The sequence below is a fragment of the Bombus affinis genome, chromosome 13, assembly GCF_024516045.1.
Source record: "Bombus affinis isolate iyBomAffi1 chromosome 13, iyBomAffi1.2, whole genome shotgun sequence".
NCBI classification, from domain to species: domain Eukaryota; kingdom Metazoa; phylum Arthropoda; class Insecta; order Hymenoptera; family Apidae; genus Bombus; species Bombus affinis.
In genome coordinates this window covers 522,332-628,153 of record NC_066356.1, presented here as the reverse complement: position 1 = coordinate 628,153, position 105,822 = coordinate 522,332, and the positions used below count along the sequence as shown (strand labels likewise).

The window sequence follows — 105,822 nt, the reverse complement described above, 5'->3', positions numbered from 1 at the left end:
ATATAAATAATATTCTCGAATTCTACTCGATATCGTCTCGAATATTTTCCAACCTAGTAGGCAATATAATTAACACCGTGATGCAATCGCAAATTACGAACTATTAGATATTTCTATATTTTCATATCTTCGAAGTTTGCGGAACGTTAAGAAAAATATGTACTGCCCTAAAACAAGCAGTTATGTTATATTAACAGTTATGTTATATTAACAGTAGTACCCTCGGACATAGTCCAGGAAAATATGTTTCTCAATTTTTGTACTCGTTCAAAGTCGTTTCTATCAAAAAACGTACGAGATGTTCGAATCCATTGACGTGCACACGCGATGGTGTTTGTTGCTCGCGAAACGGAACAAATAGTGGAAGATAATTAATTTACGTGGACAAAGCCAGTAACACGTTCGGCGCATGCAATCTACGAGCGAGGAGAACGTTCCTCACGCGATATCCAGTGATATTCGTACGAAACGCAGCGTACATGTTGACTGGTCTTAATAACCCTCCTCCGGTTTCCTCGGTTGTCGTGTTTCGTCGTAGGTGTATCGACTCTGCCCACGCTTGATATTCCTTCTCTATATCTTTTGATTTATTGAAATTAATCAGCATACTGTTTCAGCTTTAAAATACTTTCATTTCACTCTTAACTTATCATACGAAACTTCTACTGAAAATCAAATAAAATAAGAATAATCACTGTTTCAAGTTGCTTTTAAGTATCTGATAGATCGATAACGTACGAAATGTCCATTTAGACACTACGAATTATTCATGTAGAAACGAGCATGGAAAAATATATTGTTTATGAGCAATCTGATTTATATAGAATCGAATTTCAATTCGTACCTTTTGGTTTTACGTATCTTTTGTTGGAAACCATTCAGTGCGAATACTCAAGAAATTCGAGTGATTTATATTTCTGAGTTTTTCTAATTCTTCAATCGAACCTGTATATAACGAAATTTTTGAAGCGTTGAAATTTTTCACTTTGAAATTTCATAGCTCCTCAGTTACAAAGTATATGTGATGTTCATACAGTTTCTGACAAAGGTGACGCTATGTAATCAACTATACATCGTTGTCATTTTTAATTTTATGCAATTGAAATTTGCATTGCTTTTTGAAAGTAGTATTAACACTAATCCAAAAAAGTGAACATTTCATACGTTACGACCTAGTGGAACAATTCACGAGTAACACCGTATGTTTCATTTTCAGATATTATCACCACAAGAAAAAGGCGTATTCGTCGAAAACACATGGAAAATTGATCGAACGAAATTACACAGATAATAATGAGGATGCAATTAAAACGCTGCACGCGGCGGCGCATGTGTCAAAGTTGGCGCGAAAAGTGGGACGTGTTTCTCGTGTTCCTGCGGAGAAACAGCTGTCTCTATTCCGCGGCGAATCCCTTGGCAGCAGGAAAATTAGGTACGGATTCCTCTAGTCTCGATCGGAGATGCCCGTCACGAATTAGCATTTATATCACCGTGGTACCGTGCAACGAGGTGGAAATGGAATATCCAGAACGCCGTGATAGAGACTCGCCCGGTCTTCCTGCCACGAATTAATACGTCCGTGTCTCCTCCAGCTGGAATCGATCGTCTTGTAACAGGTAATTATGCCGATGTTAATTAACGCTACTTTTAATCGCCCACGGATGTTTCGTTCACGTGTTATCTTCCACGAACAGGCTAAATATTCTTTTAGAGAATTTTTACTACAACCTTTACTATTCTCATTTTGATATCGCGTTCCTTCGGTTCACTGTCAGGTTATTTTATAAACGATGTCGTCTTTCGTCTTACGTTATATTTACGGTATATTTGAACAATAATTACCAAAATTTACAGTTAACAATTAGAATAATCGAAAATAGCGTTATCTGATACAGGAAAATCAGCGAACCTTTATACAGATATCAAAGAATGGGAAACAAATGTTGTATCGTTATGCAGGGAAAGCAACACTCAATAAGATAAAAAAGTATAATTGAGAATCGTTACTTCGTTCGTTATATTTTTCAGACTTGGAATTGATTTTCATTCATTTTGATTACTTATTGGAAAGCTATAGACAAAGGACTCGAAAAGGCAATAGGTGAATACCTATTTCTTGAGTCTGCTTAAAATCTCTCACAAACGTTGAATCACTCTAAAAGACATTCTATTCGTCTTTCTATTCGCGCGAGTGGTCGTCAAAGCACAAGTACGAAAACATGGTGGCGCGGTTAAGAGTGATCGATTTCGTGTCGCCAATAAACGCGTATCATCCTCGTGGGGGTTCGGGAATCGAATAACACGCCGTGTGTCGTAAGAGCTGCTTGCCTTTACCCGTGGTAGACAGCGCGCAAGAAAAATGAATCGCTAATTACGCGCACGTATCGCGCATCAGAATGCTTACGTAAAACCGTTAAAACACAACGTAGAACAGAATTTGCGTAACATGATTGATGAGGATTGTCTTTCTAATTAACGTCGAGGCAACGCTTTCCTAGTCGCTTTTCTCCCTACACGTTCGTCTCTGTTTTCTCCGAACCCTCACGATCGAACTCTCGATTCTTGTAGCACTCTCGCAATTCCTTTTCAGCGACAAACATCGTTCTTTCAACTACCATGATTATTACCGATAATAATTTAATAAGACTTTCTTTGAATACTATGATCTTCAGCTGGCTAAGGTGCACGGGTATCATTTCCATATTTTTTACGATTATTGCGACGCGAAACAATAGATACAAGGGGTTATAAATTGTTAATTTGGTACTTGGTACTTTCCAATTATCTTTCGAAATTGATTTATTAAAATTAATACTTAATCTTTGGCTATTGAACGATATCAGACGTAGAAAATTGATGAAGCACCAATTACAAATTATATCAATAAACACTGTTATCGAAGTATTATATCACGTATTAATTTAGAATTTCTCCGAATATCCTAATGTCCCGAAACAAAAATCAAGTTTACTGTGTTCGAACTCGCACGTTGTAAAATTCCCTATGAAAATCCTTGCGGTAGAATATTGTTAAGCTCGTTGTCCTCTTTGGCCATCGTTATTTGCTAATTCGCTATTAAGATGTTTACGTTGGATTGCGCGTAGATTTGAAGAAAGCACGTGGAACAATGAGTTTGCAAGCGCGGGTCACGAAACGTCCCCGTGGTGGCTCGTCAAAGAGGGACACGTCAGCAGTACACCGGGTGAGTCCCCTTTTTCGGTCCTATGGGATGAACACGGATGAAAGATAGATGGAAACGATAAGGAGAACGTTTTTGATCGGCCGCCACGTCGCGTTAAGAGATGGGCACGATGATCAGACACGTTAATTACGCGATTCCCTCGTTCGAACCGATCCTATATGACGACAGAAGCTTTGTTAGGGGTGATTTGTCACGACCCGATGCCGTTTCGTGGATGCTGTAAGTTGCTTGGCAACTGATCAAAATACGATTGTAAGAACGTGGGTGGAATCGTTCGACAGACTCTACAGGAGTTTAAACTTTCGATTGTATTTTTGTCGGAGATAATTGAATTATAATCGATAAAAATTTGTCATATAGATTTCTGATTCAAAAAATTTTTTTTATTTCCGATGTTTACGCTTTGTCGTATCTCTGCAAAGTATTTACTGCTTTTGGACTCGTCCCTCGAAATTTTAAACCAAATGTCTTAAAAAGTACAATTGAACTAAACACACGGTGCAGCTTCGAAGTTTACGAGCGTTTACAATACGATCAGTATTTCACACGTTTGCCTCAGAAATTGACTAGACCTTTCTACTATCTGACTTTTCTTCACACATAATCCTTTACCGAGTCTCACGCCAAATTATCTTACTTTCCACCATCGAATCACAATTACTCACCGCTAATATGCAAAAAATGAGGCATTATTTCATCGGCGATCTACGCGCACGGTAATCACGTTGAATTTCCAGCGCGAAAAGCGAGGCATCGCAATCGCAGATGAGCGCCTAGCCTGGTTCGAACGAATCCATGACTCACTGCTCATGGCTGTGGCAAACGGGAAGATCGTGCCGGTAATACTTCCAGCGTTGGCCGGCTCGCCTCTCGTTTCCTTTTTTCCTCGCCTCCGTGGTCCCCTTCCAATGCCGTGGACTTCCTCCTGTCCGGGCGTCCGCTTTTCATTATCACCCAGCACGGGATCGCGCGCGTTCTCTCCTCTTGAGTGAGACATAACCACCCGAGAACGGGCCGGGGCACCTAACAAGACGTACAAAATAAATTGAGAGACGCGAGATTAATGAAACGCCCGTAGGCGGCGGAGGGCTCGAAAGGAACGCGGCTAAAAAACCGCTTCGAAACGAGAGAGATCGAGTGCTACCTGGCTCACGGGAAACGAAAGAGAACGGAGAATCCCGTCGCGGAATTATTGCGTGGCTGAACACCGATCACGAACCGAGTCTACTCGACTGGTTAGTCTAATTTACTCGTTTTTAATTAGTCTCCGCTTATCGTGATCGCGATCGCCCTCTTTTTTCGCCGGCCTTGCACTTTTTTCCTCTCGCTGTCTCTTCTTTTTTTTTTTCTTTTTCTTTAAATTCTGGTTTAAGAGAAAAAGAGATTGCGACAAGTAGCAGGTAGCTGGTTCGACACCTTGGTAAGATGTTCGCGGAAATTTACTCACGGCAGAAAATTTAATAAGATTGATATTGATGTAATGAGGTATCGATCACGAAAGAGGTTATTATAGGATAAGTATCGAGGAGAGGTGTTGATTCAGTAAAAGGAGAAAACCTTGGCGGGCGTCGTGAGCAACTGATCAGGAATGTTTTTCATGAATAAGCAAGTGGACGTGGTTTGAGAAGAGTGATTTATGTGTGGAAATGTTCGGGAGGTTTGTAGTTCCTGGTGATACAAAGGCTTCGGTAGCTAATTGGTGTAAGGTATTCTATTTGATTAACTCTTGATTATCGTCGTTGATTATCTAGGTAGGCTATCTTGATTCTCATCGAGCCTGCTTTTTATCTGACTTGTAATTCCAGATCTCTGTCATTCTTCAACACTAACGTTCATTTTTTACCTTAACAGCATGGGAGTAATTGGATATTAATCATATTCCTTGAGCAATTAAATTACGAAACATTAATGATTTCCTTGATTCGAATCATTTTTAATATGTTTTCAATTCCTTTCTGAATATTGATTATTTCGCTCGAGCAATTCAATTATGGAACTCTATATTTTCCATTATTTTGCTATTCTTAATCATTCGATTGGCGAATTTCTCCAATCAGTGTCGATCTTCTGCGTGAAAATATCGAAAGAAGATGCTGCAATTTTCTGGAACCTAATAATTCTTAATGTATTTCCAAATTCTTCTTTCTTTCGTTATATTATTAAATTCTTTCTTTCGTTCTATTATTAAATTCTTTCTTTCGCTATCCAAATCAAACGCTTTCGCGAATTTCTTCCAATCTAATCGTTCCCGACATTCCCCCAATTTTCCTCGTTTTCCGGAACTTTTGCGCGGTCGGTGGGAACGCGAAAAAATCATTCATATTCATCGATGATTGTTTCGCGTGACGTTTTTTCCAAAAGCAATTCCGCTCTTCAATGAACGAACGCCCGGGTTGTCCTGCGATCAAATGGAAAAGCCAAAATACCGGTCCCGGAAACCCAATCTACGAGACCGTCACACCAGCCACGGTGGAGAGCTCGTTAAAAAATCATCACCGAATTAAATCGAGTTGCCTTTCCACCATGTAAACAACCACCCTTCGCATATAGATTTCGAAAGGGGGATACGGAGAGAGAAAGAGAAGGAGAGAGAGAGAGAGAGAGAGAGAGAGAGAGTGAGAGAGAGAGAAAAGGGAGACTCGACTTTCGGGACAGTGGCAGGCCGACCCTCGATAATAGATGGCACCCCTGGGTACCGCAAATGAACCACGAAATGCTGCCGGTGCGCAGGACCAACCTGTCATAGGTCCTGCCGAGACGCTGCACCATCTGTTCACTGCTGTGCGTGCGGATGCAACGATGCACTTGGAGAGATAACGCGAAATTCGAGGCTGCGGCTGACACGTACGCTTCACGGCCGTGTTTAATGTCGTTTCGTGCGATCGCTTATGATGGACGAGGCGATGAAGGGTGAATCGTCGGGGGTTGACCGATTAGGAACACACCAAATGCCAGACACTCGACAAATGTCGCCGTTTTGTCCACCAGATTTCGTTCGCTTTTTAATCGACCTCGTCGAATCGCGATGGGGGTTGATATAAGACATGGTTAGATAGCATCGTTCGAGTTACCTGCGCTTCGATATTTTTATATTTAATTTCAAATCTTGCGCGGAATAATCAAACTTGTACAATTTAACCACGAGACACCATTAAATTTAGTATTATTTATATAGTAACGATAGAACGTGAAATTATTGCGCACTTTAAGCCCAGTGAGAAAAAATATTAGCATTGAGTAAACGATTCCGCGAGACAATGGAGGCATTATTGGAATTAGGACGATTCGCCAGATTTTGTAGCCAATTACCTTTTATAGAACATAGAGATTATTATATTCGAAAGATACAACTTTTAAATTTTGCGATCTTTGATCATAAAGTCTTTTCATTGCACGCTGTATCGTAACGAACAATGTCGCGATCGCGATATAGGAGGGTGGCATTGTGTATAAGGGATTGGCGGTTGTAAAAGCGCCAAATGGCGGTGGTGTGTAAGCGGGGCCGCGGATAATCGAGCGTGAAATTTGAAAATTTTCATTATTGCTGAACGCGCACGCGGACCTTTCGGTTGGCTGAGCGCGGAATGGAATTTCGAACTTTGTGTAATGTGCCTCTGAAGAGTGGTTAATACGTGTGACACGTTTAAACACGCCGCCGCCGCGCCAGTTGCCACGTTTGATCGGTTTTAACGATGATACGTTGTTGGTTCCTGAAGCTGTTAACGTGCACGAAGAATAATTTCTAGTGTTAAATGAATCCGATGTGCAATTACTGGAAATATCTATCATAATGTAGGCGAAGATATTGGATAAATATCGAGAAAATTTCTATAGTTTCTGACACGTATCGATATTAATCTCTCAAGGGATAGCAGTACACGAGTGGACGTTTGATCGTTTTTTAACTTAATGACCATGTAGATGTACGTTATCTTTCTCAAGGACTTCGATATATTTTCCAAGCTACTATCTGTCTCAATCGCTGTTTTATAATTGAGAATTTATTTCCTCGGCAATGTCGTAATTTGCATTTTAACAAAGAACAGATAAATAATGAGGGCTCCGCAGAAGGGACGAAGATTTCGAAAACGGATCGTTTAATCGTTTTTACCACTCATTAGGCTTCTGCGGCACTTATGTTCCAAGTATTACAAACGCGATGTTTTAACAGAAAAATAATGCCATCCAATTACAACGGCGTCCCAATTAAGTCGCCCTATAATTTTCGCGCCGCGGTACTATTCGCGCTTGGCATACCTTTTTGTTTGAACAAACAATTCATCAAGAGCTGGTAGCGCGACGCGAAATTTGTCGCTTTTAAAAATAATTGCAAAAACGCGTGTCCAGGAGCGAGCGAAGTCGTTTTCGGGGCCATTATGTCACGTCCGCATAATTAACGTTCCTTCCTCGCAATTTTCTGCACGCCCGATTACACGGCCGGCCTGGCTAATTACAATTTTCGCCGGGTAATTTAAATTATTTCAACGTTAACGTCTAAACGCCGGCCAGAACCATTGAAAAAGCAGCCGTTGGACCGTGCTCGCCAAAAATCCGCATCGTAAATCCTCCGACGCGCTGCCAATCAACTTGATGGAGAATCGCTGTTTTTTGTTTATTCGTTGTCCCGAAACAGTACATTGTTAGCCTGAATGTGTGCTACCCCCGGTGCACGCTCCACGGATGTCGAGGGTTTCGCGGAGGGTGGAAGTGGTGGGTAGCACCTTCCCCCTTTTCCGTCGTTAGCTAGCGTTAAATTAGAACTGTCATGGCGGGCCGAAGTGGAACAGGGATGAGGCCACAGCAAGAGAAAGAGGCACGAAGGAAGAGAAAACCGTGCTTTCGAATATTTAAACCGACCACCCCCGAAAAACGTTCAAGTGGCTCGTTTCACCGGAAGTTTCCTCGTTAAAGGATTTTTCCTGGTGCTTTCGACGCGCTTCGGCTAAGGAAGACTTTCCAAGTCGATGAACTATGGATAGCGATGGCCAATCGCCGACCAACTTTCCAATGAAAAATTCATCCGCCCACGCAGACCCACAATTTTAGTAACTCTGCGAGTTTCCACAAACCGTTGCCCTCGGTAATTAAGCAGAGTTTTGTTTAGGGAGTGATCTTTGGCGAATCGTAAGGAAGGTTTCGTTTGGAGATTCATTAATGCGACTTTTCTTGTAACACATTCTAGTGATAAAGTTATTATTTTGTTATTTTCAGCATACTTATGATAATCATATCTTTGGCATACCATAGAATCGCGGTTTTTACATCATTTACAGGATTTTCCAAAATATTGTAACTCCATTTTTCCAATTTGCAGAAAGTATGAGAAGATCCAAAGTTATCTAAAACTTAGAATCTCAGCGAAACTTTAAATTTGAAAGATCTAGATTTCGTAGAAAATCTATAACTTACAACTCCTCAAACTTGGAAAACCAAAATCCTGCAATTCCCGAAAAACCTAGAAACTGTAATTTCTAAAGCGCCTAAGGTCAAGAAAACTAATCAAGACCCTGCGGCTCTACTTTACCTATCAAGAACTACTCTCAACCGCGAACCTACAAATTTCCATTTCCTTCGCTCGGTACAGAATGGTTCAGAAGGGGTTGGTCAGAGTTCCGCGGGTTTCACGGCGCATACGACAGCCGGGGTTTTCGAAAATTCCGATAAAATATCGGCGCGTCATCGATACCGTGGTCGAGGAACGCGGGTACACGGGGACGTGCAGATACAGACCGCTGATGCATTTTCGTCATAAATAACGGGCGCCGCGGCGAATAAATAAATGCCCGCTGCGTGATCACCGTAACTCACAATTATGGCGGGCCGGTTTTCACGGTGCCGATATGCAACCGTGCACAATACACGCCGCTCGCCCGTCACTTTTAATTTCGCGGCCGGCCCGTTTGACACGTTTTGATTTGCGATTTATGACCACGTTCGATATCCCCCGGGAGACCGCCCTCCAACCCCCTTGGCTCGCACCCTTTGCCCGTCCCGCCCCCGCCCAATGATTTGTGCCTCTTTCTCCGTGACTTTTTTTTTGAGTTATAGATACTTTTATCACTATCTGTGCTCACCTATGCTGTCTCCCGGAATATACGCCGGGTGAATAATAATTCGTGGATTTTTAAGGCCTGCAGATGCAAAATGCTGTTCGTTGTTCGTTTCTTGAAAAATGGATTCTGTCCGGCAATTTAATGCCACGCAATTAGGAGGAATATTTGTGACAGATTTCGTTTGCATTGAGAACAAAATTCCGATGTTTGAGATTATCGTTGTTATATGTGGAATAGTGTATACTGATTTTAACTAAATACGCTGGAACATTTCGCTTGTAATTTCAAATGTATCATCCATTAGCGTTCGTTGTTCATTTCTTCAAACACGGATTCTGTCGGGCTATTTAATGCAACGCAATTGGAACAGAAACTCGTGACAAATTTCGCTTCTGTTATTGTACTACTAAATAAAAATGATTTTTGTGCAAATTTTATCCATCCAAGATAATTCGATTACTATCGATATCATCGCAAATTTTAATTAAATAAATTAGGATACTCCTTTCCTAATTCTCGATGAATCCTCGATACGTGTTTATTCACGACCAACAGTTTGGTGGAAAGCATAGTTAAAACAGTGCAAAGCGGAGCAACTTCCTATGAACGCTTAACCAGATTAATCCCAGGATGACAGACACTGGTCTGAGAGGAGCGGTTCTTCCACGAAGTAGAACGTCGAAGTACGAAAGAGGATGGGGGTGGTGGTGGCACGAGGTCGACGATAGGGGTAAATGCCAGGGGGTAGAAAGTGTTGCAGGCGTACAGGTGCCACCAGGGTGCCGTTACTTTGCCGTGCAGAGCGGCGGAAAATTGTTTACTGGATTGTTTAAACGAAATTTACTAAAGCTTACTGATTTTATATCACGGCAACGGAGCCCCGGGGAGCCACCCCGGATTATACATTAACGAAGTTAGCTGCGGAATAGGGGCGTAGAGAAGGCAAGAGCAAGAGAGAAAGAGAAGAGAGAGGACGAGCTCTCAGCTAGTTGGAAATTAGCTTTTCACTATAATCGTCCTGTTATAAAGTCGCAGTTAGTGGCGACTGTAAAGAGTAAACGCGAAAAAACGACGGTGGTGAAATTGGTCGGAATACAAAACTGCAAAAGAGTGCGGTGCACCATCCGATGAAGTATTTTTAGTAACTCCTATCCATGGAATTTGCGAAATAGCGCGGTGTATTAGAGATACGTTTCTTTGGAATACTACTCCTCTTCGTTGCAGCTTGGTTGTTTCATCGTACTGAAACTCCGTGCACACGAAATGGAAATGTGGTTAAGCGGATGTTTTAAAATATGAAACGCATGAAGATTTAGAAGATAGCCGGTTCTTCCATTAAGAATAAAGGATTCAAAGTACCATAAAGAGCAATGTAAGACAAGAAAAAGAGATTCTGCGGTAAAGACACGGTACTTCTATCCTTGGAACACGACCTGAGCATTTTTCTTGAAACATTTGCAACACGTGTCCTGTTTTTAAGATCGGTTGGGATTTTTCTGCCCTTTGGAGATTATGCGTTTGGTGCCTGAAACGATTTTCAGCTTTTTCGCTTGGAATTCGGAGAATTTTTGAAATTTTGCGTCTCACAGAAGCTGTAACGACGTTGGCCACGCTAGTCACGAAAATAGAAAAAGAAAGAGAATTTCAGAGGGTCTAGTGTGCATGAGCAGGAAGTTTGAAGAATATTTATGGGGGTTCCATATGCCATGGCGCGAATCGCCACCGAAAACGGACCGATAGACCCATCTGGTCGAAGTGGCGATCGTAATGTCCCGTCGGTTATCACCTATAATTTGAGGTAATATATTATCTGGTAATTCACTGCTCATTGGTATAAGATGTAATTATGAGCGTAACAGGCGCATCCCTCGTGAGCACGTTTCACGTTCGCCACATGTTTTGTGGATGATCGGCGGCGACTCTCGATCGGCAATTTTTGATTTCGATCTCGCTATGCCTAAATCATTTAAGATGAGGCCACCTTACGATCGGTATAACTTAATCCGGCAGGTGAACCTCCACCACTCTTTTATTCTCTATATTCTCCTTTGGGCATCAGCTTTGTTATATTATTTTTTTCACAGGCTGTTCAATGTTGAAGTCATGGTAATGTTTGATAAGTCCGCAAAAATAGAAAAGCAGTGAGAATTAACGTTAATGTTTCATAGTTATCGAAACCTTCTTCCGAAGTTTCATCAAATTAAACATAAAATTGTAATAAAAGCTTCCCTCTAAATTCACACGTAAGTTCGGGAATCGTACTGATAAATTTCACATATTAAAAATAAAGAAACACAAAGAAAAATATAAAAAGTGTACGAGAAACAAATCTTCGTTTAAAACCTCTTTAGACATGCTGGGAAGAATATGAATCTCTATAAACAGCCACAGTCTAGTAATTTCGAGGCTTATAGAAATTGAAGTTGAGAAATATTTCTTTCTTGTTTCTTGAGAAATTCGAAAAGAGACAATTAGCTTCGGGGTTAAATACCTGCCTCCCTTTGGCCGGCACCGAGATAGATTAGACTCGTAATAAAGTGCTGGGGGTGTAGTCACGTTGGAAACGGTCCACGAGGGAGCCACTAAGGCACCGCTCGTTGGAAACTGGTCTGAAACAGATTTAAACTCGTTTCCTCGGGGCTGCCGCGAAAGTTTCTCGCGTTTTAATTAGCCGACCGAGCACCGCCGTAGAATCCGCACTCTGAGCGTTTGAGAAAATTTTAAATAATCTTCCATCCTCTTCGATTTACCATCGGTTCAAGGCCAACAAACGACGAAGTGGAAATAACGAAATTCATTTTCTTTTTTTTCATTTTAGAAATCGATCGAACTTTCTGGCAAGGGTCTTCTCCCTTTTTTTAAATTAAAAATAATCCTTATATATTTATGCGATACGAATGGGCGATTGGTCGTCCATGTTCTTGTTGAAGCAAAATACACAAAAATTTAAGTCGTTCTTGCGATATATAAGAATTTTTGTTACAGTCTTTTAGGAATTGTCTAAATCTTCTTGAAAAAAGGAAGGAGCTAACGTAGGACGATTCATCTGTATTTTAATATTCAATTTTTGTAAACGAGACCTTTTTATCAGATTTTTCATCGCATACCCATGAATTGCTTCCACGTATAATTATATCCATACCAAGTAAAATTATTCAGTCGCCCTGCGTCTGTAAACGATCGCGAATATCCAAAATCTTTTACCGAATTACACCTCATAAACATTCGAACGAAAGGCAATTCAGAAAATTACTATCCCCATAAGAAGAACCACGGTTGTGCACACTATGACACGCAAGAACATCAGCGATGTTCCGAATGAATAAGAACGGGCGAAGAAAGCATAAGAAGAAATTCGTTCAGTCAGCGGGATGGAGGTAATTCGTGAGGAGAAATTACTTAACTCTCGGATGATACATAAATTAAGTCAGAATCGTAAAGGGGTCCGTGGCACAGTCGCAGCCAGTTAGCGTGAGGGTGCCCCAGGGGGCAGTACACCCCTGCCACCGTTCTTCCTCCTTCCGCCTCTCTATCTGTCTGTCTGTCTCTCTCTCTCTCCAACTATGCGTCTCCCCTCCCTCTCTTTTTGTCTGTCCGTCTGTCTCTCGCTCTCAACCCTTTACGATGCTACGCCACTGCCTAATAGAATTACCCTCGGAGCTGAAGTTAGTCGGGCTGGATTGAAATTGCCATCGCATTTTTAAAATCTCGTTAATTAAGGCACACCGTGGCCGCGCGACGAGTTCCTTCGCCTCTCGTATGGATTAATACCAACGACGTTTCCTTTCTCCTTCCTGCCTATCTCCGTGGTTTCTGCCCGGATGTGCAGGATCGTTTCATTCTCGCGCGGTCTGATTAACATGATACCGGTAATTGTATTATCTCGTTCGTGGCGCGAATTTTTAGATCGCAGCACGATCATGGGGGAGATTACCTCGCAGGGAGAGGCAATAGGCTGGCGATTATTTTTTCTTTTCTTTTTCACTTCTTTCGATTTTTCCCAACGTCTTTCGAGTAAAAGAATTAACCGATTTCTTTAGAAACGGTTTTGCACGTTCTTGCATATCAAGTTATTCTAATTTTTTATTTAGGAATTCCAAGATTTTTATTTTTGTGGAACTTACAATCAGAGGAAAGATGGAACGAGTCTTACATTTGAGAGAATTGTGATTCAGAGATTAGTATGCTTTCGTATATTAAAATATTTCATTCGCGACGATTACAATATTAAAGTCCTAACAATTGATAAGAATATTTCCTAGGTAAACACATCCGTCAAAATAAGATTGTTTTGCTTACAGTACTTTGTCTTACGACTAAATAATTTGCATAATTTACACTTTAATTACAAGGTTAATTTCCTCCGTTCTGACAGTGAAATAAAACATCAACAACGAATATTCCCAAGAAAAGACTCTGTGAAATGGCCCCACGTCATGCAAAGCGCCCTCCCGTCAAAAAGCTACCCCACCGTTGGCCGTTTCGTCCCACGTCACCCCGCAATCTTGTTACCCAATTCAACCTGGACGACGTCAGTCCTATCAACCTTACACGCTCGCATCTCGTGGTCGCGAAATTACCACGATTTCACGCGTTTCACGTGTTCCTGTCCGTCTTTCTCTCCCTCCAAGTCGGAAACAAGCTAACAGACACGTAGGGGGTGACCAGAGCTCGGCAAAACACCGGGCCAGGAAGGAGAGGGCCAGCAGTCCATTAAACCTTAAGTCCCGTGTGAAGCGATGCGTCATTGAGATACATGAGGATCTTCGTAATAATAATTCGCCTGGATTCGCGTTCCACCCCTGATGGGGTTGCTCCGGCATCGTGTAAGTAGGGTAGCTGAATATTCGGTCCCATATCTATCGCGGATTACGAAATATGTTCCCTAATCCGCGAACGCACGCCCACCGTGGCGTGTAGCCGGCTTCTCTCATGGGAATTGGGATTATTGTCCGCGATAAGCTAATTTTTCCTCTTCTTGCGTGGCGTACCGCGCCAGAGTTCGCTGGGGCTTCGGGGAAAATTGGAAAACGACGCCGCGCCGTCGCTACACAGTAATAATCATGGTAATGAGACACAGGGAGACGATGGAAAGACGGCACGATCCCCGAACAACACCGAATTGTGTGCGCTAGCTCGTTGAATATCGTTGGTTAAGCTTGGTTCGTGGTTACTTTTTTCCAGCCGGATTATTGAATCGTGCACGGATAAGCTGGAGATGGTGAGATAATTCGTGTTAGGAAATGTGGATGTAGGAAGGTAAGGGGTTACTGGGAAAATTATAGAGAATGGTTTCTAAGGATAACGTTTGGGATTTAAATATGGAATTGAAAGATAGATTTAAGGGATAATTCATATTTCTTCCTTCAAAGAATAAAGCTGGAATTAATACGTTTTCTGAAAGTTTCAATAGTAACGCTTTTATAATACTTGAAAATAATTTCTTTTTATTACTATAGAGGACTTAGGTCGGTTAAATAGATTCAAGTAAAAATATCATCTATTTCAATAAAATATATAATGCTCCTATTAGGCGTATGAAGCAAGTACTGCGTAAAAATTAAATAAACAGAGTCTGAATATCAAGTTACGTGAAGCAGAAACAGGGAGATGGCATAATTGCCAGCGATTCCCAGCGACGAAACTTTTTCTCCATGAAAAAAAAAAAAAAAAAAAAAAGAAAGATCCCATGGAGCCGCGATTTCCATCCAACCAGGGAAAAATGGCGACGATCGGCCGTGGATGCTCTAACTCCTTATTTATTCCCGTCTAAAATCTCATTCCCGCTGAAATATTTGCTCTATACCCAGCGGTACGTGCATTCGCCGTATGATTTTTCATTAAAGTGTCTCTCGTTGCTGAGATATGGCCGGCACATTGAATGTAGCTACTCCCATGAGTGAGAGAGACCGGTGTATGAGAAGTTCACGGGATAAAGCGCGACCACGGGAGAGAAATATAGCAGAAGCAACGAGGCAAAGGCAGAGGATCAGAGAGAGAAACGTGTAGCCGCGTTTTGCACAATATTGCGCCGGTGATCTACGGCCAGCCTGGTGTTCCCACGAGTGCGATAAAGATGGTGCCATGCAAAGTTATGCAGCACAAAGAGAAATGGCCGAATTGCTCTCCGATTTTCTTGCAAAATTCGTTTCGCCATTACCGGCCTCCCCCTTTATTTTTCCACTTTCGAGTTTCGACGTTAAAGGAATAGTATATGTGTTCTTCGGTGCTTTTAGTTATTTCTATGATCTTTGTTTAGAATTAATCCGTAAATTATTAATTATATCTAGTAATATTAAAATTTAAATCATTTTCTCACGATCGAGGAACTATTAACGTTTTAGGACGAAAATAGTTTTCTATTGAAGATGAAACATTTGTTTCCCTGTCACTCGTAATAGATCTGCACGAACTTACAATACTTTAACCATAGAAACACGAAGTAATATGTCAGCAGTCGTTAATATATGAATTAGAATAATCCGAAAATTTTATTAAAATTTTATTAAAAATTTGTTAAAACTTAAACTTAGCTTAACTTCGATCACTTAAACATAATTCCTGAAAGTTCATCTAGCCACTTATGGCACTATGCCAGCCTCCATACTACAGTCAAAATACTTGCTCATCACGAGCAATCGTCATTCGGCGACAATGGTTCTTTTTGACACAGGAAATATCGAAAGATAGGCCCTATTCGGTTGACAATAGAGGGTGGAGAGAGCCACTCGACTTTCCCATTTCCTCGGCAAACGAGGAGCAGCGCGAGGTGCACATGGCGACAATAGACTCTCATCGACGTAGCCCCACTTTGGCACGCTCGACCGGAAGTCAAGACTAATGTGTTTGATCAGGACGACCTGACACGAGCGGAGGATCCTCCGGCCTCGTTAGCGAGAACTCGATATCCGCTTAGCCACGCTCGCCACGATTTCTCACGTTCGAGCGTTACGAGCAGAAATACCTAACGATACAACCAGCTGATCGATATGTTTCTCTCCACTCGAGGTTCCAGGTGATTATTTTACGAGATGAACGCGATTGGAACTAATATACTCGTGATTCGCTCTTTTGATATATTAAACGGAAAATGTACTTTCCTTATATGATAGGTTTAATAAAGTTGGGATTAATAAAAAAAGATATCAAATACCAGAATTTAAGAAAATGATAGAAGTAAAGTGTAAATATGAGAACTTTGAGAAATAAAATAAACAGCATGTTTATTGAGAGAATATTCATATCATACTTTAAAACGTTAAGTCTCATATGAACCTATCTGTAACATAGGAAAAATAAAAGACCAAATAGAAAACTTCCAATTCTTTGTGACACAGAAAAAAGAAAATATAGAAATTTTCATGGGAGACAAGCAAAATACTTTGCAATTCTTTTAACAAGAACCATCAACTTTCATAAGTTTGCTTATGAAGTTTGCTTATTATTCTGATTCATAAGAACACTTAATTTCGCATGAAGCTCCTTGAAAAATAAACTAACCTATAAAATGGTGGAATATCTTGGAGATCATCGAGTCGTGGCTTGCGTCTCCCCGAAGGCGGTCGGCAGATCGATCATCGAAATTCCCAGGCATTCTCACGCGTGCGAAAAGGGCAGGAAGAGAGCGGGGCCTGGAAATCCATTGATTCGCGTATCATCGTAATTTCACGGCGCGTTACCTACGCGAAATAACTCGGGGGACCGTGGCCTCGTCGACGTCCTATCTGGCTTCGGCTTTAAACAAGCCACGAAATTGGTTTACTTTTGAGCTGGATGCCACCCCATCGTCTGGCCGGGGCGAGTTTTCTCCGTAAGCGAAGAAGGGCGACAAAGGGAGGTCGGAGGAGGATCCCACGGGCTTCCGTCAGGGAATTAGCCTTTTAAATTGGCTCGCCTACGCCCACAAACTCGATGCTTTTCGTGGATCACGCGGCTACAAGCGTACACGGAACTTGCAACTTAATGGTCTTTTTTACTAAGTGCTTCGATTACGCTCGCCACATTGCTGGAAACAGATTTTATCGTGGTGAAGAAACTCGAAACACTGCTGATTGATTGTTGTTTAACATATGAGAAGGCAAGTATTTTTTAAGAGGATTTTTTGGAAAGAGAATTGGAACTACTTTTAGTTAATTAGATAATTCTGGTAGAGAAATGAGCATTGTTCTCGAAGTTAATTTCTTTAAGACACTAAATATCATATTTTTCGTAAGTATAACTTGTGCGATATATGTACCTATATTTAAGTGAAAAACTATTATTTTTACCGGGGATTCAAATTATTCAATTCGATTGAATTACCCTGTATCATTTAGAAACATATTTTCAAATCGTAATATTTTGTTGCAATAAATTTCCGAATCATCTTTCGAATATTATTTCCAAAGTAACTCGTCACAGTGTCTAATAAAAAAAGCGTCCGGCGCCGAAAATTTCCAGCAAATTCGAGAAACCCGTGTTCCTTGTTTCGCCCCGAAAAAAAGGCATCTCCAGAGCGCAGCGAGGTCAGCCCGGCCATTGGAAAATGGTTCAATCTACCGACTCGTAAAGTAGATTCCATGACGATCTCACCCCGCAGCTAGCACGTCGTGTTCAGGAATTGCGGCGGACAGAGAGAAGAACGAATCCCAAACATATTTTCGCCAGGTTGGCAAATTCTCTGGCTTTTGGTGTGCGGTATCGGTGGCTGACCGCGGGGCTGGTCACCTCCCCTGGCCAAGCCTCTCCCCGGGGGATGTTATCCTTGCGGTCTTGGCAGGACTTCGACCCACAAGTAAACGCATTCTGAGTGGACGAAAGAGAGGGGAAAAGCGAGGGAAAATCGAGGAAAGAGCTAGACGAAGACAGGATCAGGCTGGACTATGAACATCGGATGGATGGAAGAAGATGAACAGAGTAGCAAAAAGATCATTGGAGTGGTGAAGGGGTGCCATCGAGGTGGGACTAGATGGCAAAAGTCCACGTAGAGAATCAGCTTGAAAATCCCGTAATACGTGTATCTACATAGCCATAGAGAGGGTCGAATTCGTTGCGTAGCCCGCGGCCGAATTCCCATGGGTGCCATAACGGGGCGTCTCTACCCTCCTGACACCGGGACACTAGGACCACGAGAATAACGGGTCCCCTTTGCTGTTATCGCGTACGAGGCACCAGGACCATATGGACAAGTGCATACGCGTTAAAGACAAACCCTCCCCTCTCTGTCTCTATCCGGTCTCCGGTTGCTTTTTAAACGATTTTATACGGTTTGGATGCCGCGCGTTTTTGATCTCGTTAACGGCTGTGTCAAAGCTGTGCTCATTGCAGTGACGAAGAACGTGATACGTTGAATCGTGAGATTTTACGTGGTTTCGTGTTTTTCGTATTTGAGTGGAATATTTAATTATTTTATCTTTTTGTGTTTTATCTTAAACCGGACTTCGTAATTGAATTTGTTTTATTACTATCGATTACCGTTTTAGTCAACAAACTAAAAGCCAGTGACTGTTGTAAAGTAATAGTACAACAACGAAACAAAGTTGTGCTATAGTGAAAATGGCAAAGAAATAATTCTTGGGAGCGTTAAAATGTCCCCGAAAATAATATAAAGTGTCAGCAAGAAATAAGTTTCTGACGTGGTGTAGAAATTATCGAGAAATGGAAATATTTCTGGTAAGAAAATATCTATAGAAGAGGAATAGACCATCGAGAAAGAGGGAAGAAAGGGAGGAAGAAAGAGAGGAAGGAAGAAAGAAAGAAAGGAAGCGCGACGATTCTTTCTGATTTCGAGCAGCAGGGTGAGAAGACACGAAAGCGATATCGCGTATACGCATCCCTCGAGGGGTGCGATGGTTATTTTTATTTATGAGGAAACCACCATGAAAAGGGAGCCACCGACGGGCGACAAACCCCCGTAGCAATCTGTTGGGATTTCCACAAGTTGAATTCGCTTGGTCGGCATGCCCGGGGCGTGTCAAAACTTAACGATAATCGTATTTCCTTTTTCTTCGTTGGTCAGACCTATAGAAATGGAATCCTTTGGAAACGGCTGCTTTCGATTTGTAAATTCCATATAAATTCTATCATTTCATTAAACTTCTCGGTCGTCCCGTTGACCCGATCGTTTAATGGAACACGAAGTATGTGTGCCTGATAATTGAAAGTTCGCCACGCTGGAAAATATCCCAGTTAATTATTATAACGTTAATGAGACGCGTTTAGATATCTGATCGAGGGTAGATTTAAGCCTTTCGCTGTTCAAAGTAAAAAAAATATATATATAACATGGAACATTTTAAAACTATTTTTCATTATTTTAGTTAACAACGAAGAAGTTAATGACGATCTCTTGTCAAATCGCAATTATGACTTCTTCCTTGTTATAGACCATCGAGCACCATCGATCATCCTTGTTAGGACCGTTTCTTAACTATCGTTCAGGGATGCTTTTCATTTTTTGTTCGTATGAAAAAGTGATCAAGAAGGAGATCATATTTTTCTCTGGCTTATCTCTGTACCTCTCGCTTTAAAAAATGAGGCTGACAAATATTTCTTAGTCCGTAATCTCTGAAGAACACTCTGTCGTCCCTATAGACCGTCCTGTTATCAGATAACAAGCTAATTAATTTTGTTGCTAATTGCCGCGGAACACGCTCGTGTCAGCATTAATGGTGCGCCTCGTTATGTTTTAGAACGTCTTGAGGAATCTTAAAAGAATACTTCACACCCCGCCCCCTCCCCGCACAATTTTGATCAAACTGAATAAAATATCGACCTATTTAATTCTGTTCAAAGTTTTCTTCCTGCTATTTTTAACTTTAGAGAATCGTGGTGATAGTATTTTCTTATCGATTATATTATCGATCATATACATTCTTATCGATTATATACATAATATTTTTCTTTCATCATCGACTGATGTCGAAAATCGAAGCAGTAGCCACCGCTTCTTGAACCAATTTTCTTCGTCGGAGAATATCATCTATGAGTTAGATAAGACTCGCGTTTTCACTGATCCTATCGCATATGAAATATTCGCGGAAACTCTGACGAGAATTCTCGCGCGTCTCCTCAGGATCGCGTGCCCGTAATTGGCTCTTCGCCAGCTCCTCTCCTCGAGCTTGGAAACCGGTAACGAGGTGGAACCTTTTCGCGAAAGCGAACGATCGCTCTCTCGTGCGGAGATAGCCGAGAGATGCCTTACGTCGAATCGGCCGTGTCTCGCTCTATTTGCGTTTCAGCGCACGCCATTATGCGGTGTGTTTGCACGTAGAAGCGGATAATTTAATACCGGCCCCCGTATCATCGAGGGGTCGACGAATCACCTAGGAATATGGAAATCAGCTGCTGACGATCGTCAGGAGCATATGGAAAGTCGTTCCCTTCTCGCTACGGAAGTATCGTCAAATACACTTATTCAAAAAATAATTTTTCATTCACTGAACTGAATCACTTTTCTGAATCACTATTTTGTAAAAGGCTCGAGTATCCTTGAAAAAAAATATGGATAAATCATGTATCGATCTCTTAATAGGAATTTTACATTTAAATAATACTTATGAATTAAATACTGAGGATATCGATGAATGAATTTCTTGCGATGGACAGATTCAATTGATGAATATTTATGAGTTTCTTACAGATTGGTTCCATAAAATTTGCAACAATTTATTTCTACCATCGAATTAATTAAAAAATCTAATTTAGTTGACCGATTATGTTAACGATATTAATCATTTAATGTAAGAACGATGTCTGGATGTTTATTCTCTGCAACGACGATTTAATATCAGGAAAGTTGACAGTAAAACATAATCCGTTTACGATACGACATTACCTACCCCATTGCGTGACAAAAGCGTCGAATTCCGTTCTGATTCCTTTATCCTGGTATCATCTTGGGAACCATAAGGAGTCGAGTCGCTCGATACAATATAATGTCATAGTCTAGTATATCGAATGGAAGCTCAGAGCGGCCCTGATCCGCGTGTAATTCGTCGTATCATCGAGGGTGAGTAAGGTCGTGTGGTTGTTCCGGGGTTACTGGCGTCTGGCAGGGCTCGAACGTCGCCATCTATCCTCCTATTTGTTAGCGGGCTTAGCAAATCATCCGAACGAGCTTACCGTTGCTTGGAACGAGGGTGCTAAGCCGTGCCTTTTGCTCGTCTCGCGCCTCTCAAGCGTTTCCTTCGCAATATCGACGTTAATTTCGACTTAGGCTTGCGATCGTTGTGACGTTGTGACGTTGTGACGTTGTAACGGTGACTTCCATTAACGTAAATGTTGTTCCATTTTTTCCCATTACAGATAAATCTGATCGTTCGAACCGACTATTATTCAGTATCTTATATTTTTGGAATCGTTACGTGTTCCATACGGACCAGCATATTAAAAAGAAGGAATCAATGTAGAATTCGTTCGTCTCAGAAAAATATTTTGGCCATAGATTTATTAAGATGAAAGAAGGTAAGAAGAGTCTATTCGAGATTAAATACTTTTTTTTTCATAGAATTTAATATCGAGAAATCTAGACATATAAACAAGGATGAAATAAAAAAGAAAAGGGAAAGAATTATCTCCTCCATAGCGATATTCGTATTAATAATCCCCGAGGTCGTCAAGACGGCAGGCCATAAATCCACGAAAAATCGCGGCGTTCGAAAGTCACTCTGCCCGCCTCCTCGCCCGCCGTGATCCAGTAAATCAGGCCGTAAAAAAAACCACGAAATTTCACGGTGCGGAAACCTCTTGGATCGGGGCAGCGTGGTGGCGCGAGGCCGCCAATTTAAAGTTACAAATTCGGCCATAAAAGGAACGCTGTTCGGAGTGCTTGGGTCACGCGTACCGTTTAGAAAAAAAAGAAGGAAAAACAGAGAAGGGAAAAAATCATTGACGAGGGTGAGACAGAGAAAAAGAGACAGAACAAAGTTCATAAAGGAGACGCTTAAAAAACCAGCAACCACCAAAGAGAGGGGGAGTTATAGGTGGAGTACGTAAGAGAGAAAAGGACGAGGAGAATTTCCACCCTCGCTCGACAATCGAGCTCGTATTTTCCGATTAGAGGGTGGCATTCACTTATAAGCCATACCATAACACTTGTCCGCCGGCCGTTATGAGCCCTTACAGGCCGCGTACAAGGGGTGAGCAGCGCGCTCTGCTCCATCGTGTTGCCGACGCCGCGTCTCTACTCCAGGGGGACAGATTTACAGCCACCTTGGGTACTGATTTACTCGAGGTTACTTACGAGGTGACTCCTGTCCGAATGGGCCGCATTGCAACCCCCGAAATACGCGCGTTTGCTTATAGACGTTGCGCCACATGTTACTTCTACGTACGTTTTTGGAACTAGTAAAATATGTACAGTGTATGATTTATAGGAAGTTTTAGAAAGTGATTTAGGTTTTTTTAAAAAAATTTGGCATTCGGAAGGTTCGATTAACGCTCTGTTATTTGTAAATTCGGTTTACTTAGGAGGGAAAGGCGTTGTAACTCATTAGAGATCTGCAGCCTTGTAATTAGTACAGAATCAAGTAGAAGATATAATAGAAAATATAGAATTATTATATTATTGAACAGAGATAGGTTGTTTAACGTTCGAAGCACCCAACAAGATAATTATTCGGTTTTACCTAATTTTTCTGAAAGTGTCTCGATATTTATGGACGAAGGTGTATATAAACACGTTTGTTAACTTTCGCCATAAATAATTCTTTTGCTTCTATAATTACGGTCTTGTGAAAAAGGGCAAAATATGGAACACACGACGTAACGTTCGACATTGCGATTATCGTTTCTACGTTAGGGGGTTTTCGAGCTCGTTAAATTTAACCAAAGTGCCTGATTTAAAACGTTCCTTTGTGTCTCGTTCTTCTTTTTAATTTTTTATTAACGGAGCATTTCCGAGGAGCGTGTAGGATTTCGGGAAGGTAGAAAGAGACGAAACGACTTCATTTTTGCCATCGGCTCGCGAATAATCATCGATCGGATGATTTATGTTATTTCGAAGCCTGCTGTTTTATCATTACACGAACCATCGGTTGTTGCTTAAATATGTAATATGCCAGCTTGGTAAAAAGCAAATTACAGTGAAACGTTGGATGCGATTATAACTGCATCCTTCACTCCTTATGATTATGTCAATCCAATGGTTACATGTGCTTTGCATACGCTTAAGCATGGCCCCTTGCATTGCTGGTAACACAATTTACGTAGCGGTTTCTCGAATCATCCGAACGATGGTAGTAGCGAATTTATTTTTCAACAACCAACGTGTATAATATATGTCAATTTCAGTGTAGAAATTCTTATACTAAATTCGGAATTAAATTGAACAATTTTCTTTATTGCATTTTGCAGCACGCAGTACAATTTAACATCTTTATCTTCCACTTTTCATAATGTTTTGTTTAACGATTGACGTACAAAGTATATAATTTTCTGATTAACTAAACTACTGGTATATATATATATATATATATATATATATATATATATATATCCTAAAGTTAACTATTGGCAAGCAAAAAATACCTATTTGCTTATACACGGTAATACAAATTTTATAGCTCGAAACTGGACGAGATGGTAGAATACTTTTTCTTCGTACAATGCTTCGTCTTTTAGACAAATATGCTTCTGTAAATTGTAAGAAGTTTAAAATATACAATAAAGACTCTTTCATGGACAGTTACTTTTCCCCTACCAAAGAAAAAATATTTATGAAAGATACAACTTCTTTCAAATTTTTTAACGCTTTCTACCATTCCCGGATTACTTAATCATATCTGTTACCTCTACCACTAGAAAATTTCCTTCACAACTTCATCAGAGAATTTCAACTCAATAAGACCGTATTATCCCAAGTCAATAAGCCATCTTGTGGAAGACATTCTATTGGCTGGAAAGGGAGGGAATGAGGGGGTTGATCGGTGTAAATTCGGTCGAGCTCTTTCGAGCTTAAGGAAGATTCACCGTTTCACGAGAAACGACGAGTGGACAGCGGGGTGGGAGAGGGAGACCGAGAAGAAAAGAGGTGACCAAGGGTAGAATGAAAGGATGCTCGTAACAAATGGTCGTTTCCTCGAGGGGTGCCATGCTCCAACTCGTCTAACAAGGTGTCGGACGCCCCGGGACGCTCGGCTTTCATCTCGACCGACCGGGAATCGACTTTATCTTCATCTCGATGCCAAGACTCACGCCGTGAATCCCGAGTGAATCACGTACTCGAATTGATATTACCGCTGGATTCCGTCTTCTTTGTCGTCAGGTGTCTCTATCGTACCCTGCTAAATTATTCCCGGACATAATCGACTGTCCTTAGCCGGCCGGTCATTATTCCGGCTTGATTTATTTCATAGCCGGATTAACGCTAATGGTGTAACGCTGCTTTCCCTCGCGATGCAAATGGCCGATCGTCGTTTTCGTCTGTTCCTATCGAAACGCATTAGCGTCGTGAAGAATCGACGTCCTCTACTTTTCCTGCAACCTTCTATTTCCTTTTAATTTTGCGCCCGACTGATTACTGAATTTCTTTCGTACCGAAGTTGATAATGAGCGCTGTGGTTTCCGGAACATTTTAACTTAATGCTTTTTGAGGTGGGATTGGAAGTATTTATCGTCAGTAGCCTTTTACCTCGTGCTAATTTACATTCAACATCACTTGCAGGAATTGTTTCTAAAGTAGATCTATGCGTGATCTGGATATTTGTACGTTTCATCGGTTGCTAACGTGATTGCGGATATAATTAATTCCTGTTCCACCGCGGTTCACTTTGTTCCCAGTAGATTGTTCCAGGGAAAGCGATATGACAGGTATATTAAATACCTGCGATTGTTGCAACTTGATTTTATCTCGACAATTAGTTTAATTTAGAATTTCATAATGAATACAGCTTCATCAAATTATCGAACCAAATTTTATTTGTAGCAGCGCGTGCATAAGTTATTCCCAGGTCCCGTATAAATTACAGTCGAGAATTGATCCTTGTTTTCGTAACACAAGGAGTACGTATATTTGTTATTCAGTTATATCTATATCAAATATATGGGACACACGCGTACCTATAAAAAGTTATAGATTTTCTATAATTTTTTTTCATCAAACTTATCTTTATCGATATAACAAGTAGAAGATCGTTGACAAATTATAATGACAACTGCGCTCGTAAATCGAGGTATTGAACTAACACTGATTTATGTAGGTTTCATTTGGACACCAAAATGAATTCTTCCACTTTTGTGTCATTAATACAGCTTATTGGGGAAGATTAACGTTATAACATCAAATTTAGAAAAAAAATTTGACTTTTCCCATTTTTCCATTTTTGACTGTAATGCCGCAATTGTATATCAACCCTAAGCTCGCGCCATATTCTCGGTGCAGGCCGCAAAGTTGTTCGTCGACGAACCGCTCGCAGAATTGTCGGCTCTGCGAGTGGTCATCCGGGGCCGCGAAAGGGCTTAAATAGCACAATAAAATTCGCAGAGAAGGCCGACAGTAATAGCGAAGGAACGGGAACGAGAAGGAAAGAAAGAAAAGGGTAAAAGCACTCTTTCTTGCCGCCGTTTATTTTAATTTCGTGTATACGCGGTACCGACGGTCGTTCCTTTGTTCTGTCCGGCTATGCCGCTTTTATTTCTCCTCTTCCTTATAGTTTTTCTTTTCATCCTTTTTTCCTCGGTTCACCAACACCAGGGAGATACAGTTCTTCTTCTTCTTCTTCTGGCAGATGTTATTTTAAGACTCAAATCGACGATGCTATTATTCATCATCAATTTACTTCAATTCACGGGAATTCTAATTCCTCGGGATCTGGCTAAAGTGATTGTCACAGATCTCGATCCGATATGCATTTTCTTCACATACGCTATCACGAGTATTAGAACACGAGTGTTTGATCGATTTTTAATAGCTTCTATATGATCTAATTTATAGGAAGCAATAAGGAATGTCAAATACCTCTATCAAGTTCTTTGACGTCTTATAAAATGATGTCAGTGCTCATAGTTAGAGATATCACATATAATTACACAGAAGTTTCATCGTATGCCCGGGAAAGTAGTTCTTTCGTTGTCGAATTGGTATTCCTGAAAATATTTGCTACTGTGATTAATTTTCACGGTGTAGCAATTTCTTTTATACGTTCTACGCAAGCAAGGTAGATATCAGAAGCAAAATTAATGTGAATTAATTAAATTTTATACTTTCTAGAAAATATTGTCCTTAACAAGTATTTGTCTTAACAAGAATATATTTGAACACAGTTATCAAGCGTTTTGAACAAAAATTGCTTTAAACAGATAAACGATAATATAACTGAGAACTTCGAAGGTTAATACGCGTCTTCTTTAACATTTGTGCTTCAACCCTCGCCTACGCTTCTCCGAAGCCTATTATCAATCCCCTTGTTCGACGACATCCTACCTCCCCCTATTCATCATTTCTAGCGGTCTATCAATCATCATTGTCGACTCGAAAATTCCCCAGAACGAGCCTTGGAACACTCCACGTTGGTCCTTTTGAAGCACCCACCAGCATCATCGGTGGATCACGATGCGGTGGCCGCGTAATTGCCACAGTCCAAGGCCGACAAAACGGACGTAATTAAAGAGCACGGCCGCGAAATCTTTCCACGTCAAAGAAACGATATTTATACGGTGCTTCCAGCATCCGTGAAAAGCCGCTGGTGCATTGTTGGCCGGCTCGTAGGCCTCGGTGCCTCGCCATGAGAAATGCGACTCTGGAGCTGCGGCGTCGACTCGAAGGGGGCCGTGAGAGGGATGCTACGAAAGAGAGGGACGAGAGAACGTGGGGATGAACGGCGGAAACGGTGGAGCAAAGAGAGAGTGAAAGAGAGAGAAAGAGAGAGGTGAAACGGGGGTGGGGAGAACGAGCCGCGCGTTGCCGGGGCATAAAAGCTACCGTAGTGGTGCCCGGACGTATAACGTTTAACATTTAAGCCTTTAGAAGGTTGTAAGGTTGGCTCCCTGTAATTATCGGCCGAGGTGCGGCGCCTTGAGGTCTTCATTATGGCGAGCATCCTTGTTATTTCTCTCTGTACCGAGCATGTACGCGCGAGCGCGTCCAGTCTCTGTTCTGTTGTGTACACGGCATGTATCGCAGGTATGCGTGCACATACAGATAGAGAAAGGAAGAGAGAGAAAGAGAGAGAAAGAGAGAGAGAGAGAGAGAGCTGTAAAGAGCAGTAGGCTCGACAGAAAAAAGCGTTTTGGTTGGGCGTCGTAAAGCGGAGGACCGAGGAGAAAAAAGAAAAGGCACGTCGTGATTCTTCGCGTTCCTTTTGCTTGGTCGAGACGAAGTGTCTCTTGGAGGTTGAAAGGAGATGGTGAGGAGATTGCGGAGGGCTTGGAGCGAGAGATTCTATGGGAAGGAAGGGGAGATATATCGAGGCGCGTGTTGTTTACAGGTTTGTTAATTAAGGGACGTTCAATTTAATTGGTTCGTGGTGGGTCGCTTTTTGGATTTCGTTTTTAAAAATAGAATAGTGCTGATTTTAATATTTTTCGTACGTGTCGCGTTTTCTCAATTTACGGGGTAAAGTAATTTTCTATTTTTAACGACCTTCAAAGGGCGATTTTTTCCATAGAAGGTTGCGTTTCACAGGGTATGTGGGACTGTGGAACGATGCCGACGCGGTTTGCCTAGGAAAATCATGTTCCAGCAAGCGGCAGGAATTCGTACGGGCCGCCATATTTCAGTTAAAGCGCGCGGGGGTGGCGTTCAATGCCTCCGCTCCGCGTTGCCATGGCAATTAATTACCTTCATCCCTTCCCGGGGCATAGGTACGCCTATAACGGGTGTACTGATCGCGTTCGAAAGATATCCGCATCTGTCTCGGCGAGAGAGAACCGAGAACCCGGCAAATACGTTAATTACCGCGGACCAGTTTCCGTGCAAATTACTAATGAGATTTTCGCCTCCCGTAAGAAATCTCCTCGTAATTTCAAAAGCATCCTGCAGGGGTGGACGCGTCAAAGGCTGTCGTTGGTAATTTTGGGGAAACGATTCGGTTAACTGGCCTCGCTCGATTATGCTCCACTCTTTCCTCGAAGGGGTGACTGCTGGAAATATATTCGCCAGACGTTAGTTCGTGATTTGCCTTCCGGTTCTTTGGGAATTCGTTTGTGCCTCTGCGGCTGATTCGAAGTTGGTGAAATTTTCAAGTGATTTCTGACGTGCTTTCTTTTTCATATAATAAAGTTTGAGATTTTTAAGCTAACGGTGATGGAATTGGGGATGATGAATTTGTAATGATATGCAGAATTATTGTCTATAGAAATGAGTAGATAACGAGATAAAATATTTGGTGTAACATGTACAATCCTTTTCTCCATGGATAGGAAGGTGATTGTGTGAAACACCCGGTATAAAGTAAACGTAACAAACACAATCGGGGCTTTTCCCCATAGCAGCTACTGGAGATAATAGTGTAACTGATAGTAGTGGCTAACTAGAAACCCACCCTCTCGACTTTCCGCGTTCCTCTTACCATTTTCAGTTCTGTCCCTTCTCCTCGACTAATTTTCGGTTTCCCAGAGCTATCATTATTGGCCAAAGAAATCGTCCGCTCTATTCGTCTCCGTATCTTCTTCAATTTATCCTTGACGTTTCATTTAAAATTTAATGAAATGTCCACGTACTCGACGTTAAAGAAAATGGATACAATAAATTTAGCAAATTTTCTCTTTAACCAAAAAGCAAAGAAAATAACAACGAACGTCACAATTAAACAAATCCATCCGTCATCTGGTATCCGTGTGTATGTATGTTCCTCTTCCACAAATCTCTCAGCACACACTGCACATTTCCGTACAACCATTACATTGTAATTAGCCCATCCAGCTGTGTCTTCGTTAAATAGATTTAAGAGATACAAACAGGCAGGCGCAAACGCTTTATGAATAGCTTCATCAGAAGGTACTGCTCGAAATAAATAGAAGATCATCCATGTGGATGGCGTTATCGCTCAGCAGGGTATCCGTCAACCGTATAAATCAGATATTCATTAAAAAAATCTCAGCTTGTTAAACACGAGCGTCGCCGTTCCTCCGTTTTATACGCTCCTGTCGCAAAATATTTCTCGCGGTTTCTCTTCATACATCAAAACCGCGATCTCGCTCTCACTTTTGCGCATCGTTTTACAGAAACTCGAAGCGGATTTCTACGGCGAACAGGGGCCCGATCAACAAGCTGCTCGTTTCTTCGGCTTCTTCTCGACAAATGGATTGTACCTGTTTCCTCTGGACGCCTGTTTCATCAACCACGGCGTCAGCGTTCCGTCTCAATAATCATTGCGGTCTTTCACGTCATCGCGAGCAAGCGTAAAATCGTAATCCAATTTGTCTGCGGAGGCCGCAACGAGCGAACGAAGGCGACGCGGCCCGGTCGAATGAAGTCGTCGCGCATCCCTGGCCTGGGCCGCCCGTTTAATCATCATAAATTTCGCGAGGAAACCGCAAACCATCGTTCTCCCTTACGTCCACTTTGTCCCGGGGCCCGCGAGGCCGCTTCAAACGTGTCACGACGTTCCACGCGTGTTTCTCGCCGTGGTTTCACTTTGGACAGCCATCCACCGCTTCGTTTTTGTCGGGATGCAGGTGTTAGAAGGCTTGGTTGCACGCAGATCTTCGTTCCAAGCGGACGTTCTACAGGAAATTTATGACGTGAGTGTTTTTGGTTAATTCCTTTTCGTTTTTTATTGTTTCCTTTCTCCGCGGGCGCTTCTGTTGTTAATTTAATAATCGCTATATTTCTTTATCTGCAGTTTTCTTCTTTTCCTTGAAAAAAAATTAATTAAGATTCTTACGGATCGTGGATATCGCAAAAATAACAAAAGAGTACCTTACGTATCGTTTATAGAATTAGAAAATGCTTCAAATAGTTATATATTTCAATAGATCTGTTTATTATCGATGAATCTTGAAACTCGTTGCCCGAAGCCTGGATTGCTTTTTGCGTTATTAGCGAAAAGTAGGTAATTCTAATCGTCGTTCATTCTCGTGCGTAGTCGCTGGATTCCATTCACTAATGCTTCTATTAAATAAGTAATGCTCACCTGTCGCTGGAATCAAATAGCTGATTAATAGACTGGCTCGCAACGGGAGAAGAGAGAGAGAGAGAGAGAGAAGAGAGAGAGGGAGAGAGAGAGAAGAGAGAGAGAAGCTGGCAGCTGAGCGAGAAAAAAAAAGTGTCTTCGCCACTATAAAACACACTTGCGGGAATAAACCAACAATAATTAATGAGCGTAATTTATAGAAGTATAATTAGAAGAATGATTTATAGAAACTCTAATTTGCTGCGGGCAGTCGGCGGTAATTTGTACCGCGGGAAACGTGTATAGCCGGTTTGAATGTTTAAAAAACAACTGCTCGAGCCCGGCAAAAATAGATGTTCCACTTATTTCGCGTGTTTGCGAGCATGCCTTAAGCTCGATATTCACCGTACAACAGGCTACGACTCTATCATCCAGCACGTACTAATTATTCAGTCATTGCTGTCTATCCGCCAATCATCGTTTTTTTCTATACCGTTTAAGACACTTCTAAAACTACACAGAAGGCATAAAGCATCGAATTTCCAAGCGGAGAATCTTTTTGGTGGAGGTGCTTATTAACTTAATACATTGTACGGCGCACGTCAGCCAGCATCGTTTAATCGACGCGTCTTCGAAATTTGACTGGCATGAAAAACGCTTGAAACACTCTAAAATGATAGGTTTATGGTAAAGCAGTTAATACCATCGACATCGACGAATCGACGCGGCGCGACGGTTAGTCGTTTAGTGTGAATAATACACTACCGTTCATAAGTATCAGGACACTTTGGTTAATTCATGGTAACAATGTATGAATTTTTCTGAAATTTACAACTTAATGCACAAATTATCTGTAATTTTAAAATGAGGGTAAAATTGTATTCTGTCAAAGTCGTAGTACTACTAGTAGTAGTAGTATTAGTAGTAGTAATGTATTATAGGTTTGTGTTTCAGTAGTAGAAGTGCTAAATAACTTTGCAAATCAGGTTTTTCAATTTTTACTCTAAACAGAGTGGTGTATGAGCTACTTCATCGAGGTAAGTGTAAACGTTAAGGATATACGAATCGATGAATCAGGTACATAGAACTCACTTACACCCATAGAAAATATACAATTCGCGGACGGTTCAACAAGTTTGAGCATCGACGTAATTAATAAACCGGCGGCTTATCATTAGTTAACAGAACGTCGAACGGAATTGTTAAGGTGAACTTTGGAGGCTAGGGTTGGCCTTGGCACGAAATAATGCTCATACAATTTTTTCCACGGTCGATGTTAATAACACGTTCGTTATACCGCGGTTAATTGCGAGGATTCCGTGTAATTACACCTTCGGGTAACTCGACTGTCAGTCAATTTGTGCGCACGTAAGACTTTCTCGCTCTAGGAGGAAATTAATTGTTTTATTCGATCGTTCGTGTCGACTCTGCTAATCGTTCGTTAAGAATAGTACCTTATAAATAATCTCAGAGATTACTGTGGTCAGCTGTATCTATAATCCTGAAACGCTAAAGCTTAAATGAAAAAGAAACAGTTTACTGAAAATACGGTTAGAGAGGGGGAAAGGAGGGATAAGATAGAAAAGTAAGATACAAAATTCTCATACACATACAGTAGGTATTACAGATAATTACATTCGTAATTTTAAATTCACAGAGAATCTTACACTTTCGATGTCAAATATTTGTAGAAAGAATGAAGCATCTCTAAAGCATAAAAAGTTTAATAGTTTTGGACGTGCTAACCATTTCGCAGGTATTTAATGACTGTATTTAATTCTAATAAATTCAACAAGGTCTATCCTTATAAGAAACTTAACATAACCATATAGCAGATCTTAAATGGAAACAAAAGAGATCATTTCGTGAGAGCATGAAATTATCATGTGGTAATGGATGCAAGTAATAATTACTCATAGGCATTCGCGTTTTTAAATTCCTAAAACCACCTTACATCTCCGATCCTGATCTGGAAAAATTACTTCAAAGTTAACTACAATATCTAATTGGTACTTGAAGCCTGAAATTAAGAGAATCATGTACAAATATTACTTTTTCCTTTTTTTTCACACAGTCGAATAAAACAACCGTAAAATGGAAACTAATCTGCAAAGTAGAACCTAATGGAAGCGATGCAGGTACTAGGATGTAACGACGTTGTTCTGAAATAATGGCAAAACGTAATCATTTAAGTGGTTACACGCGAGCGTGACGGTTTTCTAACCAGACCAGAGGTTTTAAGACGTTAATACGCCATTGAGAATGTAAATCAACTGGGATGTTCGCGATTATATTTCAACGACACCGTCGAAAGAATATTATCCTGTTTACCAGCAGGATGGTGTACACTGTACAGCAATCGTTGTGTGGTAAATGTGACAAGGAACGAGCAGGTAGCAAGAACAAGCACTAAAAGTCTTACTTTATTCCACGTGCGCTGGCAGTAAAGATAATTTCTGAAGCTGATTGGATCATTACTTATCCGCAGTTAGAAGTTGCTCGCACGGAATCGAGTTCTAGCTAAAAAGAAGCCCACGCCTAAATAGACAGGACTCTATAATAATAACAACGAGGTGAAATATTCTAGTTTATAGTTGCAATTACATTGAGATATTTTTCTTGCAATTGCATTGAAATATCCTTTTTAGGTAATTATAATAGTCAATGTCTGGTTGAAGATGTTTTTAGAAATCGTATGAGAAAAAGTTACAAATTTTATCTGCTTTTGACTGCAATTTCGCGTGGTGATTTCTAAGCAAACTAGAGATCGTATAAATATTTGTAGTTTCGTAAGAAGTACTTACCTCTGTGGCGTAATTAAACGTAATACAGACTTCGAATTCGAGAACGTCCGTTCTCGGTTTCATAAAGATCCTGGAAACCTTACTATTTCCAAGCATGCGAACATTCTCCGCGAGCTTATTCGCGAATAATTACGGTCATAATTCAAACTTGCGCTCTGAATATCACTCAACGTTGATCTATGGCGCTTTCGAAGCATCATAGGGAATATGTAGAGCAGATCTTCCCACGAAATGTAAAAATCAACGTAAACGAGATATATATTTGTATAATGAAAATTATCTTTTAAATAAAAAAACTAAAACGAAAGAAAAATGAAATGAAGTAGTGGAGGATGGAAGAGAAAGGTTCGTTCCAAGGGGATTAAACCCATGAATCAAAAAATAGAAAGGCACAAGAATTTTGTATTTTAAATCATCTTCCCATCTTCTGCCTACTAAAATATTTCTGAACTACTTACACAGTAAAGAGAGAATTGATCACAAACGAAACATAAAAAATACATCTACTGACTAGGAATACATATTTGTTCAATTTCAAATCATATCCTATACGGACTTGAAACATTCCGAAACAATTTCAAACCTACTCATAAGAAGACAAAAAGACAGAAATGAAAGAAATTTCATTAATTTTGAAAGAATCGGACATTTTCTTGTCATCAAGCTGTTCCACCATCGCTGACGATAAAGCAGTGGCGTAAGGCCAGTGGCTTACCACCCCATCATCGTCCAGCTGTAAATTCCCGGACCATTGACGGGCAAACAAATGATTTCTCGAAAGTTTTCCGCGGCAAACGTGCCGACTATAGGCGGGCAACGAAGGAACGGCTCGCCGTATCAATCTAAATTACAAATTCCATCGAACAATAGACCGAGGATCCAGAGGGCCAGGAAGGCGTTAATACTCTTCGCTTGGAGGGAGATCGCACTGGTCGAGCGTTGGAACGCATTAACTTAATTTATTTGTCCTTTATTTGGCTGTCAGCCACGCCGCCAGACGTCCGCCAGTGGCGTAGACACCGGTGCAGTATGCATTCTTAGGAGTGGCCTTTGGCATTATACACCGACGTCCGCGAATATATTGCGATTCGAATGACCTCGGAGACTGAATTATGATTCGATGCCTCCTCGCGTTGACACCGGATTGAATTAATTACCGTGCTTACGATACATCATTTAGGCACGGTTTGGTTCATGGGCCAAGATCTATAGACATGGGATAGGTGTTTGGATTGCTTGGGAAAGGTACAAGTGGATTCGTAGAGTCATGGTTTATTGGAGAAAGTTTAATGGCAACTGTATAATTTTTTAGTTAAAGATTAATACTTTGCTGTCCACGTAAATGTACGTAAATTTTGGTAAAGAAATGTCAAATTCGTAAACTTTACGTAGAGGGTCGATAAGCGCGTAACATCAACGTGGAGGATCATCGAACACTAACGTTTGACTTGCATTTAACAACACGTTAGTGCCACCAGAAATTGCTAAGATTAATCAGGAATTTGCAAGGATTACAATTTCAAATACTCCTCAGCACAGACCCGATGGTAAATATTGTGGCGTGTCCTCCTCTCTCTTTCCTACATGTAGCGTAGACGGTTAAAACATTGTGTGTGGGTGTTCTTAAAATGATGATGCATTTAGTGTATAAGAAATCCCGTGTATTTTCACACCTAAATCTTCACACATTCTTCTTCATCAACTCGACAAGCAGCAATCAAATTTCCAATCTCGCTAATGTTCTCACCGATTCCAACTAAGCTTATTAGCTGAAAACTATTGTAATTAGAAACAACGAAAAATCGGTATCGTAAGGATGATAAGCGATTGCAGGGGTGGCCTAATTTCTTGGTTGCTGGATGTCTGGTGGTCGTGAACGTGCGGCGTGGGGATGAATAAGCGAAAACCCTCGGCAATTCCGCTGCCATAAAAGTCAAGTTCATTCCGGGGCGATAATGCTTGTAATCCAAATATAATTCTTGTCGGAGGGGCGAAACCCGTCGAGTTAGCGCTCTCTCAACAGGGGTAGGGAGTTAAAATCATCCCGTGGCGTGGATGTATCTGCAGCCACCATTTCGTTGTTGCCGCCAGTACACCCCTCTACAGGTCTCTTTGTACACCCCAGAATCATAGAACCCACCCCTACTTACGACCGCAAACACCGTCGGCCACCCTCGGCTGAGTTAACGCCAAGTCGAACCTCTCCTGGTTATTATTGCCGTGGAAACCTCTTCATCCTAACTAAGCTAAATTTCCTCTCGGAGCTAAGTTCGCTCGTACAAATTGTTTAGACTGCCGCAGGGAGAATAAAATGTGATTGAACGATATTTTAACTTGTCTTGTGCGTGAAAATTGTTGTAATAAGTGGATTTAAGATTTTTGTTAGACGATTGAATATTTTTATTATGGTATATTGTTTAAATAAAGATAGGCAGGAAAGGGATAGACTGTCGTTAATTTTGTATCTTGCAACTTGACAACTAATAATTATTGTAATAATGCTGTATTAGTAAGTTATAAGTAATAGTACATACAGTGACAGGAACATGTATATATATATATTAGATGTAACTTTTGTGTTATGTCATGTTACATGGGATTAAATATCCTAAAAAACACTGCTGATATATTCACTTTTTTTTTGCAAAATAATTGTTAACGGAATGGAACTTTTTATCTGCTGATGAACTACTCGTTTCTGTAAAAGATTAAAGATTCGTTAGGTTTTCGAAAGGAAGGGATTCGATACAGGTGAATTTCATAGAAGTTTTAGTAGAATAATTAGAATACGAAAGTTTTGTACAAATTTCGAATCTTTATGATAATTTTCTAAGTTTAGGAGAATATCGTAGAACACTAGGGGCCAGAATTCTGCGGATTCTGCGAAATTGTCGCACGACGTCTGTACCTTAAATTATACAGAAAATTCACCCTTTTGGTCGAAGTGGCATTTAGCTTTGAATCATGCTGTTTCTAATTAATGTAGGTTTGGTTTATAATGCTGTAATTAGCAATCTGAAGTAGATTAACAGATATTCGCATAAAACTAACCCAGTTAATACAGCAGACATCCCATTAATCATTTTCCATCTTGCACAATATCTTCTGACCTCGCTTCTAATCTTGCCTTCTGCATTTAATTCGCGCTACCATTTATCTCAAATCCGTTGCACTGCTATTTCCATCATTTGCATTCATTAGGTCTCGCGTAATTCACGCTCTGAACGTAAAACAATTAACTTTAATTATCGAACTTCATTTCCTCCGGATTTTTATAAAATTATACTATTCGCTTAGTTTTTTCGTTTGCAATGCTAACTGTAAGTGTAATTATTGCTCGGTACACTGTACATGAAGATTACAGAAAATAATCAAATTTTCAAATAACATATCCACGATAATCATTTATCCAGAAATTTACAAAGTGATTGCAAACCAAACGAATTATCTTTTCACCTTATCGTCGCGTTCTTCCTCCGCAATCCCCCCAAAAATATCGCCAGGTCGATCGATCAGGCAAAATTGTCGTAACGTTTAAAAGGGAGGAACGTCGAGGAGGGACGAAGCGAGAAATAGTCGATTCAAACCTGGGAGCCTTTCCTTCATCCACGGGCACGTGACTTCGTCAACGTTTTGACAGCGTTTAGCGGCCTCGGCCTTTCAGTCTGTTCGGCATCTTGGAGGCCCTTTAAAGGGATGATAGATGCTTGGCACGCGACCGACACGCCCACGACGCCCGATCCGTGCACCCTGCCACCCAACGCCGGGGTTACGTTGGATATTTAGGACAATTTATCCGTCGAATGGGCGTCGAGCTGTTAGCACAGGCATCCCGGTGATATCAAACAATTCATATATCTCCTGGTTGACGTTCTGAAATAATAGGGAAATGAATTCGCGCAAAAGATGGAAATCGCCCGGGCGATCGGGCTATGGGCAGGAACAGTTAGGATCATCAGTCATTAAGTTACGATCTCGAGGAGGAGCGGGGCCAAGCCAAATGGATTTACGGGCCGGATCCTTTCTGTTTTTTAATAAAAGTTTGACGCTCCTATCGGAAACTCGACGAGAAGCTCTAACGACGCCCCTGAAAAATCATTACTAGTTTAGTTCGATTTAGTTTGCTTGTGCTGGATCATCGATCATCCGCGTCCGTCTACCCCTTCCGGAACGGTGGATCGGTTAAACGATTGCTCGTGGAGTAATCAGTTTCGCTGTTTTATTCTATTTTAATGAAATGCTTGCTCCACTGGGAGAAAAGCGACATGTAATTCTGCCAGGAAAGGTGGTTAACGGAAAAGTAAAAAGGAAACGGGGAAACGATGAAATATATTTTAATTTAAGAAGCGAGTTGTGCCAAAAATTAAATGTAAGATGCTGATGTGGTTTTTAGCAATTAGTATCATCGTTTTGTTCTATTATAATGGGACATTTCGTCTCTGCGGAGGTGGGGGGGGGGGGGGGTACGGCAAATCAACGAGATTAGGTACTCCAAAAGAGGCGAAGAGAAATGAAGATAATGAAGAGTAAGTTAACTGCAAGTCATACCTTTGTCGAAAGTAATGTACGAGTAATGTTTAGTTGATTTCCTCGTCTTGTTTCATGCTAGGTATTACTAGCTTCATTACAAATAGATCCAAGGATAAGAAATTGATTGACGAGAACGAAGTTCAAAATGTTTATCCAATTTCATTTCGCGCTAAAACTTTTCGCCTCTTGACAAAATGTTTGAATATACACAGCCGAGCAGACATAAAAAGGTAAATAAAAAGATGGGAGAATGTCTCAACGATAAATCTTACATCCTACAAGTATACCATCAACTCGATTCTCTGCGTCCGCTTTAAAGTTATCAATTTTTTAGTACAAAGAAGAAGAGAATGGCGCAGGCAATTTGTGGGTTCCCTTGTACAAAAGCAAATATAATTACGTTAGCGAATTTCTCATTTTCCCCGTTTATTATTCACTCCGTCGCTTATCTGGAATATATGTAATTTCCCGGCAGAAAGCCGGCGAATAAACGCAGCCTCGCGAACGTTCCATTTCTGCCAAACAAATTGCCCTCCCACGCGAGCGGGACAAAGGCTCGCTGCTGCATTACAAGCTCATTCAAGAATCGTGGCGGCAAGATACAACCTGGACATCCATTAGTGGTTGAACGGTGGCTCGGTAGAAGAGGAAACGCGCAGGTCCCAGCAATCCCAGAGCTAATAAATTCGCGAGGCTTTGCACTGCCTCGAGTGGACGTTAAACCAATATTCTCAGGGAAATTCGTGGACCGTTTCAATTTGTTTCTGATCGGGCTAGTTTATTCGTTCCCAAAGTAATTTCCTCGAAAAACACCCGTTTCTCTTGGCCAACGACATTATTTTTCTTTATCGGCACCGATGAAAGTCGATTATTTTAACGTGTTCAGCTTGACAATTTGATTGATTGAAAGTTTCAAGGCCTTGTAATTCTTCTAAGAATTGTGATATCTTCCTTAATAATTCTTTTATTATATGTTTATTATTTTTCTATTACCATTTCTATAATGGTATTTCAAAAGAGGATGATTTAACATACGTAATTACCATTTTATCGAAGATGCTATTATTCTTTCAATCGATTAGAAAATTCCACCGAGAGAATCACACTACTCGTATTAAATGTAAATTAATCACTATAGCAATCCTATTAAATTTCCATTTTAATCAAATTCATCAAAACAGACAAGAATTATTCAATAAATACAATCGTCTTAAGATAAATAGAATTTTTGCAATAGAAATTTTAACTACTCAAGAATGGAAAAGTAAATCGAAGGAGACAAAGAAGCCGAGGTTAGTTCGGAACTAATAAATTCGCGAGATTCTGAAACGCCCGGGGCAGAAGTTTTTTAATCGCGACGCATGAACCGTCGTCTGCCGGAGGCAGTCGGCTGTGAGACACTGCACTCTTGGGATAACCCCTGCGCTGGCCTGGAGCGGTTGTCATTTTAAATCACTGCCAGAATGCCGAACAACCCTGATTTTCGAGCCTCCGCAACCCCGAAACCCTTGGTCAAGTCTCGAAATCGCTGGAATTAAATTCTCTTTTTGCTTGTCCTACGAAAAGTGGCCTTTTTGCGCACGGAAAAGAGGACACATTTCACCGAAATGCTGCGCAAACGTGCAATTTTTTTGCGCGGTCTTCTGAGAGTAAATTACTGCTACGATGAATTCGTGCTGTCTAGGTACGTGTAATTTGAAGTGGTTTTTTTTTTTTATTAAGGGAATGTAGTATGTAACGTTCGCAGAAGTAGTATCAACTACTTAACAGTATAGTTAATTCTTTCATTGTTATCCGGTTAGGAACTGAAAATATTTGTGCTATATGTTACGTCTCTTTCAGTTTTCTTCTCAATCATAAACTTCGATTTATCAAAAAATTTGTAAGAAGATTAAACTTTTCTCGTTAGAGAGATAACTCAAAGTTCAAGAAAAAATACTTAATCTTCAGTATATTTTAATCTTATTCAAATTTGAAGTGCATCCTTTTTATTCGGAATACTAACAAGACGTTTATGAATGTTGATACGTGTTCAATCAAGAAACCAGCAATTTTCCTCTCTATGTAACTCAACTCGAACCAAAAAGAAGGTTCCGCTTTTCCAAGACCGTCGATGCATATTTACAACTGAAAAAAATCCTTGGAGAACGTGATCTTTTTTCCATGCAATATTTATCTGAACTTAAACACATGCAACTCATGCATAGTCCATCTAAGAAGCAGCTCCTGTAAACACAGAATATCTAGCAGAACATCCGCCCTTTCCTTTCCTTCTCTTTTTTTATCTTCTCTCCGCTTCGGTTCCATCAACTTTCCACATCTTAAGCGATGACTTTGAAACTTTGTGGACGAAGACTATCAAGCATCTTCCGTGGCATAGCGACTAGTTGTGATACGCGTGTTCACCGTCCCGATTTTCTTCGAGTTAACAGCTTCTGTAATTAACTGTACGCCGGCCACGACTACCGGGCTTAATACAATAATAAGGCGAAGGTAGCAAGCGCGAATAAATTACCGGCAAAGGGGTTGTATAGCTCCCACGTGCGTTGTATTTACGTGGCGCGAATGCGCGCCGGGGACGAGCGCTAATTACGAGAATGAATGAGCCGCGAATGGATGTCGTTCATCTTACTGAAAACGCAGCTTCCTCTTCCGGTGTACAGCCACCCCCATGCACCACCTCGTCGACTTAAGCCCAATTTGCATCTGTCGCCCGACTCGCGGATGCAATTAGATTGGAATTATCGCTGCCCGTTTGTCCACGTATAATTGCAGTTAATCGCGACTGCTTTCCCAACGTTTCAACCGATCCGATTTTCTACTCGCGTTTGCCGAAATAAGATTTTCTGTCGTATAGGATTTTGGAATCATTTTTGGTATTAGTCGATTTGGAGAATTTTGTAATATAATCTGTGGGTATTGATCCGTTTCAATATTGATGTTATGATTGTACTATATGGTTCTCGAAACTTTCCCAATTCCAATTTCGATATTTTTATCGTTAGTAGAGCAGCTCTGAATGGAATTATTTACTTAGCTGGTATTTTTGTCATAACAATTTCATATAATATTTGAATATAGATTGAATTTTTTTGTGTCAATTATCATGAAAAGTTTCCTCAAAATTCTATAATTTTTAATTTGCATCCTGACTCCAAGCGGACGCTATGCGCAGCACACGTGTTAATCGAATCACAGAATTTCCATCGTATAGAAAATTAAAAGCCTTCGAATGTTTCCCCTGAAACATCGGAAGCCTAAAAATATTCTATGAAAAAGGAATCCGACTATCGATATACCGCCAAAAATTTACATTGGAGATTGTACATCACGTTACGCGATTGAAACTGGGAATTGAATGGAATCTGAATCACCGAAACCATTGAATGAACGAGAGACGATGACCCATTGAACGCGCCGAGGAATCAATGGCCCGTCTTGATAGAAGATTTACGGATGCTATTTCCGTTTTATCAGCAGCTCTCGTTCCGTTTAGACGTCAGCCAAGCTAGGGAAACGTATCTGCTGGCCAATTAACGGATTCGTTGCTCCAGCGTGATTATCAGGCGGCATAATTAATATCCCATACGGAGCGGAACGAGGGGTAAACGATCGAAGAAACGAAAGGAAACCGAGGAAGAGGAGGAGAAGGTGGTCGCAGCTGGCTCGACCGTGGCAGACTTTAAGACGCCGCTATCAAAGGAAGTGAGGTCGACCTCGAAGATGGTTAATGGTCGACTGGACGTGGGACAGGCTTTCCACGATCGTGGATCACGATCAGCTAGAAAACACATGAATTTTCATACTCGAAAACAACGATAATCATCGGACAGTTTTAAGGTAAGGTCGAGAAAACTGATGTATCAACGGAATCTCCAATGAATGTGGAATAGTCCGTGATCATCGTCCCAGTTATTCATCGCTGGCGCTGCATTTCTGATTTCAGTCGGCCTTTCATTGAGTTATTATGATCTACAATGTAATCTGGCCGTTGATAATTTGGTAACGAATGTAACATATTATCTCGTGATTCGTTTGTCTCATATTTTTCAAAGTGTTAAGACCCTCTCGTTAGACAGCGACGAGATTAGCCGAGTTGAATTTATGAATGGCGCAGAGTGAATGTACCAATTGTGTAACAAGTTGAATGACGGAGTAAATATGATTCCATAATTAAGATATCGCTAACTATTGCGTGATATGTCGTATTCGTGTGTAATAGACTTTTGAGACGGTCCGATTAACTCCGAAGTGGTCATATTATTACAGAATGAAATACTCAGCGTTCCAAAGAAACCATTAATGAAAATGTTGTACTTACGTAGCAAGTCTCTTGTTTAAATTGTTGTCAATTGGCTATTTCCAAGTTAATTAGTCGTCGATCGGAGCGGTGTCGAACACAGATCAACAACGTCAAACTTGGTTCTTCGTCGTTTCAAAGCTTTGAACCTATTACATTTACATTCTGCACACCAGATCAGATGTTCAGTGAAATTATTGAAACTTGCAATATTCAAGGCAATTGAGCTCACTCAAAATCGATAGAATCAAACTCAAACCACCAACCCGAAGCTTCAAACCCAGACTCGATTCAATAACGTTGGAATCCAGTGGATGACCAACCCCGTCAGTCCAGTTGAAACAGCAACCCCATACCGTATCCCCGATCCCGTTCAGCGTTACGATATTCCCGTTCCAACCCTCTATTTCGATAAATCGCACGGGTTCGCAAATACCGGCGAGATAACGTACGATCCCATCTAATTTCGATAATTGCACCGACTGGTATCAGCCCGCGAGCAGGATCTTTTCCCTTGTACCTGCGATAGGAGGCACGAAAATCGGAATCGAGCGGTGGGAAGGGAGTGAAACGTCAGCCAGATGCGTCGCACGAGGCGTGTCGAATTCCCCTATGGGCCCGGAGTCGGCCTGCATTCCCATATTAACATAGAGATACGGTGTTACGATGGTTGGCACGAGGTTCGCGGCGCGCGGTGCCGTTTTGTCCTGTATACTTTAGGATGGTCTAATGGAGGCTCGCCACGTGGCGCCACGCGGCTCCGGGTTAAGCAAACTATCGATTATGGGATTTCACGCTAAGCACCTATAGGATTACCACCGGCGATGGACGATAAAGCCACTGGATTTGTTGCTCTTTTCAAACAGAGGAAGATAGAGAGAGAGAGAGAGAGAGAGAGAGAGAGAGAGAGAAAGAGAGAGACAGAGAAAGAGTAAGATCTTCTTGGTGTTGCAACGGTCGGTCTATCTGATCGGTGCACTGCCTCCTCGTTGCCTGCTCCCGTGGTCCCCAAGGTCCACTCGATGCTCCCTTTGCACAACCTGACTGTGCGAAAATCTTGCCTCTACCATGGCTCGTTCGAGGTTTATGGACTCGGTGGCTTTTGGTTTCGAAAGCGGGTAATGGTAGAGAGTCAACGTTGTTGGGTTCTGTGTTGAATAGAGTTGACGAGAGTAGCAGAGAATTTCTGAAATGTTAAGGAAATTGAGAATGATCTGGATCTTAAAACGTACCTAATGAGATAATTAAGTTTTGTATTTTATTCCTGAGATTCAATATTCTTGAATGAATTAATTATGTATTAAGTGCCTTTTTGAACGAAATTTATGTACTATTTATGTATTACCTACTATCCTTCTATTCGGTATTTTCTATTATTCTATTCCATTTTTGGCTGAAATACTCGGCTCCTTCTTCTGCTTCAGATATAAAACACATAAAAGCTAAAATAAATGCAACAGCGTACAAATATTTTCTTATCCTGTGTTTATGCAAGAGAGGAGAAAAGTTGCAGAGAATTTTTAAAGCGAGCCAAGTTTTCTCATGGCACGGTGTTCTGTCGTGTTAAATAAGCTGTCAGGGGGCGTGCTTCTAAATATGCATTTATATAATTACCCGTGGCTGATCAGGGACACCGTTTTTTGAAACGATTTTTACGGTCATTAGAACCAGGGCGAGTCGATGTGCCGTGGCAGTCTGTTCCCATGACGTAGAAACGAGGTGTATTTAATCGTGTGTGCCAGTGATTCGACGCGGCCGGTTTGCAAGATGGCTAAATGATTTGGGAACCACCCACTGCAGCTTGCGTTTTCTCATAACGTTACGAACCGTGTTCGAATTAATCGTCGATCTTCGATCATTTTCCTTTACGCATTTGTATGTTCCTTTCGTTCTTCGTTATTAATATATTACAGTAGGGAAGTATCGTTAATTATTTGATATCGTTGGGGTAGTAAATGAGAGTGTGATTAGGTTTCATTGAACTTTCGATAGTGTAATAAATTGTCTGCCGCTATATTAATACACTTCGCTTCGATATTTCACTTGAGATAAAATTAATTTTATATTTAGTTAAATACCAATGTGAGGAAATACAGAATCACGGACATTTAATTTACATTAAATCAGTTCTTTGTAGAAGTCTATTATTATTTTTACATCTGAATAATTTACATATAAAATAACTGAGAGGAGAAGAGAAGTGAATCAGATTTCTAGAATTTAAAACATCCATCAAATAGAAATCAACGCGTGATCATAATTCCACCGGAGGTAATAGAAAATGATCAACTTCAGAATCGAAGTGGATTGATCTATTTTTCGAAGAACAGAGGGTCGTTGGCCTCCCACGAATCGACGAAAGAGGAAGCTGCGCCGGACAGAAATAACGAAGCAGGAAGTGGCGAATCGGAAAAAGAAAAGGGGTCGCTAGATACGAGACGACGCGACGATTCGTTGCTCGGTTGGTTCACAAGGCGTGAGTATGTCGAGCGTGCATATCGAAAGCGTGGTGAGAGGAAGAAAAGGAAGGACAAGACGCGGAGGGAAGAGCGAGGGACCTCAGCAGGAGATAAGGCCTTTGAATATAGCCGCAAGGTCAGCATGGAACTGACCCCAGCATCCTGCCCGACTGAATTCGAGTTTAATGAATAACTATTGAATCCCGCCTCTATCGCTGCCAATAAGAACAAAACGGAAGCCATGCCGATGGTGAACTGATGCTCAAGCTGGAACTTGCCGAAGGAACTTGTGTCGGGCTTCTGTTTATGTGAGACGATTTAAAATAATCGAGCAGATCGATTAAAACCACCAGACATCGTTTTCCATCGTTCCTATTCGTGGAACGATGCCTTTGTTTCTGAGCCAGATAGAAACCGTTTAGAAAATAGACTACGGAGAATGTGGATTAGAAAATTGTTTAGCAGAGTATATTTGCGGTTTTCGACTCTTTTTGCGTTTCTTTTGCGATATTTTTATAGAGAAATAAACTTGTTGTCGATTTGTTTCTTCGTTTCTTATATGATAGACTCGTTCAAAGGAACAGGAAAGCTTAAACAACAATGTTAAACGTCATCTTTCTTCAGACGTAATATAATTTACGCATTTTAATCGTCACTGATATTGTGGTAGCGCACAAGACACCTTTGTTTCCACTCAGAAGCAATCTTAAATTTGTATTCGAATCACAGCGAATTGAAAAAGGCGAGAAAAGTTTCACCGTCCTGAATAGGATAATCGCTCGAGGCAACAGATTTCGCGCCCCTCATCCGGCAGGTGCGTCACGAAGCGTCATCGCTGATCCGTGGAAAATGGCGGAGACGCCTCGAATTCACCGGTGTACGGTGGGAAAAAAAAGTACGAAAGAAGAAAAGAGACGAAGGAGTAGGCATGCGGAAAGGGGAGAAGGTAGAAAGGGGTAAAAGGAGGATCCGCAAGGAGGAATGGGAAGGGTTAGCGTAATCTGTATGGTGCTGTGGCATCGGTGCCATCAGGCCGAGAGACTAAGTATACATTTTATCCGTAACGTGTTCGCCATTACCCTACGACGCCGAGGCCACGGGCTAAGTAACGGCTCGTGAGGGTCGAGAACGGCCTCGTAATGCGATGTGTGTGCAACATAAGTGGCCATCAGCCAACATAAACAATCGCCATGGTAAGTATATGGTGCGACGATACTTGGCCCTCTCCCTCTTTCATTGTCTGCCATTTCTGTTCACCTTGCGCCGGTCGTTCTTGGTACATCCTCGTCTCACCGACTCGAGTGGCGATCATGGAATCGTACGGGGTCCTTCACGGGATACCTGCTACGTATACGGGGCCCCATTGGAGACGGTGCAACGTAATGGAGCCATTATCGCTGGATAACTTCATCATCGGCCATTGGCGTAGGCCGTTCACCACGCGGTGTACGCTCTCTCTCCGTTCTTCCGCTCGGTATCACGATCGACCGATACAAAACGATTGCCGGGTACGCGGGGAGGGGCCATCTTATCGATGATGGGAATTGTGCTTCGTCTTCGTTCCTTTGGCATCGTGTACCGATATTATAGCACATATTGAAAATTCTACATAATTTAATGTGCCCCTCGTGGACGAATATGGGCTATGGTTCTTGGAACAGAGCCGTTTATAATCTGGCCCCGATCGCGTCTTAACGTCCGCGCGGACCCGCGCAACTTTCAGCATCGATACACCGGCCATTCTTAATCAACGGGCAAAAAATAACACGCTGGGATCTTGGAAAAATGTCTCGACGATCCGTATGCCGGATAACATGGAAAATTTCCTTCGAATCACTGATGAACGTTTCTCGTTCGTTCGTCGGACGATCTACAAGTTAATAACGTGATTGGAGACGTAGCAACGTCGTACCAGAGGCAGTAGAAAAATTCTTTGGAACATTAATGGGTTTAATTTCACTGGAATTTACATCGAACTCCGAGTTTCAACAAAAGAGAAATAATCTCCACATCGATTCAATAACTCGAGTATCTCACAAAGACCGTGAATCATCTTGCCATCATAACGCCGAGATTACACCCTAAGAAGCGTTAACTTGGCGCGAATCTCCAAGTAAAAAGGTTCTCGCGGCGATGGTGGAAATAATGATCGAAGGAAGATGGTCAGAAGTTGGCGTCGAAATTCGTCGAACTCGCCTCGTTCGGAAGGAAATTCAGGAGAGAATTTCAGCCATATAAAACGAACGACGCGCCGTCACGAATGTAACGCGGACGAAAATTGCAGCGTGGTGGAGAAAACGAGCCACCATGATTCCTAGATACCTGTTCGCATTGTCCGGTGAAATTTACCGTTTCCGGTGAATACGCAGACCCAATGTGTACACCCTGGACGGCAGAGGATCACGATCAGCCGCGAGCACACACGTGCTTTCGAAGCATCGCGGCCTGTGTGTGCACGCAGAAGAAAGATATTGATATAAACAGGGGGCAGGGCCAGAGTGGAGCGTGCTTTGTAATCAAGCCCCCATTACTATCGAAGGTGGTCAATCTTCTCCGTGGACGTTGGCCGGAACGACGTTGTTCCAAGCGATACGACTTTTAGCGCGGCTTTCTTTTCTCTTTTTAATCCTGTGCCCGAGATGCGTACGGAGGAAAGGAGTTTGCTGACACCGGTCTTGTCTGCTCAACCACCTGCCCGTTTCACTTGTGCAAAGTGTTAAATTATGCCAATTAAGCTGACTACGGGCTGATAGATTTTCAAAATTTGTCGCCGTTACCAACGCTATGTGCTTTATATTCTCGAGTCTTGTCTAGCAAATGTGATTCGTAATATTGCGATAATGGAATGGAATAAATCAAGCATTTTTCGTATCAATATCTGAATAATGCGTAGTCAAAGTGATAGAAATACGATATAGATTTCTCGCCAAACTTTCACGAAACAATATTTACTATCGAAATTGATAGAAACAGAAAAACAGAAGCTTTAAAAGATTGTTTTAGCAATTAGTCTCAAGGATGAATCAATTTCGACATTTTGTTGGTTACTTTTGTGAAGTTAATAAGGTCTTGATAAGGCCTTGACTGAGAAACAACCGACAACGATTGACTAATCCAGATTGTTTCCTGAAAAAGTGAGTCACACGTTACTTCGCTGCACAAACTTTTTGAAACTCTCAACAGAACTAAAACGGAATTTTTAAGAAATCTACACCGAATTTCAATTATATAAATATCCTTCAAACTTCAAGACCTCTTGCAATTGTTTCTTTTCTCATTATCGTGATAATCAGCAGATGTCTATAAAAAGTTGTTCCAAAATTTTTCTACTAGCAAGCCTCGTTTCATTTCATGAGCATCCATCCTATCGAACGTTAGCTGTTTGGTAAAGGAATCTCCAAGAAAGAGATTCGAGGTAGCTTTGATGGTGGTTGTTCCTCAAAATACAATCCAATCCATGGCGAATTTCCCGTAGCTAAACCGTTTCCAATCGACCAACCGGTATTTCCAGCTGAAACCACCCTCCTCGGCTTGATCTCGAGACTTTTTTCGAGGGTGATCGCGTAGACGGTACTACTGACGCAGAAACGAGGGTTTCGAGGCGGAAAAGACGGAGTCAGCACACCATTCGCAGAGAACATGGCCGGTGAAATAAAATGTATCGCCTATTTTATTCGGTAGCCTCGTATTGGTCGAGTGGACGTTCCACGAACCCCTGGAAGTCGCAATTTCTGGCCGCCTTCTTTTGTACCCGAGCATTCAATATCCTCTGTGTCGTAATGGAGCTTCTTTGGTAATTCGAATTGCTTTGTTGTTCTTATAGTCGACACGTTTGCGAATCTTTAGGAAGATTGAATTTCTCGAAACAAAGAAGGCGTGATGCCGGGAATGATGCTTGGGAAGTTAGGTTATTTTAGAAATTATTCGATATCGAAAGATGAAATAATAGGGTGATAGAGATAGGTAGTTTGTGTATAGGAATTTAACGCTAAAATAGTATTATAAAAAATATTCAAAGAGATTATTTCTTGTCTACAAAAATATGTGTATAAAGTTACCGAATATTTAGCGAACAATGAATGATCGAACAATTTACTCTAACAACAAATTAAGAAAAATACCATTTCACAACAACATAACAAGAAATCTATATGTCCGACAAAATCTTTACTTAAGTTCTACCAAAAAGCACTAACACACTGACATTGTCGAATAAAAATCCCATCAAATTAAATCACCTTTCCAATCTTCCAATCAATTTCATATGTATATTCAGCTCCTGAACATCATTCTCCGGGACAGGATCGATCAATCATCTGTGGAAACCAGGACGAAAGACGAAACCATCGCGACAATATCCCGTTGGTACACTACATAAGATGTCCACCGTTCCACTTCCATGCGGCAATCAAAGAAGAGTCGGCGTCCAATCAGACGCAGCTGGTCAAGAAGGGATTCTAGGAGCGGGCAGAGCGGGTTTGGAATCTTGGCAGGAGCCAGGGACAAAACATTCGCCGCGATGCCACGGCCAGAACGTATAATAAGAGTGTGATTAGCATTATTTACGGCCGGTTAACTATTAACCCATAAATCAACCGGAGGACTACATTATCCGACTGGTGTAACCGTGTGTTGGTGCGTGTCTGGTCGTCTCTCTTGGCTCCTCTCTTTCGAACAAGAAAAATAAGAAGAATAAGAAGAAGAAGAAAACGGTACCGTACCGAGGTGTGCAGACCTCGTAGATCGTACGAACGATAAGCGACGAGGATTCGTGAGCCGACGAGAAAGGAAAAAGAGGGGTGAAGACGGGGGTGGCAAAGAGGAAAGCTTCGATGGAAGAAGAAGGGAGAACGGCAGAGGCGGCCAGCCATCTTCTTGGTGATTTAGGAGGACGCAGTGTGCCTTCTTTCCTTTATCAGCCGCTCCTTTCTTTCTTGTCTTCGCTGGATCTCTCGCGCGAGTTTCTAGCGGATTACGGTGAATCAGCTCGACACCCCTTCGTAGACGTGCTCCGATCGAGCCGCACTTTCGGTGAGTGTATCTTATACCGTATCACGAGGTTTGGATCGATTTGTTGAACTCCGAACATGTTGTGTGCGAGTGTTGCGTGAGATGTTTTGGTTATTCGTATGTTCGAGGATAGTTTAAGAGGGCGACTTCGGGTATGGAAGGTTTGGAAATAACAAAGATGCGACATTAGTGGAAAGAGAGAGCTGGAACAAGATCTTTCAGGAAGTAGATATAAGTAGGAAATGGCGTTTATTTTGACAGTATGTGTATTTTTGTAGAACTTTTTACATTATTGAGAAGGTGTAAGGTATCGTCGTTTGAATGTTGTCCCTCTTTTTTGCGAGACAAAGCCGAATTCTTTATAGTGTTGAAATTTCTATCCGTGACAAAATGTGCTGCGCAAAAAGCATTAAATTCTCGTTTCATTTTTATTTGCGGAAATGAAGGGGCATAAAATTACTATTTGGCCTGCCCATTCTCCTAAAATTTTCAGAAATTGACTGCCATCTACCGCGCGGTTTTTGTACGTAAATTGGAAAATAGGTCGATGATACATCCTGCCGGCTGTTTGGAAAACCGCGCTGGCTCGTATTATTCAATGAAGAATAAAATAATTTGTTCGGCGATGCTTTTACTAGCTGCACGCTGATTGTTAGTTATGGTATCATATATCCGCGTTAAACTTAATCATTTGTATCGGCAGGGTGGGCAATTTAATCGGAACATACTGACAGGAAGATCCGTGCGCTATATGTTTTAATATTCGATGATAAACACACGTAAATGACTAATTAATTTAATTACAGCGGCGGCCGTTACAACGGGAAAACTCACTGTTTAATCAGCGACCGTGTCACGATGTAATTTCGCTGTTAATATAACCTCGCTTTGACGATTATCATCGCCACGATTTTTATTCAGTGGAAAAAGCGTGAGCTGTAGAATTCGCGTGAGATACCGTTCGCAAACAGTTTTAAATATATATATGTACACACAAGATGTAATTAGATATTACCTACACACAGTAGTAATATAAATATGCGAAATAAGGTGCTCTCATAAATTTTATTAGGTTCAATCACCTACGCATAAAATAATTAGTCTATTTAAGTATATCATTCAGATCCAATAAATTATATGAGATCTCGAACGATCCTCGTTCGCTGAATTTCAAAGCACTGTATAGTACTTAGTTACATAATCGCGGGACCAGGTAGCTATTCGAAATAAGAAATCGCGTGTGCGCATCGCGTTTTCATCGCAGTGGCCGGGAGATATCCGCAGCTCATAGAGGGCCAAAGGGGAGGCTGCTCGTGTAGTCACCGTGGATCCCTCTAAATAAATTCCCATAAAGCAGCGCCAGTTGCTTGGTCACGTTGGCCTGTTCTTGCCACTTGCCGCGTACACGGTCTGCTTCCGTATTCGAGACACGAGATCCTGCCAGTGGTACGTCATTCGCCCTGTCGCTAATCAGAACTAACCGCCGACGCGTGACTCGAATCCGCTATCGACGAAACGAACGAAGGAGGAGAAGCTGGAAAAACGCGAGAAGACCTGCCAGACGGAGGGAAAAAAACGTAGAAAAGAGGAAGAGGACGAGAATGTGGAAGGAAGAAGGGGAAGAAGAAAGAGAAGAAGAAGCGTAGACACGTCGTTTTGCAGCAGCCATCTTTGCATCTCCCTTTCACCAGCAACCCCATTTTTGCGCTCCTGTTATGGCCGTTCCCTCGCGAACTGCCAGCTAAGTCTCCACCTTGAATATTTCCCTCCCTCTTGCACACTTTCCTTCGCGTTTCTCTTCGCTGCTCGTGATCGTGCCGGCAATTAGACTTGCAAAGCAACCGCGAATCTTGCGGAGATCCTCCGCTTCCGGAGCGAAGAGAGAGATTTTTGTTAGCTTCTCCGCGAGAATGTTCCGCGGATTGTGGCTTCGAGAAGTTCGCTGCAGAGTTCGGAGGTGTGGATCCCAAGTTTCGGGAATTTCTTTCCCCTGAAAGTTCGAAAGAGGGAGGCGGGGGGTGTTAAATATCGCGGAAGCGATATTCGAATTTCTGACACACGATTGACTTTTCTTTTTATTTCTGCGTCTTGAAATAATGATATTAATGACAATGGAATTGTTGAAATATATTCTCAACACGTTCAAAGTTTTCGTTACAGGTCTAAGATTCTGAAAAGTATAGCGAAAGGGGTAAAAGAGTTTCATTCCAAATGACCAAGAATTTCTAAAATTTGCTCGGTGAAATTGATACCTCGATCGGTAGTTTAATGTTTTCCGGATCGTTATTCGTTCACGAAATATTACGTAAACGGAGATAGCGCGTAATGGTGACTCTCGCGATCAATGGATCAACCCAGCTCACGAATTGAAATTTCTCAATGCAAGTACGGTCACGACCCCGTGGCCAGTTAACTGACGTTTGACATCTTTATCGCGTCTTGATTGTGGAAAAAAGCGGGACGATCCATGCGCACGATCGACTAAAAGAAAGAATCGACAGATTAGATGAAGCGTCGGGGTTAAGAATGGGGTATGAGGCGCGTTCATTAAATCGCGGCTCGTCATCGTCACGTTCCCTTGTCCTCGTTCAATTTCCGCTGCAGCTCGTGACGTTTTCGTCTCGACGATTTTTTTATTTCTCACCCCTTTATTTTAAAAATTTGGAAGCTGCGTGCTCAATGACAAAATTTCTATATTCTAAGCTTTTCCAAACTTCAAAATAGGATCACGATAAAAGCAATAAAATTTATAACAATTCACAGTATTTACTCCTCGATGGAAGTTTAATAAAAATGTTCTAAACGCAATCTCGCAAAAAAATATTTGCTAAGTTACGTAGACTCACAAATTAATCAATGTTTCTCAGTTACGCGACATTTAAATTGTGCGATATTTAGTTAATCATTTTTTTATTCCATTTGTGCAGAAACCATTTTTGCTTATATTTTCCATCATCGCATTTATGTCAATTCAGAGAATATCGTTGCATCGAAATCGTTGCGGGCTATCTCAAGTTAACGTAGCGCCTGTGTAGCACGATAAAGTCTCGAAGTAATTAGTCTGATGTTTACACAGTTTAACGTTTCCCTCGTATCTTCGGTTCTCCTCCTACGCGGCTCAATTAACTTACGGCGTACTTAATTAGTCGTCCTGGCTCTTGGCACGCGGCAACAAACCGGCGAGGCGCTCTCGAATCGTTGGCGCCCGGTAAATTCTTCTCCTCGGCTCTTATCTGAAAAATAATTATCTACCGGACCGCTGTAGAATTTTTATCGAGCCACCAAGTTGTAAATAGGCTAACCAGACTGGTGTAACCGGTAATTGAACCGGTGTTTGGATTCTTTCTCGGTTGAAAAAGTTTGGATTGTTGGACTATTGGGAGAAATAAACAAGGAACTTAATAACTAAACTGAATAAAAGTATTATGCAGTTTCGGAGATTTTCATTACTCCATAAAGATAATAGAGGAGAACAGAGGATCTTATAGTGTTGGAAAAGTAAGGAGACGTGTTCAAGGAAAGAATTTTAATAAGATTTATTAAGTATCGGTAAATTTGCAAGTATTTGAAAGGTTAATATCCTGTAACTGGAATTCTGTTTATTTATCAGAGAAGAAATTATGGTCGATTATACTTTTTCACTTTAATATTACCAATCATAACGTTAGGTATAACTACCTTGCTACTTAGATGGATATGATGATATTCGTATAGATGAAAATAAATAGATATAATAATCATATTTCTGGCTCAGTAAATATCAACATTAATCGTTCCAGAGTAGCTACTTTTAGTGGGTAATTGTGAAAGTATAAATCTGAAATGCATCAGTTTTATGCATTTAATAGTTCTGGCACTGATTTGAAAGCTAGGGATTAAAATAATTCTCGTGAATAAATTACTCACTCGAATCAAGAGGAAATTTAAAAGAAATGGGTTCTAAGTCACTTAATATAATAAAGGCCGGGGGAATCAAATAACAGGACAAATCGAATTATCCACAATGTCTGTTTAAATTCTCGCGATTTGTAGCACTTATGATAATGCAAATGTTAAACACAGAGAGGATTGCGGCAGATTGAATGAATTATAAATTGAAACAAGCGGAATGCGTTGATGCGAGGAGAATCGAGTGCGTGTTGAGATTCTAATTTATCAATTAGTAGGTAATTATTAGGAACGCGTGCACGCGTCCATTTGAATTGAATGTATTTCTCCCCATCGTGGCGTCACTGCGTAAAGAAAATCTAAACACGTTGCTTGCGTATGTGAACCGTATCATTATATCATTACGTGGCTACTCGTGTACGCGTATGATAGAGGTTTTCAAGCGTACAATATCGCACAAAAACACTCCTGGTAGTTAGTGTTCTCAGATAGCAATAAAAAATTCCAGAGAATAAGTAACACACGCGGAAAATAATTTATTAGCATATTTATTCGCTTTTTCTTTTTCCAGCGATGTTCTTCGCTAATGAAATCCAAACACACTCGTCGTTCGTATGTACGTCATTACTTAAAAACGAGTAATAGCCGGTGTCTTTAAGAAGAGATAGCTAGACGTATACGTACGTGAGAGGTCTCGCTCGTGTTACTTTAAGCCTACGAGAAGGAAATCGCAATTAAAAAATGACAAATGGTTGGGAAAGGTGAAAGTCTGTTTGAAATTCCGAGGAAAGTTCTAATTTATCAATCGAGCCTGCTTATTTCCGAGGAAGCAATATGTCAGGTTGTTATTCAAAATAAATAAGCAATTATCGTAAATAAATGCGAGTCTTGTAATTAAAACTTTCATGCGCGTTTCGGGCTAAGCGAGTATAATAATTTCGAGATTCATAAATCAATCTTAGAACAAAGAAAATCACAGCTCTACGATCAATGGCGAATAAAACTATATCTTGTCAAGACCTGCTTTTTTATAATAATCCTATGATAAATAATTCGCACATTCGAAGTAAAATATCTTTATAACAATCTTATCCTTAATTTCTCTCTTTAGTCGAATTCTTCATTGCCATCTTTGCCATTCTGTTTTGAACATGAAATCTTTTCGTAATAAAATAACCGTGTGATAACCAAATAGCCATAAATATAATTACCGAGAATGCACGAATCTATATTCACCCTCGATCTTAATTTTTGTAATTCGTTCGCATTATCAATAATTCACAGGAGCAGTAGAAGCGATTATAAATAAATAAAGAAACAAATAATGGAAAAAGAAGAGAAAGAATTTACCCACAATTAAAATGAGTTTCGAATTTCCGATAAAGAGTCTTCGAGTTACATCATCCACGATTATCTATCCTCTCGGAAGAGTAACTAAATGAAAGTTTGCAAACTGAACGAAAGGAGCGGAGGACTCGCGATGGAATTAATCATGACCGCGTCACGACGATCATGTCGGGATAATTTGTAAAATCGCGGAAGAGGGTTCTCAAATTTGCAACGATCTCGTGGCGAGTTGGATGAGCCAAGCACGCCCCGGGGAAGAACTTATTCATAAGATTATTTCCCATTTTCGTCATGGCGCCGCGCTGTATCGTTATTTAAGTTTTATATTAAAGCACCGGCCCCGCCACTCGTTTGCCGCGCTTTTTGATGGACGAGCGGCGCGTGTCCTGCTTTCCTTCAACGGATTCGCCTAAACGTGAGATATCGTGCCCGATCAATTTTTCATAAGGTTCGGTCCGCTCTCGCGAAAACCGCGCCATCGCCCACGGAATTTTCACGCAACATCAGGGAAATTCGCCCCGTCGCCGCGCCCGTTTTTCTTTATTACGAACGCGAACAGAGATGCACGCGGCAAGACGCTGCCATTTTTTATCGGCCAGACGATCGCCTCATATGTCCTCCGATGCGATTACCGGATGCGTGACGATTCTCCTTGCATTATTCGGAGTAAGATAGGAAATCTCGAGCACGGAATATCTCGCAGTTTTTCAAAAACTTCGTGCAATTTAGAATTTTACATAGAGTGAATACATTTTTCTTAGAGCTTGCGAGGATTTTCTGCGTTTTTAACTCGATGTTTGTGAAATTTAAGATGGTCAGTAGCTTTAAGATTTTCCAGGCATACGCCACGAAGCAAAATATGTCTCTTTAAGTGATAATTTACAATTAGACGACTCTGATATTATTTCTATCCTGCTTTCCTTTGTAGAATCTAAAATCTTCTTCCCTTGGAACGACAAGTTTTGTTCACCTAAACCAAAATTCTCCGTTCCATCGCCAGAAATAACGAATCGACATGTTTTTCAGGTACCTGCAGCTTTAAATTCCCCGGAATCGAAGAATTTCCACCGCAAAGATCCGGCAAGCTCAGAGAAGCTGATTCCGTGAAAACGGAAAGAATCCGGGGGCTCCGCTTTAATCAAGGTCGAATGTTCATTCTCCACGTCCACGGTCGGGCTATCAAATACAATCACCGAACGTGCGGCGTCTTTTTCCTTTTCCCGCAGCGACCGGATGCACAGTCTAACACACACCCTCTTCACCTACCGAAGCCAGAGTCGATTCGTTCTCGCTCTCACGAATTGAATCCAGCCCGGTGGTGGTGAAGCAGTTTCTGGAGGGAAGATGAAGGAGCGAGAGAAGGTTGCCCTGGCAACGACAGAGGGTTTCTCGACGTTGGTTGCCCGGGCAACCTCTAACCGGCGATCCCTAAATATGCGCCAGCAGGCCAGAAGTGGCGTGAAAGAGGGAGGGAAAAGAGGGTGAGAAGAAGAGGTCGAGCCTGTAAGAAGAGGAAAGGGAGAATCGGGATGAGAGAAGAGAGATCCTCGCCACTGGTTGGCAGAAGGAGCATACCGGTGGGTTGGTAACTGTTACCGCGGAAGGTGAGGAGACCCAGTTAATTACTAAAGCGTTTTAATCGTCGGCAAAGTTCCGACGGCACTCGGGAGTCTGGACCAAAAGGGCTTCGGAGAATGTGGCGGCTGTGTAAATTAGGAACTCGCCAGTTTCCCTCTAGACTGTGTACACGAGTTTGTCTACCACGTTCAAGGAGCAAACCGGCAAGTTTTCACGGGGTGGGACGCGCGGTACGCGAAGCAGTCGAATCTTTATTCCAATCGTCTTATGAGATTTTTACATTATTTTCTTACAAGAAACGAACGATGCGTTGGGCGGGTCAATTTCAATTCATCGATCTTCAGAACATTTGTTGACGTTAATAAGCATATTTATAATTCGATTAATCAATAGACAAAACCTCAAAGTGCTAAAACAGAACATTTGTTGACGTTAATAAGCATATTTACAATTCGATTAATCAATAGACAAAACCTCAAAGTGCTAAAAATATGCTCACCGTCGATTCCTCGATTCACAAAACAACAATATTCGTCAACGTATTACTTCGCGCTTGACCCAGCCAAGTTTACGTAAAGGTTACACAATTTATCAAATTTCTTATTCAACTTTACTTGCTGGAAAAGGTCATTACATCAGTTCCGTAATACAAAGTAACAAAATACGAAGCAACAGACGATGCCGTGGATCTTCAGTCAACACAAGATCGTTGAAAAGCGTCGAATTTCGACGTCGATCGGCGCAATACGTTCACCTATTCATCCAAATAAACGACGACACACCGGTAACCAAGCTAGCCCGACGTCCCGCGTTAAATAACTTTGCTTAACAAGGTGCTGCCGCCACTGTAAAAAGATTACGTAAGCGGTAATGGCCGCCAGCTCCTCCTAAATTCGAGTACGAAGAGTTCCAGCCACGGAGTGCACCGAGTCGGGAAGCAAGGCGCGAGAAAGAGAGGATGATAGAGGCTGAGGGGGAACAGGAATGGCGAACGAGAAGGAGGAGGAGGTGTAGGAGGAGGGAGAGGCGATACGACGCCCGGTGGCGGGGGTTAATTTTAATTTCCTAATTTTTCCCACCCCGAGGCACAGGTAATTTCCTCCCCAGAAGAGAATAGATGTAATTACTTAACGCCTCCGAGCTCAGAGCTCCTCTTATTAAAAGAGGATCGTGCCCTCGAGGGCTGGAGGGGTGGAAGATACTCGTCTGGTGGGGGTGGGAGTGGAGTGGTGGAAGCACAACAATCGTCGGAGGACGATCGCGAAGAAAGGGAAACGTTGTCGGGCTCGTTCCCTCGAAGATGAACAACGGCGGAGATCAAGCTTCATTGTGCTTTCGATCGTCTCTGGCTTTCCTAGAATATTTCTGCGTCGATCTCTTCAAGTCGGTATTCGTGCAATCCTCCGGAGGACAGTTGTGAGTTGTTTAATAAAAAAAAAAAAAAAAAAAAAAAGAGAGAAGGTGAAAGAAGAAAGGAGGAGAAATAAAGGAAGGAGGATAGTTTTTTGTGGTGGAAAAAATTTGAACTTTGTAGAAGTGCGCATCTCGTTGACGACATTAGAGGCTAAGGTCGACGCTGCTGCCTAGGCTCCACGACAGGGGTGGTTTGCCGAATGCTGTGGGGAAGGGAGGAGCCATCTTGCGGCTGCTTTCAGGGCAGCCACCAATTGATTCATCCCCACTACGCCACCACCATTACTGCAAGGAAGGGGCGTCGATTCAATTCCAGGGCAAAAAAACCGTCTACGAGGCGGAGTTCGCTTCGTAATCCATCCGTCCTCATTGGCCAGGAATAGAGTGGCACCCGTGAACCCACCATCTGTCCGACCAATCCAAAGCCTCTGGGTGGCGACCCAAACCAGTTTTGACTCCGTGGACAGAGGGGAGCCGTTGACTTCACTCTCGAGGCAGATAGTGCTGTGCCGTTGGCTCGTGCCGTAGTGGTCCTAACACTAACAGGTCCTTGCCAGCAAGGAATCCCTGGAATCCGTTCCGTTGCGCGCTCGAATTCATCCCACGGACTGCCAAATACACAAATACGACCCGTGCTCTTCTCTAATCTCGTCAGCTGATCGGTGTTTTCGTTGCTGCTGATTGCGTAACCTGATGTCCAGGTACGACGACACCGTCACCTTTAAACAGTTTCTAATAAGTGTGATCGTCGACCAGTGCACCGTGGACTTGTGTTTTCAACGATGGCCCAGTTTCCCTAGTGACTTTTGCAATTTGGCGGGTTCATTCACAAAATTGACGGAAACATGAACATTCAGAGTGAAGATTAGATCCCGGACGGAAAGTTTGATCTCGGAAAGACCAACAATGAGAAATCGTGGCGTGAAACTGGAGTGTTAGTTACCGAGGCTGTATTCGCGAAAGGACTAAATGGACTTTCGAAATACGAGTTTCATGAAATTCTGCTTGACTAACTTGGTGGGATTATATTTTTTGGGATTTGGGAGAAAATCACCGAGGACTTTGAATAGTAGATAAAAGACTGAAGCATAGAAGCTGAAAATACTGGCAGAAAGAATTTACATGGAATCCTCGATGCAAGAATTCTCTTAAAAGGCGAAAAGGTCGATTGCCATTGACGGAAACCTCGAATTACGCCTTCCGACGGCTGTCGACTTACCACGAGCACGTTCACTCGCAAACATATTCGCCATCCTTCACGATTACCGATCTTCAACAAACATGATCAATCTCGCTGCATATATCTAAAAGGAACTTCTAAATTCCATCAATCTTAAACTTAAACCTTCCATGTAAGATGTAAACAAACGATTCCTTGGTACATCATCGAAAACTTATCTCACGTGCGTCGTACTCTGAAATTAAGGTGTCCAGACCTGTAACAACTGTTCTCGTCGAATGTCAGTTCCCATGAAGTTGAGGAAACCACGTCGATCGTTGAAAGTATAGCGTATCGAGGATAGAGTATAGAGAGGGATATAGATGCAAAATAAGTGAAATCTCTCCGGTGGAGAGACAGCCAGTCGTCAAGTTGGTCCCAAACATGGTCCTGGAACCAGGAGGTGGTCTGTCCTTTCCACTGCCTCCTGGTAGCGGCTCTACTGGTTCCGGTGGTTCCCTCCTGACTCCGGCCAGACTGTTCCAGAGGGCGACACCCGTGTTTCCGTTTCATCTGACAGGATGGCCACCACATCATCCGGTCCTCGGACAGGTTCAAAGCCAGGTACAGCAGACGATGCAAGCTCAGCATCAAGCAGCCGCGGCCGCTGTCAGGTTCCTCAGTCATCATCATCCTCATCATCCGCATCCGGCACTAGGGAACCACCCCCTGGTGCCGGCGATAACTAGCCACCATCCGACCGCCCATCATCTTCATCACGGCGCCGATCACGCCGACGAGGATGACGAAAAGAAAGGTAAGTGACTTTTTTTGCGTTACACTTCAAGCTAAGCACCTTGAAATAATGAGCGCAGCTGCGAACTATCGCCGCGAGGATGGCCACGCTTGTTTGGGTTTCAGTTGTTAACATCTTCTTCCTGAATTAACCTTAGGACTGTCAAACATGTCAGGATGAATCAGCTTTACGGTTTTTATTTTTGATATTGCCGACAATACGCAGGTGTTTTCGACAAAATTGCTGTCTTCCTCGCCACATTAATGCTAGAATTATCGAATATGTTAGAATGGAGGGGTTCAGATCTTTTACCTTTGAGATAAACTGAAAATATCATACGATAATGAAAGCGATCAGTGTATTAACAATTTTACTAGGAAATAAGATACCGAGGTTCATTAAAAGTAAAAAATGTCTTATACAAGTTCCGAGAGAAAGTCTGCCTTGTTTATTTTCGTGTTAGTATAATCATAATCGCATAGTATATTCAGATACGCAATATCAAGACAAGTTCGTAGTTTCAGTTTTAATGGAGTTCAGAAAAGTTAAATCCTTTTGCAGTATAATTATTGTTACGATTAAAATCGTCCGTGTTTCTATAGTGATCTTCTCGAACACCTTAGTTCTATTGATGGAATGTTTGTTTGACAACTTTGTATTAATATTCCTAGTTTTATTATGAGTCTTTCTTGCTTGTGTTATTCTTAAATTCGTGACTGTATATGATGTTTTGATATGTTCTATTTTAAGCTGCTATGTTTATAAGGGAAAATGCAGAATGACTTTACGAGAGATATCTGATCCACTTTTGCACTAAATTGAAACACAATTTCAAATTCATTGCCACATTTCCTTGCTACGATAGTTTGCATACTTATAGCACGGTAAGCTGCAATTTTGAGGCAAGTAAGATAGTAAACTAGCAGGTTACTTACTACTTTGTTGCTTGATTTACAGTGCGAATTAAACCCCGTGTTTTATTCTCGTGCTTCTAATCTTACTCTATATTAATAAGATTAGAAACTAGCCTCTTTACGTGTCTGATAAAATTACGAACAGGTTCACATCGAAAAATTCAGTTAACAGTATAATTGCGAACGAATCCTTTTTATAAACACCTTATATTTCATATATTCTCCAGATTCTTCGACTGAAACTTTTGTCCTAGTAATACAATGGTAATTTCAACGAGCCTTGTTTTTCCTTTCTTTCTTTTCTCAGATATTTAAGTGTATAACGTACCAACAAGAAGAGCAAAAAGATAGTTTGAAATTTTAATACAGACTCGCATATTTCTACGTAATAAACGCAAAGTAATTTCATCCATTACAGCACGCTGTCCTACGGTTGTTTATATTATTCTCCTCATGAAGTATAACTCAGTTGAACATTTTGCACGGTGACATAAACGTTACTGTTACGCGTCTGGCCGCGACTCAGAGCACAGTCAAGTAATTATCATAAGCTGGGTTATTTATAATACGTAAATACACCGGAATATCTCCTATTAATATTTAACATCAACTCAATATCTAAAACCAGTTTACTCCTAAAACCACACCGACAAGCTACCCGTTGCAATTTTCGCCATCTCAAAGTACGTTTAACAAGCAAATACGCTCGATTACGATACAGTTGCTGGTCACCCCAAATACCAGAAGGCTCGCGTTCGAATCTAATATCAGCGATGCATGTGCCGTTTGGTACCGTTTCTTCTAGATCAACCGAGCCTTTAACTAGAACGTATTTTCGAGATACGTTCGGAAAATGGTCTATAGGGAGTGTCGTAACACGGTCAATCATAAGATCGTTTCTGACGAGCCCCTGGGATCGCTTACAGGGTTAGCCCCAATCCGCAACGCCCTTTTTCCACCCTTCCTCCGAGCTGACGGCCTGAAATCACGTTTCGTGTACGAGATCGAGGGTGGAAATCTGTTTTTTACGTGATCCCATTCATGTCCCTAACGCTTGTTTATGCCTCGAAGGGAGCGCCACTTAACTCCATCCCTGTCCGACTTTGGGCGCAACTTTTTCTGTCCGTTTCGTGAAAACTCGCGTAAAACCACGGCGATCTTAAAACCATGTCTTCGCTCGTACGATTTCTGCCTTATTTATCGGTGGCAGATGAGTCGCCGTTTTAGAAAACGGTGCTCGAATCATCATAGATTTACGAGCGCCATATAGATTCAGAAGCAAACTGTTTCCTTTTTTCAGAGGTAATTTTGTTGTTAGCGTCCAAGCGATATTCTGAGTCCTGCACGCGCAAATGCTCGGTAATTCTTTTCTTTACCGCGATGCAGAATCTTTTTTGCTCGTAAATTTCCGTGGTTTTTGCGTCATAGACTTAATATTATCAATTTGTGTCTGAAAAAGTTTTCCTTATCGTCGTATTTCATTGCCTAAATACACATATAGTGTCATGCTATGAACATCAACAATCTATTAATCAGTGAAACAGTATCGTTCTTGTCCTGTTATATTACTTGCCATCTATATACTTTCTGCACTCCCCGCAAAATCGCAACATTAAATTAGGTGGCTTGCAATTATCTTCTGAAAAGGTAACGACTTTGGTTATTTCAGATTCAAGTATTGAAGAAGTCTGCCTCATAAAATGACGCAATAGTAAACAGACGTGAAACAAATTTTCTCCAATTATTAGCTTAATTATATAATAATTATATTATTACAATACATTATTACAATAAAATTATGTCATAAAAATGTAATAACAAGCGAAATAAAATACATTTCGCCACGATGTACGGACACAACTTACTGCAGTCATGAAAACAATCGTCCCAAAATAATTCAGCGCGAAAATTAGAAAAAAAAAAGGACGATAGAGGGCCACTTAAGTGATACTTCTAAGTCTTTCGAGCGTTTTCATAGCACGCGGCGCGGTTAAAATACTTCTCTTTCTAATTTCGCTAATGGGCCAACCAGCGTAGGCAAGCGCACGTAACGCGAACTGCATGTGCGCAACCTAACTAATGAGTTCCGCGAGTGTTGAACGTAACGCTGTTTAAGATAAACGTGTCACGCCTGACAGCCGTGAGAGATCTGCTCCGCGAAGTTGTCTTATTTCCTCTCCTCTTTCTTCCCTCGTATCTTTGAACGTCTCACCGAGCCTCGTTTTCACTGAATTTATTGGCCATCGCAATCAATTTCGAATGATCTCTAGGAACCAGCATCTTGTAAATAGCCATCGATGCGCCTGAAAACGGTCGCAAAGCGTATTAAAAAAAAAAAAAAAAAAATTGGAACATTAAAGGGAGAGTATCGGAGGGAGTATTAAAAAAATCAGAGAATACGTGGTACTCGTAAAAGATTGGCAAACAGTGTCGTAATTTCAGTCAATGTAGTATAAATTACATTTTTACGGTACTTCCTTCCGTAGACGTCGAATATAAGGTATCTTTTTAGACGTTTAATTTGTGTGTAATTGATAAAATGATATAATAGACTAGAAAGTAACTGACAAGAAACTGGTAAATTATCGGGAATGCCGGATCCCATCGACATTTAATTAGACGAGGGAGTAATCGAAGTTCAGCCGTCGATAATCGTCGGTGGTTTTATTGTTGCGCCGCCGTTTTATCGTCCTTGCTTTAGTCGATTTCTTGTTGGGAAATTACGTGAAATTTTGTATTCGATCTCCTACGAGCAATTAATTCCGAGGAACTGTTCACGACGAGTAATTATTGTGAACTGATTATAGTCCACGCTCAGGAGTTATTGAGTTATTTTAGTAATAAGGATAGCTTGAGGAAATTGATCGGTTTTCGTGGAATTGTAATTGGAAGTCTGCTTTCTGATGGGCCACTGTTTGATACACGTAAATTTATTTTTATATATATTATTTTCCTGCCGAGCTTCGAAATAGTTTCGTGTATTCCCGGCCTTCTCTTAAATTTACCTTCCAGTCTATAATTATAAGAGTTGTTTATCCCTTTAGAAGCAACATCAATCAGGTAAAACTAGGTTCTTTGATCATGATTCTATGAGCTTTATCACGTCGTTGACATTAAGTCTTCGATTCTTCTATTTAAAGATCTATCCACTTTCGCAATCGGAGATTTATAGCTTCTGTAGATAGATTGGGGATATTTTTGCTTATTTACTACAATGTTGCATCGATTATGTAAGCGATCTATGTCGCGTATCTACTTCTTTCTACATTTTTCCTTTCCGCTTTTCTCTCGTCGTTGATTTTCACTTCAATTACAAAATTCCTGTGGTCCCGGACGTATCGGGAATAAACGTATTCAAAATCATTAACTCTGTGTAATAATAGATCTGAATCGTATTTAGAAACCACGATTCTAAATCAACGTTCCCACACTCGACCCTCACGCCTAATCTATTTAAACCGTACTATCTAATCGTCGCTATTCAACAAGCCACGAAATAGAACGTGCGGAAAATTGCGCAAATTGTTTCTATTTACTTAATCTCGCGACAAGCCACGATGCATGGCGTGTATCCTGTTGTAACTTTAATTAAATCCGCGTCGCTAAACTCGTTCGCTGATTAATGATTTCATCTTCCAGTTTTGATGTTACACTTTGCCAATATTGCATTCCTCCAACCTTAAACGAATGGCAAGAAATAAAGCGAAGGAACATAGCGTAAGAAACAAGCTTCACCGTAAAGGTTACTTCTTGTAACTAAACTTCGGTTAGAGATAACAATTGAACAGAAGTCGACACGGTCCGGCGTTTAATGAAGCGATCGCGAAAGCGTTTATCTGAATCGACCGATGGAATCCAATAATTTCCTCTTTATTAGCACCGCCCCGGAGCGGCGGCTAATTACAGCAAATACATTATAGGAAATTAACGTTCGGAGGATCGTCGACGCGTTGATCAGTGACAGTGGCTTAATTAATATTCCGCTCGGGAATAAAATCCAGATAAACCGGCGAGAAAGTAGCAAATCGAAAGAAAACGAGAGAAAAAATAATCCGTCGCTCCGTGACTTCGTATACATTTCTGATGTGAGATGATTCTGCTGGCGAGACCTATAATAGTTTTGAGTGTCTGCAATCGGTGAATTGGTCCAGGTTACCGCGAAAGACCAAAGTTGCGACGTGGCGGACGCTAAAGTTAGTTGTTCATTGCTCGAAACTTGAGTTTAATTCGCTCCAGTATGTCAGTTTTGGGTTTTAGACAAACACATTTAGGTTTGCCTGTTTAAACCTCGAAACTGTTCATGCTTGGGTGTTCTTAATTGGACCGTATTTAAATTTATTCTTCTAGATTGTCGCGGCGGAAGAATTTGTGTCTAGAAATTCGTAATCTTTACAGAACATGTACTTTAATTATTCTGGTATAAAATCTAACACAATCATAAACAAACAAGAGGACTTCTAGAGATTATATTTAGTATTGTAATACCCTTTTATTTATAATATTGTCATATCTTGTAACCTACTAATGGTTAAGTGAGCCATACAGAAGCTAAACCAGTCAACTCTGTTCTTCTAAATTGTGGTGAAAAAATCAGTGTTTAGAAATTCGTGATCTTTACAAAATATATGCTTTAATCATTCTAATATAAAAACTAACATGGCGATAAACAGACAAGAGAACTTTTAGAGATCATACGTGATATGAAATGTCAGTGAATCTATCTTGTAGTATACTAAGGGTTAAATGAGCTACACAAGATCTAAACCAGCCAACCGTGTTAAGTATAGTTACATAATTTCTCAAAAATGAAACTCTAAAGATCAGATCGTGTAATTCACTACTGAAATTAAAATCTTTTTAAAAGAGCGAAACTGATCAATTTGACTCGAATTCAGAACACACGAATAGACCTTAGATTACTTCTAAAAACCCAGGATCACCTTCTACGTAAATCTTCGATCGAACAATCACGATAAATCTCATTGTTCGTATTATTCGATGAAAATCAAAGTTCAGAAACTTATTGAACTGCTTCGAATCTCGATCGAACGTCTCAAACATCGCGATTAATTACACGCACGGTGACGTGTAAGCCTCTAGCTTTTAACGAACGTCTTCGCCTATGGACGTGGAGCAGCGACAATTTTCTTGGCCACGTATCCTAGACGCCGAAGAAAACTCTAGTTTACATAATTGTCCCTCGACAGGATGCTCGCATAGTCGCGTGCGTACGCTTTAGACGATCGTTCAAGTTCTTCAGACGATCGTTAGAGCACCGGCGAGAAATCGTTGGCCTTTTGCCGTCGCGTTGGTACACGCCTATCCGGTGTTTGCTCCTCGAAGCTCGGCTTCTAAATCGCGGCGATCCGTCTTGATCGCTCGATCCGCGGCTACGTTCGTGGAAATTGCACGATCTACTCGGTACAGATTACGTGGAAACGCGTGAATAATGACCGGTTCGCGACACCCGAGCGATGCCCGGCCGGCTCGGATGAAGTCCTCCGCGACGATGAAAGCGGGAATGCGTTCGTTCCGATCTATATCGCGTTAATTTCTGTCCGTGGAATTGCACGTGTGATCGATGATTGATGACGTCGTGTTTCACCTTCGCTTCGTTTTTAGTATTCATCGGTTTTTTAGATTCAACGGACTGTGGATTTTAATTTTTGCAGATGTGAACTTTTCTTTAAATCATTTAATTTGGTATAGTATTTTTGATTGTGACTAAAGGTAATTTTGGGAAACGACGACAACGTATTTTTAAAGAATTTAAAATTACTTACGGAAATTATATACTCTTTAGTTAGGCGTAGTTTTTAAAAATTGCGATTGGGTGTTTTAACTGTTTAAGTATCATAGGTAAAGAACAAAAGGAAAGTTTTGTGCAGCACAGATATCATTAATTTATATTGAGTTAAAAATTTCTAATTTCAACTCAGAAATTAAAATTTATTTATACAGAGATATATCAGGTGTTGCTACTATATCTTCTCGATGTAATTAAAAAATACACGTGCAAAGATCTGTTATTGCGTTACAGTATTAGCTTGTAAAACGTTACGTGTCTACGATGATGGATCTTTTCATCCACAGATTGAGACGTAACGCAAAGACATGTTGATAATGTGATTTATTCGAGCTTCCGTAAGCGATCTCAACGGAGGATCGTTAATTCCAAGATTATTTTTTTATATCTACCGCGATCCCATCGATTCATCTTACCCACTGCTTTCATCCAACTCGACAAATCAGTGGTTTTTGTGTCAACCCGCTTAATGCTAGTTCGTTCATTCGGTCTAATCGTAAAATAATGACAGGATGCCCCACGATAACGCGACCGCTTCTGAAAAGAAGCCGAAGTCATTTGGATGCCACGAAATAAGAAGCGTCATTCCTTCCACGTATTAGATTCCAAAACCAAACCCTAGCAAATACCTAACTACTTCATTTAAAACAAAAAGCACAAAAACAGAAATGAAACTCAATCAACCCGTAAAATGAATTCTTTTTCCATATGTTTAATCCGTGACTGATAAAGCGAAGTCTATCACACCCTAGCAGATTTCATTTTTGTGCTACTATAGAAAATACTCTTCTTGAGACATTGTGCACATCGGTAATTTTTACTTCTGTCGTAATTTGGAAAATACTCCCGTAAAACTTGCTAACAAATCGATTGTTATCCTAGTTACGAGTCAAGAAAACATACACGCTCTTATCCCAATATCGTTACGAATTTCTCAGGTATTCGTCGGAAATTCTCCCAGGATTCGAGGCAAGAAAGTTGAAATGGAAAAGCGATAATAGCTTTAACCCAGGCTCGACGATAGAGAGAAGGTTCGATCCCCGTCGACTCGGTTGAGAAAAACGCCAGGGAAGAAGCTGGAAATCGGCGGCGGGTTCCCTCCCCCATCGGCTAGGGTGGGGTGAGAGGGTGTCGTGGGGTCATAGTCGTGTAGAAAAGGGACAAACAAAACGGGGACGGCTCCGGGTAATAACTTAATTTAAACTAAACTACAGTTTAATAATTCTCGGCCAGGTCGGCCGTGGAAGATGCAGCGGGCAACCAGCAATTTCAGAGCCGTCGTTAACTGCCGGTCGTTAGTCCCTTTTCAAAACTTCTTTCTTTCTTTCGCCCCCTCTTCCATCTCCAATGGGATCCCTTTCGCCCCTGACTGTCTATCCCTTTCCTCCTTCTTCTCTCTCTATCCCGTCCTCTTTTCTCTCTTTCCTCTCGGTTCGTCTCGCTTTTCTTCTTCCACTCGTACGGATCACCATCCTTCGCTTCTCGCGTTCCTCTGGTATCGGCAATAACACCAGCCAACGGTGTTACTACTACTAATGCTAACGGCGTGGCTCGGTCACGAGCTAATTTTCGAGCGTGGCTTGCGTGCCACGCTGTGAATCTCGCCACGGGCCCCCAGAAACGCTCGCGCCGCGACCGACAAATTGAATCGTCCTCGGCCTTCGTTCGCTCTCGGATTCTTCGAGCTGGACGAGGTGAGTCTCTCGCACGTTACCAGCCCTGATACTCACCAACGACGAGCTCGTTGCACGCGACTGAGTCTTCTTTAATGATTTTTCTTGCGGTCATTTCGTGGATCGTGTTGTATGGGATGGTTTAAAGAGGAACACGAAAAATGCATTATATATTAAGCGGCAGTTTGTATATAGTGTAGTGTATAGGTACCTTTGAAGTTTGGCACTCGGGCAGATGTCTTTGGTCGGCGTAATACACTTGTAGCAAGTAATTTCATCGCTTCCATGAAATTGAAAGTCGCCAGAGTAAGTGTAAAAGGTAGTCGCCATACCCCTGTGTCATTAACACGTTCACTGATGCTGAACGAATTTTTATCACGGTATATGGTAACGAATAAGTTTTTTACGATCTATTTGTATATCGTAAAATTTTATATATGCGAGAACTTTTGCAATTTTTTAATAAGTTATGCATGCTAAGCGAACGACATGAATTGTAGGATATATTTTAAAATATTAGCTGTATTAAATATGTAATCGAGGACTGTCGGAGACAACATACGTTGTCTTCTAACATTATCGGTAATCGTACGATAGTTCGTCTGAGTTGGAAGTCCGGTATCTTGTACCTAGAAACTCGAGACGGCAAATTTTTTTTAAGTACATTTGTCTAGTTTCAATTGCTTTGAAAAATGTTAACTCGCGATTGAATTTCAATCGTCCTTCGACTTTTATGATGTTCTAATTGGTCATCGATTGTAACTTCCGTAAAATTTTAGCGGATCTGTTACTTCTCGTATGTAGCTTTCCTATAGTATTTTCTAAATTGGTATAACGATTATTCTTAACGATCGCTGTGTCATGAAAAGTGTTTCAATTATTTTTCAGATTATTTTTTACTGAATCAGCATATTAATTGAAAGAATTGGTTGACGTCTTGAGCAATAGTTTGCGTTTTTCTCCGATTCTTTAAAACTTGAAACAGATATAGATTTGTAATATTACGAAACATGTTGTTTACTTCTCGTTATCGATTTCCTTTGAATTATGTATTAATATGTTTAATTTACATGTTTTATTCTTGTTATTCAGTTATCGTGCAAGATAACTGCTGGGGATTTAATATCAGTACTTTATTAAAAAGCGCATCAATAGTCGATTCTTTTATAACAAAATCTCGCGCTCGATGGCTGGAAAAGGATTTTAGGGTAGAGTACACGAATATTAAATTAACAGAGTGGGTATTACACGCAGGATCTGAAAGCTTTATATCTCTCTCGAAGATAAGATAAAAACTTATGGTTCCGGATGTTGTTCTGAAACTGGAATCACCAGATACATCGACTGTCGCTTTTAACTGTTCGATTAACGATATCAGCGTATTACGCAAGTCCGTATCAGCAATTCTTGTCGAATTAATAATTGCCAGCAAACCGCTGATTCGAACTACTTTTGTTCTAATCATAAATTTCAAAGTCGTTAAGTTAACACAAACATAATTTAGATTATTGTTTACTACTTTCCTACTACTACTTACAATTTCAAGTAAAAATTAAAAGAAAAATTCGCTGTTGCATACTTTAAGTCAATTTATTGATCACGCAAGGAGTTAAAATCATTTTCGATTCCAATAATTCAAACTAAGCAGCTCAAAAGTCTCAAATTTTATCATGAGTTTAATCATAAAATAGCGATCCTGATACAGACCTAAAATAGCGATTATCCGACAATTTAATCGACTGTTTTTCACTCGTTGTCGTGCGTCCAGCGAGACAAAAGGAACGTCGATTAAATAGCCGGTATTATTAGAGAGAATAACAAAACGAGAGAGAGAGAGAGAGAGAGAGAGGGAAGGCGAGGGATCGTCAAAGGAGCAGTGAGAAAGATACGGCCGACAAACTATAAATACGCCATGTATTTATATGCCTCGCTAATTGTCTCTGATGATAAGGATCTCCCTTTTATTACTTTCTGACTAACTTCTCTGTAACTTTACCAAGACTCCACCTCAACCCCCGCGCCTCCCACGTCCCTTCCACGGATTAGTATCTTGCAGAACGTCATTTCGACCATACCAAAAGGAACTCGTGCCCCAGATTCTTCCGTTAACTAAAGAAGAAACCGAAGAATCCACGGTTTTCCGTGTACACAGGCAACTTAGCGACCATTGATGGTAAAAAAGGAAATTGTCGGCTGCACGTCGGACCGGTTTACGGAAGAAATCGCGAAAGACACGCGGTTCCCCGATCGTTGGCCACGTATATTCGACCGGCGCAGCGATCATTACAGCGATTTGTTTCGCGGCATTGGCCTCGTATATTGTTTTTAATGACAGCGCCGATAAAAACCGGGCCAACGATTGTACGGACGAAACGTGTGATTCCACGGGCGCTAGATTATCACTGCAAACGGGAAGAGATCAATTTCCTCGGGGAAATTGACGGTTGCTTTTCGCTGCACGAGGCGGCAATGATAGTGCCCCCGGCTTTGATTTATTTTTAACCGATTCGAGATGTTCCGCACTGATTTTTGATATATCGATTGCCTCGTTTCGACGTTCCTGTGACTAGCGTCGTTCGAAGAGAAAGATAGAGCATTCATCGGTGATATACGCTTTTAAATGGTTTAGGGAATTGAAATATCATCACTGACAAATTTTGAAAAATCTGGTTTCATGCAAATACTTATGCATATTGTTAGAAAAAGTGTGTAATAGAGTAAAGTAGGACTAGTAAAGCATCGAGTTAAGCAATTCATTCGTAATTCACTAAATTTGCTTAGCCATAAATTCTGTATACTTCATCGAATAAATTCATTATTAGTAGTTGGATTAAATAAATTAATTGTGTAAAGATTGGATTATTAAGATAGATTTAATAAAAGTTGAGTAAATGATTAGTTCTTTGTTGAAGGATTAAATAAAAAAAATTGCCATCGAGGAATTTTGTAAAATATTTATTCTTCCCTATCTTTCCATCTCAAAAAGTTATAATCATAGCAGTGAGGAATTTCACTTCTACAATAAAGTGGACACGAACAATAAGAATTAAGTTTGCGTGTGGAACTCAGTTTGCACTCTTTTTGCGATCAGAAAATGTTGGAAGTCTTTGAACCTCGGTGTCAAAAACCTTTCTCTCGCCAGTTTGGAGTGCAGGAGATCTGAAAGAAATTAAGCTCCATTATTCCTCGAGGCATCGAAGTTCCTAATTGCCCGGCCCTTTAATTTCTGACAGTCTCGCCGACGCGAGCATTTTCCATAAATCTAAATTAAATATAAAGCACACGATCTATTCCGCCGGTGTTAATGATCGTTTCTGCGAAGTCTACCCACAGAGTTGCAACATTGATAAAGATATCAAGCCGGGGGAACGGCGTTCAGGCCGCTTCTGGAATTGTTTCGCTCACGAGAAACTCTGGCTCTGATGTATTGCGAGAAAGTCCGCGGCTGCTCGAAAGAAGCCTTTAAAGGCTGAAACGTTTCTTGATCGTAATTGTGGTATGACGTTTAAATTGCAGTACAGTGGCAAAATCGTAGTACCGCGGCATGATTGCGGTGCACTCGCATGCAACTTAATAGCACGAAATTTATGACGGATCTCCTGACTCCTCTAGCTTGCCCAACATGAACGTAGACGTTGTGAATTACCGCCACGACATTTCACGTTTACAATAAATTGAATTTCCAGAGTTTTACCGATGACCGTTTCGAATTTCTCTCCTGATGCTGATTTTATTGGCTATCTCGTTCAAACTCTGATCGGAAATTTTATAGATCGTTTTATGTTTAGAATGATACAGCATAAGTAAAAGGGAGGAACGAATTCATAGATCTACTATCTTCATCATCGTGAACTTATAGTAATAGCTAAAAGCAACATTGTTTCATAATAAAACACTAAGAAAAGACGAAGAGGTAGCCGAAACGTTGCAACATACGGTAATAACGCAAGAACGCTGAACTGATCTGCGTCTAGTTTACGATGAAGTGTATCATGCAAACCTAAATACCAAACAAAGGGTACCACGAACTCAGAATTAAACTGACAAACCGTCAACAACCGGTAATCATACTCAACAAATTACCTAACGCGAAATTCTTCGATCTGCCTTTGTTTTCTCCCGCGCCTTCCTTATCCATCATTCAAGTCACTCGCATACATATCGTACGAAAATCACCGAATTACCGCTGTGGAAACTTCTTTTGTGTTCGACAAATTTATTTGTCGTCGAGCATTTTTCCAATTATTCAATCGTGCAATTTCCGTGTCATTATATCGAATGTACGCGAAATCTAATACTGGCCGCTGTATATCGCGGTATCGGTGAGCGGATGTGAATCACCAATCATTTATCAAGACGTGTCTAAATCATGCGAGCAAGTAGGCGAAACGTTATCCTCGTAACTCGCTACGTGCAATTAGTTATTAAATTCCGATTTTCTTGGATTTATCAACTTCGTTGCACGCGCTATCAAAGCGCCTCTCAGCCGGCAGGAGAACAATGTTTTTCTGGTAATTAAATTAAAATGCTCACGACGATTAGATTGAGCGGGAATGGCGGCGATAGTGGCGCAAGAATAGTGGAAGATTGCACGAACAGTGAGGCCATTGTTGCGAATCGTATTAGCAATAATGAAATTACTTATTAGAAAAAAAGGAGACATTGTGTTTTTATGACTTTATTGATTTTTAATATTCTACTTAAGAGATCGTTGGTTATAAAAGGAAGAAAAATTGTGTTTTTGTGATTTCATTGATTTCTAGATTTTCCGGAAATATTTTTCTGAAGTTACAATAATTTATGAGATACCAAATCGAAGGATTTCTCTGATGACACTTTATGATGATACTTTGTGTGAATATTTAGCATTTATTCGTTCTATTGTATTTAACCGACGTGATTGATTTTTGACGAACTCCTTTTTTAAAGAAAAGAATCTTATTGCTTCGCGATTAGCTACGACGAATTTTATTATCATCCCTTTTGTTATATGGACCTCACTCGTTAAAGTTATAGGCAAAAAGGAATGCAAAAATTGACAGGACTTGCTCCGTGAAAGGTTTGACCAGGAACACGAAGAGAAAATTGATTTAAATTACTGACATAAATTTATCTGTAGCGGAATAGAATAAAACTACAGTCTCAGTAGAAATTTTAATCTTCGTCAATTGGTCACTTTACTCCTTCCTACTCTATTATATAAACAACCGGAATTTTTCCACTTTAAGAGAAACTAGAACCAATACGTAATTCTACCGAACCAAAAAACTAATGAATTCTATCCGCTCATAATATTCATCCACTTTTCGTAGTTAAACTTTATTGCCACTGAATTATCATTTCTCCCTCTATAAAAATGAAAATAACGAAATCACACGTCCATCAACTATCTAATAATCCTTTGAACTATCTCCACGGTGAATCTCTATCTTTCCACTATCATTATATTAAAAGAAGAAAAGAAAAAATGATCGGAACCTATAATGCTTAAGAACGACGATTTAACTACTAATATTAACGTAATCAAACTGGAAAATAAGCTGAATCTTAATAATCTGCAACGCGGTATCTTAATAAGACGTCGTCTTCCGAGATACGCGAATCGTTTCGCGCGGTCAACGCATTAATCCGCCGTTAGACCGGTCGTTTGTCGTCGATTGTCTAATAGATTGTATCAAGCCGGTGAAAATGTTAATTCGGTTGGCAGCAAGTACCGTAAAAATGCGAATTTATTGGGCTGCTTGAATTAATCGAAGCCCAAGTTCCAGTCTCCCGTACACGCTACGTATTTCATCAGTCGTTACGAGTTCCGTCGGACCGGTGAAATATAATCTGCCAGCAGTTATTCTCTTTGAGGTCCTTCGCCTGAGGTTTGTCGCTGTTGCTCTCGAGGATTCGCGTAATTCATCGTTAGCGCAGGATAACGTGCTAACGATGCTGGCGGAAGAGAGTGGACAGCCTACTTAGACTTTTGTTGTCAAGAAGATCGTGATCGCGGAGTGAATTCTGCTCTTGAGAAAATTAATTTTGAATACGTCGAATTGGTTTTTTTGGCGATTTTTTCCTTTTTTTTTTCTTTTTGTTACTAATGATATTGACAATTTATTCAAAGCAAAAAAATATCTTGTAACTTACGCTTTTGAGAAATTGAAATTTATTCAAAATGTAGCGCTTAAATTTCTAAAGAAATTAGGTATCGATGATTTAAATGGATGTTGAAATATTACATTTTGGGGAAATTTAGAAATTTCCAACAGCTTTCAAAGTTTAAAATTTGTAAGTGCTAGTGCGAAATTTATTTGAAATGCAGCTTTCTAAAAGGAATTAATTACAGTACCTTGCATCTAATTAACTGGCGTATTTATATGGAAAAGTATTTTGAAATTACGAATATGTATATGAACTCGATATTTAGTAATCTCTCTCTCTTTTCGTAACCCACAAGATCAATGTACGGGATTGTGTAATAATGGTTCATAAAATCGAAGAATAGCAGTTGTACGATTCGAATAATCATCACGAAGATCGCGCAGACCTCGACGATGAAGATATTCGGCCACGATCGACACTTTAAAACAATCGACTGCAACGGGCTCGCAGAGATTGCACGCGAAGACGTTGATACGATATTGCCGGGCAAATGACACGCCATGGGGTAACAACCCATGGTTAGTAATTAGGGTGGCGAGAGGATGGCGGTGGCTAACTATAGCCGTGGCACGCGAATTCCCATTTTTCTTCGGAGCTTTTCACGATCGCTCGTTGTTGAGTGTAAGTAGGGATTCGTTGATAAGCTCGCCTCTATCGAATTATTAATTATAAGCTCAATAGAGGGTGATAAAGTGCTTTGGCACGTAGTAAAGTTGCTTGCCACACATTTTCACTTTATTCAACGATAACATTCAGATTGTACAATTTTAATACAGAACTTGCAAAATTGTTTTAAAGATATTTTATTTCAGATAGTTTATCGTTGCGTTTTATGATTGAGTGTAATTTATCTATTTTTTATAGATTGCTCTCGTGTCTCGCGGATGCTGTAGTTTCGAAAGAATTTGTTGGTCAGCAAAGAAATGTTTATCACGTACTTACTTATGTGCCATTAGCATGCAAATTGACTATACGTTTCTATCGGCTTTCTGCTCTTACCATTTTTAACTTTCTCGAATAGGTATTGGTGGTTTCGTGATATTGTAGAAAAAACTGTTTTACTAATTAAAACATTCTCGAATTAATTTCATATAAATCGATATCTTCAGGGCAATCATTCGTAATTTGAGCTTTATCGTATTATGCACGAATTAGTTGGCTAATTAAAATACGCTCGAATTAATTCCATGTTATGTTGCGACATCTTTATTACCTTTATCTATCTTTTAGTAAATGTACTGCTCGGAATATTCCTGTTTCTCGTCCTATCTGTAAAAATTATTTGGTAATTAAGATTTACATCCCCCGTCCCGCTTTTCCATAGATAAGTTTTAGAAATTTTATGTAATTGATGTTCTGTTCGTTCGATTATACGCGTGTCCATCAAATAACTTACATTTACCGATTTTTCAAGTACAAACTATTCAAGTTCGATCGATCAAATTGCCAACATTTGGTCATAGTAATTGATCAAATCACCATTTAAATAAAACCTCGCCGATCTTCAGCCACGACCATTACTCCAGCAATTAAATCAGATAATTTCATAGCATCATTTGCTCCGAGTCCGTAAATACAACTTTGGCTGGCTGCCATGCACTTTCGTTTGCATTGACATCACGTAACGTTAATTATCGTTGCACTAAAACAGATCTGATCGTAGAAGTGCATAAACGCGAAATCTTGACGATTCGTCGTGATAAAATCGCCGTCAGGCGACTCGTTCTAGTTACGTTCGAATCGAGCGATTCTTCGGTTCCGTTGACGAAGAAAAACGGTGGAATCGGAGGCCAGACGAAGCGAGAAAGTTACGTGAGAAGGTAGAAGAAGAGAGAAACGCGCCCCCCGGTGGGATACGATTTCAATATTAACCAAAGATCGAGATCTCGATCCAGATAAACTTAACATGCGCATCGAGCTACTTATCGTGATCCACCGTACGGACGTTGGTGCTTCTTAATTTGTTTACATGATGGTCTGCTATCATTACGCAGGATATGTACAATGTTCCTCTATCCGTCGTTTATTAAGGATATGCACAGCAGGATATAATTTCTCGGCTTCCTCTACCATCGAGATTATCGAATCCCTTGATCGATCGTAGACCCCCTGAGAGCACGTTGTCTCTCAAGAAAAAAAATAATTTTCCGACGTTTATTTAACATTTCATAGACGAATCAGCGGAATGAGATTCGTCGAGATACAGTCGTAAGTAGATTAATCAGAGAAGAATCTGTGTAATTATAATCACTACATTACCGAGAACTTGGCTTTATTCAATTTACACCTTTAATGAGAATTCGCTTTCTCGTGTTCCTTTTGGCGATGCAAATGAAAATTTAAAATGGGCATCGAAATTAAAGAATGAGAATCTTGAAAGAGAGTCGAGATTTTTTACGTTTTTAAATATTATATATTATTTGTAGGTTCGAAGTTTCTTCGTTAGATTATGTAAATCGGCAAACTTTGCATCGTATTGTATTTTTCTTTGTGATGGAAACGGGTCATACGAATATAGATTCTAAGTTTCCTTTTCTAAGATACGAACGCGCTTAGTTTATGACAAAGAAAAATGAAGAAGAAAAAAGAAATTTGTTGAAAATCATTTTCTTGTACTATACCAATACATGTTTCTCACTGCATTTTTTACGTTAGAATGTCTGTGCTCGACCATAATTTATTTCTCGTACCATTACTCGAAAAATTAGGAATTCAACATCAGAACTAGATTTACTTGTTTTTAATTATATCCGCGAACATTTAAATAATTTTCACTTTAATATGTAAATATCTGTATTTCTATTACACATGGTATTACTAAATATTCTCGGCATAAAAACTTTCCTGCTTCCAAAGTACCTGGGATTGTAATTACAGCTAAACCAATTTTTACCTGTTTAATAGCATAGCACGTTATAAGCAGCATATATTATCCCGGTTCTGATAATAACCACGAATTACTCACTGCAGCGTTGAGAATTTCCTAAGAGCACTTTGTCTCACCGCGTTCGACAAGCAACCGGAAGCTTCCGCTTCGAATAATCAAAGATCACTCGTCCACGAGCCGGTGTTTGTCCATATCGAAATTCGATCTAAAAACCGACAGGCCAATTTAATTGGCGTTAACCGTTACAGTTTGTCGGCAATGCGACGCGAATCCACAAGAAATATTTTAATTAGCCGACATCGCGTCTCCGGCAAAATTTCAACAGGGCTGAACGCGCGTTCCTTATTGATTTACGGCGATCGACGTTCAACGTCCTGCTTTCCTTCCATTTTTTTTCATTTTTATCCCTATTCCTTTTCTTTTTCAGTCGCTTCTTCATCTTTTTCTTCTGTTTATCACGACGATGATGAACATTGATCTCCTCGTTGCTTCTTCAATTTTTGTAAATTATGACTCGCAATAGTCTGTTCCAGGCATCCATACCACAATTACGTATCGATGCGCATGCGTGTGCCATCCGGTGTGGAACATATCGTCGGTTTAATTGAAACGCTTGCGATCGGATCCATCGCAATTTCTGCGGGTATGGAAATTTGCACTCGAATTGTTACGTAATAATTGTCGTCCGATATTATAGGGTCTGTAATCGATACACGGGACCGTCTGCGTGATTTCGCATCAACGTTGCGTAAATTGAGGAAGCCCAGTAATCGGGCATTGTTTTGCTTGCGGGAAATACACAGTTTCTTAAGCGATCTCGTTGGAGAATCGCGAACCTGAAAAATTATACAGTCTCCTTCCGAGAATAATTTTAATTGGAGATATCGATCTTGCTTCCGTTTTGTTCCATCGATGTGGTTATTTCGCTACGGGTAATCTTGGAGTTAAATCGTGCAATGAAGCAGCAGCATCTGTTTTATTTTTATAGGGTATTTATCACGAGCATGATATCGATTCCTTTTACTATACTGTACTTAACCATGGTATCAAATCGCAGAAACTTTCATATACCTAACTGCCTACATAGACATACGAATGTCCAGCAATTTTGAAAAAAGAAACATTCTTCTATTTTTAAAGGCTTGATTTCCTGCAATCGCGTTAAAAGTGGTAATAGAGAATATTGAATACCTTGTTACGGGATTAAAACACGCGTGTTAAATCAGAATCTTAATAACCGCTGGCTATAATTAAAGGATTTTAATCCGTGTATGTGTGAGATAAAAAGGAAGACTGCAAAAGCGAAATAATAAAAGTTAGCCATTTCGTACGATGAAACTTTAATCATATCGTGCACATAATACCAGCCCTCGAATCCACGCACATCAAGAAAATGGTTATTCAGTAACACAAAGAAGCTTCGTTCATCTTCTCTCTTCGTCTGTATACCTGGTAAACAATTTTTCACTGTATAAGAAGTATAACAATTATCCGCGGCGTAGCGCGTATCAGCTGCTCGAACAGGGGAAAAACGAGAGAAGTGAAAAAAATAAAGAAGCGCGATAATTCTATTTCCATTAGATTACACTGGCCTATAATTAAAATGATCTCACGAGCGGCGCAATTTATCGCGTGATCTCGGAAAACACATCGAACATGTTAATTATGATTTTTTAAATTAGCACTCCATATATTCGAGTTAAACAGCCCGAAGTCCATATCGTCGATTCATCACGGTGGGTTCCTGTAATTTTCGTCGGAATTCTAACTACGATCGAAACGGTTTCGCGAATCGATATTAATCCGTCCAGTTCATCTAAAAATCTAATTTCCAACGGTAATAATAAAACGCTTCAGCGATCGCCGCGGATCGATCAAAGGTTAAACGGATCGCTGTTGTAGCCTTGTTAGAGAACTGAAAGATTTTCTTGTTGCCTCTTGTGCTCGGCAGACTGTTTCATCGAACAATGGCCAGCTGCAAATTGATTGACTTTTTCCAAGTTCTTAATAGGTACGAGCTAGAGAAGTGTTTTTTGAAATGGTTGTTGCTATATTGTAGTATATAAAGGTTTTATTGAGATATTTGAAGGATGTTGATTGGAAAATTGTTTCTCCAGCTATTTTATATTATAGTTCAACGAAGTGTACTATTATGTACTTCGTCTTATTTTCTTCGAATCTTGCTTAGAACTATTTGTTACAATCTTTCAATTATAATCTATTTTCATTTGCGATTTAGCCGGGATTCAACTCAGTTCAAACCTACTTTTTCCTGCTCCTACATTCAGGATAATTAATAAAATTTTATGATAATGAATAAAATTTGTCATTTCTGAAAAACCTTGTATAATTCCTAAATCCTAATTCAGTGATATATTTTTTAGTAATCTAAGTAATTCGCAGTATAGTTTCCTTGTTACATGAGTTATCTCAACTAAGAATTAACTAGGAGAAATTGTTTCAAAGAAAGACAATTCCACATCTAATTGCATCTTATTTTCATATTCTTCGAAACAGCATAAATTTCCTAGTAAAAACAATATATGCCACGTCTCCCGAATATCTGTGACAAAACAAGAGTCACAAAAGCGTTGGTCAGTTCCTTATCTAGTTGGCTTTTTGCTCGCCGGTCTTCTGGAAGAAGTGGCTTCCTCTTCCCATGCATTTACGCTGCACCAACCACCCCCGGAAGGGTCTCTGGCTTCTTAATGCTGGCTATACGTAGCCAAGGATTGCACGCGAAGGTATTAATATATAATTAACCGGCCTGGTTGTAGATCGTATCTGAAAACCTCCTTATCGGCCAGCAGGCCGCCGATACCGGGGCTACCCATATTATGCGAAGACCCTTTACGTGGCTTCGTACCTCGTTCGACGAGCTGCTGCACCGCTGCCGGCCTTTATTTTTCTTCTTTTTTCTTCAACCTCGTCCCTTCTTGCTCTCCCTTTCGTGCCTTTCCGTACGCCCGTCCCGTCATTTTTCTCTCGTTCCTCCTTTTGTTACTTTCGTTACCCGACGGAACACGATCCAAGTTCCTGCTTCAAAAATCGCGGAAAATTGCTACCACCATGTTTGTGTGATCACTAAATTTTCTAGGCATTATTAGGGTCGTTACTCTATGCCTCTGTTATTAGAACTGTTAACACTACAACTACAGGAGTTATTTTTTTATAAAAATTTGGTAAATTTACGACGGTGCATTTTTAGGAATTTGTAGATGAAAGTTTTTTTTATGTTACATGTTTATTCGTTTACCTGTCATTTTGATATTTTTGGTTCAAACTTTCTACTTTCGTCGTTAATAGTTTTAACGCCAAATGCAGCAGAATCCTGCTAAATAGAATGAATCCTGTGTGGTTTATGGTCTATGAAATTATTCTCTGATCTTTTCTATTCATCGTTCTGATTTCTTGGAGACGTGAATAAGTTAGCCCATAGCATCTTTCCTGATTAAATTACCAGGTTAATGATACATTCTATCTTGTCATATGGTGTGTATAAGAAAGAAATTGTTTCAGAATTCAACCTGGCCTTGTCCCAAACAAACATACGAAAGACACTATCCATCATGTGTAATAATTTGAAATACAATAACTCATATGTTTATAGATGTTTAACGTTTAATCGAAGGTAGGCATTACGGTAAATTGAACTGGGCCGACTGACGTTTCTTTCTGAGACAACTGGCTCGCACCTGTCGATGGAGCATAGTCTCGTTTCTCGTAACAACGCTGTCTTTCCCGCAGTGTCCTTTTTTAATTAGCTTCCTTTAGCGCGCGAGACTTCACCGATGTGTTACAAGGTGTTGCGTGTCGCAATATGCTTCACATCTGGATTAGTTGTCACCCGATCGTCGATAAGATTTCGATCGACGATGGAACGCATTAAATCACACTGTTCCTCGCGAGAAACCGTCCGAATTTCGCGGCTATAAATTTTTCCTGGCACCCGTTTCCTTTCGTTTCGGTGTCTGGTGTTATATATATTATTTAATTGATTTTAAAGAAGCACATCCTTATTTAGATAGTATATAGGTATTTAATTGTTGAGAAAGTTCGCCCGATTAAAAGAAAAGAAAGACTAACGAAACCTCAATAGAAAGTAACCCAAATTCGATCAAATTTTAATGAAAAATTCCGAATACAAATTTCAATCTCAATTTCATAGTAACAAAAATTTGTATCTGAATTTTTCTTTAATATTTTTCTTTAAAACATACATTGTTGTAAATATTTCGGAAAATCAACACCGCGCGAATTAAACTCTCAAATGTAGCTATGCCAAGATATTATAATTCCTGATAAAAATTTCTCAAAATGAAAATATTTACTATTTAAAAAAATTAAAAACACGAAGTGCAACGTAGTCTCAAAATGTAGAAAAATACATTTAATCATAAAGGGTTCCTGAAGAGCACCAGCCACAATACGTCGCTCGAACACTCTTATTACTCTGGATATTTAATTTAAGATCGTCCAAGTCGAGGCACGGAGAGTCGAGCAGAGAAAAGGATGAAGGGAGGTCTGGAGGGGTTGTTGAGAGGGTTGGCGGGGTCGGGAGAGGGGCAGTGTAACCGGGCGTCAGGAGGATTGATGGCGTCTAGATGCAAATGCAGTCAGTCTGGCACGCAAGCAACGTATCCACCTACCGACGCCTTATGCCAGTTAACGCCTTACAGCTTAATAATCTTGTTCCTTGTCCACCTCTTCTTCTTTTTATCTTTTCTGTCCTTCTCTGATTTTCTCGTCTTTTCTTTCATCCCTATGTAAGTACCTATTCCTTCGTCTTCTTTCTTTCTCTCTATTTTTTTATGCAATTTTATCCCATGCATCTTTCTCTTATCTTCTAATAAATTACTCAAGTTTCCTCTTATAATTTCATCTCCCCTTCTGTGCTAATCATTTTCTTCCTGTCTAATGTTCGTCGTTTCTTTCATCTCCTTTTTTTATTTTTAATTTTCTACATTTTCCCCCTCTGGTTTCTCCTTTACATAACGTAATACACATTTTCTGTAACGTCATGCTCTTCCATATGTAAGTATTAGTTTAATTTTTCCCCTTCCTCTTTCCTCGCAATAATTTTCTCCTTTTTTATATCTTTTTTTAATTCTCAATTTTCTAAAATTTGACTCCTCGATTTGACAATTTTCTATTTTCCAGGCAACCTTTTCGTCACATCTGCGCTCCCACTCCTCGCCTATCAGCTTTTCTCTTTCTCTCTCCCCCCTCCTCCCTTTCCTATTCCCCTCCTTTGCCTCTCTCTTTCTCCATCTGCCGTCTTTTTGACCCGTTTTTCTTGTTCGCTGAAACTCGTTCCATCTTCCCCTTCAGACGACGCACTTTATCACTCTCTCTCGCTGGTTAAATTACTTTATTAGCCCTGTTTTCCTGCGATACCCCCGCCGGTGGCCCTTCAAGTCTCGCCACGACATGGTTTCGATGATCGAGCCGTACGGGAAGGTGGAGAAATTATCCGACGTACAAGGATCCTTCAGTTCGTTAAACACCGCAGTAATGAAGTTTATATTAATGTTTTGGGTAGATCTGAGATATCGCTACCCGTTTGCATACACGATGGATTATAGAATGGCTCTTAAAATTAATCGTCGAACCAGCCAGTTGTCTGACGAACGGCTCTTGTTTAAAATGTCCCTCGTTAGACGTTGAATCACAAGAAGTCCACTCCTGAGCGTTTCAAATTGCGTTTGCTGTGTTTCCGGTTCTTCCTCGTTTCGCGTACTTCGTTTTAGCGTTGATAAATGTGGATTTGGAAAGATTGTTTCGGATGGCAGCGAAGTGACATTAAGAGTTAAACAGGAAAGGTATTTAATCTTGGTTCTTTTATTCTATTGAATGATTGATGCTAGATGACAAGTTGTATAACATGCATTTAAGTATGTTATGTTTAAATAATTTTAATTAACATAGTATGATCAAAATAACATAACATTTGATTCTTGAAAAAAATCAACATTAACTTTATTGCGAAAAATTGCTAAATGTTTTTACTCGAAACTTTGAGACATAGTTGAAATTATTATAATTTCTCCCACTCTAACTTCTTCCACTTTCATTCAAAAAGAACAGACTCTACCGTTAACGTTTATTTAAATACCCTCTCTTTGTGGATGTCATTAACTAGAATCTAAAATTCGTTCATGCTCCTCCCGAAATGTCCCAAAATCATCATGAATACCAGGAACCACGGGACGCAGCTGCCGATCGCTTAATTCAGTTCGAACCTACTAAGTAGCTCAGCGGAATTTCCTGGAGCCTGTAATTTATCATTATAAATCAGGCGGCGGGCGGTTCAGAGATAGCCCGGCCAAACGTGAAGAAGAAATTCTCGTGTACGGTCACCGTGGAAATTCGTCGGTGCATCCCCTTTCTGGGCAGAAAGTGGCGGTCTCACGGGTGCCAGAATGTCGTTCCTAACGCTAATGACGTCGTTGGCTCTCACTTAACAAGAGACTACCCTCTAAATGGAGGGTTGCGTTCTGCAGTCAACCGGTCCGCCTGGTACACGGCAACCCGGTGATTACGGAACTCGAATTCACTTCTAAATTACATCCGTCGTAAGTGCTGTTAAAGTACGTGCAACCGTCCACCTTGTGGGATTCGCGATGCAACTTCGCTGTGAATTTTCGTCGAATCGATTCACGCTCATTGTTGCTTTAACCGTGGTGGTCACAGCTTGCTTTGTGTTTAGGAGTGACGAGACAATTTTGTGACATGAAGCTATTTGAAGATATATATGGAAGTGTGAGACATATGTACATATCAAAAAGGCAAAAGAATCGTGTATCAACAGTTCGCCCTTTATTCCAATAACAGCTCAATAACTCAAGCGTAAAATCTAAATTCTTAACTTCTTAAACTTCTTTGCAAACTTCTCTTTTTTGCAAAGCCTTTGGTAAAGACGCCTATCGTCACGAGTCAGAATATCATGTCGCGATTGATTTACAGACAACGTTCGCCCATACGCCTTGCGGCGACAAACGAATTTCGCGAATCGGCGAGGCATGAGAGACATATTTTCCAATCAGTCACCATCGAAAGTTGACGCGGTACGGTGTGTCGAAGAGACGGGTTCAATTAAAATTTTTAATTAAGAATCGTCACGTGGAACGCGGGGACGTTCGAGAGACTTTATTAAGCCGGTACAATGTATGCGACTGGAAAATGGGTGCCGGCCTATTAAGTTTAATGTCATTATAAAGGTGTCAAGGCACGGCAGCATCGTAAAACGCGGCACGCAAAAATATTCCACGCGCGTCCTGTATTCGGCCTCCAGTTAATTACGGTTTAATTGCAGCCTACGTCGTCGCTAACAGACAGCCGATCGCTTTCTTTCATTAACAGATAGAGAGCCGTGCCTCGGGATCCATGCTTTTATTCGAGATATAAAATCTCAATTTCGCGCTGATCCCGAACCTCCTCATCCGGTACCATCTTCGTTTCTGTTCGATTCATCCGAGACAGCTGAAACGTGCGTCCCCCTGGGACACGTGACGAGACGTTTCTCACCGGTTTCACGCGATTTACCGCGAGCCAACTCGCGCGACGCGACTCTACGGGCAACTCATTAAGCGGATGCACTAGTGACGATGCTACTTTCGTTCTTTATAATAGAATTTGTATCTTATTCTTGAAAGGTTAGTGCTCCACATGTAGAATGTCAATAACACTGTCCTTTGAGGATCTTTTAGAAATTATATATTTTTTGCTATTTCAGGCTAATTGTACAATGGATACACAAGCTACGATTGTCAATAGAACTCGAAGTTTATTCGTAGCAGCACTTTTGACGTGATCAGTGCTCGTCTTCCATAAATTCTATAAGTCTGTTGTCTCGCTGTAATTATGCGAATAACAAGCTAGTAGTAAAGTTGTTAATAATATCCAAAGCCTGGCTATCTATTTCAATACGTTGGAAATTACGACTCCAGAGTCGCTATTATGTTCTACATTAATCTAACATTTAATCGGTACTTTGAAAGGGAAAGTTAAGCGAACGTAGAACTGCAAATCGACTCTATTGCAGATATTAATTAGAGTAATCTAGTCCAGCAGTATGCAATTTTTCTTACGCTCGAACCTCGAATCATTCCTTCTTTTATGGCATAAATTTAGAACACGTTACCTAACTAATCGTAATACCAATCTAAATAATACCTTTGAAGATATGCATAAATCACAAAGAAACGACAATATTTTTGCTAATTACGTTTCCGACCGCACAATACACGCGAAAATAATATATTGTATATGAGAGGAAGAGCCACTTTTGGCAGAATAGATCGGTTAATTTTGGAAAATTTCATTGTCTGTATAAAACGGACAGCGATGCGTTCGAGTAAATAACTTCTTGAATTTTCAGGATAGCGTGTAATTGGCGGTCACACGTAAAAAGATAATAGTATAGACGGGGGAATGAAATTTGAAGGCGCGACCCTTTTTAACAATTGAACGATATTAATCGCGCAATTCATCAGGATTTCGTGAAAAGGGGCAATTTCGTTTTTATATCGACGAAATTAGCCTTCCGTTGATGCTTTTAAATGACAGCCCACACACATAGACGCTTTATGCCGCCGTTATTACGGTTAATGTGTCTGACGGAAAGCGAGAGGTAATCATTGTAATTTCATTCGCGGGCTGCCAGTTTCGAGAGCATTTTGGCCAACAAAACGAAGTAGTTTTCTCTTCTTTCGATGGGCTTGGATCATTCAATGACTGCGATATCGTGAGGTTGGCTATGAGATCGTGAGGATATCACCTTTCAGCGTGACAGTTCGATTGAAATAAGGAAAGTGAGTCAATGGTGATTGTAAAAAGTACCAAAATATTGGTAAACTTTTGGATACTTAAAAACCCCTATATGTAAAACCTCTATATGCAGTAAAGAATATAAAATATAATGAAGAATATTATAAAAGCGTAATATGATCAGTATATAGTGAAAATATAAAAGAAAGGTAATATTTAAAAACGCGGTGGCGACATGGCACGCCTTTTGTGTTCTCTTTCATGCAAAAATTAACAAACATGTATCACGGACGATACAGCCACTAATTGCGTCATAAATCGGCTAAATTGTAAGAAAAACATTTAACTTTCCAATTTCAGAGAAGATTCAATAATTACGCACGGTTTTGCTCGAAGAAAATGATTATAGTCTTCGTTCAACACGCGGAAGTATTCATAAGCTACAGTAATGAAATTTTTTCCAATGTCTATACCTATGTATTCATACTGCATAATCGAAGAGAATGCATTTCGCTTAATGAACAGCTTAGGTATACTTTTAATTATTTACTTCTGGTTTATTATCAATAACTCAAAGAACAAAAATTCAGACACGAATGTGTCAGGAATAATTTCCTTTTTTTTTTTTGCAAAATTACCGAAAATCCTTGTTAAAATTAGGAATGAATCCACGTAAGAATGTTACTCGATAAAATGCAATATTTTCCCCTTAATTTTTTTTATGGCTGCGATCAATGGCCCACCGGGCAATCTGAACTTTCGACACGTTAAAATCTACGTCTGCAGACAGGACACGATACACGAGTACCTACGCAAAAGCATTCATGTGCAATTGGGTACAGGTATACGTGTAATTTCAATTTAATTGCGGGTCATTTTCCATCACGCACAGCCTTGTAAAATATCAGCCATTATTATACGTATTTAATCACTACCGGATATTGGTAAATTTTATTGCTAATTTAAGCCACCCTTACACGGATGCTGAATCAGAAGGAAAACCCATTGTCGGCAAAAATTCTTCGCTACGAAATCATCGAACGTTCAAAACAATCGACTTAAAACCCACTATAACAGAGGAATTCTCTAAGACGCGTATATAGCAACCGATCTCGATATCGTAATTTCACGAAATTACGAAAATCCGTGGAAGCTACGGTGAACTTCACGGTCCAGGGGATCGAGGATCGATTATTACTGGAAAGAGATCCGGCGCGTTTCGTGCGCGTTTATGGCGGTCCACTGGTGTATACGCGACGACCAGCTACGTTCTTAGCGTGGCGTAATTGCATGATGATACGTTTCGGCCATGTTGGGCCCCATAACGACGCACGCGACCCTACACGCAGCCCTTTTTCCTTTTAAAACCGCGGATGTCTTATTTCTCAACCGTGTGGAAATGGAAGCCAGACAGGGTTGGCCGAATTGGCAGCAATGACCAAGAATTGGTACTTAGTCCCTATTGGGCGGCGCATTCGTTCCCAGTCGCTTCTTTCGCCCTTTTTTCTCCCTCTCTCTTTTCTCTTTAGTAACGCGACGCTTTATAATCTTGAAACCCGCTCGTTCTTATTATTATTACCGTTACGACCAGTGTACACTAGGGAGATGTTAATAACAGTCCAACACGTAACCGCTTTTACGCTAAACGTTCCTTCGGCCTTCTGTTTTTCTGAAACAGTCGCTTCGAGTGAGGGTCGTGGCGTAAAGACGTTCGGTCAGCTTTTTATTCGGTCATTGGATTTTGATACCTTCGGTAGCGATCCTTTGTCAGTTGCAACTGTTTCGTGATGATTTACAACTGGGTTTGGTTGAAATAAATTCAACTTGAAGCAGAATTTGATACTAGAGGCGATCCTAAGCCTGTTTGGTTTGCCGATAGAAAGATTTAAACACGAGTTCAACTTTGACTTCAAGTTTGACTCAAATCTGAACGGAGAATTTTCAAATTTAGATGTAATTCTCATTAGCAATCCAAACCATCGAACATCGAAATTTAAATTCAGCTCAAATATATATCAAAAATTTCCAAATTCCAATTCGACTCAAATTTTAACTGTAAAATTTAAGTCTCCTAGATTTCATCGCTTATTTAGAATGCTGACATCAGTGACCGTCTTCTTTTCAATTGAATTCTCGCTATTTCCACCACATGGGCGCGTAAATTAATTCATTCGTTAAAAAGAAAATAAATGTGGTATTTCGAAGCATCGAAGTTCATAAAAGCGATCCGTAGAAATAAGTATCTTAGGTTGCCACCGTGCACAGCTGGATGGATCGCTTATGACGGAGTATAGATTATCAATAATGAGCGAATCGATTGATATCCGTCCTGCTCTCATTTAGTCTTCTCGCAAGACGAAGGAGAGAAGAGGAGAGAGGTAATCGATGGATAAACAGCATCTAATTACGCTGATTAATGCGCAACCAAATAATTTTTTATTTCTCTTTGGCTTCTCGTCAACAACGACACGGCCGTTTCGCGAACATTATCGTCGATTGGTAAATCTTAATTGGACAAGAGGTACCGAAAGAGAAGCGGGCGAATCGCGATGACCCAGCCTGCAATAAATAGCAGCTGGACACCGGCGGCGTCTGTTTCGGATGAAAGCAATTTATATTCGAAACACGTTTTGTTACAAGCACGTTTTAATCTTCCACCATCGCGAGAATGATCCGCTGTGTTCCTATTTCGTTTTTTATTGTTCCGATTCTCACTTCTTACCGGAATATACGTTTCTCGATTCGATCGATTCTTTCTTGCATCTTGCGTTCTTTCCACAACAATTTTTATCAGTATTATAGTAGATTTAAGATTTGCAATATTGTCTAGTGTTAACGGAGGAAATATAGAGTAAAGTATCTTTTACTGCATCCTTGAGCCGTAATTTTCCTTTCAGTGAATATTCAGTACGTCGATTATGTCGATAATTTATTCATGTTTCGTTCGATTAATTGAATAATTTCTTGAAAATTAAATACGCAATGGATAATAAGATTATCAAATATTCAGCTATTAAATAATACAAAAAAGATCTGTAGAACGAGCCAGTGGTTCTCAAACTTCTATATTGTACAACTATCAATCATCAAAAAAATATACTCGACTGTACTTTAGCAATTGACTGTAATTTCACGGAAATTCGAGAGATCTTTGAGTTTGATTACGTCAAGGAGGTAGGAGTGTCTTAGAATGGAAATTACAGTTAAGTCGGATCGTCGTTTAGCGAAACGATCGTAGCGAAGTAATAGTAATCGTTGGAGATTTATTAACGAAACGTGCTGATTATCGAAGTGTCCCACGGCTTGTCTATCCGTAGCCTGTTGTCTGTTCCTTTATATATACATATAATAAAATTGCGTTACACGGTAATTCGTATGCATGCCTCTCCGGAGTATTGAATTAGCCTTTTTAACCTACGATAACCGGTGAAAATTTTTTATTCCCCACGGAACGAAGACATTTCGATCCCTTAATGATCCCTCTAGTAGAAATTGCTTCTCGCGTGCAGCGACAATTAGCTTAAACGCCGACTCCCCTCGAAGGACGAGGTTCCGATGAAAAAAGGAAAAAGAAAAGATGGCTCCGTAGACCGATACTCGAGAGAGAAAAAGAGAGAGAAGGAAAGAGAGAGAGAGAGATAGTATAGAGCTATCGTAATAAATTACCCTGCCATTAAAACGATGTTGGCGCCGTGCGTAATTTGTATTCATAATCCGTCATAACGTGGGGCAAACTCGTCATTACGAAGGAGCCAACGTTCCTGAAGTTTCTTGTGACAAACATACGCATTACAGCTGTTTAGATTTTTAACTGTCTCTCTATATTCCGATAGGGTGTACGAACGAGAGGCGCAAGGGGATACGTCAATTTCCCTGGACCAGTTTCGCCAATGTGTAAGTAGGAAATTATACGTATGCTCGTGCATAACGCGATCTCTTAAAATTGTCGACGATTGACGATTGCCTGATCGAATAAACGATTTTCATGAAAATCGCTGTCGGCGTGTTTATTTTTGCGCAAAACGCCGTGGAACGTGTTCGCGTTTTAAACTCGGGGATATGATACGCGCGAAGGTGCTGGTTTGGCAGACGAATCTCCTTATTTCTTCAGTTTAAAAGAGAAGTGGCGTATCCAGGATGAATCTTGTGGATTTTACGCGGTATATATTATATGGGAAACTTGTATTTCTGAAGGGAAAGTGTATAGGTTGATTGCATGTTTCGTGCTCGAAATATTAACTTGCATGCTCTCATGCGCTGATTTGGGCCGGTTTAATTCGTGTGCGAAATATCTGCCGAGCGATATTGCTCGATTATTCGACGTCAATTTGTAAACCGGAATGTTTTTGTCTAAAAACGATAACTGGTCGTTTCCAAACGAAATTACGTGTTGAAAATGTAGTGGTACATGAACGTAGGAGAAGTTCAAGTGGAAATGTAAAATTCAAATCAGGCAGAGACCCATATTATTGTGCCTTTGAGTACTAACGTTTAACTTTTTACAAGGTCTAGAGGCGAATGAACTCCAAACAGATTTGTATTACCGTTTCTTGTAATCTTCAGCCAGAGTTACATAAGAAAGTTAACATTTTATGGTAGCGTCCGTCGATATAAATGTATGAAAGTGCTCCCTAAGACAGAGTATTGTTATCCTTTTTTCGATCGGCATAGTAGCATTGAGCGAGCGACGATTAAAACCGGCATACACTATCTCTTGTATTTGTACTTGTACTGATTTTAATACATTGGACTATTACGAATTCATCCACTCGTTACATTATTAAATACGCCCACACGTTTAATCCACCCAAAAAGGTCTAGACATTTTTCAGCTCTTCGGCAAAGCTTAATACATACCTATGTAGAGAATTGTGTATGGTAGTTGTTGAAATAACGATGTAACTCGTTGTTGGAACCGTCAAGAGTACTTAAAATAATAAATAAATAAATAATTACAGGTACTGTCGTTAAGACGCTCGTACTAACAAATTCGCTAAGACAGTGTATAATCGCTCGCTGATAACTCGTTGGTAACTGATAGATACTCGATAGATACTCGTAGATACTCGTAAATACTCAATAGATATGTTAAGATATAGTTATGTTCAATCGTTTCTTTCGATCAGAATTTTTAATTCTCCGAAAAGAAATATGCAAAATCCTCTACCATGATAAAAATTTACTTGGATAATTCTGAAGAACGTCTCAATCCATCGTGAATATAATTAAATCAGGAACAATAGATCGGTTCGAATTAAAGACTATCAACGTCCAATCAAAGCAATAAAAGTCGGATGTCAAGTATGGCGGCGGGCAATCCTCTCAATTACATATTTTGTTTCGATAAATGACGAGTAAATGGTCATGCGTTCTTAGATAAATTGAGAGATACCATTTACGGAAGCGATGATTATGAGGCGGCTGATCATTGTATCCGAACGCGTCATGCTTGTGCCGCGGAATTAAGCGAATCATTATCATCATGTCAAGTTCATTATGCGATCGGCTATATTATCAGAAGATGGGCAGTGCTTTCTCGTCTGGAAAGAGGAAAACGTAATTCTGTCCCGTTGAACGCGACGAAAATAGATTGAGAGGACGTTCGGCGATCAAGCCGGACGTGAAAATTGTTTAACTCGTTCTCTCATAAATTATTTAACGTGCTACCTGTATCATCTATCAAGTTTGATAGTCGTTTCCGATAATAATACCGTGCCGCGGACGTGAAAGAAGAAAAATTGCCTGTGTCAGGCTACACTTTTCGCCAGCGAACGCTCCAATGTGTCTCTCAACCACGAATTCCTTCTTTGGCCAACGTAAATGCTCAATTCTCTGCGCTAATACGATTTTTAGTCATTTATCTTTGGATAAATTAAATCACGAATTAACAGAGATTACAATCTATCCCTTTTTCAATGAATTTTGTAAGGAGACGATTGATCGGAGTTCTTTTCCGAAAATTGGTCGTTTGATTTATTTTTGAAATCGAATTATCTGAAATCATTAACAATGCTTGGCATTATATCGTAAGAGCAAAAATTTTAGCGATTGCTGCGTAAATCCAAAATACATGAACTTTAAAATAGCATGAAAATCATTGATAATACTTAACATTGTTAATCATAAAAATTTAAATTTTACATCATAAAATCCTTATCGATTCTTCCAATTCCTAACAATTTCATCAAAATATTTAGAAGGATATTAAATGTTATACATGAAGCTCTTTTCGAATCATCTCGATCTCGGGAAACGTTTCGTCTCGTGCTATTTCATTTCCCGATCCAGATAACGGCGACCTTATTGCAGAGTCAATCATAATTGCCGATCTTTTTTCAATTCCGCTCCGTCCGCATTAGCATATGTATCAACGCATACTTGGACGGAGACGTCTGCCAAAACAATCGAGGATCCGCAGATTTTTGCTTGAGATAGGGTAGAGGGTAGACGTGAGCCCTCGTAAAATCACTGAAATTCTATGTTTATTCAATATGCCGGGATTCTGCTTCCTGGTCTTATCTGCGACGAGACGATAGGTCCGAATGATACGATAGCTCGAACAATTTCGCAACGATAAGCCTTAGCGTGTTTCTCCCTTTCACATGGAAACTGACGTTTCCATACAATTACCAGACGTGCAGCTTTTACGGAAATATCGTATCAGATCGTGCTTGGGAGAAATAGATTTCGATAGAATTTTTCTAGCAATGTATAGTTTGATATTGATTTCTATTAAGAAGTTTGAAAACATTTTTCTGTAAGTAATTATTCTCTATCGGAGTTCTAACAGTTGTATAGTTGTATACTATAATTATTATTTTTAGTGGAAGTTTGTCTAAGACAAAATAAGAAGATTGAAGTCAAATTATTAGAACACATACTGCTGAAATAAGAAACATCTAAATTCCATGTATGTAGTATCCAAATGGGTCGTTCTATTCTCGCATGCAGCTTTCTGCTTCCCAATCAAAAACTCTGTCCACTCCGCACGCTCCACACGCTCTCCACACTCTACCTTTTCCCGTTCTTCGGAACAGGTATCCCGAAACCCCCGTGATCAAGGTCACGTAGCCTTTTCACGTAAACTGTCCACTTAAAGGACCCAACGGTACATTGTTTACAGTTCGGCCGATACCTTAGGCCTTCTGGCCCCGGTACTACATTCGGCCATCCTGGAATAACATCTGCCCTCAGATGTGGTCTTCAGTTTCGCTATCGTCGGAGGCGTCATCTTCTGCGTTGAGGACCCAAGGCCTCATAAAGTCTGCGGTCGTCGATGTATGCGCAGGCCCCTCATGCTCCCCTACTTTCTCCACCATGTACCGGTCATTCCGCATTGTTCGTGATACCCGGTACGGACCTAAAAATTTTCCCCCGAATTTTAAACCTGGGCCAAATTGAGTTCTCTTAATGGCTACCAGATCTCCCCTTAGGTACTGCTTCGCACTCTTCCGTCTTTTGTCGAAATTCCTTTTGTTTTCTTCTTGCGTCGCAGCGATCTTCCTTTTCGCGTCCTCACGTAACTCACGACGCTGTTTTTCGAAATTCACGCCCCACTCTTCGTCGATTAATCTTCTGGTTACATATCTATCGGCCTGACTACACGTTGCGGCATCTAAAATCTTACGGACTTCAATGCCCTTCTTCTGTGCGCTTCTCAACCGTGCAATCAGCCCGTCCTCACACTCAGCCACATACACAGCACCCGGCAGTGAATTTTTACTCGGGGTATCCGCGTACTCCGAGTCCGTTGGTTTTATAATACCCTCGTCTGTCCACGCCTCCATCAAATCGTCCACTTCCTTTTTATCAGACGGCGCCAGCCGTCGCGATCTTCGTACCACGGGTTTGTCGCTTTTCAACACGATTTTCGCGGTTATCCCGACATCCCGCGTCTTCTCTGGCTTATACCCCCTAATGATATCGCGGATCGCTTCATGGTAGTGAGGTTCTTGTACGTGCGCTAACTCTTGATGTACCTGCCGGTCACTCACTGCGTCTTCGAATTCATCTACCAGCGCCATTTTAAACTTCGCCCAGGACTTCATGCATCGTTCCTGGCGTACGAAAGCTTGAGCAGAGCCTGTGAGAAGCTTCCTCGCGAAAACCACCATGTGGATGTCCGACCAGCCACACACTTCCGCCATTTCCTCGAAATCTCTTATCCACTGAGTTAAATTCGGTAGGTCATCTCCGCTAAATTTCTTTAACGAGCCTTCCACGTCTTCAAACGTTAACCCTGTGCACTTACGCTCGTCTTGGCTTCGACGTCTTCCCCCTGGAGTCGCCCGAATTTGACTATTGAGATCGTGATTCCCTGGATCGTTGCCGTCTAACCGGTCCCCAATCACGCCCATCTCATCGTCATCGTCGTCCTCTAAATCATCGTCATCGTCATCGTCTTCTTCTCGTGCACCGTGTTCCCGCTCTAAACGTACCACAGCCAGCAATCGCGCTACCAGCTCGCGCTTTCTACCCGTTAATCTCAGCCGTCGTTTTCTCAGCTCGTCTTTTAACTCAGGTATTCGCATCTGAGCCACCTGCTCGTCAGTCAAATCTGCTTCTCCTGCAATGTAGTTTCTCATCGTTCCGAAATATCCCTTTCACTTGTCACTTAGCGCTCTAGATCCCGGACGAGCCCCCAAAATTTATGTAGTATCCAAATGGGTCGTTCTATTCTCGCATGCAGCTTTCTGCTTCCCAATCAAAAACTCTGTCCACTCCGCACGCTCCACACGCTCTCCACACTCTCCACGCTCTCCACACTCTACACGCTCTGCCCACTCTACCTTTTCCCGTTCTTCGGAACAGGTATCCCGAAACCCCCGTGATCAAGGTCACGCAGCCTTTTCACGTAAACTGTCCACTTAAAGGACCCAACGGTACATTGTTTACAGTTCGGCCGATACCTTAGGCCTTCTGGCCCCGGTACTACATGTATCAAGTTTTATTTAAAAAATTATCCTATTTAAAAATTCCAATAACAATCTAACGAAAAGAATAAATACCAATTTTTTTAACTTTCCTGTTGAAAAGCGAGAAAACATTCTTCAAACAGCCTTCGAATCTATGTACGATGTTTTCAGAAGAAACACCGTATAATATCGAATATGTAATTGAATATTATTCTCCAACAAATATCAGGTGAAGCTTAAGATCTTAATCCCGAAATGAAAGGATAATAAGTGACTAAGTGGTTTAACTTCTTTACCGAAAAATCTACAGATGTTCTAACATGGGTACGTTCATAATTTCAGGCTGCGATGGTGAATCGGACGAAGGTGGAAGCAAAAGGCGAAGGAGCAGGACCAACTTTAATAGTTGGCAACTGGAGGAATTGGAACGGGCATTTCTCTCGAGTCATTATCCTGATGTGTTTATGCGAGAAGCTCTGGCTGTGAGACTCGAGCTGAAAGAGAGCCGCGTGGCCGTGAGTATATTTCGTTCGTATTTTTACAAACTCAACGCTCGAATCTTCGGAGGATAATCCCTTGTGAGGAAAACGGGTATAAAAGGCAACTCGGATCTTATGAAAAAGAAACCAGTCGACGAAGGGTTGAACGAATGGCATTAAATTTACATCCGCCGAACTTTACGAAGTCGGTGAAGTTGACAGCGTGGTAGGAAATGAAGAGATTATTTGAGAATATGTAAGAGGATTTATAAGACTCTTGGGTACAAATAGTGGCAAATTGATGTCAACTTAAGTACACAAATTAAGATTACGCTTATTCTTCCCGAAAGGAAGGCTTTTACATTTTTTTTTTATTCTTTATATTCCACGAATGCATTTTTAGCTCAACAACTTAAGTTGAAATTCAGAAAAAATGTAAAGCTTTCATTAGAATCAAATCAAAGTAAAAAATCTAATTTTTGATCGAATTATTTCTAATCGAATCTCATTCCGAATTAAGAAATTTTTAGAAAAGGAGTCGATCACTTTACTTCCTGCTTTGTTTTCTGCGTAAGTGGATCAATTTTCTTTGACAAGGGGCATGAACATCGAAAAACATCGGAAAAAATGCATTTTTATTGCGACCTGATTTAACGTTTGGCGTAGCATTATCTGGTGTTCCAGATCGGCTGTACCGATAGGCGAGAATTTATAGCGAATTCGTTGTCATTTTTCGAGGGTTGATGCCCGACAGAGGACGGGGGTGGTTTGATCTCGGTACCGTCGGCCCTTGAGCTACTCTCCCGGGAGTAGTTAGTCCATCTGCTCGATTCTGAGTGCGGTTACCTTAGCAAAGGCCGAGCCGTGTGCCGGTCGAATGGTGTTGGAGGGTAGTAAACTGAGGAAGATCTATCTCGGGACCAGCAGCTTCGATTCGTCGACCGTATCCATTTGAATAATGAACTGAATTTTATGTGTACGTCGTTTCTTTCGTCAAGCCGTTTGTACTAAAAGAAGAAGGTCCGTAAAAATTTTCAGAAATTTTTTTATTCTTTGATCACAGAGATATTTTGCAAATGGAAAAATTGATAATCGCATTGAAATATTTTTGAAAATAGTTGAAAGAGTTGATACTACGGCTTTGTCACACATACAACAGATGCTTTTTTAACAAGAAATGTTATAAAAAACTTCCAATATGAGAAGGTTAAAAGTTATAAATTCTTCGGATGACATTAGGAATGATGCATCATGGCGCATGCATAGAGAAACGTTTCATGTGAAAGGGCAATTCGTCAGTCGCAGGAAATCGATTTCGCGGGAAAACGTTTTTTAATGTTATCGCCAGACGGAACTCTTTCTTTTCTCCTTTAACACGTAACACGCCCATCTCGTACGTCGTGGAATAAAATAATAGTAAACGATAACATTCTCTTAATTTATTCTTCCGGAAGCTCGTGATGCCAGGATAAATTGGCGAACCACGCGAATCGTTTTCCGTGAAAGTCGTAGAATTGCATGTAACTAAAAAAACGTATAGGGTTTAACAATTGTTTTCATGACTAGCGCCCGTTTCTCAAATAATTAGCGATGTTTTGCTTTTAATTGACGGACCATATTTCTGAAAACCATCCACGGTGGTTCCTTAAGTCATTCCATTACAGAAAATTGTATCATTATAATTCGAAAGAAGAACAGATTTTCTCTTTTCCAAGTGAAGTCCAGTTCGCTGCTTTGTTACTCATCGCAAAATTAATTATGCAAGATAAAATTTGCTTCTGTTGACTCATTATATTTCTAATAAATTATCAGTAGATTTTATTTAGTAAACAAGCTTAAATATCATTAAGAACTTTTTAAAATATGAATTATGCTACAATGTTGCATTCATTCGTTTATTACGATAAACGGATGAAAAGATTCACAACATCCTTTCGCTTCTGTTAGAACTCGACATCATAACACGCTGGTAGCCTTTTGTGGGACCAACGAAGAAGGGTGGACCCTCAATTTCACGGCCCATCGGATACGAAGCTACCCTCACATCTCCCCAACTCGATAAGATATTTATATTTATGTGCTTAGACACGCTTCATATGCTACGTACTAGCCAATCGTCTACTGTTTTCTAATAATTAATCGTGCCTCATTTTCTCTCCTAAATCGCACATGCAATGCATCATCTGCTCGGAATTTAGTTTCTTTAACCCATTTGAATCGAAGCTTCGTCACTCATCGACTTTATTACAATTACACTAAACTATCTTAATAATAATCATTCCATTATTTAACATAACAATAAAAAAATATTATTATAAATACAGTTTTCATAATTCGTATAATAACAATTAATTTATAATCGTCGAATTATTCATGTCATATTATATAATAATTCAAATCTCTCATTTCACATAATAGAGAGCGTAGTACAAATGTAGTAGTAGGTCGACACGCGAAACCAGGCGTTGAAATCACCGCGCGAAACCCACGCGATATGCGATTCGATCGCTTCTTTGCTAGATGAACATAGACTATCCCCTTTGTAGGGCCGAAAACCGAGCGACCTTGGTGACAGGGGTGATCCTGAGATAACCCAAGCTGGTGACACGATGTCACGCTGCAGCCGGTGCGTCTTCTGGTAGGGACTGTCCTCAGATTAGATATTTGATACCCATGCTAGATAACCCCTGCGGATGCTAGTCGAGGCTTTTAAAAAATATTGTCACGATGAGATAAATCGATGACACGGTTCGCCACGGGCAACTGGAAGCCGAGGACAGCCTGGGACCCATGTCGGTTTACACGTGGGTGTCGCCTTTCGAAAAGGGTGCGTTTTCGAAAACGATCAGTATCTTACTCGATCGCAACAAATTCATTAGTCTCGTGCGAACACGAAGCGTTTTGTGACTTTAAACGGGTACCTCTGCTTCCTCGGAAACTTGAAATAAGCGTGGGTGGGTTTTTTCGAAAAGCGAGAATCTTGTTAGTTGGTTGTATTATTCCGAAGTTTCGTCTCTTCTTTCTATGTACTTTTTTTTAAATGATAAAAATATTCGTATGCCGCTCTTATTCAAACGAATGTACATATAATAATTATTCATTTATTGAATCTTTAGAACTGACCTTCCAAAGCGTTGAGAATATTTTTGTATCTTAAATTAATTTCCTTAAATTACTAAACCATAATCGTAGAATTTCCATGTTGAAAATATTAGATATGTTTGTAAACAGTAATGTAATGGCTTAATTAAAAATTTGCGATTTTGTAGTTGAATCGTTATTCTCCCGGTTCAATTATGCGATACTTTAAAAAATCAATTACTTAACAAAGTAACAGAATGCAGAAAATCTTAAAGCGTTTAAAAATAAGGTCGAAAGTATCAACTGGCGGATAGCTCGTTGAAGCAGCGCCATTTTCTCGCCCACCATGTTCCGTTCTGTTTATATTTAAATGAAGGGCTACGTATCATGCTCGTTGATTGTCGATCGTTGCACGCGTCGTTGAACGATCTTGTGGTATCATTATCATATTTACTTAAAACCAGCGAACAAGCTGCCCCCTTGTACGCTTTTTGTCCTCGACATGAAAGAGGGAACGTGAAAGAAGAAGGACGATCGGACAAACTGGTGCAGGGGAGGCGGGATGCTGCTTAAAAATCAATTGCACTCCGAACGACACGAACGATCGACGGTCTTCTCCCTTTTTCAATACTCTTTTACGACGTCGTGTCAGAACTGGTCCTCTTTGATCCACTTCGTTAACGTTGTCCGACGATTGGCATCCATTTGGGTGGAATGGGGACAATTTTAATAACCGCTCAGAAATTTTCCAAGGCCACTCAATCTTGTGTCGGTGTTGGTTCTTTCAGGGAGATGATCCTTGATCCTGTGAAGAGAAATTTTATTTTTTTCTGTTTATTAGGTAAGAAGGTAGAATTTTCTAATTAAAATATACGTCTTCATTTAGAGAGAATATCTTGAATTTCCGTTCCAGTGTTTTGAAAATTACGAGAAGGGATAATTATAGGAAAAAATATTAATAATTTTCATATAATATTGAATTCTTCGAAAATTTCTTTTGCAAGCCTTTACTCTACATTTTTTGTAACATTGCTTAATTTGTTAGGACAAATACAATATTTGTGTAATCGCGACATCTGTTGTTGTTGTTGTCATGAGCGCGTTATGTATTGCGGCATAACCACCGAGGATCGTAACGATTCTCGCCATTCTTTTTAGTTCGGCTGCCGTACGATTCGGATGTACAAGCATGAAATGGAAAATATTAGGTCATCCCATAAGTTCGTGCCGTTTTTCGAGCGGTTATATATGTTAAGATTGTTTACATACCTTTCAGTTTCATGAAAAAATGTAATCCCCCTCTCGTTGTACCAACTTCTTTCCATTTTTCATTATTCCGTCTCGATAAAAGTTCTCTTGTTTTTCCTTAAAATATGAAATGTATACACAAAGGTCGGCACGAACTTATGGGATGACCTAATACGTACATACGTATTTATATCGATTAAAAGCACACACTGCATTCTTCATTTGTTAAATTACAACGCTACAACATCATTAAACGTATCGTATTTACTAATATGTTGAAATACAAATTCTTTATAAATGTATGTATAAACTTGGAAGAATAATCAAAGGAGAAAACTGCAACGTTGAAACAATCTCGATGAAGATGTATGTCGATTAAAAAATAATTCACTCGCTTGCCTCTGTCTAAGGCTAATTAATAGTTATACCTTTTTTATATGGATGTTTTACGAGCGTTCGTTGTTTTGTCGGCGTAAATCGATTCGACAGAACACACGACGCGTTCTACGTTTCGTGCATACGAATTGCCGGCATGTAATAAACCGGGCGACGAGAGCTGAATATTAATTAGCACAGCGTCAGGGTAATTATCGCAGTGTTAAATTTCTTTTACGTTCAGATCTCTTTATTATTTTCACCGGTCAAAAAGTCAAAATCGCCAGTAGCTATTCTTATCGATAATATTCTAGTCGATAATCTCCTCGAAACGAAACTTTATTTTAATGTAAAGACGCAAAAACATATCACATCGATACAACGATTACACGATTACGATCTTAGAATACACGCATGAAAGATGTTTTGGATAGTGTATTATATTTTATGAGACACACTTCACGATATCATTGACGTAAATCAGGTTGAGAGTGTTTTCAGCTAATTACTCGTTCTATTCGTGTTATATATTCGTGAAGATGTAGAGATACATCCTATATCTTTCTCTCTAGAATTTCGAGAATATCAACGTTTTAAGGCGGTCTTCTTATCCATACAGTCGTTTTATGAATGCTTCTCTGGAGAAGAAAGGCGGTCGTAAACTGGTCAGAAAAAAAGATGTTACACATTTAGCATCAGTCAAAGCACATAATAATCGATGGAGTAGCTTGTTAGTGGTTATCAGCCGGCGATAATTCTTAACGAATAGTGGTAATAATGCCGAAATAACGTTTCTCGTCGGTCGAGTTAACGTGGAGCAGCTGTAAGTCGTTCTTCCTTGATAATAATGAAAATAGAAACATTTGTGATATAAGGACATGATCCGTGGGAAAATTTTCTAACACTTTATTTCTTTATTTTTTATTCTATTTATTTTGTTTCCCATATTACTAAAAGACACTGCGAACATGAAGCCTGGGGATTATCGTTTTATTTATGCAGACGTTATATCAACGAATTTATCACTGTTTAGGCGAGTAAATATTCTCAAGAAAAATGTATGTATGTAGATCGTAAACAATGGTTTATCTCGGGTTAGGACAGAGAATAAGATTGAATGATGTTCGACAACCAATTGACATCGCTTATTATTTCTGATAATGACATACGATTGACGATGAACTTGCGACTGTCTGATATTTTATCAAATGTCGAACGGCGTAGTTCCTTGCATTGAAGTGATTCATTCTCGCACAATATTATACATCAATATGAAATATTTTAGAAATTAATATTTTAGAAATTACTTTGCTTGAACCCTGCAAACTTCTCTATCCGAAGCTCAGAAATTTCAGTGCTTTCTACGGTTTATAATATTTCTATGTCGTCTGAATCGCATAAAAATACTTTTGCAAATAAATTGAATTGCATTTCACAAACCATTATCGCGTGAGAAATACATCAATTAACTATTTTCCAGTTTTCAAGATAACACACCTCACTCTCGTTTCACCGAGTTCGAGCGAACAAAGTTCCGACAAACTCCGGCAGAATTCGATGAAAAATGACCAGCTGCGAGTGGAACAATCCGATCTTTCCTACGATTGAATCTCGTTTTCATTTGGAAAGTAAGAAACGAAGGGAAGAAAGGAAAGCGAAGAAAATTGTAAGGGCACGTGACGTGCAGAGGATAGTTAGAGGGGTTAGCGGGGGTGTATTGATCTGTAGCTCGCGTGAGAACAGCGCCACATACCGGGCCGCAGCCACAACTAATGTCTTCATCGTTTTCAACCACCTTTTCAACCCCTTTCTCCTCTGTTTCCATGTTTCTTTCTCTCTTAGTCGAGCGGCGAAATTCACGCCGGCTTTAAATCGTGCTTTACGCCGCGAGCGTTCACGCGAGCAAAGGGTTGAAACTCACCATGAATCAAGACACCCTAGGGGGTCGTTGGTTCCTCCGCGCGGGCTGCCCTCCTTCGTGTAATTTCGATATTTAACCGTTGTGACCGCTCCACGCTTGGACGTGCTTTTAATTACTCCAGGTAAAACAGATAAAGTCGCAGTCGTCGCGGTGAAATACCGCGTTCTCCCCTTTGATCCTGCGGTATTCCATGAAACACTCGACGGTGGAATTGCAAGCATATTTAACAGAACATAGATTTTCTCACAGAAGACTCATTTTTTAAAAGTGTAAGGTCAAAGTTGAGGGTTGCTTTTCGTTTGGTTTATAGAACGTAAGAATTTTAAAAATCCGTCCTTTCCGATGAAGATTCATCTTTCAAAGGTTTAAGATCAAAGTTGAAAACTGCTTTTCATTTGATTCAGAAAATGTAGCAGCTTTAGAAAATTTATCATTTTCAAGGAACATTCATTCTTAGAAATTTTAAATAAATTTCTAAGAAACATTGCGCTTCCGAAGTGGGACTCTTTCTTAAGTTAACAAATCCGCTTTGTTTGCTTGCAGGTATGGTTCCAAAACAGAAGGGCAAAATGGAGGAAAAAGGAGCACACGAAGAAGGGTCCAGGAAGGCCGGCGCATAACGCTCATCCTCAGAGTTGTAGCGGCGAACCCATTCCACCTGAAGAGTTGAGAAGAAAGGAAAGGGAAAGGCGGCAGAAGAAATTGTTGAAAGCTCTTGAACGACAGCAGAGGAAATTAGCTGCGAAGGTAACTCCTAGACTTAATACAATCTGCGTTATCCAATATTAAGTTACAGAATACAACGAACGTATAAAAGGCAATTGATGGTAATCTCTGAAATTGTAATTCTATCGTAGATTAATTTCTAGTATCTGATTACAATCGAAAGCAATTTAGACACTTGCAAATGAATATTATTCTAATCTATATTTCTATTAAAATGAAACGAATCTTATTATCTATCGAATATAATTTCAATCTTCACAGAATTCAACAGAAAAAACGTTATTACCTTCGATCAGTTTGATAGTATTTCTTTTCAATTAAAACTTACATCATATCAAGATCGTACTGTAGATTCTATTAAAGTGGAACAAATCTTATTATACCTATCGAATATCAATTCAATCTTCAGCGCGTTTCATCAAAGGGTAGCGATCACTTAAATAAAATTTCTTTTGTTAAAAAATTAAGTCTATCCAAGTTCCGTAATATCCGCAGATTACTGCGATCCAAAATAGAAGCTCAGAAGGGAAGAACGCAATATTCTGATTTCAGGGAATCACCGTGGACCTCTCGACGCTTCGCGCCGAATGGGAGTCCCGGAGCGCCGCGGCATCCAGCGGAAATTCCCTGAACGGCAGCCTAGGAAGCTCGTTCAACCACTTGACAAACAACAACGAGAGCAGCAGCGTGTCAGGTTCCGGAAACGACGCGAACGAGGAGATTGACGTGGTGGGTGGTCTGGATTCTTGCAGCGAGAGCGGCAGCGAGAGAGTCGATTCGGCTGCGGATGGTTCTATCGATGGAGAGTGTTATCCAAGGCTAACAAATACCAGCAACGAGCAGAATGATCCTCGGAGATCGGTGAACCAGGTCTCAGGGAGTCTTCAGAGTCCCAACTCCAGCCTGAGTCTCGATCATTTGAACCATCAGCAAGGGATTCATCATTGGGGTCTAAGCCTTCTAGAGAGAAGAAGGGAGCTAGTGAATATCAACAGTGCAGGTGGACCGCGCCAGACAACGAACAGTAGCAGCCAACCTGGCAGAATATCCGTCAGGCAACAGACCAACGAAGAAGAGGTCCAAAGCAGTAGCATAGACTTGTCCGTGAAAGGGAGAGAAGAAAGAAAGAGGCTGAACCCCTTCTCCATCGACAGTCTCTTGGGCAATAACAGAACCAGCACCCCTGGAATCCACAACGAATACAGAGCCTCGACGCCAACCCTTTCTAACGGAAGGGAGTCGAGCAGCCCCACGTCGCCGATTTCCGTACCCACTTCGCCATCCACCACGTAGTGAGTCAAGAAGTCGAATTCCTTCCAGTCGAGATTGTCCGGTGACAAACGACGCGAGTTTCGGTGTTAGACAACGAAGTGATGGGCCAGTTTCGCGAGAACATTATCGTGAACAACGGGAAGGTTGAGGTTAGGGAGATCCACACGTTTAGGACAGTACCCTATTATCGCTGTTCGAGGTGGAACAGAAGAGTTCCTGTGATGGCGAGCCTAGATCTTTCATTTCTTAGAAGTCTTGCCACGGTTTAACATTGTTTAGTATCATTCGATTGGTCAAGAAGAAAGGATCTTTAACGAAGGATGACGAACAGTGATTCGATCTACGTTCAACGATCCAGTTGGAGATTCCAGAGAGTTTTCGCTGTCGAAGCATGACTGTTTTCGTCGGTCGCGTGACTCGAAAGAGACAAAGAGAAAAGCGACGAGTTTTTTGACTGAATAAAGGGAAGCTTATATCAGTTTCGACATATCTGCATCGAGTGCGTGAGTGACGTTGAGTCTGTCCAGGGTGTTCGACTTTCTTCTTTGTCCTGCGTGTTCGAGTGTAGAGATCGAGACGAGAATGTGCAATAAAACAAGCATCATCTTCCTCTTTTTCGCTCTAGAACGATTTTGTTCGAGAGATATGGCGGAGGATGAGAGATAGATAGAGATAGTAAGGATGCGTGTGCGAGAGAGCGACAGACTGCGCGTGTATTTAATGTAAATAGCTCGAAATATGGACGATTTCGTTTTATTTAATTGATCGTAGTCGATACCCAAGTGTTCGTCGAGTCGCGGATATTATTTAAAGCAATAGAAATTTCGCCTGGTACGCGTGTATATAATATAGAGAATAAAAGGAAAGTTTTAGACAATGCGTGAAGGATGCTGAAAATGATAACAAGCGGTACAAAGCTAAATTACAGGATGTTTCTCCTCTTCTTGTTTTTTTTTTTCTTTTTTTTTTGTGTGTCATACCAGGCTGCATTTTGTGTGTGTGTGAGAAAGAGAGGAATATCGGAGATCGATAAGGGGATGCGAAGAGGAGAAGAGAGGGACAGAGAAAGCGTGTGTGTGTGTGTGTGTGTGTGTGTGTGTGTGTGTGAGAGAGAGAGAGAGAAGATGTTACGAGATGCCATAAAATCTGGGATGCGAGACAGTATCTACCGTATATTCATTTCAAATATATTAATTTATTCTCAACACTATATACATAGTGTCGTGTGATGAATATACTCCATCATTCGATCCTTCCCTTTCCTGTACATCACCCGTATCGATTTGTGTAAAAGGTAAGTGCGAATAACTTATTTCATTGAAACAAAGAAATTGGAAAAGATGAAGGATTATCGAAGAAAAAGATTAAATGAAAAATTGCAGAGAACATCCAAATTTTTCCTTCTGTTAGCAATTATATATCATTTAACTTATTTATGGGGACCATCAAATTTATTTCGTAATTTATATTACATATCGATGCATCGGTAAAACAAACCAACCGGCATAATGTGCTCTCTATATAGTTGCAAAATTTGCCGCGTTCCTAAATTTATTTATACGAGTTGTTCGTCATATCGTGAATATGTTGGTGCAACACGGAATATCATATATAGGATTAATATTTAATTACGTTTAAAGATTCATCAACGTGAAGGCACGATATACTATTGTTTATTAAACGAAACGACAGAAATTAATTGGAATGAAACCGAATGAATCCTGATAACTTAATTAGCATAACTTTAGTCGACCGGTTGACCGTACGAATTGCACAATTTTCGTGGTTTCGCCGGGAGGGAAAGACAAAATGAAAAGTAACAGAAAATCGTGAAAACTGAATAGAAAGCTTCCATTGAAATAAATCACTGTCTGCCGTTAAATCTTCCACATTGTCTTCGAATTACCATGAGGATATCGTTACGATTTTCCCCAATTTCTTTTCGCGAAATCCTTCAATTCTTTTTGCAACTTTATACTCTCATTATTTTTAAAGTGCATGATATTCACAGCCGTGCGGTAGAAATGTTTTTCTA

At 40.5% G+C, this 105,822-nt stretch overlaps 1 protein-coding gene and 1 long non-coding RNA gene across 3 annotated transcripts; one reads left to right on the top strand and one right to left on the bottom strand.

The window, feature by feature from the left end:
• Positions 1 to 1,215: 1,215 nt before the first annotated feature.
• Positions 1,216 to 104,997, top strand: LOC126923635 (protein zerknuellt 1-like). 2 transcript variants are annotated; one of them, XM_050737306.1, is made up of 7 exons: positions 1,216 to 1,616; positions 29,398 to 29,916; positions 48,657 to 49,411; positions 55,652 to 59,592; positions 95,028 to 95,200; positions 102,333 to 102,536; positions 103,068 to 104,997. In XM_050737306.1, exons 4-7 carry the CDS (start codon positions 59,220 to 59,222, stop codon positions 103,806 to 103,808), a joined length of 1,491 nt encoding a protein of 496 aa, XP_050593263.1. In that variant the 5' UTR covers positions 1,216 to 1,616; positions 29,398 to 29,916; positions 48,657 to 49,411; positions 55,652 to 59,219; the 3' UTR covers positions 103,809 to 104,997. The 2 variants fall into 2 exon arrangements, with proteins under 2 accessions (XP_050593263.1, XP_050593264.1); XM_050737307.1 differs by lacking the exon at positions 48,657 to 49,411.
• LOC126923639 (uncharacterized) lies at positions 23,186 to 29,382 on the bottom strand. The gene is made up of 2 exons (XR_007713253.1): positions 28,743 to 29,382; positions 23,186 to 26,319 (listed from the first exon to the last, which is right to left on the bottom strand). It is a non-coding gene; the product is annotated as an uncharacterized LOC126923639 (long non-coding RNA).
• Positions 104,998 to 105,822: the final 825 nt, after the last annotated feature.

Coding starts and splice junctions, on each gene's coding strand:
- LOC126923635 (XM_050737307.1), top strand. CDS start 59,220: ATGGTCCTGGAACCAGGAGGTGGTCTGTCCTTTCCACTGCCTCCTGGT. Junction 95,201..102,332: donor TGAAAGAGAGCCGCGTGGCC/GTGAGTATATTT, acceptor GTTTGCTTGCAG/GTATGGTTCCAAAACAGAAG. Junction 102,537..103,067: donor AGAGGAAATTAGCTGCGAAG/GTAACTCCTAGA, acceptor TTCTGATTTCAG/GGAATCACCGTGGACCTCTC.